General features: G+C 42.5%; 16 protein-coding genes across 16 annotated transcripts; 7 read left to right on the forward strand and 9 right to left on the reverse strand.

Moving 5' to 3' along the window:
- Positions 1-9,678: 9,678 nt before the first annotated feature.
- LOC128719042 (polyamine-modulated factor 1-binding protein 1) lies at positions 9,679-18,557 on the forward strand. The gene is made up of 11 exons (XM_053812662.1): positions 9,679-9,863; positions 11,754-12,118; positions 12,180-12,292; positions 12,360-12,697; positions 12,780-12,945; positions 13,013-13,353; positions 13,423-13,588; positions 13,664-13,745; positions 14,567-14,684; positions 15,997-16,171; positions 17,190-18,557. The coding sequence occupies exons 1-11, from the start codon at positions 9,679-9,681 to the stop codon at positions 18,555-18,557; spliced, it is 3,417 nt and encodes a 1,138-aa protein (XP_053668637.1).
- A 743-nt stretch (positions 18,558-19,300) lies between these two features.
- LOC128710034 (proteasome subunit beta type-5-like) lies at positions 19,301-20,285 on the forward strand. The gene is made up of 3 exons (XM_053805074.1): positions 19,301-19,435; positions 19,515-19,907; positions 19,971-20,285. The coding sequence occupies exons 1-3, from the start codon at positions 19,301-19,303 to the stop codon at positions 20,283-20,285; spliced, it is 843 nt and encodes a 280-aa protein (XP_053661049.1).
- A 376-nt stretch (positions 20,286-20,661) lies between these two features.
- Positions 20,662-23,254, forward strand: LOC128718423 (coatomer subunit delta). Its single transcript, XM_053812049.1, has 8 exons — positions 20,662-20,682; positions 21,289-21,328; positions 21,402-22,035; positions 22,098-22,271; positions 22,339-22,652; positions 22,721-22,832; positions 22,896-23,061; positions 23,126-23,254. The coding sequence occupies exons 1-8, from the start codon at positions 20,662-20,664 to the stop codon at positions 23,252-23,254; spliced, it is 1,590 nt and encodes a 529-aa protein (XP_053668024.1).
- Positions 23,255-24,284: 1,030 nt separating this feature from the next.
- LOC128707773 (mitochondrial DNA helicase) lies at positions 24,285-26,479 on the forward strand. The gene is made up of 3 exons (XM_053802730.1): positions 24,285-24,878; positions 24,939-25,236; positions 25,302-26,479. The coding sequence occupies exons 1-3, from the start codon at positions 24,285-24,287 to the stop codon at positions 26,477-26,479; spliced, it is 2,070 nt and encodes a 689-aa protein (XP_053658705.1).
- A 229-nt stretch (positions 26,480-26,708) lies between these two features.
- Positions 26,709-27,547, reverse strand: LOC128719193 (cysteine-rich PDZ-binding protein). The gene is made up of 3 exons (XM_053812816.1): positions 27,531-27,547; positions 26,907-27,080; positions 26,709-26,838 (listed from the first exon to the last, which is right to left on the reverse strand). The coding sequence occupies exons 2-3, from the start codon at positions 27,077-27,079 to the stop codon at positions 26,709-26,711; spliced, it is 303 nt and encodes a 100-aa protein (XP_053668791.1). The 5' UTR covers position 27,080; positions 27,531-27,547.
- A 1,646-nt stretch (positions 27,548-29,193) lies between these two features.
- Positions 29,194-30,538, reverse strand: LOC128718512 (tubulin alpha-1 chain). Its single transcript, XM_053812135.1, has one exon. The coding sequence runs from the start codon at positions 30,439-30,441 to the stop codon at positions 29,194-29,196; it is 1,248 nt and encodes a 415-aa protein (XP_053668110.1). The 5' UTR covers positions 30,442-30,538.
- A 4,561-nt stretch (positions 30,539-35,099) lies between these two features.
- LOC128718424 (uncharacterized) lies at positions 35,100-63,638 on the reverse strand. Its single transcript, XM_053812050.1, has 5 exons — positions 63,633-63,638; positions 36,433-36,945; positions 35,561-35,796; positions 35,360-35,494; positions 35,100-35,277 (listed from the first exon to the last, which is right to left on the reverse strand). Exons 1-5 carry the CDS (start codon positions 63,636-63,638, stop codon positions 35,100-35,102), a joined length of 1,068 nt encoding a protein of 355 aa, XP_053668025.1.
- Positions 63,639-70,890: 7,252 nt separating this feature from the next.
- On the forward strand, positions 70,891-71,856 carry LOC128718425 (uncharacterized). Its single transcript, XM_053812051.1, has 3 exons — positions 70,891-70,971; positions 71,048-71,212; positions 71,278-71,856. Exons 1-3 carry the CDS (start codon positions 70,891-70,893, stop codon positions 71,854-71,856), a joined length of 825 nt encoding a protein of 274 aa, XP_053668026.1.
- Positions 71,857-73,433: 1,577 nt separating this feature from the next.
- On the reverse strand, positions 73,434-75,905 carry LOC128707706 (sodium/potassium/calcium exchanger 4-like). Its single transcript, XM_053802665.1, has 4 exons — positions 75,818-75,905; positions 74,644-75,152; positions 73,824-74,574; positions 73,434-73,759 (listed from the first exon to the last, which is right to left on the reverse strand). The coding sequence occupies exons 1-4, from the start codon at positions 75,903-75,905 to the stop codon at positions 73,434-73,436; spliced, it is 1,674 nt and encodes a 557-aa protein (XP_053658640.1).
- A 2,679-nt stretch (positions 75,906-78,584) lies between these two features.
- LOC128706859 (sodium/potassium/calcium exchanger 4-like) lies at positions 78,585-82,582 on the reverse strand. The gene is made up of 6 exons (XM_053801802.1): positions 82,471-82,582; positions 81,812-82,057; positions 81,588-81,724; positions 79,828-79,998; positions 79,347-79,749; positions 78,585-79,255 (listed from the first exon to the last, which is right to left on the reverse strand). Exons 1-6 carry the CDS (start codon positions 82,580-82,582, stop codon positions 78,585-78,587), a joined length of 1,740 nt encoding a protein of 579 aa, XP_053657777.1.
- Positions 82,583-86,769: 4,187 nt separating this feature from the next.
- Positions 86,770-89,930, reverse strand: LOC128710488 (sodium/potassium/calcium exchanger 3-like). Its single transcript, XM_053805543.1, has 6 exons — positions 89,414-89,930; positions 89,141-89,328; positions 88,919-89,066; positions 87,605-87,817; positions 87,309-87,506; positions 86,770-87,206 (listed from the first exon to the last, which is right to left on the reverse strand). The coding sequence occupies exons 1-6, from the start codon at positions 89,928-89,930 to the stop codon at positions 86,770-86,772; spliced, it is 1,701 nt and encodes a 566-aa protein (XP_053661518.1).
- A 2,487-nt stretch (positions 89,931-92,417) lies between these two features.
- On the reverse strand, positions 92,418-108,220 carry LOC128710272 (sodium/potassium/calcium exchanger 4-like). Its single transcript, XM_053805318.1, has 8 exons — positions 108,181-108,220; positions 96,977-97,150; positions 96,655-96,842; positions 96,340-96,526; positions 94,696-94,773; positions 93,722-94,474; positions 92,819-92,920; positions 92,418-92,752 (listed from the first exon to the last, which is right to left on the reverse strand). The coding sequence occupies exons 1-8, from the start codon at positions 108,218-108,220 to the stop codon at positions 92,418-92,420; spliced, it is 1,857 nt and encodes a 618-aa protein (XP_053661293.1).
- Positions 108,221-109,622: 1,402 nt separating this feature from the next.
- On the forward strand, positions 109,623-110,885 carry LOC128708501 (nuclear pore glycoprotein p62). The gene has a single exon (XM_053803480.1). The coding sequence runs from the start codon at positions 109,623-109,625 to the stop codon at positions 110,883-110,885; it is 1,263 nt and encodes a 420-aa protein (XP_053659455.1).
- A 163-nt stretch (positions 110,886-111,048) lies between these two features.
- Positions 111,049-115,952, reverse strand: LOC128718427 (zinc finger protein 235-like). Its single transcript, XM_053812052.1, has 8 exons — positions 114,806-115,952; positions 114,557-114,673; positions 114,451-114,487; positions 114,041-114,369; positions 111,670-113,118; positions 111,487-111,603; positions 111,369-111,405; positions 111,049-111,301 (listed from the first exon to the last, which is right to left on the reverse strand). Exons 1-8 carry the CDS (start codon positions 115,950-115,952, stop codon positions 111,049-111,051), a joined length of 3,486 nt encoding a protein of 1,161 aa, XP_053668027.1.
- A 1,087-nt stretch (positions 115,953-117,039) lies between these two features.
- LOC128707062 (mitoguardin) lies at positions 117,040-118,720 on the forward strand. Its single transcript, XM_053802008.1, has 3 exons — positions 117,040-117,087; positions 117,174-118,034; positions 118,103-118,720. The coding sequence occupies exons 1-3, from the start codon at positions 117,040-117,042 to the stop codon at positions 118,718-118,720; spliced, it is 1,527 nt and encodes a 508-aa protein (XP_053657983.1).
- A 709-nt stretch (positions 118,721-119,429) lies between these two features.
- On the reverse strand, positions 119,430-120,781 carry LOC128706984 (dynactin subunit 2). The gene is made up of 4 exons (XM_053801929.1): positions 120,746-120,781; positions 119,848-120,675; positions 119,683-119,785; positions 119,430-119,617 (listed from the first exon to the last, which is right to left on the reverse strand). Exons 1-4 carry the CDS (start codon positions 120,779-120,781, stop codon positions 119,430-119,432), a joined length of 1,155 nt encoding a protein of 384 aa, XP_053657904.1.
- Positions 120,782-121,896: the final 1,115 nt, after the last annotated feature.

Below are 121,896 nucleotides of genomic sequence, written 5' to 3' on the forward strand. Positions count from 1 at the left end.
TTTCCAATGTGTGAAATGACGCCGCTTTTTGCCAGTGGTCCAGTGGTCGGTGGGGGAAAATTGGCATCGAATGACCGGCGGCTTCATGCTAAATCCACGACCGCGATCACAACATGACAACGACCTAGACCACCGAAACCGAACGGACCGACAAAAGCAATGGACCGGTGGAGCGAGGTGATACGGTGCACTTCCATTGATGGAACTGGTTTTTGGGAGGCACTTTTGGAAAATGAATGCATTTTTCTGCTGCAGTAGGTCAGCCGATGTAGGAAGAGAAAATAGGCATGGTGGTTGAGAAATTTAATTCCTTTTGATCGCGAGGCAAACTGGCAAACAGAAAATTGAATGTCAAATGCAGACAGTTAAGAGTAATGTAATTATTTAATCTCGATTATTTAAATATTCTTTCTGAATTATTTGTTTTCGGTTTGTAAATGTTAAGAAATTAATTTCGTAACTCTCAGCCAAACTTGCAACAAACCAAAGAAAACGAGAAAAAATCAATAGTTTTATCTCTACAAAAAAAAATCTCAACAAAATTCATTTAAAAAAACAGATTTTTAAACAGAAAAATTAAATTATACAATAAAAGACCTTGACCAGCAAAGGGGCGGATAAAACGTTCCAATATGTTGCTTCTTATGGGGTTGAAATAACGCAATCGATCCATTTCAACACTCTACGGACAGGGCTGCCGGCATATCGTATTCTACCGGCCTACCAGTCCGCCCATGAAAATTCTCCTTCAAACGCCATGCGGCATGCGTTCCACGTGCTCTCAAAAGTAAGTCAAAATCAACCAAGATCTTACTCCCGCATGATATATGCGGCACAGCGTAAAAGGGGTTGTCCCACACGATGACAAACCATAAGCCGATAGTTCCGGGCATGTCTGCTGCTGCTGCTGCTAGGTGCGATATATTACTTTAGTCCTTGTCACAACTCTGCCAGCCGGTCGGCCGGTTTCCGTAGTTCGCGTAAAAAACTTTCGCGACTTTACGCATTGCTCAACACGGGCCAATCCACGCTGCGATGTTGAATAAAGATATGTGCCGAGCGAGTGCATGCACGGTGTAAAGGTAAAAATCACATTACGGTTTGTTTGCGCTCACGATGTTCTTGTCAAGTGACCATGAAGATCGTGGAACGTGCCGACGTTATATTTGGTTCTTTACTGATATGGAGCAGCGCGTTGCGCATGTTTTGGCAGTTACGTAACATACAATATTTCTGTGATCTAATTTGGCGTAAAATAAAACCGTGTTCAATATAAGGGAAACATGCATTACCAAAATCGTTGGCCTTTGACCTACTTGCCGCAGCGAGTTGTAAATTGTACGTCATATCAGGTGCTTAACAATCAAAAATGTCTTTTGCTTTACAGGTGTATGAGTATTATTTGAATCATGTATTTTATTTGTAAGAAAAATAATTCATTACCTATAGGAATTGATAAGATGACAAATAAATAAAAAAGCACAATAAAATTAAAAATAAATCTAAAGGACACGAAGAACAGAAAAAGACAAACAGAAACAGAACAGAAAAAAACAAACAGAAAAAAAATAATAAGTACATAAAGTAACAAAAGAATTATATAATCAATTTTTTGAGAATCTTTATAAAAAACAAATCAATAAAACAAATAGAAAGATGAATAGAAAACATCACAGAATAACAGTGGAGCACCGATTATTCGTGCTCGTCGGGACTCGACGGTTGCCGTACAATCGGATAACACGAATAATAGACACAGCTCCTTTTTAATTATAAAAATCAGCGTTTAATCCATCAAGGGTAGATAATTTATTTAATTTAAATTTAATAATTTATTAATTAATTTATTTTTAATAATTTATTTTTACTGAATGCTTTTTTTATTCAATAAGGACGGCCAGGCCGTGCTTACAACTAACGCGGTACCTTAATCTAAGATGCAATTCACAATCGTTTGAAGACATTTCCTTCTCCAAACCGTGAAAGGTCACCTTATCCCGGGTGTACTCGGCCGTTCTGAGTGCTTCATGTTGCCAAAAAAATCTAGTTTTTTTTTTTTTAATTGAGCTCTTTTTATTTTATGAAATTCGGTCATACATTCTTCTGTCTTCGATGTTTCCCGGAATAAGCCAATTTTCCTTTCGAACTATCATTACTGAGCTCTACGGATAATTAGTCAATTAAATATATGTCACTTCTGTTTTGCAAAATTTCTTTGTGTTGCGGTCGCAACGTTAGATTTGAATATTTGTTTAAAAATTGTAACTTATCGCGTGGGATCGTTGAGCCAGACCAAAATAAACTGAGAAAATTTGGAAAGATCTGTGTTTACGATACCAACGATAAGCATTGGTAAATAAATAATGCGAAGGAGGTCTAAGGGAAGCTAAAACAACCGACTCAAGTGCAATAAACAGCTTGGGTAAGGAACGCATGTGCAGCGCAATGAGCTGCTTTCAATGTTTAGGACGAGGAACCGAAACAGACCACCAGCCATGTGTTTATTTAGGATAAAGGAAAAACGATAAGACCAACGCGACCGAACTAACCAATACCACCATAATGCGTAGGCGTATACGCATAAATAATACACAAATACTGTCAAACATTGAGGTAGATCATCCCAAAAGTTAGAAAGCTTAAGCTTAAGCCGGTATGTGTCAAATAATCGAGCAGATTTCGAGTGGCGAATCGGTAACGGGTTGCATCAATCACATATGGACATAGATTTTTGACATAAAGAATGACATTAGGTATTCTGTACCGAGATTTTCAGGATATTTATTTTTTATTTTAGTTTAAAATTGTATCTACATTTTTTATATACATAGATACTTATAATAATTAACCGTATTTATACCTCAGTCAATTAAGCCGTCTCAACAAAAAAAAAGCCGGTTCAAAACCTTTATCAGCTTATTAATCCTACTCGGTATTACATGTCTTTCAAAAGATTGGTTCAAGCATGTTCAAACCGTTTTTTATACTCATACTTATGGGAATACGTAAATACAAGCTAAGAAATTTCCTCAAGTATCGTGAGTCAAAAACAATTTTATGTGATTTATAAAGGATGAAATTCCTTTATTTCAACATTAAAAAAAAACATTCAACTTAAAAAAAAAATATAAATTGTTGAGTCGAGCGAAGAACTCAAGAATTCAATCCGATGCTGACAACTAACCCGTCACCCGTCACGCCACATGTTAAAAAAATCAAAGGATTATATCTAATTCGCTCTTTCGTTCTCATTCGTTTAAATACTGTGATTAAAGAAACATCACAGTTTTGTTGTGTTGTGTAAGTAGTGTTCAAAGTAGGCGGTGTAGTTGGTATGCGATCCGTACGTAGCTAAAACTGGTGTATAAATAAAAGGAGAAATCACATGCATGTCGCATTTTCGAGTGTTCAGTGTGTTAACTGACAAACGTTCGAGTTTGAAGCATGATCCTTAGAACGACGTTGCGAATATATCCGAAGCATTTTACTGTATCAACGATGAAGAACATGGCAAGTGGAAGACACTGATACGGCCGGACTCGAAGAATATAATCCAGATCATGACGGTCATGGTGCGGCACTAAAAAAACTTTTTTAAACAGTGATTGACCATCGAAGCAGCCTATAATGCTGATAGATTGATAAGAGCTGGACGAATTATTTGCTGGCTTCCCGTCAGTATGGTTATGACGTTCTCATTACGAGCGATGATTGCTGTACCATGAGTAAGCCAGAGATCGAGAAGTATAAGGAACGGACGTTCATGGCTTTGAAGAGAAGAGCTATAACGAACTAACTGGCAACGCTTAGAGTACGGAGGTTTCGTTGAACATGTATTTCCATACACCTTGCGCTGTCGTGTGAAAACTTCTTCGAATCATTCCCCTCGTGCTATAGCTGTATTAAGGAAGGACACCAATCAAAGAAGCATACTTCAGCCAAAGAAATTGTATAGCACTCTCAAGCATCCCATTTTCCAAAACTGACATTCCAAATGGTGCAGGTAATTAAGATCTCTGTTTATTCTTAAGAGCGCATGCTTAATTTTAAAGCAGTCGGTGAATCTCAAATCTAACAGAATGCCAGGGTCTTTTATATAAAATTCCATGTACAACGGTAAACCGCAACGGGTTTAATTAAAGTAAAGGACTACAAAATGTTAGTTACTCTAGATCGCTTAGTTTGGGTTCCGTGTTGTTGAAGTTTGACATCAAACGGTAAAAATGTATAAATGCAGGAAACAGTTCCATGAAGTAGAAAGTAATACATCACCATATTTTTTAAAAGGATAGAAGCTACGAGGGTGAGCTAAATTAAATGAGCTTTCGCATCACAACGCAACAACAAACGGTATGTTCATATTCTGTATGCTATTATAATCGAGAGAAATAATCGGAGGACGCAAACTTCGGTTCAGTTTAAAGCATAATTTATGTTTCGTGTTATTTTCAAGGCAATATTTAAGTGATGTTTAGACTTTATAAACTGTGAACTGGAAAACTGCAAGTAAATTGAAATAATAATTTACCTTTTTTGATAAATTTTTTTTGACTGATTTTTTTATAAAAATAATTATTGTTAAACACCAGAACACCAGAAATTAAAAAAAAAAACTTATTAATCATGCGTATTTATGTATTTTTTTTTTCTTTTTTAGCATCCTAAGCCTATGGGAAATATGGCCTAACCTAGTTTAAACCTGCTAGAAAAATGCTTTGTTTTGATATTTGTCGAGCAGCTGTCGAGCACTTTCATAAGCAAAACAATCTAACCATCGATTCCCAGGCTTATCTGGCTTGGCAGTTTGTATGGGGAGCTGTAAGCTTTTAAGCCTGGAAACGTCAAAACGCATACAAAAAACTGGCTTATCCCGTGATCTACCCCATTGTTAGTATATAAGGAAAAGAAATTTGTTAATAAAATCAGGTTTAATTCAGAACTTGAACGGAGAACGTCTCGACTTTCAGTTGAATTTTCTTGATCTCTCCTAAGGCTTTGTTTGAATCTCACCCGAGTCTTCTGACCCACCCGAAAAGTTGCTGTTATCGGATTGTTCTTCTTTCGCGGCATAGGTTCCTACGTACCGAGAACACTAGCGGGAAGTTTAATGAACAATTGGCGACAGTAACCCCTCTTTGGGCAGAAACTCAACTATCCTGTTTTGGGGTTAAACTAAGGACTCGGAAGGCCTCTCCTTCGCGTGGCCTGGCCTGGGTTTGGCCGCTAACACTTTGAGATTATCTTTTTTTAACATTTGACTAACTATTTAAATAATTCATGTTTATTACTCATTTTACGTCTTTGTGGGGGGGGAAATTACAGTATACAGTGGAGCGCCGATTATCCGAGTCCATTTAACCGAGTGTCTGAGTATCCGTACAGCTCGGAAATGACAGTTCCAAAGGAAATTTGACATATATCATGAAACATCGTTGACAGGAGAAATGAAATATCCATGGATATAATGTTATAAAAATAGCTCAAATTCTAAAAAGCAACTATAGTTTCCTTTGTAATAACAAAACACGCAGGAAATAAAAGTTATACACCAAAAAAACCCAACCTTTAATACATTATACACTATTTGTTATCATAAATTGGAGATGTATCTGATATTCGTTTGACTTGACCCCGTGTTATCCGATTATCGCGATAATGATCCCGATGAGCACGGCACTTCACTGTAATTATCTTTTTTTATAAAAAAACGGTCACGTCATACATTTATTGGAACTTTAATCTAAAATACAATCCACATCCACGGAGACATTTCCTTCTCCGAACTGTTATCCCAGGTGTACACGGTCGACCATCTCCTTTTCTATTCACCTACGAATGAGATCCTAGTACTTGTTAAAGAAAAACATTGAAGTTTAAAAGCATTGTGATGAATGTGACTGTGAATAATATTCACATACAATAGACAGAAATATTTGGCTTTCTACACTTATCGAAACTCATAAGACAAATTGAGGACAGAGTATTGTAATACCGCTAAAAATCTGATCATTTTACACTACACTTACACAGTTCGGAACTACTTGGTAGTGTTTCGTATTGTTCCGTTTACCTTGTAACCTACTTATTTTTGCGTGCCAAGACCCTTGTTTCCCATTCTTCATCCAGCACATGGGTTAGCTCCCAAGGGTTTGTTTACTTTCGCCATTTACTTTTAGCTTATCCGTGTCACTCCCCTAGCAGAATGTCGTGATAGTTCCAGTTCTTCGCTGTTTGAAGAATTGGGGAGATATTGAAAAAACTTTTGCCGACGACTTTGCGTAACCTTCAAATGGCGACGGGACGTTTGTTCGACTGCTAATGTCATTGCTTTTCCATCAGCGCCACTCATGCCTTGGTTAGGTTCGTTGGAGCGACAGATACAATATTCCGGAATTGCGTGCATATGCAAAACTTTTTTCAGACACTGTTAAGGGACAAATGGTGAAATCGTTAAGACTACCTACGGTTGACCCAAAATCCTGCAATCGTATGGGAAACCTCACTGAACTGATCAATAACAACAACAAAAAACAATCAAACATCCTTCTTTCGCTAGCTTTACTAGGCGTTGGCGTCAGATCAAATTGAACCAGCCAAGTTCTGTACCACAATCCTAAAATTCCTTCCTTCTTTCGTGCGTTCTTTGCCCGATAGTGATGGTAGCACATGGTCCAAACGCACCACGCGACAAGGCCAAAGAGACACCAAGCAATAATTTAAATTCCACCATATGCTCTACCCGGATCAACAGTAAAAAGCCTTATGATCGGGTGACTAATTTGGTGCAATATTTTCTGTGGCTTTTGTCGGGGCGGGCGAACGCTCGTTCTTCCGTTTTGCCAGTTTCGGTCGACTTGCGGACGATCGTAACTTTACTCGGGACCGGTTGGCCGTGCTTGGTGGCGCCCAGTTACGGTACAATAAATGTCAAATTGGTTTGGTTCAATAGGGTTGTTCGAGCTGCCTAGCTATGCGTGCCGGTGGGCAATAATCGATCGTTTAAGAGTGTGGTTTTCCGTTGTGATTTCGACCGCACAGATAAGCCTCGGTGCCTGAGATGAGGTGATTGGACCAGAACATGATGCATAAGTGAAACACACTAGTGTCACGAACAGATATAGCGCAGCTGGGCGTTTTATCGTTCAAAATGGGCACAATATATTGAAGGTATTTAAGGTTTAAAAAGTAAATAATTAAATTCTTCATCGCGGATTTGAAATTATCTTCTTTCAACATAGAATTCTCGTACATGAAGAGCCCTTTTGCTCGCGTAAAAAACCATCCGTAACAAACGTTCAATTCTCAATGTCAAACTAATCAATACACTCAATCGCAGCTCCAAATGTCCGACTGTTTACCCAAAATTCTGGAGTTCACTTCGACCGAAGCGGAACCGATCCGTTGTTCGATGATTGTTGACCGTGATCAGCGCACCCGAACATGTCGACAATGCGTCAATTACATGGTACCGTGGAAGCTCTTGATTCCGGCAGGCCGTTACACAGTCAGGCCCGCCGGCTCCATTAGCGAAAGGTGCGTCCAGACACCACCGGACGCACTCAACACACATTGACGCCGGCGAACTTGGGGGAAACCGAACAACGCTGTAACACCGCTGTAACACATCTGGATAAAGGTGATTAATCACAATGCGTTACAAACGTTCCTTTGCGCGGTTGCATTATACTTGCTGTGATTGTTATTTATTGGTTTTCGATTGTAACGACTGCTTGGGAGGCACGATCGCTACACACCATGTAGTCGGGGTTCGTGTACGCACTCTCTGTCCACGCTTTCAGGCATTCCGACGTTTACCGGTTCCAACCGCGGCCCGGAAAAAAAGGCCAAGAATGACTTGTGCACCCTTTCGAGAAAATCTTCCAACAGCGGGTATTGCGGCGTATTGTACGCACACGATCGAAGGACGAACCGCGAGGGCGCAGCCACGTTCTGGCAGACTTTCGGTCGGTAATGGAGTGGAGAAGTGTCGTAAAAATAAATACTTAAGCTAAAAGCTGTTGCCGTCGTCATCCGGTTCTATCGTACTCCCGGACGTAACCGCCGGGCACCGTTATCAACACCGTCCCAGCGTTTAAAGTTGAACCAATTAGAACGCCCACTCTTATTGGGAAGCGTGGCAAGCAGTAAACGGTTTCGCAATCCCCTTCCCACCATTGTCAAAAAGGGCCGGCAGGCCACATAATTTTCGCTCTTAAAATTTAATTTCCCTTTCAAATCAGCAACCCCGGGACAGTCAGGGTTGGAACATGGAAAAGGAACGGGACATTTTTTCGTCATGTTCACCTTTCTGGTATTGATCGCTGGTGGTATGGCTTGATCATTGCAAATGGCGCAATTCTATGTTGTGCGTTCGGGAGCTAAGCGAAACAAAAAATGTCTTTTTTTCGATGAATGTTTGGTGCTTTTATGACTTTATTACATTCACATACAGAAGGCGCAGGAGAAATCATTTTTCTACACATGTTGATATGTGCTATCGGCATACATCGTTATTTATGGTTCATGGTTTGCCTACCATATAATAAAATAGAAGATGAGCGGGAAGATGGATAGACTGACGGCGATAATAAAATGGAAATTGTGACAAGCAAGTGTTTCAAGACCATCAAGTCCACGATTATCATCGTCATGTTCATCATCATTATTTCAATTCCTTCAAATGTTTTACCTGTACATCAACCTTGTTGTTACACATTTACTCTTTTATACTAAATAATACTCTTTATTAAGTAAACAATATTAATTAAAACCTGTTTTGCGAATCAAATATGTCCAAGCGGACGTGCCTAGATATCATTTCGCCATTAAATTACGCCACTTTAATGGTTGCAATGGTAAATAGAAAAACCAAACCGATGAAAATTCGCAATTTCCCATAAAATGTGCGCTTTTCACGGTTCGTTTGTGAGCATAAGGAGCGAATGTAACTCAAAAAAAAACACACAGTGAAACATCAAACCGAAGCAAACCACTTGACGACTGTACACGCTGTGAATTTCCGCAGATTTACCCTACTCTAAGGCAGGCAGCGACATATAAATTTTGTGCCAAAATTTGTTTATCATAAAAGCTCCCGCCCAATACCCGCACTGCACTCGGGGCCCGGAAACTTTTGCCCACCGGTACGGTTTATGCTAACCATGCACGCAACGATGATTAATCATGCAGCTAAAGCTTTTCCGCACGGCAAAGGAACAGCGACTGCGGTTACACGACCGAAGCGGAGAAGCTCGTCGATCGTCACCATCCCACGTTTGCTGCCGACAACGTCTGAAGGAATTTTCCAACCTCGCATTCCAACAAATAGACACATTCGGTACGAGATCGATCGGTACACGATGAATGCTGTTCGGATTGTCTGTTACTAGGGACTTTGTTGATTTGGGCATGGCATGTGGCAAGGATGAGCTTTGGAAGAGTATCCCGAAGCGTATCTAAGTGGTTGGGTCGCTGCCTATAAAAGGCTGGCACGTCTTGTCCGCGGGTTCTTCAGTTCCGGTACGTCGCGAAGATTGTCTCGACAGGTACGGCTATAGCTATTGCCGACAGTGCTAAGTCTAGTTTTAGTTCCGTTTGATTGTGTGATTAGTTGTGATTCTTTGGTGAATTCCCTAAAAAAAAAACAACGGACAAACATATCTGTACATAACACACGTCATGAAAACAGGATACGGGTTAAATACAGCGGATTCGCTCGGATACTTGGGATATGGCTCGAAACCGTATTCCTCGCTCACCTACCTCGGCAGCAAAGGATACAGTGCTCCTGCCACAGGAGTTCGATCCAAAAGTGTATTCGACAAGGATGTGATAATGTCCAAAGTGAAGAAACCAAAGCTAAGGCAAGAAGAATGATCAATATATAAACGTGTTCCTAATGCTCAGTTGTAGTGCACATTACCATGGACTGTAACGCTGTACGGAAAGGAGTCTGTTGAAAATCCTGTTAAATGTGTCTCTCACTTATTGACTGTTGAATCAGTTTCCTTCAAATAAACTGGAATTTTATTTTCATCATGTAATAATTCTCTGTTTAGCACGTTGAATCTTCGTTGTCACCTAAAAGAATGTAATGATACTTACAAAGAGGTATAATTAATTAATTTAACGTCCAAGGGTCTAGCTTATTGTAAATGATAATAAATGATAACTGAAGAGCGCCTTTAGTAACACTAGTTGTCCTCTCCAGTAACACTTCTTGGATCAATTTTTGCCGATTATGTGTTTTGTAGTGATGGTAAAGGGTACCGATAAGATTGAGTCCAAAAAACGTGCATAAAAAATATCAAGTGTCATTTTTAAGGATTCGATTTTCCCTAAATTCGTGATAAAATGATAATAGACAACTGTCGCTGTAACAAAGAAGCATGAAACTTATGGAAGAATTAAACTGTTTTTCTTGAAGAATATCGACTTATGAAGATGTCTAAATTAAATTAGTTTCCCATTCATTTATATTAAGATATTCTTAGATATATGCGCAATTTTCCATTTGGGATAGGATTTCGTATTCGTGGGATGTTATGGATAGATAAGAAAAACCCGCAATCATGTGTGTTAGTCTCCCCTCCCCCTCCCACTTTCTATCTATCTCTCTCTCTCTCTCTCTCTCTCTCTCTCTCTCTCTCTCTCTCTCTTCTTGGCGTAGGAACCTACTAGGTGTCATGCCTTCCACTTCTGGCTTACTAGACTTATTTTACCACATAGCCGGATAGTTAGTCCTTGCTTCAGGGGACTGGTCCGGGTGGGATTTTGGTCCGATCCGTTCGTGTGAAGACCGGCGCCGCTACTATCATGCCCGGGGCGGGGCCCATCATGGCGGGGCCCTAGGCGGCCACCTACTCCGCCAACCGTTAGATCCGCCACTGATCATGCCACCGGGCCGCGTTAGTGTTAACATGATAAATAACGGATGTGAATGTACTTTTTATCACAAATATTGATAAAAATATGGACGGAAATTGGGCAAAAAGCTAGATACAAATCACATAAGAAACGATGTTGTTATGAAAACGAACAGTCATATTCAGGCAAGTGGAATGAAGAAGTTTTAAAAAAAAATCATACTTTAAATATAAAGTTACGGTTTATGATTCTGCTTCGAAAACATAATTAAAGTAGAAAGGTAGTTCTGCATGCTAAAAATATCGTTTACTGCTATTATTTCTGTTTAATAAGGCAATTAAGGTGTCCCATTTTACATGGGAGTTACTGTAAATGCTAAGGAAAACTAACATTTCCATTTTGTCGCAATATGTTGCGCCTTCCCTTGCGAAAATTTAGAAACGCGGCCACAAACTTGTCCGCACGTTCTACGTCCTGCAATAGCCACTTTCCCTCCCCATTAAAAACGATTGTGCGGTTCAGTGAGGATCGCGTGCTACGCAGTAACGACACCATGCGCACGCGTGTACACTTGCGTTGCCAGGGACAACCAACGCCATGGCGATCATTGTTTACGCTAACCAAACAGACGGCATTCATTTTCTTGCCAGTGTAAAGTGACATCCGTACCGTGTGTTGTTAAAAATGCCTTGGATTTCACTTAAAATGTCGTAAAAAGTAAAGCAAGTGGTGTTGGTCAAAGTATTGCATACAACAATCATGGATACAGAGTAATATGTCTCACTATGGCGAAGATATTTAATGAATAATCAGCTTCATGCGCCTTCAAACGTGTGAACACGTAAAATACATAACTTTTCCCCGTTTTTTTTTGGTTCGTGCAACAGGAAAACGTCCACCGAGAAAATTGAGACACCGCTTTACAAGAAGAAAACATTCGATTTCACCGATTACGCGTACCGCGAGGCTGTGAATCGTTTGAAGTTCCTGCTGACGGAAGCTTACGAACCGACCAAGGCAGCCACATCCTTCTACTATCGTACCGTTGACGATGGCAAATCAGAAGCGTCCGACAGTCAGTCCGTCGTGGAACGTCCCTCAATTACGGAGGTGTCCAAATATTTTCCATCGTCTGCTGTTTCCCGCTACGGAAGCACACTGGGTCGTAGGTACAGCTTTCTGAGCAAGGATACTGTAGCAGGGCCGCTGAAATCGGCGCTATCTAGCACTAGCTTACACCCAACACCATCAGGTAGGTGAAGATGCGACGATCGATAAAACCCTTTGATTAACGTGTGCATTTCTGACAACAGTGCACGCTGCGCAGAGTCTTGAGGTAGCGCAACCACCACCCGAACTGTTGGGATTTATTGAAAAGCAAGAAAGTTACATCGAACAATTGGAACGCGAGTCGCAGTATTGCAGGGTGGGTTTTTCATCATGAGAATAAAATTAAAATACAGAAGTAATACAATATTGATTTTCGATTACAGGAAGAGCTGTCGACCTTACTGAAGAAGGTGAAGGAGGTTGTATCGGAGAACGAAGCCCTCACAGATCGATCCCGGTCCAAGGCTTTATATCAGCTCGATTCGTCCGAAAGCGAGGATGTCGATTACGGGGACCGTGGTAAGAGCAAGGGACCACTATCCGGTCCAAGCATCGTATTCGAGTCACGCATCAGCGAGCTCGAAGCACAGCTGGCACAGTCACAGATCGATCTGAAGAAACTGTTCAACGAGAACGAGGAGAACAAGCGCAAACTGTTGCACGGTGCAAGTGACGTCGGTAATGCTGACGCGTACCGGAAGCAAGTGGAAAATCTTCAGCGGTAAGTGAAGTGCATTCCGTTATCTCATTTAGCAACGAAGCAACAGCGAGCAACTTTATATTTTTGTGCCACTTTTTTTTAGCGATAAACAAAATCTTGAAGAAACCGTCCGCAAGTTGCAACTTTCGATCGATCAGCTGAAGGATACGGAGGCGTGCAATTTCAGCAAATCGCAACGAAGCCGCGACATGATCGAGCAGGTAGCATTCGAGCGCAATCAGGCAGAGATAGAAATTCGACGCTTAAAGGTATGATGTACATTCAAATTATGCAAGATCTCCAGTGCGCTAGTCAGCATCTCGTGTTTTTTTGCAGGATGAACTTGAACGTCAGCACGAGCGTGTGCGCGAAGTGCAGCACGAGATGGCTAAACGCATTGCAGATGAGCGTGCCAGTGCCGAACGGCGCTATACGTACCATGTGGATCAACTCGGTGGAGACCTTAGCAGTCAGTGGGAACACGCTACCAAACTGCAGCTCGAGGTAGAGCGCATGAAACGTATCGAGTCCGACTATAAGCGCGAACTAAACCAAAAGAACTCCCAGATCGACGAGCTGAAGATGGAGCTGAAGAACAAGTCGGCCATCTTTATGTCGGACCTGAACCAGGGAAGCGCCGAAAAACAATCTCTCGAACAGGAGATCACTTCGTTGAGGTAAGGACTGCTCGGTTCTGGTTGTTTCATCCAGTATTCTAATAACCTTCCTGTTGCACTATCTACAAGACTCCAGCTGGAGCGTACCGAGCGTCAATCGAAGGTGGAAGTTTCGCGTCTGAATGCCGAAATCACATCCCTCCGTCAGCGACTCGATCGTGCAGATGCGGACTTGCTGCACTCGAAGCGAGAAAATCTCAAACTTGCCGATGAAGTAGCTTCGCTGGAGAAGGAAGTACGTGTACGACCGCGTTCGTAACCAATGTCTAAAGCTCATCACTGAACTGTACGAGAATTCTTACATTTATAGCTAACCCTTGGAGAACTCAACAGAGAGACACGACCCTCGAAGGAGCTCGCTAAAATCATATCCGATATGGAGGCTAAACACAGTAAGTAACCACATGCCTATTTACACGTTGTGATAGTGCTCTAATGTGTCCACATTGCTGACTCAGAAACAATTAAACACGCTATGGGTAAGCTATTGAAACCCAAAACAAACAAACAAAATTCTAACCCAAAACTCACACAATCCACACTTCTGTCACAATATCGGTGCAGCCAAACCATCGATCATTGTTTCGCGTGTACATCTCTATTGTTTACGTTGTATCATTTGCGTTCCATACAAACACCTTTAATAATAGCCGTGTTAATGGTTAGTTGTTCTAGTGGAAATTGTTCCTCTGTTTCGCTCTGTGCGGATCTTCACGATTGGTTCATTGTTGTGTTTGTTCACAGTTAATTGACTTACTTTTTTCCCTTCTGCTCTGTTATCATATCTGGTAAAGATATAATTCTATGCCTGTGCACGCTATTCTCTCGCTTACTTATGATTTACCAGCAAAAGTTAATCACGGCCTGCAAGTGTGAGTTCGAATTGTGGTCTTGACGTGAATGTTTGGATGTGCATACACACCCTGGTACATTTAGACGATTGAGCGGGTCGTTCTCAATAGTTTATCCATGAGCTATTTTACATTGCAAGGGTAAAAGTTTAGTATGGAAACAAGATGCACGGTTCGCATCGGGTCACTGAATGGGCACACGTGTTCTCATACCGTTCCGGTTTATCCCGATTCATTCGCCCAACGTTGGTTCCGTGGACCACACGATCTGCTCGCAATTCTGCCTCCAAAACCGCCTCAAAACCAAATGTTCTTCTTTCCGCTCTTTCTTTCCGGTACGCATTGCATCCAACCCGTTCCAGCCAACACCGTTTCCGAACTCGAGGGCATGATACAAGATCAAAAACAGCTCATGGAAAAACTAACTGCAGAATGCAAAAGCTTGACGCATAAGTTAGAGGACACCACACAGAAGCATAAGTACTTGAAAGATACCCTTGATTGCCCTTTCTTCTCATTGTGTGTTTACGTTTGGTTTGTTTTGTTGTAATATTCGTTCGCCTAATCGAGCTGGAGTTTCATTTTGTTTAAAGTTAACCACACACATGTATGCTTTGTTGACGTTAGCGTTCCATTTTAGCGGAAATAGTACAGAACTAGTGCTGTATTAGACAATCATTCATCGCTGTACATATTCACCATGTGCACTTATCAGTATTGTGCATGTTATCACTTTGGCAGTGACGTGAAAATAACGTATTACTTAATTCTTCGGGAACTTAAAGTTCGAGTGTTCGGTGCCTCACCGAGCGTCTTTCATGTTTAATGCCTCTGTCTAAGTTTGTCTGCACTAGTTACTAGCCCATCTACTAGGGTTGTGTTTTGGCATTTTTGTGTTGGTTTGTGCACGACTTCCCCTTTTACTAACACCAGCTCCTCCATTGCTCCATGCCTCCCGTCATCTTCATCATCATCCCATTGAACCGTTCGCTGCACCTCCGTTTGGGCCAAACTATGCGTACGCCACTTTCCAAGGCGTGAGCGACGAAAACGGGTGCGTTTCACGGATACTAACGCCAGCTACGAACACTGCCAACAGCGCTGTCCTGGCTTCCTCCGCACAGCACCGGAGCATGAAGCAGGCACACATCAACTACCAGACGGTCGACAGCAAGAACCCCTTGGAGAACACCACAACGTCAGGGAACCTTCAACAGTTTGTGGCAAATTTCTGCAGCACCAGCAGCAGCAGCACTACTCGCCCCTGCTCGCGTCCCTTTGTGAGGCAAACCGATGGCAAAGGGAACACGTTGAGCGACGGGCAGCAGCAGGTGCACTGCGATCGACCCTCGCCCCCTATTAAGATCGACGTCAATGTGCGCATTGGTCGCCGCGCTACCGCAAACGATAGCACCGGTGATGACCAGCGTGACGCGGTGTCTTAAATCCCATTAGAAAGGGGTAACAGTCACATTAACACACCTTCCAGTGCTTCATTCACTAGTGTTGAGTCTAGCGATCTTTGGAAGCGATAGTACGTATGCGTTTTGTTAACATGCTTCCGTGTACTCTTCATGCAGTTTATAGCCCTTTGCCGTGCACCTTTCCTCCTGGTTGAGTTGTGTTTAAGTTATTGTAAATATATCCACTTAAGGATTGGTTTAGCATTGGTTAGTTTGGTAGTTTCATCATCACTCATCATTTGGTCGCTTTATCGTTTCGTTTCATACTCCTTCCCATTTTATTTGGCCTCGCTGTGTATGTATGTTCGAATCTTGAAACCGCGTTAAAGGGAGGAAAAGCGGGAGCTGCGCCAAACGAATTCCGAACTGATGGAACGATTGAAGCAAATCTGGCACAACTATAAACAGATCAGTCCCGCATTTCGGAAGTCTAGTGTGGCGAGTTCCGGTGGCGATCTTCGCGAACCGGTGAACGATGATTCAGCCGTGTCCCATCACGACCAGGTACGGTATTTCCGGAGCGGAAACTCATCTAACTTTCCGTTTCTCTTTCTCTCTTTCCTTCTTCTCTTTCCACCACACTGCATTTTGTGATTCTGCGATGGCATCCACCCAGGCAGGAGATAGATTATCTGCAGGAAAATTTAGAATATCTCTCAAAACATATTAATACTACCAATCCTTCCGCTACTGCTACTAGCCACGACACTAATCAGTACGCTTCGACAAATCCCACACTGGATGACAATCGCTATTCGAACGATCTGCAGGCAACTTTGTACAATCAGGCTGATAGTGGCGCCAGCTATCCGGGTGGTGTCGTTGGCTCTGGTGTGGTACCTGATGCAAGCGCAGCCGCCGCATACGCAAGCCCTTCCCCGAACCAATCGATTGTGCGTGATGATGTGAACAGTTACGAAGGTACCGCACAGAAATTGTTAAACAAAGGCGCATAACATCCGCCCGCGTAGGAAGTTGCGGACAAAAGTATGCTTCAGTTTGCATGGCCTACACAAAACCACACACATACACACCCACAATTACGGACAACTTCTTTCTGGCCACCCCAGAAGTTCCCATTCTCACCTGCACAGTTATGGGAACTGTCTGCGGGAGGTGCAGGCAGACACCACGCTTGGTCGTAGCATCGCGTTTGCATAGGTTTTTTTGCAAAAACAAAATATATTAGCATAATTCTTACGCTTTGGGCCACTTATTGTTTGTCGAAAATTGTGCCCTAATCACCAGCGAACAAGCAATACCCAGTTCTATTGTGATTCTTGCACAAACTTTCAACCAGTTCTCACGCATTGAGGTGCCGCCGATGGCGTTTCGTGGCACAAAATTTTCCCCTCTCCTCCCCGCTGACCTCGCTTTCGCATTGCACCCGTAGGGAAATATGGTCGTGATGGTTCGAGAACGTCCCAGTCCTGCACCAACGTCTTTTCCATTTGACTCTTTTTAAGCGATCGAAACCGTCATGATCGTCACGACTTTCTAATGATCCTCAAAATTTCCACAGCTGTCAACTCAGGATCGCGACCCGGAAGCAATGCCGCCCGTTATGCACCACCGGTCAACAACGGTAGAACCATGCCAGCCAACTCGGACACATTCGATGATACAGCAACCGGTGCTGTCGGAGCTGGACGACAGTACGGAAACGCTGGCGGAAAGTCATCCCGACCCGAATCACGCACATCCGATCGACAGCAGTACGCCCCACCGAAACAACCACCCGAACTGTCGCGAAACAATTCCGTCGCCGATTACGTCGACCCCAGCAAGCGCAGCGAATCGCGACTGTCCCGATCGTCGGTCACCAACGAAGAAGCCGTGCGGTCTGGAGGCATTCCAAAGGAGTCGGAGTATGGACGTGCTGTGGAACCAGAGCGTGTGTCACGAACCGGTGATTCCACTAAACCGGACAGCGTCGGAGGTGGTGCAACATCGGGAAGCAGCGGAAGATTGTCGCGCGAATCCGTGGCCGACCAGAGAGCCTCACGGCAGTCGATGCAATCAGTGGCAGGATCGCAGCCATACGGCGCAGCGGACGCCGTTGATCCCGCACACCAATACTCAGCTCAGCAACAGTACGGCGAGTTCGCTTACCAGTCGGGAGAACAGCAACAGTACTCGACGCTGGACGATCAATCTGCAGCCGGATATGATCCATCGCAACAGCAGTACACCGACCAGCAGCAGTACGAAGGGTACGCAGAGCAGTACGATCAACAGCAGATCTACGATCAGCAGCAGTACCAGGGCTATCAGCAGCCATATGATGCACAGCAGTACGCCCCTGAGCAAGTTTATGATGAATCCAGCTACGCCACCGGAACCGGTACATTACAACAGCCTGTCGCACCCGCACCTACTACAACAGCACCATCAGCACCAACACCAGCAGTCGCACCAGCACTTCCAACACAATCTCCAACACAAGTATCCGCCCCAGCAGCAGTCCCATCCGCACCATCCGCCGCCACGCCAGCAGCACCGGTTCCCTCCACCACCACCACCACCACCACTGGAGGCAGCAAACAACAGTCAGGAAAATCTGCTGGCTCAGTGGAACAGAAGGAAAGTAACCGAACTGTGGGGAATACACGTTCCGGTGCATCATCCCGAGCAGGTGCTAACGGACAGCGATACAAACAACCATCCGGCGCAGGACGATAAGCCAGCAACATTACATTCATGTTGCAGTAACAGCTTACCCCGACAGCAGCTACCGAAAACGTGCGGGTTCCAGCCGATCGACAGCTATCCGAAGCTGACCATCAGCAGTCCGAGCCTGTTCGGCAGCAGCCCGGATGTGAGCCAAACACCGTCACCAACATCGACCGTGTTGAAGAACTACGATGCTGCTAGCCCCAACCCGATATAGGGAAATAACCCAACAGTTTCTTGGGAAATGGTTCGATTTTGTAATGTGTGGCGTGCTGTTGTGGGTTTGACTGTGAAAATGTTTTCATATGTGTATAGCTACCTTTTTGTTTGAAGCCTCTGCTCCTTCGGGCGTTTTGTAGTGATGATTGCCATGTTCTGGAAAATTGAATAAAAATGTATCAATAGATTTTGTTTTGTTTGCTAATTTGCTGTTTTTATTGATACTGAAACCTTCTCTTATTCATTTGCATTCAGGTTATGTAAAGAATAAAAAAAAATTACGTGCGGAAAATATGGCCAATCACTCAAACTCCATACGACTAAAAGTATGTGGGTGTTTGCAGGTGCCGTGCAGTTTACGGCCTACTTCGCAAACTTTATCGCCGAACAATTTACGTGGCTAGTTTTGACCAATACAGGAGGTACGTACCACGATTTATAGGTACGTACTTTATCTATTAATATTATTATTTTTCGACAACGTTTAGACTAGCAACAATTAATGCAAATGATTGCACGCATTCAATGCAAATACAAGAACAAAATCGTTTCTTTTGCGTAGCTTCAAATAGAAAACCTTACAATCCCCGACGCTATGACTGTTGTAGGGTTTCCGCGCTGTGTGACAGTGTGCTGTCAAAAAGATTTTTGTTTGTCATCATCGTCGTCTAGAAACTCACCGCAAAGCAGGAACAGCTCAGTTTGTTTTCACATCTTATTTCAGTGAAAAGTGTAGTAAAAATGGCTCTAGCGGAACTTTGCGGATTTTCCCCGCGTGGCCTTGAAATGGGCAGTGATATGTTTCATCGGGACATCGCGCTGAACACGCAAAACCTACACAACAACATGTCGCTTGCTGTTCCACCGTTTCAAGATGTAGGGTTAAGCCGCCGTGTGTGTGCATTTTTCTGTGACAAACAATTTTCTGTAACCCTGATTTTCTACTTTTCTATAGCCCGCGTTGAATCTGGCCAAACTTCAAGCTGCAGGTGAATCAAGCGGCATCAAGATGGATTTCGATCACGGTACCACCACACTGGGCTTCCGGTTCCAGGGCGGAGTAATTCTAGCTGTCGATTCTCGTGCCACCGGCGGCCAGTTCATTGGTTCACAGACGATGAAAAAAATTGTGGAGATTAATGACTATCTGCTGGGCACGTTGGCTGGTGGTGCGGCCGATTGCGTGTACTGGGACCGTGTGCTGGCTAAGGAGTGTCGCATCTATGAGCTGCGCAACAAGGAACGTATTTCTGTGGCTGCTGCGAGCAAGATCATGTCCAACATCGTCTATTACTACAAGGGTATGGGACTTAGTATGGGCATGATGTTGGCCGGGTACGACAAACGGGTAAGATCCGTATATAGTTGCGGGTGTAACAACACTTTTGCTAATATAATGTTGTATTCCCAGGGACCGCAACTGTACTACATCGATTCGGAAGGTACACGAACTCCCGGAAAGGTGTTCTCCGTTGGCAGTGGTTCTATCTACGCATACGGTGTGCTCGATTCCGGGTATCACTGGGATTTGACCGACGAGGAAGCGCAGGACCTTGGCAGACGTGCTATCTATCACGCCACCCACCGCGATGCTTATTCTGGCGGTATCGTGCGTGTGTACCACATCAAGCCGTCTGGCTGGGTTAACATCTCCAATCAGGACTGCATGGATCTGCACTTCCAGTTCAAGGATGAAAAGAATAAGAAGTTTGGTGAATCGGCATAGGGAAGTTTAGTTTTTAATGAGGGAAGAACAAGTTTCCAAAATTGGTGAATAAAGTTGATCACTGTCCTAAATCTTGTAATTAATTGTTTTATAGTGTTTAAATTATGAATATACCAAATTATTAGGTCGCCTCCACACGGACTGCGGCCGCCGCGGTATCTGCCGCCGAAGATTTGAAAGCCGACCCAAACCAAACTGAGCCGTGCCGTGTCGAAGTTCAATATTGACAACAAAAGTACGTCGGTCCGTGTGGAGACGACCTTACACCAAACCAGCACCACACACATTGTAATTTAGTCTCATAAAAAATTGCACAGATGTTAAGCGCGTACCTATTCAGCCAATGATTATTCAGATTTTTTAGAATATCTGAGATATGCCTAACCATATTCACACTGTTAGTTGAATACTGAACCGTATAAAATATGACAAATCAGCTTCATTTGAGCAAATACAGAATAAAAGAGAAAAAGAACCAATTCCTCACGATCCCAGCCGTAATTTCAAATATTTGATTGCTTTTCGAATTCGAACACAGTTTCGAACTCGATCTCGTTTTGACTTTGACATTTGATGCGATCTGCAGCGTTTATATTTGATTTGAAGAGTTAAAGTCTTTGCTACATTTGTTGTGAATATTCCGCAGGCTGCTCTTGCGTTTTGTTGCACGTATAAACTTACACACGCGTTAAAATCTTGTCTGTTTATCAATTTTGGAAAATGGTGCGATTGTGAAGTGCAATTACCATATTTTTATAGTACCGGGTGTTTCCTTGAATCTCCAGTTTGCGGATTACATTCGGTCGGGGGAGGAGTACGTCACTAGCTCACACGTCAGCCGGAATCACACACACTAATTGCTGAAAAAACACTTGCCAGCACGAGTGAATCCTCTCGGACGAAAAGCAGTGCAGTTTTAGCTGTAAAAATGGTATAAGTATAACGAATGTTCTTTCGGTAATGTGCTGAGGTTTAACACTACTTCTGTTCACTTCCTTTGCAGGTGTTAATAGCGGCTGCCGTGTGTACGAAAGCGGGGAAAAGTATGTTCCCTTACCAAGCGTTTGGTTCTTATCACCAGTCTCAACTTCCTCAATTTCCTTTCCTTTTTTGCAGCAATCGTTTCCAGACAGTTTGTGGAAATGACCAAGGCTCGCATCGAAGGGTTGTTGGCCGCGTTTCCGAAGCTAATGACTTCTGGCAAACAACACACATTCGTTGAAACGGATTCCGTGCGCTACGTGTATCAGCCGCTGGAAAAGTTATACATGTTGCTGATCACCACGAAGGCAAGCAACATTCTGGAGGATCTAGAAACGCTTCGGCTGTTCTCGAAGGTGATTCCGGAATACTGCCGTTCACTGGAGGAGAAAGAAATCATCGAAAATGCGTTCGATTTGATCTTCGCCTTCGATGAAATCGTTGCGTTGGGATATCGCGAGAGCGTCAATCTAGCGCAGATTAAAACGTTCGTCGAGATGGACTCGCACGAGGAAAAAGTTTACCAAGCGGTACGACAAACCCAGGAACGGGAAGCGAAGCAAAAGATGCGTGAACGCGCGAAGGAACTACAGCGTCAGCGCATGGAGATGAAGAAGAGTCAATCGGGAGGACGTGGTGGTGGCAGTGCTTCGGGAGGTTTTGGCAACAGTTTCAGCAGCAGTGGTGGTATATCTAGTGACAGTATTTCATCGCTCAGCACACCGTCGGCTAACATAGCCGAAATAAACAAGCCTGCACCAGCTGCTGCGTAAGTATTTTGTTTTGAAGAAATGGTGATGGAGAGCAGTGAATGGTTCGGTTTAATTGCAGAAAATCAACTGCTCCTCGGAATGCGCTTAAACTGGGTGGAAAATCTCGCGATGCAGACACCTTCGTCGATCAACTCAAGAACGAAGGCGAAAAGGTGGTTTCCACCCCACTGCCAACTGCGGCCTCATCGGCCTCTGCAAAGGCGAAGCCAGTCTCTGACGTACCGATGGATTCGTAAGTAGTAGTAAACGCGTTTTAGGGCCGCAAGTATATTATTTCAATGCAACATATCACTTTTCAGCGTGCATTTGCGCATGGAGGATAAGGTGGTGATTCGTATTGGCCGCGATGGAGGATTGCAAACGTTCGAGCTGTCTGGATTGCTTTCGTTGCGTATATCGGACGAAAAGTATGGCCGTATCAAAGTACAGTTGGATAATACGGACCAGCGCGGCATTCAGCTGCAGACACATCCGAACGTGGACAAAGAGCTGTTCCGCAGCGCGAATCAGATTGGGTTGAAAAATCCGGCCAAGCCATTCCCGCTGAACACGGACGTTGGTGTACTGAAGTGGCGCTATCAGACACAGGATGAATCTGCCGTTCCGTTGACTAGTGAGTACACCAATTGCCAAGTGGTGACACGAACGGTTCCATACCTAATATGTATTTCAATTCTATAGTTAATTGCTGGCCATCGGAAAATGCAGAAGGTGGATGCGATGTGAATATTGAGTATGAACTGGAGCATACTCGGTTGGAGTTGCAGGATGTTTGCATAACGATTCCTCTACCGTACGTATAATATTTTTGTTTGGGAAAAAAATCACTCAACTAATTTATTGATTTGATCTCCAGAATGGGTATTACGCCATCGATTGCCGAGTGCGATGGTGACTACAATCATGATTCGCGGAAGAATCAATTGCTGTGGAATCTTCCGGTTATTGATGCTTCCAGCAAACAGGGCTCGATGGAATTCAGTGTACCCAGCTCCATTCCGGGTGACTTTTTCCCGCTTGATGTAAGTGTGCATAAAGTTTCAATTTACGTTGCATTACAGTTACAGTCAATGTTTTGTCTTCTAGATATCATTTTCATCAAAAATTCCCTATGCCGAGCTAGCACCCGCGAAAGTAATGCTGGTAGAAGACGGTAGCGATGTGAAGTTCTCGGCCGAAACAGTTTTCTATACGGATAAGTTTGAAATAGTGTAAATTGCCCAACAGGAGGTGCAGGGATACCCCAAAAAAAAAAAAAACCCACCCCTACATGGATCGGGGACGGTCGTTACGTGAATATATCATTATATTTCCGCTTATATTTGATGCCGCAATTCCACAGCACAGAACGGAGGGACGTTTATGATAGCAAATGTTTAGCTGTTTAGAGATAAGCGCACGTACGTCCATAGCGAAACATAAACAGTGCCGACAGAAGCACGACTCACGGATAGTAGTACCGTTGAATAATTTTCCCATCTGTTGCGCTCAGGATGTGCGTAGGATTCGTATAATATTCGTTAAATTTTATATTGATTTTCTTTTATCAAAAGCATATACCCTCTCTTTTGTGTGTAACCTTTTGTTTTTAAACAACCAATTAAATAGGAAACTCTCGCCCACGGTGGGAAACATTCTACGTTAGCAAAGCTGTACGATGGCGAACCGTTAATTATGAGCATGTGAGAGAAGAAAAAATGAATAATCCAAACAATAAAATGGTGAATAAACATAAATTAACTACAAGGAGCAGATGTACTGCATTGAATTGGAAGTTGCGATGCCCATTTAGTTTTATAAATTACATTCTGCTTCATTTCTGAATGTGGTATAGCTATCGAATTATATTTAGAATGATATGGATTTCCCCTAGGAGGAAATGTAATTAAGGAATTAAACAAACACATGAATTATGCATTTTTGAAGCTGAAAATTTCCCTCTGATGTCCCTCTACATTTCTTTGTTAGTTTCAAGGTGTTTATAGAAATACCCTATCTGTTCACCTTGTCTATCGACAACTTGAACGCATAATCAAAACAATAACATAACCCCATTCCCACGCATTGTATTACGCGGTTATTTCTCTGCATCTTTTTGTTACCTTTCTTTGCTAGTGTGTGCCTTTATGCTCTCGCAAAGGACAAGATTGCGAAATAGTTTTGCAACAAATATGTTTTGATAAAAAGAAGGTATTTGGTGAACTGTTTTTGTACACTATCCTGCACATTGTGATGTTAGTGCGTAATGCTTGTGAAGCGTTTGTTATGTTCCTATACAAAAGCGTTGAATCGCTCACATCGTATTCCGAACGGTAGTAAAAACGCCAATTCCGATTGCAATGTTACGCCGTTCGATGCCATTTCTTCTGGGCGGTGTTTCAGCTCAGAAGCAAATCATCCACCGGATGACGCACAAAAGCCGGTAACGGTTTCACTGTACCATATGAAGAAAATTATCAAAGGCTCTAGTGTGATGCTGGGCGAAAGTTTTGAAGGTCCAACCTGCATTCAAACAGTCTGTCCGGTGTGCCATATTGTGCCCGGAACGGAAGGTAAAGGCATCACGGATGCGATCCGGAAGAAGATATTCGTTAACAAAACAACGGGCAATTTCACGTGTTCCTCTTGCCAGTACCTTGGTAGGTGGGATCATATTGAGAAATTTTTCCCACCATACAACCGTGCCCCAAAAACTGTACAAGAACTGCGAAAACTTAGAGATGGCTTTTTGGAGTTGAAAGGTGAACATGTGGGCGCAGTGCATCCAATTCCTAGAGATGCTGTGTTGTTGGATTCGATCGAAGGAGCTCGTGAAGCGATTCGGTGTTTGCATTTAGAGGTATGTTTCTAGCGTCTGGACAACAATACCAAATGTATTAAAAGTGTTGATTAATTTCAGAATATAATACCCGAGACATTGCTCACCGTGAAAGCTCATTGGCAACAAGAAAAGCGGGAACTCTTCATACCGCTGGTAGATGTTGAAGATCGAACCATTGGTTATAAGATACTGCACATTGGTTCGGATGGAGAGATTAGTGAACGAACGGTGCCGGAAGCAAATGCAAGCGGTCTCATTTACCTTAGATGCTTCCCGTCCAACACGGGTACAAAGGCCAAAGACCAAAGTCAAACCAATGCCATACTCGTACTTAATGTGCTTGATCTGCTTGCCCTAGGCAGTGTGAAGCTTAATGGTAAGCTTGCACCATTTTACGTATTGTAGTACTAACTGAATAAATGTTTGCTTTTAATTTTCCAGCAACGGCTGTATGTCTTCCTCATGGCTTGAAAACGCTACCTCAACAGTGTCTGCCCGGATTGGAACGTTTCCAACGGTTTACACTATGGTTTAACTACGATACAGCCGGTTGGGATACGGCCCGCAACTATGCGAAGAAGCTCGACGAACGACGGTGTATGTTTGTGCGCCCAACTGATCAGCATCCCACACCGTACAAAGCTCTGCTTGAAGAAGCAACGGAACCAAAGACAATTCTATCGAAAGCACAACCCATCCTGCATCAATCCATCACCACGTTCCGAGCGCTACGACAAGATGTGCTGAGCGATTTACAAAACATCGATAAAGTGCAGGGTGTTAAATGGAAACGCTATCCTACGTTGAACAAACTGCTTAAAGGTCATCGTAAAGGAGAGCTAACCGTACTGACCGGACCAACCGGGTGCGGTAAGACAACCTTCATGTCGGACTATTCGCTCGATCTTGCCCAGCAGGGTGTTTCCACACTGTGGGGATCGTTTGAGATTCGTAACACCCGACTGGCGGTTACGCTGCTCCGCCAGATGGTAGGACGACCGCTCGACGAGAACTTGACAGAATTTGAGCAGTGGGCAGATACGTTCGAACGTTTGCCGATTTACTTTATGACCTTCCACGGACAGCAGCCGATCAAGATCGTGATGGAGGCGATCGAGCACGCACAATACGTGCATGACATTCAGCACGTCATCATCGATAATTTGCAGTTCATGATGGGTGTGTTGGATGAGGCGAAGCATCTGGATCGTTACTGGAAGCAGGATGCAATCATTGCCGCGTTTCGAACGTTTGCCACCAGGCGCAACTGTCACGTAACGCTGGTGATCCATCCGCGTAAGGAGCGCGACTCAGACGAGCTGACGACGAGTTCAATTTTTGGTGGAGCGAAAGCATCTCAGGAAGCGGACAACGTGCTGATCATTCAGGACAAACGGTTAACGTCGGTAAGAGGTAAGAAGTATCTACAGATTGCAAAGAACCGATACAGTGGGGATCTAGGTATTATGCCGCTAGATTTCGACAAAGCGAGTCTGAGTTATGCCCAGCGAAAGAAGAAACCTGAAGGAGGTGATGGTGAGACGTCCACGTCCTCCGATTCCACCGGAAGGCCCGTTGGTGGTGAACCGATTGATCGAACGGTTAGGCGAGCCTTCTAGAGTGCTTCGGCAAAACCAAGAAGCCAGTGAACAGAAGAAAGTGTAGTGTAGTTTTTAAAACCACGTCAAACAGATTGCATTTCATCTGCCAAGAGTAAAGTGAGTCAAGAATATACATAGAACGAAAACTGCATCTCCAGAAGTGTATGCGGTAGCAGGCCATCATTCGAACTTGCTTTCGTTAGTAGTGCACAATTATTTATATCTAATCGTGTGGGCGCGTGTGTGTTTACGTTGACGATTGCCGATAGTTTTTCACATCCAACAGCTTCTTGCCACACATCGCACAGATTCCCTTCTTGTAGGCGCACTGCTGACAGTAATGCGATCCAGCTTGGTGAATTTTTTGCTTGCATATTCTATACGAAAAAAGGTATGTATGCTGCAGTTAGTTAAGGTGACGGTAAAAAAAATGGGTATCACTTACCGGCAGGGTGCGAAATTCCCCGCCATCGGATTGTAGCGTATCTTTGCGCTCGAAAGAGCTTTGTTTTCGTTGATTTTGCGTCCACCACCCTCGGTGGTGTTTCTGGCACCAGCTTTCCATGGATCCGGCGTAATAACTTTGCCCAGTTTCTTTTCACACTTTTCGCAAACCATCGTCGGGTGGTAAAACGTTATATGGATGATTAATATTGAAGAAATGCGCCTTTTGGAACGTTCGATCCGATGGTAAAGTTGTTTTGTTTATGTCAGGGGTGAGCAACCTGAAATTGGGAACATTTGTCGTAGTCTAATATGATTTATTTATTTCTATTATTTCTTGTCAATTATGGGAGTGTTTAGAAATATCACATTTAATTACTGTTGTCCTGTATAGTTTGATAAACATAATAAGAACGAAATACGAACAACAGAAATGTTGTACTACCGACGATTGGGTTTTTAGAACAGATGGTTTGACGTTTCTGCCTTCGCACACAGGGTGACTAATGAGACAAGCGAAGGAACACTAGCTGGACAGATGTTTACGCGAGACAAATAAAAAAAAATGTTTATTGCAATTTGTAACATAGGGTCTATGCCATTACTATAAATATTGCAAACTTATTGCGTTAGTAATCATATTTGTTCAGTTAAAAGATTCGTTCGGGTTCTGGAAACAGAATTAGATGCACCCAACACTAGAATCTGTCATTCATTTATCACTCGTACTTGTTGAAGGGATTATTCTGTATCAAAAAAAGAAATGTATCAGAAGGAAAAATGTATGCAGATCTGTTTAAATTGTTCATGATATTCGTGTTATGTTTTCACATCATATCCAAACATAAACGGTTCTCTGCTATTGCATGTATTCGAGCAGAAAGTTGTGGTGCAGCTGGAAATCGTTATTTCCAATTTAAGAAACAGTGCTGCTCTATATTTAGCATCACGACCACGACACGTCGGTTGTGTCGGAGTACGCCTTTTTATGCTGCACATGCAAACTGCCTCAACGCTCATGTTCCATCCCTTTCTCATGTGATTGCATTCTCCGTTCGGAGTTTACCGACTATAAATAACACGCTGAATCCCGTAATGATCCCTATGATGGGGGAAACACCCAAAAGTAGGAAGAAATCTTCTTCCGCGGAAAACGTGCACAAGGGCAGAAACGCAAAGGCGCGTTATAGCGCCTGGGAAGTGAATGGTTAACGTCCCACGATCGCCTATTTCTTATGCATAATCACGTTGTTTTGCAGTAGGCGGCGGATGTAGCTTAGCCACGAATGACTTTCCTTCATATTAAAAACGAGATCTAGACTGTTGCTGTCTTAATCGTAAATCGTGGGTTGAACACGCTCGATAGAATGTGAAGAAAATAGAAGGAATAGTTTACCACAGATGTAACCTTCCATCACACAGATGCAAGGCTGTCCACCATCTGTTACCGTTTGGCTTACCTTTTTAACCAAACAACCTGTCTTCACGTGCTCGAGTACAATGGCCTCAAATTGATCCAACAATGGTACTGCTTTGCACTCCTTGCGAAGGATACAGTTCAACATTGTGTCATCATATCCGCAACCCTAAAGGAAGTAACAAAAAAAAAACTGAAACAAACAACACCGGAAGCAATGGGGCAAATGTTCCGTTTCTGTTACGCCCGGGCCACTTAATAAATGGGGCGCCATCCTTTCCGCCATATGCGTGTTCAAAATTGAATATTCTTGCACGCGATGGGCGAATGACACCAAAAACCTGTCGCACTCCCCTTTTTTACTGATGTCATCGTTTCGATCGATAGTTTTTATTTCAGCAACTCAACCCAGAACTCGGAAGCGTTCGGTACATACGGATCATATGGACAAAACCCGACGACGGGGTATTGACGATTACGTCAGTGGAAATTAAGTGGTTTGACGATTGATGTTTGTGCGCCGTTAAACTTGGGAATGATATTAAAAATTCTGACTTCACGCTTCACTGACGAGGCCCGAAATCTATTCTAGAATGAATTGTTTTACCTCTTTTGGTATTGACAAAAGGGGTGATCGATGTAAAGGAAGTTCGAACATTTACCAAGAAAATAAAACACATGGAAATGTTATTGTTTGTGGGCATGTTTATTGCATGAACAGATAATAAATTAGGTTAAAATGCACACCAACTTCTTCTGGGAATTTTGAATTTGTGCTTCAAAATGGAGAAAACCGGCATTTCGTCTTCGGATCGAAGCTCGACTCGAGGTGTGACACAGCGGGAGCTTATTGCTGTGAGAAGGAAGACTTCTAGTACTCTTCCGCACCCTCACCTTCGCCATCGCCCGAATCCATGCCGACCTCTTCGTAATCCTTCTCGAGGGCGGCCAAATCTTCACGTGCCTCGGAGAACTCGCCCTCCTCCATACCCTCACCGACGTACCAGTGGACGAACGCACGCTTGGCGTACATAAGATCGAACTTGTGATCCAGACGGGCCCAAGCCTCGGCAATAGCAGTGGTGTTGGACAGCATGCACACGGCGCGCTGCACCTTTGCGAGATCACCACCCGGTACGACGGTCGGTGGCTGATAGTTGATGCCCACCTTGAAACCGGTCGGACACCAGTCGACGAACTGGATCGTACGCTTCGTCTTGATCGTGGCGATGGCCGCATTCACGTCCTTCGGTACCACATCACCACGGTACAGCATACAGCACGCCATGTACTTGCCGTGGCGCGGATCGCACTTCACCATCTGGTTGGCCGGTTCGAAGCACGCGTTCGTGATCTCCGACACCGACAGCTGCTCGTGGTACGCCTTCTCCGCCGAGATGACCGGCGCGTACGTCACGAGCGGGAAGTGGATACGCGGGTACGGCACCAGATTCGTCTGGAACTCGGTCAGATCTACGTTCAGCGCACCGTCAAAGCGCAGCGAGGCCGTAATCGAGGACACGATCTGACCGATCAGCCGGTTCAGGTTGGTGTAGGTCGGCCGTTCAATGTCCAGGTTGCGACGGCAGATATCGTAGATCGCCTCGTTATCGACCATGAACGCGCAGTCGGAATGTTCCAGCGTGGTGTGCGTGGTCAGGATGGAGTTGTACGGTTCAACGACGGCCGTCGACACTTGCGGCGCAGGATAGATGGCAAACTCCAGCTTCGACTTCTTGCCATAATCGACCGACAGGCGCTCCATCAGCAGCGAGGTAAATCCGGAACCGGTACCGCCACCGAACGAGTGGAAGATGAGGAAACCCTGCAGACCCGTGCACTGGTCCGCCAGCTTCCGGATGCGGTCCAGCACCAGATCGACGATCTCCTTGCCGATGGTGTAATGGCCACGGGCGTAATTGTTTGCCGCATCCTCCTTGCCAGTGATCAGCTGCTCCGGGTGGAACAGCTGACGGTACGTACCGGTACGCACCTCATCCACCACCGTCGGTTCCAGATCGACGAAAACGGCACGCGGCACGTGCTTGCCGGCACCGGTTTCCGAGAAGAAGGTGTTGAACGAATCGTCCCCACCGCCGATGGTCTTGTCCGACGGCATCTGACCGTCCGGTTGGATGCCATGCTCCAGACAGTACAGCTCCCAGCAGGCATTACCGATCTGCACACCGGCCTGTCCAACGTGTACGGAAATGCACTCACGCTGCAGAAGAGAACCGATGCCGAAAAAAAAAACGGGGTCGAGAAAAAGTTAGATGAATGATGTTGGGAAGGGAAACCCGATGAATGATGTTGGGAAGGGAAACCCGAAGAAATAGGCAATGAAGTGGAATCTCCTCATTCGATCAAGTCGTCAGTGAACCGAAACGAATGGTGTGGTGAAACTGCACGCCTGTTGGTGAAAGGAGAAATTTTGGAAGGCAGAAAGTGCCACGATGGAGGCCTCCGAGCACACAACGACCATGGGAATGGAAAGTATTGTTTTCGATTGTCGAAAAGTAACGGCACTTTCTTAACGGAAGAGTAAGCTGATTTTAGCTCTAGGCAAGCAACGGTCGCATTGCTCGGATACTTTTTATAGCGTTTGGAATTTATACTTGCAGGGGAAAATGCTCGCGTGGAGTAGTAATGTAATTATTTTACGTTAAGTGTTACTAAATTTTTTTAAGACAATCTGCTTTTAAACGAAGAATACTTGACTCTCGTCTAGCATGCGGTTTTTTAGGAATGCTATGGAGGCTGTAGTTACGGAAGATTTTGATCCCAGAAGGTTGTGAAACGCTGCATACAATATTGGAACACTGCACCACACACAAACGCCGTTTTCAGCCGAGTATCTTAGCCACTTTTACTTACCATGATGAAGCGTTTTCAACGGAGGAGACTTGAAACACAAATTCACAACAAACTGTAGCAGAAGTTCGGTAGTGCGGTTAACGGTTCCTCGCGCTTGGTAAAAGCTGTTCAGGATGCTTTCCAAACCGATGAGAGAATGCCCGTCCGATGCGCTGCTGCTTGCTTTTATAAGTTTTGCCCTCCCCGTACCAGGTTGCTGAGGTGAGAAGCAAATCAACAGTTACGCGCAGTCGCCGCACCCATCCATGGAGACGCAGTTGCTTTGTCTCTTTCCTGCGGGACGTACCGAACTGCATCCCATCGCTACGCTTCTTTTTTTCTCCTGTGTTTGGTGGGGAATTGGAGTTGTTGTGCAGCAGCAATTACGCTAGGGAGAGGTTTATTTCCGCTTCGCTCCGGTGATGCTGCCGTCGCTTTGCTCAATGATGCGTGCCGTTTATTTGGTCGGTAAGATGTTTCCTTCAGACGAATATTATATTTTTTTTCTTCTTAATTTTATGCGCGATAAGATTTTTTTCTTATTTCAAATACCATAGTTAGTTAGTTACTTAGTTAGTAATTTAAGACACCGATCACGAATGACCAAGTTTCCCCCAAAATAGGGGTGCACCGGTTTGGCTCTCGCACATGGGCGCCTCCTCTCGTGAGATTGGAATTGAAGAAATTGTACAGGGTGTCTATGCATTAGAGAATAAAATTTAAAATAATCGTATTAGTATGACAATATTCCTGCACCGTCATTATTACGCTTTCAATACTAGTACGCAGTTCAGAACGTTGCGTTTTTTTATTTTCGTAATTTTCTTTCAGTACAGAAAAATATATACACTATGGGATAATGTGGTTCGACACCCTTGTTCCAAGATTTTAAATCGTATGTTTTTTGTCATATCTTAAACGTGTGTGAAGATTTCAAAGAGTAAAAGGGTATAACTTTTATATATTTGATATTCTTTGTATTTTAATAAATAACAGAAGAAACCATCTACAGTTCTGGTGGAAAATTTTTCGGCTAAAGTCATGTTCGTTTAAGGTCCAAATACACATTACACATTGTAACTCGGTAAATTTTCAACTGTTTCAATTGATGGTTTTTACATCACATTAAAGTTTTTTGTTGCTATACTCAATACTTTTCTACGTTGTTGTAATACGTTTACTACAATGCATTGGAGTGTGGAAGAATGTGCGGACCTTTGCTTTTAATGCCACGAATCACAATCGATTTCTCGACTTTAGCTGCCATTTTTGTACAGTTGTATGCAATTTTTGGAGCCTTATTTTTTGGCCTGTTTGGGCTTATTTAATTTTAATTTAGTTGTAAGCCATACTTTACATATACATCCCGAGTGTAGCGACAGCTTGCCAGATGGCCTAAACTTTAAGGGGTCTTTATGAAGCTTGATGAAAAACAAGACGCACACACTGTTCTTTACAAATGTTTATGTTTTTCTGATGTGCTGATTTGTGGTGAAAATCCGTGTTTTAAACCCATTTCAGTAATTGAATCGCCATATCATCATCGTACGAACCAATTTATCAACAAAAATGTACTTAAATTTGTGGGATATCGATCTGTGCTGTGGTCTAATAAAATATTTGAACTGGACCAGTTCAAATGGTGATCAAAAGTTGCTTAACCACGCCACTTTCTGGATAATGATTCGACACTCCTGAAACCTTTTGCATACATACCTAACCGTTAAAAGGGGATTTTTAAACAATTGTTTTATTATTCTTCTTATTGCTTCTTATTACCGATTAGAATTTAATCGGTTGTGCGGTAGCTGATTTAACTGGCATTACAATAAAGTACACCAGCATATAATTTTGATTGTAAGCTCATTTTGTTGAAATTACAATAAAATACTTTTTAATTTGATGCATAGACCATATTGCTACGTAGAAAGAGGCCGTTGGTCGAGTTACAGGGAGTGATGTATTGTGTGTCCGAATTTAAAACGTCCAGCGCTTGATCGTAACAAAACGAGTCACTTAAATCTGGTATAATGTAGTTAATTAAACAAAAAGTTTGGCAGTAAATTTAATTCTGCGTAATAGTGTAAAACAAGATAGCCCGGTGATATATTTAGTTGCAACGCCACTCCCACACCACAGGACCGGTACAAAAAATGCATCCGGACTCGCATCCCAAAATTGTATCTAGAAAAAGGATCACATTTTGGATATTGATAATTTCACACATATTTTTGTGAGAGATCACTATCATCATTGGAAATATTGAGAAAACTATTCAAAAATAAAATGGTAGCCTCACTCAGGTTTTGCATTGTATGCTGTGTAAACGGAACGGTTTAGTATTTACAAGGCCCTCCATGAAGATCAAGATTGGGCGATAGAGGAAAATAGGTTTAGGCACACCTTCTGATAACTTTTTCAAAGTGTGAACAGCAAATATTCCCCATCGATATATATCGAAATATCGAGCAAATATTCCCCATCTATTATCATTGTTTGTATGATCCCACATCATGAGGCCATAATTTACGGATGTAGAGTGTGAGCTCTACGATTAGAACTAGTTTATTTAACGTATTCACTTATGAATTGTAGGTTTATCCGGCGGATTAGTTATGATTATTCCTTTATTTATTCTAGTTCGTTGCTTTTGCTTACTAATACTAATAGCATAATGAATGTTCCGCATATGTAGTGTACCTACCAACACTGTCATCATGATTTTCATCCAGCTGTTAAACACAACACAGAAACATGTTACTTTCAATAAATTTATTTTATTTTCCTTTCCTGAATAGGTCCATTTGTAGCAAATCGACTATTCAGTAATGGAAAGCAAAAGAAAACACATAAATATAAACACATTATGCATATCACGCTAGGATACATCCCCGACGGACACGGACGCTAAATAATCTCGCCGAAGAATAAAAAAATGCCTACCGTTTGTTAATGTTTCGACACTACTAGCGAGTCGGTTACGTTGGCATGCTACTAGCAAACCGTACCGTGCAGTTTGCCTTGCCACCCTTCTGCAGGTTGGTTCCTAAACGATCCTTAACATATGTATACCTTTGCTGCATAATGCTAACATGACGATAAGTATATAATACAAGCCCCTAGCGACTACGGTCTTATGATAAGTTTGAGCCTATTTTGATGCGTTCCAGCACGAGTCTGATCTGGAAGTATGTTGTTGCAAGCGTACAAGCAAAATATATAAAACCTCAACAATCATCGCAGTTCATGTTTATCACGTTCAGCGCCGCATTATCCAAATTTGGGTGATGCCTGATGGAAATCGTCATGAACGATGTTGCCACGGCGTGAAACGTGTTGTACGACACACTAACGTCCAATGACATTTTGAAACGTTTTGTTGCTGCTTTCGAATTTCCGTTGATTTGTTTCGATCAACATTTTTTTTTGTATATTCTTCAAAAGTAAACCAAATGCCGTAAAATATGATTTCTTTTCTAGAAGAACTTGCCTCTTGACCACCATTGTCCTACAACATGGGCAAACAATGCAATTTCTGATAAGTAACAAATAAATTAATCCAGAAGAGAAGGTTATCCAGTGTAAAACAGAACCAATTCAAAGCGAAACCTAATCGAAACATTTTAAGCAGCTGTAGCAGGAAGTGCGACTTTAAACCATAATAGATGGAAGCAAAAAAAAAGGAGAAACACGGTAAAAAAAGAAGGAAACGTAAAAACCTGTCCCGCTGTATCGTTACGATTGGTTGTTTTCTTGGAGTAGGCAATTAGAAGCAACCAAACAAAAACAAAAATCACATTAAATTAGTTAACTTTTCATATCGGATGGGCTATTTTTCTTTAGCCCACTCCTTAGTATTTTGTGCAAACTCCCAGGTCGGGATGTCTGCCAAAAAAAAAAAAAAACAGCATGCTCACAGCTGCTCTATCGTTGTTGTTTCTGTTGAATCAGACTTTCCCATTGGGCGATCAGTTTGTGCGACGAAGGTGCTTCCTGCGGGTCAAGATCGCACAGTTGGGCCAAGGACATTGCCGGCCGCATTCCTCCACCGCATCCGTTGCCCATTCGCGAGCGGCTTTCGAACAATGGCGATGGAGTTTCCCTGCAATAAACGAGATCGGAATCAGCACGGTAGCTATGAGTCAGCTAGACAATTAATATTTCTTATCGCTCGACGTTCTTACCTTGGCGAAAGACTAGAGTTGGTCAGTGCGTCACAGAGTTCGCTAATTGATTTGGTCGACCGAAGCTTTCTCGCCAGCGGATAGATCGGTTCGTCCGTATTATCTTCGTCCGACAATTCCTCACTCGATTCGAACCTATAACAAAAATCAACATTTGTTAAGTGGACTGCTTTAGTGCATTTCTACAAGATGTACACTTACGCATCATAGTTCATGTCCAACAGATCCGACTGCGACGCGTTCCGGTTAAGCTTGCGGATCCGTTTCAGCTCGCATTCGCGCGTCTTAAGATCGCGCAGCTCACGTTGAATCTTTTCCTCGACTGGGACGTAACCTCGCCGGATGGGTTTACCATTGGAGTCGCGCTCAATCGCAGGCGGTGTCGAGATGGCCGTCGGCAGAATCATCAAATGCGAACGGTTCAGGTCGACCGAGGGCTACGAAAGAAGGGAAAGTGAAAGAAGGTTAAACCGATTGGCAGATATTTAAAACATACCTCACTAAAAACAATTGAAAATGTTAAACATAAAATTAATGTAAGATGCAACAATAATAATGGTGATTTATTGTTAAATAAGGAAACAGTAACATTGGAAAATTCAATTTTTTAATCAAAGTTAACATCAACGAGGCCCTACGAAAACGAAACGCCTAAAAGTATGCAATGTGCTATACACGAAACCGATTTAACCGGAGTTATTTCATAGCATTAGGCCGTTAACAATTTAACTACCGATAAATTAATTCACGAAACAAAAAATATGTCAGCTGTGCACCTCGACGGCTTGTTAATTAAAGCTTTTAATTCGTGTCTTGAATAAAATTTCTGCACAGACATTAGAAGATGGACAATTCTTAGACAAGATAAAAGTCTGTATTCATTTAACCACTGCTGAGTTTTTGCCAAATCCAATTTGTGGTTCAACGTTAGACCACCCAAAGCCAAAGCAGACGATGAGAATTTTCCGCCCCAAGAAACACATAAAGACAACAAATCCCTTAAAATACAGGCACCATTCTGTCTGCCCGCTCAACTTATCTTATTCATTTGCACAGAAAACGGCTCTACCTACCACGATCGGATCGGCTTTCGTGCTGGCTGCGGTTGTCATCATCTGCGGCACGTTCGCAACTGGACCGGATTGGGCACCGTTTGCGGCCAGCTTACTGAGCCGTCCGCGTGAAGCGATGAACTTCTGCATGATGCCGCGATGGTTCGGGTTCGGGTTGAACCGTCTCGGCGGCGTCGAGGTGTGGAAAAGCTGCGGCGTGGAACGGGCCCGTGTCAGTGCTTTCGGGCTCGGTAAAATGAATGCCCGGCGCTGTTGCTCCTCTTCGCGCCGTTGGTGCGACTCCTTGCCATTCTGCTCGAGTTTGTCCTTCAGGTTGGACACCGAGGGCGAGTGCACCGGTGTGGGCGATAGGGAGAGTCCCGAGTCGTCCGAGTTTCCCGTCGAAAGATTGTCATCGTTCAGGTCCAGCCCGTTCCTTTCGCTCGGATCCGTCCGATGACCTTCGCGTAATTCCTGCTCCCGGCGTGTCACCTCATTGATTTCCTCCTGTATCCGCTTCAGTGGGTCTTCGATCTGAAAACGGGAGCAAAGACATATGCATGATTAATGATCATCGTACTAAGTGTATTTGGAATTATTTTCTATATCATTAGTAAAAGGAAGGGATTTTATGCAAAAAGCACTGAATTTCCACCTCGGTAAGGTCCATCCAATAAGGTCATTGTTCGGTTCAATTGTAGCAAGATGTACCGTACGTTGCTGCCACCAAGAACGAATCTGATGCTGATTTACTACCTCAATTAATCTCCTAATTTACGCACCCACTAACCTACATTTCTCACAATCTCGCCAAGCATGTTCATGTACCCGTGGGGTGTCCAGTGAGTACACGGGAGGAAAATAAGAAATTATTCGGTGCAAATTAAAGCCATTATTAAGCCGGTTTCTCCATACATCATCTGCATACGATGTGCTGCATACGGGTGAATACATTCGTTGCATGTTTGAGGTTAGGAAGCCAGCAGGAATCGACGGCAAACACGCGGTGGTGGGAGTGATTTTATTTTTTCCTCCCATACGGTTGAGGCTTGATAATTTGTTACGATCTGGCCGAACTTCAATTAGGTTCGATGGTGAAGTGAATGGGTTGATATTGGGAAGCCGCTGCTGTCATAAATGGAGGTTTGGTGGAAATTAGGTTAAAGTGAGATTCAAACGAGGAAAATCTAGGTTTCGGTTTCATCCTGAAAGGCAATCGTGAACCTAATGTCATGCTTATGAAGGCATGTTCTACGCATGCAGTTCTCCGTTCAAATGGTACTGATGTTGTACTCATATGTATCTATGATGCTTTTCTTTTAGCTATCTCGAATTTTAAGGGTCAAATAATATTTATCAAAAACATCAAATCAATACTCCAACAATTTACGAAGTTGTAGCCCAAATAGTAAACTTTTTCTCAGAAGAAAACGCGTATCTTGAATATTCAAACGCGTTCGTTATCAAAATTATTACCATAATTTGTTAAAATCGTATAAATGTCTTGAAATGTACGCTGTACCTAAGGGTAAGTAGTTAACAAGTGTATTTTTAAATTGATTTTATAGCCAAAATAGACCAAATTTACATATGAAAAATCGTTTTCCAGCCCAAAATTTTCGTCTTTTGTTATTTAAAAATTTCAAATTCCAGTTTCCATATTCAAACGCGTTCGTTATCAAAATTATTACCATAATTTGTTAAAATCGTATAAATGTCTTGAAATGTACGCTGTACCTAAGGGTAAGTAGTTAACAAGTGTATTTTTAAATTGATTTTATAGCCAAAATAGACCAAATTTACATATGAAAAATCGTTTTCCAGCCCAAAATTTTCGTCTTTTGTTATTTAAAAATTTCAAATTCCAGTTTCCATAATATTAGATTTACATATCTTTATAATATTTTTTCTTAATACATTTTTTTTAAATCAAAGATTTAAAAAATGACAGTGGGTATTTCAAACTCGTTTTGTTCAGGGAAGGCTTCAAGCAAAAGCCTAGAAAACGTTAGTATTTGTGTATTATCAAAAATAAAGCTTTTCATATCATTTTTCGGGTAACTCTTCTTTAAAAAAAATAATATCACGTACTGTTGTATTCTTATACATTCTTTAATAAATGTATCCTATCTCAGAATAGAGGTATTTGTCTTTTTAAAAATCTCCCATTGCGTATTTCCCTCATTGCAGATTACAAACCAAAAAAACATTCATCAACTTAAAAAAGCGAATAAATATATAAATTCGTTTGATGCGGTAGGAGGACAAAGAATTTATAGTCACTTGTAATGAGAACTATAAACCTAAGTTACCCTTGAGTATATAAAAGCGCGTTGTTCTGGTTCGTTATTTTTGAGCGTAATTTTATTCCAATTAAATACGGAACATTGTTAATACTAGCTTGACTTTCACAAGTTAAACGTAAGTTGCTCATCAATTTCACACAACCAGCATAACAGATTTCGGTAGAACGCTTCATAATTCATTACCGCGCAACCGGAAGGTTGTGTATGAGTTTCACCATTCGTTTTGATTCTTCCGCTAGCGAAGCGTTTCTGTTACATCGTTCATGGATTACCACAACCACTAGCGGACACAAGAAAACATCATCGAAAGAACACAACCATGGAAGGACAGTAAACGTAAAAATGTATCTTTTTTAAAAGCACAACACGTATTATTAGCGCACAAAGCACCAAAACCTTCCCGTGTACGATCTTTTGCTCGAACTAAATACAGCAACTGCTACCGAGCGATCGGCTTTAACGGGACCGGGCATACCGGGTTCTCGCTTTTTGTCGAAATTTGCAAACACAAATTCGTATCCGTCTTTCGGGTCGGACGTTTCATTGCCTCTATCCGCATTTTCAGTACGTCCGAAGAAATTAAGATACATTCTCTAGCACCACCAGGAAATGCGAACACACTGCAGCACTGGAGCACGTTTCCAACCATTAGCATGATCAAACGGCACGGTCCTACGCATCATTGCACACGTGGCAGACGGGGAAGCTTGAATAATAAGATTGGTCTCTCTGTGACACCGATGCCAAACAAAAAAAAAAAAAAAAGGGACAGCAACAGGAAATGAGCGTGTAATTCGGATTTTATTTGAATTGCAATAGTTTGTTGCAGGGGTTTGATTGTCGGTGAGTAGTTCAACCAGTTTAATGACTTTATTTTCAATAGAAAGCTTTAGTGGAAATTGGGTGTGTAAGTGTGCAGCAAAAAAAAAAAAACAATATGCCTATGTGTGCTTTCGAATACATCTAACATCAGCGTAGAATTAAGTTCCAGTCGATCGATTTTGTTGAATATTGTTTTCGATTTATTTGTGCAAGTTTTTGGGTTTTACAATTTAATGAAGGTGACCGAAACTTTAAACAAAAAAATATTCTTTTTATTAAAATTTAAATTAATTTTTATCTCCAAATTGTTGTAAGAAACGATAGTAGTTGATGAGAGATAATGATGGTGTATGAAATGGTATATGAAAAATGGTGCCGTGACCAGGAAGAAAATAATAAAAATAATTTAAAAGTACCTTCCTATCAACCGGTAAGTAATTGCGGCTTAGGATAAACGAAGATTTTGATTTAATTCGACAATTGAAATGAACATTTGCTACAATTATCGTTTAATTTGACAGGCTAGGAAAGCCTTCTTTATACATGGGATGTTTATTGAAGCCGCATGAAATTATTTATGAAAGATCTTAAATGAAGTTCTAGTTTAATTTCAATTACTGCATTGAGATCACATCGTACCTGAATTCGATTTAGGATTTCAATTAACTCTGCACACCGTGAAAAAGGTAAACCATATTCATTTAGTATTGCTCGTATGTAACTTGCATGGCAAATCTTACTGCCCGGTTGTACAGACGGCGAAAAAGTGGTACGTTCCTTTTCCTTTTTATGTTCATTAAGCCGACCAACGCCCACACATGGCCATCAAGATCAATGCATGCGCGTTTCGAAAACCTTTTCCCGGGTGATAAAGCAAAGTAAAATAAATCATCCGAGCACCAACCAATTGCTTGGCAAGTAAAACAAAAATGCTCTTACCAGAGCATTTCTTTTTTGTTTTGTTTTCGGTTATTGCGGAAGGAGTTCGTGGTCGTGTTCGTGAGGTCACGGTTAATGGCTATGGGATCACCGGCAAGGCTTTCCTTCGCCGTCACTTGCTTTCGGCCCCCCTAAAAAACGTGAGCGATTTAGCGCATTGATGCAATTTGCAATTTAATCCAAAGCATCGTGCCAGTTCGGCGTATGTGTTAATAGAAAAGCAAGCCTTCGCGCCGTACTATCGACAAAAGATAGTAGTGATATTAAGCGAAGTCGAGGGCACGCGTTGAAATTTCTCCTCACACTCGCGCAGGGGGTTTCCTTGGTTCGTTTGACCTACTTCCTTCCTTCTTGTTTGCCCCCTGCCTGTCGCACCATGCTCGCCGAACCACATACCGCGATCCGTACCGGTGTAAATAATTTATTATCACCCCCCGATGCTCCAAACATCTCAACGGTGCAAACGTGGCGGACCGCGTTGATTGAGCAGCGCACGGGTCGAAGGGCGGATAATGATCACCGGCAACATCTTGCCAACCGCGAAAGATGGGATGGAAAGTGTAGCCTTGAGCTTGGTCGAATGGCGGGAAGTGCGGAAACAAACGTTTAACCGCCGCCATGCAGCCACCATCGGTGGTGGTTTTGTGGCCGATGCGTCATGAAGACGCTGCTTGCTCGCCTTTTGTGCTAGTCCAATTCCGAAAATTGATGGCAAAGGAGCATGCATTTATGTCAGCACCGTCATCATGGGATGGGTGACTTTCGGGACGGAAACGGGCGCCACGAGATGGAGCAGAAACGGAATCGAGCGCCGGAACACTGCCGGGTGAGAGGTTAGTTATGCTACCCGAAGCATGACGATGGTGTCAGCGAGATGCGCTGAATGTAGGTCTTTACGTGTGCTTATGTATTTTCTATCCACCGGTAACAAGGTTGAAAGTACCGGAACTTGAGCAATACCAGTGTGTAAATAGATCGTGTAAATATCATGTCCCTTCGCACCGATTAATCTGTGTTGCAGTTCGACGTACGAATCAATTTAGAATCGAATGTGCCGTTAGTGAAGACGAATGCGATAGCAACGGTTCTGGTTTGCTATTTTCATTGTTGAAATCTTTGCTTGACTTGGGAAATTATTTCTATCTTTACGGAGCACATTCTAGGTGAATGTTCATCACCAAAATAATGAACAGCCCCCAAAAGAGAACCACAAAAGGCCTTTTGTCTTGTACATAACAAAACACTTGCTTGCTTCCACTTTGATTGACAGTTATACCCGGTTAAAAATGCACTTAGAGAACGACGTAAACCCCTTACTGCAGCGATAAAAAAAATAAAGCTTAGATTCCATCATGGATAAGTGGTTTTTCGCAAATTTAATTATTGCGTTTGGGAAACCACTTTCCCAAAATACGATCTCTGATTTATGATGACAACCAGCAAACGGAAATGATGAAGATGAAAGTTTAATTCGCCATCATCTTTGACCGTAAGGTAGCACACCAGCTACAGAATCCCATCCAAACCAACAGCCAGCAGATATGAAACAAACGACATCAACGGCCGAACAGACAGCGAACCCTCATTATTATGATATTTTCGGACCAAATTTAGCTTCGCCGCTGTATTAAACAGCAGCAACCTGCTTTTTCCGTTGAGTTTCATTCCAGAGGTCAGACCTGGTGGTAATTGGGGCTGCAAAATTTCTCTCATCGCCGCACTTGGTCCCAGCTGACACCGCCGGGAGCTGACGTGCACGGGATGGTCACGCCGGAAAGACGATTATTATCGCACAGGAAAGATCTTTTCCGGCCGGAAATAGACAATGACGGGGAGGTTGAGAGGGGAGGGAGAAAGGGGGAGAAGAAAAGCAGTAAGATTGGCAACCTGTGTGAGTTATAAACATTCACCCTTTCGGCATGTGAAAACGTTAAAGGAAAGGGTGCTCTTCACATCACTGGCGCACCGAGCACCGAACAGCAATACAGCGAAATGCAATCGATGGGGCCGATATTCTGGCCGTTGGGTGCGATGTTTATCTTATCAGCTGGCGGGTCTGTTTATTAGCGAGGTAGAAGTGCACAATAAATTGAATTGCTGTGCGATAAGACCACCTCACCACGGACGATACGCGCTAGCGCTAGGTGCGTTGTTCGAGTGGACGATCAAAATGGGGGAAAAACGACGAAACGGATGAAGGAAAGCGATTGATTATGAGGCACTGCAGTAGCAAACGTCGCGGATCTGTAATTTAGTCCGCGTTTAGAGGACAATCTGTGACTTATATAATCTATTTGTTTGGTTTTGTTTTTAATTATCCCCCAAAAATATCGCTGAGGTGAAGGCTTGTGAAATACATTTATGGCACCTTATCCGCAATATTAGACAACCGCGTGGAGTAATATTATCGTAGCTAATTGGTTGCCACTCATAGAATCAAAACAAGCACCTAATTCCATCCGAAGCAATATCGGGCTTTTGCAAGGATTAATTTTTATGGCTATTTTTCGTCCACGTTTTGCTCCATTGGATTAGATCGAATTGCTATTCTAGACACTGTACATGTCTTTTTTTTTGTTTTTTGATACAACGGAATATTCTCGACGGGTGTTTTTACGTAAAAAATAAAATGTTAGAACAAACGAGAACAATTTGCTCAAATAAAGATGCTGGTAAATAAAAATTGATTTCAAGTTTTTCCCAATTTAAAAGTTAGTAAAAACCCCTTTCTACGTAATAAATAACGTAACCATCATGCACAGGTGCACACAGAAGAGCGAAATGCGGGACAAAAGGTGAATCAACTGTCCCGAACGGATCCATTCTGTTCTGCACCGGTTCCGCATGCATGAACATTGAACCCCAGAACGAATGTGTACCACACATACACTCCGGTTTCGGAGGGTTGCTATCATACTGTGACGAACGAGCAACACCATCAAAGGCAGTGGTACAACAATAACCCATCACTAAGCATACAATCAACCGTGCTCTCCAAAACACCGCCTGTTACAACTGTACGTTGTGCATAATTTTACTTTCCGGTTGCGGCAAATCCATGGATCAGATCTCTTTATGGCGTTTTGTTAACGAATGATCGCCCCTTCTGTCTGTACGTGGCAGTGACAGTGGAATGGCATATGCGACAACACTGGGGCTATTATTATCGCAAATTTGAAGGTCTCTGATCGGGTTAGGCAACTACGCCGGAAGATTGGAAATAAGCTAACGAGAACGGTTGGAAATTCATATCTTGTTTTATGGGTGAGTGATTGTATTAAACAAGAGAAACAAACTCGATCTATCATTTGGATGGTGCCGTGACCGGGATATTTTAATATTTTTCTTAACCGAAACCAACTTTCATTTATGAAGATAGTGAGAAAGTTGACTAACGCTTGGCGTTTTGTGCAGTTTATCATATTTGAAACATTTCAAAATAAAGTAACCAATGATGATGTGTCTTCAGCCTCATAAGACGGTAATTTGTCAGACAGCTTGGCAAAATGACTGAACAAATATGGACATTGTCGTTGAGATTCTGATGCGAAATTATGCATAGGATACTCAAATTACCTTAGATGTGTCGATGCCGATGCCACATGCCGATAGCTCATGTATCCACAGGCGTCGGATGAATTTCTATGAGCGATTGATGACTTCGAGATTATTGACGTTCGGATCGAAATAGTTGCCAGACAGTGGGCACGATCCCAGCTGGTAGACACTTTCAGTTAAAACTAGGCCACCGTTGCTCGCCTAAGTCCGTAGCTACCTTTCCTTGGCGGTACTTGCCCGGTCGGGAGTCCCCGCGAGTACCGGCGTCCTACAGCGCCCCACTAACCCCTTGCACGCGCATTGCACGAGCCAGAGAAGCAGAAAAACCGGAAACTTTTCACTTTCAAGTTCGCCAAACCAACCACGAGCCTCTGCTGGTTGCGCGTGGTTCGACACTGTTGGCCTTCGGCCTTGGAGCTGAAGCTGAAGCGTGGTTTGCAGTTGTATGTTTGACGAGGAAAAGTGTCTAATCACCGAGCGTTTTCAGAGCGGGTTTTGTGTCTTCCGATCCGACAAACGCTGCCAGATGAGGATCTAGAGCAAGTGCTCTCCAATCGCCTCAGCAACGTTAATTGTAGCCGGGGGGGAAGAGTTTTTTTTCCCGTCCCGACCCTTTCTGCCCCCCCACATGCACTTCAAATGTAGCAAGACGTGGACATGAAAACAGGATGGTGGAGTTTTAATCTGGCCTGAGACAATGCCATCGCTTGCTACCCTGCTGGAACGTTTATTTGCGTTTACGTTCATTATCGATCAGCATGGCAGCAGTGAAGAAAAAAGAAGCAATGGGTTGTTGGTGGTGCGGCTTGCCATGCCAAGAAGTCGTTGGCGTACCGACGTTTAGTTTTCAATTTGAAAGTGAAATTAAACTAGTCCCTAGGTAGGTGGTAGTGCACATCCAAGTGATATCCCGATCGGATAGTGGTAACACTTTTACTTAGCTCAAAACCTGCCAACAGAGAGTTTCAGCTCCAGTTTTTGCCGTGGCCACTAGCCGGGCAAGATTGTTCGCAAACAAGACAAACGCTCAAAGATCGTTGACAAAGTTATGGGTAGATAGATGATTATTTTCTCCACGCCCGCTATCCGCTGCGCTACAAATTCCGGAAAATCTTGTAGTTACTTTCCTTGGCCCACGTTCAGTGACGCTGGTAATTGGACAGTTTTGAATGCAGTTTAATTGACAATTCAATTAGCGCAAAACAGTGTAGTGGTAGTGTTTGTTTTTCATGAAGCTGACCAACCACAATTTATTCCATGGCTTGGAGGGATGGCAAGAGTGTTTCTCCTCTCTCATTAAAGCCTCAAGTTGATGGAAAAGCTCACACGTAATGGCTTTAACCGCTTTGGTTGCTGCTGCAGCGCATTTTGATTGCATTTAAATAACTCGATTGATCGTCTGATTGCTGTTGCATTGGTATTTTTTTCGTGTTATTTTGTAAACAATCGTACGATTGCACAACTTTATTGCAGCGCTTGAAATTCTCAAGGGTCTTGACGGTTTTAGGTGCTATAAATAAATTATTAACTACCGCTACCGCTTCTACCGAACCGGATGGGAAATAAATCATCCCAACGGATTAAAACACACGAATGCTTTGTTTTTTTTTCAATTCAGCTTCAGGCACGCTCAATCTGCATTTTTGATCACCATGAACCGAACGCCCCATAAATAAGCCGATCGTCCCATTGATCGTGTGATTGCGATGTCGTACGATGGTCGTTTGGTTGGTTAGAAGACAACAAAACACAAAACGCTTAACAAAGCCACACAGCAATAGAAAACTTCAATATCTTTCACCAATCCGATGATGGACGACATGTTTTCCTTCTTCTTTTCAAATGTAAAATACGTAGAACAGTAGGAAAACTTTCTTTAAAAAATACGCATGCCTCAAATGTAACACTTACCGACACTTTCTTAATGTGTTTTTTTTCTGTTTTTCCATTACCCTTTGCTTCCTCTAACGCACGCTCGTAATGTCGCATTGGCTTTGATTGATTTTAATGTTCGTTTTCCTTGCCGTACGGGTGAACGGTGCGGCATTTGGAGGTCGAAGAAAACTGTGCGTATTAGCTTGGAAGGCTACCAACGGTCAGCGCGAGGGAAGTGAAAGAAAAGCAAACCCCCGAAAAGTCACCTGCGGCGACCGGCAGTGCGCGACCTCGGTCGGGTAAGGAAGGGTATGTGATTCATTTTTCTTCTACCGGTCGTTAACTTTCAACGAGCAACGAACGGTGCTTGTCGGGGAGTTTTCTTTGTGCCATTAAAAGTGCCACCAATTCGAACATCCCGCACTGGAAGCCACTTTCGAGTGGTTGGTTTGTTTTGGAAATAAAAATATTTTGCTTAATTTAACATTATATTCTACATCTCCATATGATGGAACGATAATTCATCCGGCAGGATAATATGCTGCTACCCGTTAATTAACCATCAAACACCCGCGATGTGTTAATTAAGCTGAGTGAAAGATGGCAAAGCTTTACGAAGAAAAAAAAAAAGGTAATCATATCAATTAATTGTACCAAAATATCGAAAACCAGAAACAAAACAATCATACTGCATGCGTTAACTGGCTGTAAAGTGTGGCCATTAAAAGGAAAACTACAATGAGTTTGTGAAAATAGAAAACAGAAACAAACCCCACGGGTGCCAAACTTTGCAACCGCATCTCGGTGTGGTGGAAGCGATTTTTTAATGGTTTTGACGATCATTAACCAGCAACCCGGGTGGGCCCCTACGTACATATCGCGCGTTCGATGCGTTTAATGGAACGACCAAGCATCGGTAAGCGGTCAGGAAAAGGAAAGCAAAACCTTTCAAAAAAACAAAGCAAAAAAAAAGACGGATTCTTTCGACTGATCAACGATCCTACCTCTAAACGTACTGACAGAGAAAAGAGGGGGGAAAATCGGTAGCACACACTTTGGAGAACTTTTTTTTTCGGGGTTGGTCGTTGGTTGTATTGGGGTTAATTGAAGCTGTGGCGCAAACGCATTGCAAACGCATGTGAAACGTACCAAACGCTGGGCCCGTACGGTTAGGGCACACACATACACGTGCAGCATGGGTATTTAAGTGCATGGGTACTACCGGCGCCCATTTCCATCGTGGGAATAGAGCCCATTGAACCAATCGGTGTGGCGGTAAATCAACTGTATGTGTGTGGCTTTTTGTTGTTGCTGCTGGTGGAACCAAAGTTACCCGCGGAAATGAGTGGTGGAATGTCTATTATTTGTCAGCCACCAAAATCGTGCCCGGCTCACAATCCAACCAAACGAATCGTCAATCTTTAATTATTTCCACCGGAGCCATTGCTGAGCGTTAGGATGTATTTTTTACGCTTTTTTTCATTAATCACGAATGCATATGACTGTGCCGAAACGATTCGTCACGTAGACTTGGACGTGGGCTTTACGATGGGTACGACACGTCAATTGGGCACGTGCCGAATCGAGCGCTGTTTTGGGTCGAAATTAATTGTGCAACTTGAGGTGAAGGGGCTTTAATTGCTACTAATGGTAATGATTTTTCGTGTTAACATTTTTTTAACGAATCAAACATGTGATAAAAATCCTGTTAAGATGCTTTTACTGGTACAAGCTTTAGTCAGAAGTTAGACTCGTTAGAAGTTCATCCTGTTGAGGCATGTTAATAGAATGGCTCCCATCAACCCAATCGTTTAAGTCTCTATGACTTACCCGATATATTGGCCGGAATCGTACTGTTAGCCAGTTTTTTTGTATGCGTTTTGACATTTCCTAGCTTATCCGCTTATAAGCTCGCCATGCACATGAGAAGTCAAGTTAAGCATAGGAAAAAAGGATTAGATTGATTTCCTAATGAAAGCAGATCGACAAATACCAAAACAATGTTTTTTCTAACTATTCAGAAGCAGATTAGGCTATGTTTCCCATGTGTGAAAAATGTTAACATTTTTTTTACGAAAACTGAAAAAAGACTAATCATAATCAGGCGATATTGCTTCAAATGAATTTAGTTTAAAGTAAAATTTATAAACTTTAATCGATTTTTCTCAACTTGTAGTTTCACAAAAACGACCTCTTGTGTAATCCTTTTTGTCAAAATGCTGTTTTCTCGAATCTCGAATTTTTTGCATGTATTATTTGACAGATACAGGCTAAAAGCTTAAGCTTTCTAACTTATGGTATGATCTGGCCTCATATTTCGTTACATATTGAACAGACATAGAGCATACTTCATAACAATATGGAGCATCTCGTGTGGAGCATAAAATCCTAAACCTATCCAATATTAAAACATTCACAGTGAAATATGAGAATTCAAATAGGTTTCTTAAGACAAATGATGAATTTTACTAATGTTCAAGCAATATAAAAATATCTGGCTATTGGAAACTTTTGGTGTCACCCACATTTGTCAGCTCTGTCATCCAACTTCTGCTATTAAAAAAAAAAGAAAAACAATATGCAAATACGACAAACTTACAAATAAACACAAACTTCGAATAAAAATATGTGATATGTAATAATATGATGGTAATATGGAGAAGCATTAGAAGCCTTAAAAAGTAATTAAAACATGAAATTAAAAATTTTGCTAAACGTGTTGAAAAGGATCAATAATTATTTAACAAACATTAAATATGTTTTTTAATAAACATTAAACACATTAAACATTAAAACAAACTCACGATGATTGATCTTAGGATATTATTCCGTATTCCGTAACAAATATGAAATTAGAAAAAAAGTCACCAATGTGACCAGCTAGTGTTTAGACACTATTTTAAGTATGTAACTTTTAGAAAGTTTACATCTGGGATAAGGTGACCTTTCACTGTTTGGAGAAAGAAATGTTTTCAAACGATTGTGAATTGTATCTTAGATTAAGCTACCTTTAGTTATAAGCAATACGGCCTAGCCGTTCTTGTTGAATTAAAAAAATACATTAATAATACATTACTATTGTATTATATTTTAAGTGGTTACCGCAGTGTTATTGAGAGTCACCACTTAGGTGGTGCCTTGTTATTAATTTTCATAAAATTACTATTTAATACACTTGTACTGCTAGTACATTTGCGATTAAACAACTTCACAATGTAATGGCGTGCAATTATGGCACAAATGTGACCAAATCTTTGTTTGTGTTTCTTTTCCATGGGAGAATTAGGTAGGTGCGGGTTTTGCCGCTGTCGGTTTGCGATTGCGCGAACACACCATTGCAGACTGGCGTTGGTCTGGACGTGTTTATTTATTTACTTATACTCGCCACCGTCCACCCTTAGTATCTTTGGGCCGTACCAGCTTTTCGAAGCAATTAAACGACTCTATTGTTTGTGCGAACAGGGTACCTGTTGGTAAGCTTTGTGGCTGCACTATTTACCTCCCCGATCCCATCTAGCTCCCTTTTCTTCCACATTCGCTCCGCACGGGGGTTTTTTGTGGTAGTGTTTATTTGTACGCATTGCGATGTGCAAACGGCTGGAAAGGGGATGAAATTAAACCAATTCTTTAATTTCAACACCTCCGCATTCCAATCAACGAGTTTTTTTTTTCGTTTGGTGTAGATTGTCAGGTTGTAGTGTTGTTTTGTAGCTTATTTTACATAATACCCTGCAGATAATCGAAACCTAACCGAAAGCTTATAGGGCACTGCGCTCTGGAGAAGATTATAAACACCTATTACTGCTGATCGTGGCGCAATTAGTATGAGCGAAACAAGAAACTATTTTTGTTGATGACCAAATGAAGTTACCACTGCAATAGAATTAAGTAATGTAACGGAAAAATGAATCAAAAGTACATCTCGGCTTGAAGAAGTGATCAGAATACTAATAACGAAAGTATTATGTTTTTTTCCCTTCAATGGCCACTCACGGACAACTTTGCCAATCAAGCGCGACGAAATCGGACGAATGGTTTCATTTAATATTTGACCATCTTTCAAGGCTGTCCACGGTATGCCATGTTTTCGCCTGGTCAGCCATTTTTTTGCCGGTGCAGTGCTCACTCTTCACGTTTTGTTTTTAGTTTGTTTTCATAGCGCTTATGTCATCAGCTTTACTAACCCACTGAAACTGTTTTGGTTTGTCCGCCAGAATTGCACCGGTTGGCGGTGGGGCTTTTTTTCACTTTGTTTTGTTCAATATTTGTCGCACAAACTGCGGAGCGCACACTGCAAACGTGATTACGATGCAAAATAAACAAGAAAAATGAGATCGTAGTTAAGATGTCACAAGGATGGTGCGTTGCATAATGGAAACCGGGGACGGGCAAATGCAATTCAATTCATGGTCGAGGTCGCGGAACAGCAACTGGTTGGTATCTCTATCTGTGTTTCTTTTCTGTTTTTGCTTAATGACATACTCCGAGATATCGTAGCGGGATGTTAAAAGTCCTTGCTACGGAGATCCGGTCGAGGTAAGATGTGACCTATGACGCACGTTGTATTAGATAATGGAATGATATTAGGGCTTAGTTTTTAAATCAATTAGAAGATCATATAATTGCTGCATAAGCGATTGGTTACAACACGACATGCATCGTTTTAGATAATTTTAGAAGAAAAATTTAAATAAAGTTAATTATATTTTTTATTTAAAAAATAATGTTTTATCATTTAACCTTGTTTAGTTTCAAAACATTGAAATATTAATACCGAAGCAATATGATTTGAGTTAGAAAGTTTAAATCTTATGAAGGTATCTGTCAACCAATCGAGTAAATATTGCGCGAAAAATCGAAATCAGGTTTTATTGTGATGGTTTGGGTTTTATCTGCATTATTTCATCAAACGCTATGTTATACGATCGTATAAAAAATGGATTAAAACTTATCTAAAATTTATTAACAATACATCCTAAGTATAGAAACATGTTGTTGTTATGTGTTAGAGATTGAGGGCCTCTTGGTAATTGGTTCAAAAATAAAAACATGACCTAACCCCTGACCATGTATTAAACTGTAAAAAAAATGTAAATGCTAAAAATCTTACAAATGATTTTTTTCTTAAATTGCTTTTAGTTATTTATAGTATCTATAAATTGGAAAAGATAATAAAAAAAACAGAACAGTGCATTAGGTACAGCAGACTAAAAACTAGTTTCTAAAATTGAAACAAAATTTTTACAACACATCATAAACATGTTAGTAAACATCGGATCAAACCAAGGTTTTCCCTTTTCAATGACGCACAGCAAATCAAACGCTGAAAACCAGCCTGTAGTTCCGCTTAGTTAAAATAATAGCCCCCGCGAGTGGCTTTCCGGGCCGCGGCAGATGACATGTTAATCACACCATGAAGCTTTTAATCGTATTTAAACCATCAAACCATAGCCCACATGCTTGGGAAGCAACGGAAGAAAAAAATAGCCCCGCTCCCCAAAGGCCCGAAAGCACACCAGACAAACGAATGATAAAATTCACTTTTCATCCGATTACCGATTCGTTACGTGACGTGTCGGAACTTCGGCTTTCTGCGACGCGTAACCGATACTGGTCGGGTGGGATGCAATTAATAGAATTCCTTCCCGCCATCATTCGCCGGCAGGCTGTGGCCCGTTTGGAAACGAAAGGCAGATATAATAAATTTCATCCAAATTCGTTCGTTGCGCAATCGCGCCTGGAAGGTGGCTTATATATGGGCGCAGCGTGAAGCAGAGCAGGCGCTAAAGATGAGTTTTCTATTGCTTCGAAATAAATTCCACCAGCGTTTCTCTTATTCTCACCGGTTATCTCTTTGTTGCAAACAAACAAAAAAAAAACACACCAAGCCACACGCATGCGGGCCAACACCAGTGGTTTACGATAACCGATTATGGCACGGATTCCATGTTCGGAGCCCAACAATCGGAAATGAAATCAAACACGCATGCAGCTGCAGTTATCAGTGGTTTGGTGCGCTTTTGTTTTGCTTTTAACCATCTGCCCATGTCATGTGCACATGACGGTGGCTGATTAGATTGGATCCGATTGTCACTTTCGCTTTCTGGCACGGGCTATTTCAATCGAGCGTGGTGTGGTACGTTAATGTCCGATTTCTGGCCTGTTTGGATAACGAGCCCGGCCGTTGATGGTGAAGCGAAACGTGTCCAACGCCTCGTGCTCCACACCCGATTTATGGTGCTGGAAACGTTACCGCGGGAAGAGGAGACAGGTCGATGACACATGCACATGTTTGGCACGGTTTGTGTTTAGCTCCACGTGCTGCTTCTGTTGTAAGTATGTTCCGGTGTGCTTATAGCGTGACGAAGTATGTCTGCTAAGAGATTTTCTGCTAAATTCAACCATACAACAATAACATAATACAAGCGAAACATAAATATTATTGAATTGATTTCAGATCCCTGCACGCAATATGGCTCTTTTTACAACTGTAGATCTTGAAGGTACTATAAGATACTATAAGTCTTATAAGAGTATTAGAAGAAGAGGAAATTAATTGAGTTTATTCGATTGTGAATATAAAATTAATCTAACAATTCTAAAAACTTTATACGAAATATTGATCTGTATACATATATTGGTGATCTGTCGGTGACATGGTCATCCAACAATAGTAAAAATAACAATTTATCATTTGTCTTCGAATCAATTAATAAAAAAAAACAATGAAATATTTTTCATTAACTGCTTTTCATTTGCTCACATACGCCTCTGTGCCATGAACTTTATCCGAAACTCAAAAAACTATCAAGGCCTTTTAGGAAGAAGAAGAGCAGTAGAAATTTGATGATCCTCAGAAGGGTCATTGGCTCTTTAAGATAAACTCACTATAGTACAGTGAATTAAAGTCACCAAGCTCCGGTGGGCTGGTCATGTCATGAGAATGACACCGGAAGACCCAGCCTATGAAGTCCTTTCAGGTCCATATTGGATTAGGATGTGAGTGACGGCGTTGATGAGTCCGCCATAAAGGCCCAAATCCAATAATGAAAGCTCCGTGCTTGACCCAAAACCTACAATGATAAAAAAGTACAATATAAAGCTGCTTCCAAGTCCGATGACCGATGAGCATGCCAATCGAAAGTATTAACTCGCAACCAAATCGTTTTAATTGATTTGAGTTTCGTGAGCAAGAAATTTGGACAACGTCTTAATGAGTGCGTCGTGACGTGGTGGATTCTAACGAAAGTCTGTTCGTGATGTATCGCGCACCGCGCACGGACGAACTGCACTGTAAGTTCGTGCTTTTCAGATTAAAAAATGCTTGTGACGAATAATTCAATTTCTGAAGCGTGAGAAACGCCAATTTGAAGATGTTCGGCAGTGGAAGGTGGGATCGGTCTACAAATCGGGAGTTAAATATTTAACAAGCGATAAGAAACTCTATCTCATTCCCATGGTAGTTTCCTCCTGTGGAGAGCAGTAATTGTGTTACACGCGGCGGGATGGAGATGTTTGAGGAACACACCACAACAGGGAATTATCTGCATTTATATCCCGACGATGGAAATCACGCATTGTTACGCAGTAGTTACCGAGAACAAAACGAATTAATGAACGATAACAGAACCGTTTTTTTTTTATTCAAGTAACATGAAATAATTTCACCGTTTATCATCTCCGCTGGGAGCAACAGCGGTTGCTACCCTGTCGAAGATATCCAGGAAACCGTTACGTAATTCATGTTCGTTGCAAGAGGATTCCACATTCTGACAAGCAGTATCATTGCGAATGGTAATAGGCTTGCAAACGGGAACAGACATCAAAAATTCACCTCAACCGCTATATTAAAGCGTAAATGTAACAGTTTGCCAAAGCGTGATCAAAGCAATGCTGCAACGAGCGCACTTTCATCACAATAAATACTACTTCAAAGGTATGCTTGGTTGGCAGTTGGCTGAACAAACAGTACCACATTGGAGAGCCATTATCAGGCGCAAAATTCTTTTTGAAGACAGCCATTAAGCCTCTCGATTTGATTCGATCATTCAAGAGTCACGTAAACACAACAAGCATACTCTCCAACCCGGACATGACTGTTCCATTCTGGTTCGGTCTGCTTGGCGTGTTATCGGTTAACTTACATCAACTAATCGTCCAGCGAACACTTGAAATGTTAACAGATCAATGTGAGAGTATGGTGAAATTCAATGTGTTTAAAAAAACTGTAAAACAATATTTTGTTGTACAGGAAAATTTGTAAATGTATCATAAAATATCGCAAAATTGTTTGAAGTTTGTAATCTTATTAGCAAATATAAGCTTTTTTAAAAAGATTTCCTTTGTAAACCGCATCTAGTAAAAAGTTGTTCCTTAATTTTAGGCACCTTGACACTAATTGGTAACACTAGAACTTACTAAAACATAATTAGCGGTCTTAGCTATCTGTTTAGTGTCTTGTTAGCTATCTTTTTAGTGTTCCTGAGGATGTGTTATGCATCTTACGATTTTGATTTTATGGGAAAATACTCTCCAAGGAGCAAGGTCGATCATCATCGACTGTCATTCCAGATTCCATTCGAACGCATCTCACCATCTTAATCTAGAGCTACACTAGCTTTCTATGCACTTTGAGAGTTGGATCGTTCGGCATCATTTTAATTACATGATCATGCTCTAAATTGCCGCTGCAACATTTCACCCCAAGTTTTGGAAGGTCGTGCAAAGTTAAAAGCCTATCTGCCTGTTACAGATTCTTTTCGGTCGAGTCCTTTTCGGGCGCATTTTAAAAGCACAATACCTTACTCATGATCAAAAGACAGTATTGCTAAAATTCACTCATTATCTTATCTATTTTTGCACAAGTTTCCGTTTTCGCTCGGTTCATAGTGAACCGTTCCCCTTTGCCTTTTGCGGCATTGAGTCACCATGAATGAATCATACGTATTAAATTCCAAATTTAGCTAAACTAATAAAAAACAGTACAAGACGCCTGTAATACGACGACCAAACACGTATCATCCAGTAGAACGAGTTTTATACGCGCACTTGTGGATCTTTTTTTATTTAATAGCAAACATGTTTTATGTTCGACTAAATTGCCTTTCCAATTTCGGTGCCCTTATCATGCTCATGCAGTACGACAAAAAGGGCTCGGAGCAGTGAAGGCAGAGTTGGTACACATAGCTGGTGGTAAATAGTTACACACCCACCCACCTGGCTACCTCGCGTCCCGGTAGATGACATCAACAGGGAGAAACAATTTCTCTTCCAGCTCGAACGCGTTGCGCGTCGCCCTCCTGTTGTGTTAATGAAACAAAAATGTTGTTTTGCCGCGATATGGGCATCCGAGAGACACTTGATATAACTGAGACCAACGAGCAGGCTGATAAGATAAAGGCCAACGATGGTGTATGCCGGTCAAGCAGAAATGGGACTTTTTTCTAGCGAACTCGCAAATGGCACAGATATTGTTAGGGTGATAGTTAGTTTAAAAAAACCGTGGCCAACAACTGGTTTTCTTAATTTGGCATCAAATCACTGTAATATTAGCATTTTTGAAGAACACCTCCAACCGGTTTTTAAACCTGCTGAAAGGTACAATTCGAATGAAATCGATATTTCATACCTAATTGCCCAAAACGACTTTTATTGCCGTTTGTACCATTCGGTTTTGCTATTCGCATCTCTCTTGTATCGATCGGTTACTCAACTAATGATATCGACGGCACACTGTTCGATGTCAGCCACGCCGAGGTGTATCGTAGTTCGGTTTGCTAATGTGTCCCATTCGGTGGTACAAGCGCTTCCATGACGCCTTGAAATGTCATCAATCTTCGGGACCATTCAAAAGCACCGGTGAGTAAGTGTTTCGATAAAGCATGGCTACGTTTTGTTCTGTGAATCGTTATCAAAGCGTTGTCTCCAACGTCGTGGACTTGCCATGTTACGATAATTGATAACCGATCACCGGACCTTGTTCAATTTTGCACCAGGAAGCCACAAGATAGATTTTGTGTGTGTGTTAGAATTTTAAATTTGTTTTATGAACAATACAGCAGAATTTTCCTCATTTGAATCAAATTACTAAAAAGTTAAATTAAATCTAAAATTTCTGCTTGGTTCACCTATTCCCTATCCTACATGGTTGTCATATTAATTTATTTGGGCATCTCTTTGTTCATTTATATATGAAAACGTTTTTATTTATTTACGTTTTTTTTCTCGATTTTGTTTATTTTATCAGACGAGAAGTTGAGATGCGATCCACGATCTTCAATATATTAGACCAATCATCGAACCACCCGTAGGGCCGTAGGGCTATTTCCTTCCAATCTTCTGATTCTTTCTTTTGATAAATCTTATGAGAATTTAAAAAAGGGTGATTAGTGTAATTGAAGATACATAAAATCCTTACATAGCTAACTAAACCTAATTCTTGTGCCCTTGTTTGTAACAGACACCGTAATATCGAGTGCATGTGACAAAATTGGATTCATTTCCGGACACCGTTCAATTTGAACTAAATTAAACTCATGTAGATCTGGAATTCTTCTCACTTGAAATTAACACATTTGCAAAGCTTTCAACTTGTCAATCATGAAAGCTTGTAATAGAATTAATTTCAGCTTGCAAAATTTTCAGCAATTGGTAACAATTTCCAGATTACCTTGAAAAGCATCCAAAAATAACTTCAAAGACATTCGTAAAAACACTTCAACCTCATGTCAAAAAGTTCAGATTAGCTTCCCATTTGTAAATATTTCGAAGTAACCTTTTAAAAACGTCGACCGAAAGTGAAAGACTCACCATCATGTTATCACGTTTCATTTCCTAAACTTTTCCCATAATTGCATACGGCCGCGAACTAGCTTGCAAAATTGATAATTCCTCATTCCATTGTCGATCAACGAAAGCCAACTCCATTGATTCGTGAACCTTTTTCGCCTTTTGAACTCCGCACTTTTGGCACCAGAGCTTCGACACACGGTTCTGTTTTGGCGCAAATTACGCGGAACAGCAAAAGAAAAGAAAAGGAAAGTGTTTGAATGCACGACATAATGCTGCAATCTGCAACACCGCAAATCAATACACATTGAAGCAGTTGGCCGAAGAACGGAACCGCGAAGCATGGTGTATCGATTTATGGGACGCACGAAGGTGACCTTTTTCACTTTCCAGCCGTGCGATCTGCCCGTGTGTTGCTGGTTGGTTGTTGTCGTTTTCTCCTCCCATTTTCCGATGCTTTTGCGCGGAATTCGATGCCGTTGAATAATTCCACCCCTGTCTCCCTGTCAGCCCCCACCCATCATGCAGCATCTTTGGCGGTCTCGGAGCTTTCAAGAGGCGTAGAGAGCACGAAAGAAATTTCCAAAAAAATCACCCCTTTTTTCGTCCCGACTGCAAGCATACCGCATGCATTATGCTTTTGATCGCAATGGAATGACACTGCTACACATCCCTTGCACGAACGGCCGATCCGCGATCTATATTGTGATGGCCGTTTATCGGTTGAGCGGCCGGGTGACTTTTACTTTCCGTCGTCCGTTTGACCGTCCGTCCGCGGGCGGTTCGAACCGTATTTCGAACGCTTTCCTTTCGGCGGTGAAGGTGACATGGACCGGTTTTTGTGTGCTTCCAGCAACCAAGGGCTATTTTTGTTTCATATGTGTTTGCTCCCTTATGCAGGGGCTTGATCTCGTGCGTTGTCTCGTGTTGCCGCGTATCAATTTGGCAAAGGTTCGCAACATATGTAAGTCATTTATCATCTTTTCGGGGCAAGTTTGTTGCATCAGACCAGTTTTTGGTTTTTGGTTTTACGAAATGCAACGATTCCTCAACTTAATTCTACTGTGAGGTAATCCATTTCGTTGAATATTCATCACGTTTAAACTGTTGTATGAGTTGGTCAATTTTAATTGAGCAAAAAACTCACTTTTATATTTGATGGCACATTTAAAGCTCTATGTTGCAGCAAGCGAAACAGGCACAACATCACGCGCTTGATTGTAAACAAACGTGATGCATGTCTTTAACACATTTTACTCATCCAACACAAGAAGTCAAGATTTAGCAATGCAGAGTTCGTATCTTGGAAAACATAGTCGAGATGAGTCGAATGATACAGCCTTGAAAACACTTCACGTACGATGAAACATATGCCCTACCGGAACATGTTCTTTACGAGCTTCGCAATCTTGCTCGACCATAAGGTACAAAACCACATCTGCTGATGAAATCAAAATCACAACAACGTGTTTTTCTTTGCGGTTAGGGTTGTAACATTTTTTTTTGCTATGATTTTTTCATCCAACTACATCGGAGAAAGTGGTAAGAGAACATGGTGCAGGTATGTTTGAAGCACACACTCCGTTGATTTTTGCTCTCGCCGTGATTGAATTTATCTTTTTTTTTGTTTTGGCCCGCACACACTGACCACAATAGCTGCGAGCACACATTTGCATTCCGTAAAGGCTACCAATCCGATCAGCAAAAAAAGGTGAAGCGAGTAGCAACAAGCAAAAAAAAAGCATATAGCAACAGATAAGCATATAACCTACACCATTAACAATTGCATCTTCCGTGGGCTTCCTCTATTATTTTTTTTTATTGTTGTACACTTCCCCATCAATATCTGCGCGTACAGCGTTTAGCTCCCCACAGATCTACCCATGGTATAACGCATACACACAAAAAGCAATGAAAATGGCAGAGATTTGCAAACAAAAAAACAGAAAATTATAATCTGACAGTAAACATGGCCCTGCCCGGACGAGTGTTGTTTGGCCGCACTTGTTTGGGGCAGATAAAATCCACCAGCCGAAGCTTGCCAACAAAACTCAACCATCATTCGCCGTGCAGTGAAAACCGACAACAAGAAGCAACGCAAATAGTATGTTTCAACAGCAAAAAGAACATATGTTCGTACGAGGAGACTCGATCGCGTAGAACGGGCAAGAAAGCGAAAATTCAAGACGAATCGGGTTTTGAGGTTTTAGGATAAGACGGTAGCTATTGTGGTTTTTGGCTACTCTATTGTTCCGGGTGGGCTTGTTATGAGCGATTCTGGCAGCAAGTTTCCTTTTCTTTTGGTAGGTTTAATTGATTTGCCTACTCAAGTTAGAGCGTTGGACAGGTTAAAAACCTGTTGTCACCTTAATTCATTATGACGTAAAGGAAGGTTCGAGGAAATTCCTTCACCTCCAAAAAATCCCAAAGTGAAATGATCTCGCAGTGGATCAAATAGAGAGTTGTAATACATCAAGATGGAGTAAAATACTGCCATGGTACCAATTTTATCATCACTTCTTCATGATAGTTCATAATTAAATAGATAAATATCTTGACGCAGAAATCGTGGTACCATTGTTTCGCCTGAATACCTTTTCACACCTCCTCGAAATGGGAGACACACAACCGTTACGTTTTCTAATGCCTTGGGCCACCGTCTGGGTATCACGGTGGACACTGACAGGGATGAATTGCTTGTTCCAAATTTTGCTTTAGTATGTTGGATGTTGGACCAAACTGGTCAGAGAATATAATGGCATATGACACATGTAGTTGACAGCTTCACAAGATATTCATCCGTGATTAAGGGTTGTAGATTTCGAATATCCTCTTCTCTAAGTCATTATCTGACATATGGCAATCATACTCTGTGCCAGCTTTGGATGCGTTTCCGATGACGTTTCCAGGCTTATTATTGGTCTGCAGGTCTCCTATATCTAGTACCAAAGATACCAAAGGTACTAAAGGTATACTTGTAATGGATATTAATAGTACAAAGATGAAAATTATATTTGATCAGAAAATCTCTCAGAAAATCAATCGTTGAAATTGAAACTGTATAGTACACTCACAATTTTAAGTTCCAAAAAACATAGAATGCAACTAAAATCCAACTCCTAGGAAGATCTCTGATGAAGAATAAGGGAGAGGCTTAGTATGGTTAGTGTCCACGATACAGTGCTCCATTGAGCTCTTATACCTTTGTTCGACTATTCTCCCTACAGATAAGCCATGGCATTGAAGTGTTTAACGTATTTCGGTACGCATAACTTTAGACCTTTAAGTGATCAAGATCTTCACGATCAGTTATCTGCTAGATAGACCGGGTGCTTCGAACAGTAGATTCAGGTGCTTTTAGAAACTGTTACGAACTCTCAACCTCATGGACGAGCGCCGAAATTGTAGTAGATTTGCTTTTAAATGTTATTTTGATATTTCAAGAGAAATGTCAATTCTTTATTCCATATCTCAACACTAACGATTATGAAAGGTATTGTAAAAATTAACAATTGTCTTTAAAATGATATAATCTTTCCGTTGATCGGATCAGGTACTTTTAAATTTTGTCATCATTCAAAGCTAATTTACCTAGCGTAAAATGCAATAAATGTACCGGCCAAGTAACGATCAGATATACTTGACATTTTAGCCATTTTTTGAGCGAGTATTTGCTGCCACTATTGCCAAACAGTTCCCATCCGAAACCTTCAGTTTAGTGCAGCGGCACACAATTCTCACCCAGTGTCTAGTTATCTACGAGCCAGTGTTGAAGTGAAACCAACTGAAAAGTGGATAATAATTGTGCACAAAATCACACAAAACAGGTGTTGCAAGAGTACCACTTTCAAGAGGTTTACGGCGAAACGATCTTGTGCTAAACAATGCACCAACGAAACAAACGAGAAGCTGTGCAAACCTGGCAACCGAGCAAAACTAAAAAATGGCGCTAATGTTTGCTAATTGTACGTGCTCACGTGTCTGGTGTTTGTGCGTATTTTTGGCATATCGTGTGTTTTTTTTTCTCTACTAGATCTTAACTTAGAGATGAAGTGATGCAGCTGAATGGTGTGCCTTTACTCCCAAAAAATAACACATGCCTACACATCACTGCGCGCCCGTTTACCGATTCTAATAATCACTGCGGCGAACTCGATTCTGCATCCATTCTCTGCAATGTTTGCATAATGTATAGGTAGGTTTAGCTTGTCTTCATCTTTCGGTTGGCGTGCCGTTCGTGTGTTTATAATAACATTATTTGCCTGCTGATAGCTGGGTGGAACTGATAGGAAATGTGTGGAAATCTTTTCCTACATCCCATCCACCTGTCTTCCTGTGCGTTGTACACCCGACCCGGTATAAATTATTGTGAATTGTGTTCTCCCATTTTAACGCCCACCCATTAGATCGACTATTCGTGCACCTGTGCAGTGGGGTTGTGAAAACAAACAAACAAAAAAACACGGTGGAAAAGGGTGAGTTGTGGATCGATCCGTAATTTTTCTCACGATAGCGTGCCGTTGTGAACGGATGCAGTTACATGCGTGCGGTCCGTGTGTTCGTGCGTTTTCTTTTTCACTTTTCAAATCACTTTTCCTCGTACCGAAAAACCCTACGGAACCCGCAAAAGCCACCTCGGTATTATTTTATTGAGCTTGCCTGCCTCTCTCACTAGTAAACTACCGTTAAATGATGATCGCTGCTGGGTGGGAGATGTGTTTGGGCTTGCTACTTTTTGTGCAGTATTTAAAGAAATAAGAAGTCTAACACGTTCGTCTAGTACAAATTATGAGCCCTCGTTTGCGTTAATAATAGCGGGAAGCAGAATTAGGAAGTGTACCCCGTTTATTGCACCCTGCTTAGACCTTCACAACAATGGGGTGCTGGATGGGGAGGGAGTCTCACATTTGTTTGGCGAGCCTAATGTAATGGAATGGAGCTGACTTTCTCATTCGTCCCGTGGCCGGGATGTGGCCAGATCGGAAAGCGAAAGGAACGCTTCATCGCAGTGTGTAGTAGTGCAATAAATAAAATTCACACTCTTGCGCGAGTAGCATAGAAGGTGTAATGAGTTACGAGCAGAGGTTTTTTCGACTCCACACGTGTAATGAAGGAAGCGGTGGCAGCTCAACTCCAGTGTCATTACAATATGCATCAACAGAGTGCATCGCTGGAGATGGGTATTATGTGTACGTTGCATCAACCAAAAAACGTGATTCAAATGACGAACACTTCCTGCTTTCTAGCTGATGATCCTCACAACGTTAAAATGCTCCATTTGCAAAACGACGTTTTATTTCCGGACATTAAAGTAAAGTAATGTTTTATCGAGAGAAACGAGCCGCAAAGCTGCAAGTTGCATTTCCTGTCTTCGTTTTACTTGTCCAACAGGTGAGCTACTGGATGGTCGCACGTGTCTATATGGGTCTGTCTATGGGTGACGTTTCCAAAAAGAAAATAATCTCCATTCGTATGCGATTGAAGCGTACGGGTTGCGCGTAGATAAAGCAAACTTTTGCAAGACATAAAATGGCAAAGGATCGCACTTCCTGGAGGTTGGGTTAAAAAATACGTGTCTTGTTTAAGTTCATGCTATCAAGCTTTGTAATAATGAACAATTGTGCATTATCAATCGAGTTGACAAAAAAAGAAACCAGGGTCTTTTTTTGCATTTTACATCAATAAATCTCATTTTCCTCTTATTAACCTTTTATTAAGGTTTCCTTATTAAGCGGCTTAACAATGTTGAGAGTGTGGTTTTATTTTTTTTTTGTTATTAAACTTAACAACATTTTTAATTGCTCGAAAAAAACAGTTGTGCTTTTGTGAATAAAAAAATGAAAATGGTCCTCTCTCTAACGAATAAAGCATGAGCTTTATTTATTATTATTAACCACACTAATGAGCAAAAAAATGCTGACAGAAGAGATTAATTCTCTTTAGCTGTAGAAAGAAAAATTAAAAAAAAAACAATCTCCCCCATGCGCCAGAATCAGCTGTCGACAGAATTTCTGAAAGCATGAAGTCGAGCGCACATCGCTGACGGGTTTGACCACAGGACCATATGGTAGATTGGAAGCCGGTTAGCATCTGAAGCCGTATTTCCTGGCCCCAATTTCATTCGGTTCAGATGTCGTGCACAGGGAACACCGAGCCTGGCTCGAAACCGTGTGTTACCGTGTGGTGTAATTTTATTATTTTTTTTTATCTTTCCACTGCTGCACCACAAAAACCAACGATCTGTTACAACCCGGTGCAGAAGACACGGTTACATTCGAAAGGGCTAATGCTAGCAGTCTACATCGTTGTCCGAACGATCGGGGTAACTCTTTTAGAGCCCGTGATGACCGTGCGAGGTGAAAATGGATGGATCACCTTCATCAAATTACGCACACGTTGAATGGCTTTACGAAGGGTTCCTGCAGGAAACGAGTCGTTTCGGTCGGATGGCTCGATGCACCTTTGGACAAAGGGAGGAAATTAAAGCAAGTTTAGTTCCCCTTTCCGCTGAATCGTTCACATTGCATAGAAACATTCGTCACTTTCCAAAAAAAAAAATTTTTAAGGCATTTTTTTTTAGGAGAAGAATTGAATCAAATAGGAAACTTGCAAGGAGTATCTAATAAGATAATCTGTACTGAGCATTTTTATAGCAATAAACACCCAACACAAGCAACACTTAACAATGGCTCACCGATAAGGCTTTAGTTAAACCCCGGAAATAGAGAATGACTGTCACCTATCAACAATTAGCTCAATCGAAATTAACGTTTTAGGTGACGATAAACAAGGCGCCTTCGGAAACAGCTACACCGGTAGCTGGTTGGTACAACACCAAACACCGTTACAACAGGCTCGAGGCGACAATCTTGAACTTGCAAAACAATTTCGACCAGACTGTTCTCTCTGGTGCGGTCTTTAGCCAAAACTTACCTCCATTCCGATTTGTCTCATGATGATTCGGCTTGAACTGTCGGCTTTATGCGTTATCAATCGATAATACCTCCACTCGAGAAGGCACAGATAGCGATAGAAGGGTATTGATTTAATCTCCTATATCTCGCCCGTTGGAAACACCGTCGCCCGTGTGATGCACTGCACCTGTACAAACGTTTCCGTGGGTGGTTCGAATTTTTGGCGACGTCGGTCCCTCTGCTCGCGGGAAGATCCACCAAACACTGCGTGCACAAAAAACAAACCCTTGCTAAACCTTGCTGCCTAACTGTGTGCTGCAACGCTTTGTGACGTCAGTATGACGGGCGTTATGGTTCCACTGTTTGGCCCAACGAATCGTCGAAAAGCAGCCGTAAGCTGACCTGAAACCTGTACGCACTTAACCGGTGCCTCTATCGCTAGATGACACGCACTTTGACACGCACACTTGTAAAATGAATGCCACAACAGCGGGCGAGTGCAATGATCGCGCGGATGAAGATGTGTGTTCCGGTTGAACGATTCCACGTTCGGGCAGGTGCCACTATACACGCGGATGTTCGTCACTGCTTCTCCAGCTATCGCAAAAGATGATGATTTGGGTTTTCTTTCTGCTCCGAACTACACCACAGCAGCCACAGCACCCGCACAAACAAACACGATCGCGATCGGACGAAATAACTGCGGAAGGTGCTCCTTGGATCTACTTGGCGTATTTTCACCTGCGCACTGGCCGACGATGCAACTGGTACTCGTGTGCGGACCGTTCCCAACTCGACGGTTTGGCGCAATTCAGTTCAACTCCAGCCGGAAAGTGATGCCGCTCGGTCGACAGGGAAAAGGAATGAGATAACATTATGGTGGTGCGTGTGTGTGGGAATGGCGTGAAAAGATTACGCTGATCTAAAATGGCAGAGAGCGAGAGAAAATGCGTAAAACTTTGAAGAGCGCAAAATGGGGTTTTCTGCTCTCTTCAAGATAAAGCACTGTGGAACGAAAGCTCGGACATGCATAAAGTATATGACATGATTTTTTTCGTTACTTTTTTTGGTATAGTGTATATACATATACACCTAATATGATTAATATTCTGTTTCAGCATCTTTGTTTGATTCTTATATTGATCCTCAAAGATTTGTAATGTTTTTTGTACATCTAATAAACTATTAGAAATTTACATACATAATAATAGGTATATTCAAACACGGCTGAATTAGACAATACAAACGAACGTTACCGCAGAAACACAAAACGTGTAATTTGGGCAAAGTATTATTGCAAAAGTTAAACAAACAAATCATAACTTCAAGAATCTTTTGATAATCAACTCATAATTCGAACGACTTTTTTAGGGCACATTAGAATCATGTTTTGAATAATTAATTTCCCAACCCCGGCGGCAGTATTTTCCCCCCATAATACAGTTCATATTAGTTTGGAGATGTTTCTTTCTCCAAACAGTGAAAGTATCCCGGTCACTATGTACTCGGCCATATGAACAAATCATCTCGAAGACTCATTTAAACGAAAAATACTGAAAAATTAGGTATGAAGTAATAGTAATATAACAACTTTGTTAATTGCGAATTGCAACAATCCTGTTTACCATATTGTCCCATGGTGCTACTTAGTGAGAGAAAATCTCGCTACTTAGTGAGAGAAAATCAAGAGATTTCAACCGTAAGCTTTGGCGAGAGAAGATCACCATTTAAGAGAGCTTTTTTTGTTGAAGCTTTTGCTGTGTTTTTTTTTTAAATATTATTTTAGGATTTCTCATGCAACTTTGTTTGGTGTTGGTCACGTAGAAAAACTCGTTTGTTTTTGATTTTTGGTTGTTTTACACTCGGTTCATGTTAAACAAAATTACCACGATCTGTTTTACATTTTTGTACAATTTTGCTATTTGCAAAGCGATACTTTTGTGTGACATAGTTGGGTTTCCCACTCTTTTTATCCAAACGGATCCAACCCCATATGACGTCTTCAATTGGAAATAAATTTTATCATAAAAAATCGCAAATCTTCCTCACAATCCATTGTATAAAAGAAAACTATGAACGGCTGGAAAACAATCATTCATTTATTATGATAATTTACGCTACCTGGCTGTAACGGCGATGGCCAGATGCAAATCAATATTTCCCATATTTTGCATCATTGGGTAGAGTTCATTAGTGGCCTCTTGCCCATATTTCCCACACTCGTCCCACCCACCGTTGGGCGTGTCGATGAGAACGGTCATTCGGTTTCTTTTGGCCGACCGGGCAATGGATTCTGGGCATTGCGGTTTTCCGCATGCGTCGCTATTAAGATACAGTTTTATGCATAGCGAAGTGCAAGTTGCGAATTATGGTAGCGGTCGAAAGGTTTGCGAAGCTAACGTTGAGGCTTGATTAGCATGGGCAAAACCCTTTGCAGTGGGGTAAGGTTTGCTGGATCGGATTGTATTTCAACCACCAACCAGGAAATGTGGCGTGTTTCATAAGACGATAAATGAAGGAAAGGTAACGTATTTTTTAAATTTGTTTTAATTATTTTGCAATTGCTCTTGTCGTATTGACCTGTTCGTGGAAATACGGAAACATAAAACAATAAATAAATAACTTTATTAGAAAAAGAATTTTCCAACTTAATCAATGGAACACAATTTTCACTACAACTAGCGCCTAATGTGCACTAACAAGCACTAACTGCACGTGCTTGCCAAAGTGCAAATGCAATCGAGTGCGGCGGTGTGGCTGATTATTGATCGTTTTTTGATGCTAATGGGGCTTCTTGGGCCAATGATCCGATATGCCGTCACTCAATCCCCAACCGCAGCCCGATGACTCGTGCATGATGCGTTCGTTGAATCGCAACGAATTTATTCACCATCTCTTCCGTGCGAATATCTCGCCACACCTATTACACTTTCCGATTGATGTGCGCGAAAATCGATATGGTTAATATTTATGATGCCAAACAGCACGTTTGCCACGGAGAAGATGACCCATCCCCGCCAACCCCGAACGGCCATATCTTGCTGTTGTAATTTTAATGAGTGACGAATGTTGTAGTTTTTGTCAACCGGAAACCAACGGAAGAGAAAGGAGGATGTGCTTCGGGAAATGAAGAATTGACATTGGTGGCCATTTTGAATTCGCTTTTCTAACGACTGCTTAATCGATCATAGCGGCTGCGAAAGTGGAACCGTTGGGTGCGTTTTGTTACCTCTCAACAGCAGAAATGGTAGCAACAATGGGGTAACAATTTTTTAAATGACTTCTTCATCGCTGTTTGAACTTTTGCGAGGAAATCTCACCACCATTTACCTTTTGCTAAAACAACATCCACGTGTGGAAGACAGTTTTCGTCGCGTGTGTCTCTCAAAGCACCTTTTGCCATTTTTTGTTTAGTTTTCGGGCCCGTACCACCCCAGTCGATAGTATTATTTTTTTTGCTCTTTCGTTACAACAATCGGAAGAAATGTTTTTTCCTCGGCGAAAAGTTTTCGGTCCGGTTGCGTTTTCTGCCCGTTGCTTAATTGATGGCCAAATAAATCACATACTTAGGCGAAACCCAGACAACATGCCGAACGCCAAAAACCAAGATGAACCACTCGACCTCAATGAAGCCAATTTGGCGATCGCATACGCGTACGCGAGGGATGTGATTTGACGCTGACCGCGCGAAGGCCATCACACACGCCTGCAAAAACAGCAACACCTGCCACCTGGCTCAAAACCGTCCTAATGCTTTCTTCCCTTTGCGCTGGAAGTCGATTTCTCTGGGTTTGGATTTTTTTTCCACCCTCTTTGCATTCCGTTTTCCTTCCTTCCGTACCGGCAATGGTGGATAGCATTAATAAGATTCCAAATTATTGCATGGATCAGCATTAGAGTTTTCTTGCAACCGTTGTAGGTGTTTGTAACACTTTGGCTTTTATGTGATTAATAATTGACGCTTTTATCGTGTTTTCAATAGTGACCCAATTTACAAACTTGCCTTTGATTTATTTTAAACAACAAGCAAAACTTCCGCCAAGAAGTGTAACCCGAATAAATGCGTGTTAAGTGTACTGAATTTATGTTTTTTCGATTCTTCATTAAACAATAAACTTCTCTAAATAATGTATTTGTTGTTTACCTACACCTAAGGTTCTTCAATGGTGCGGAACAGTTAAACAGACGTTAATCAGAGCTGTTGTTTCCCTACCAATCCTTATGTAATCCTTAAAACAATAAGACTAAGCCGTCTTTCACGAAATAGAAAAATAGCAGCTGCGAATATCCTCCGAGCTGTCAAACGTCTAATTGCAAGTAACTGGAGTCCCATGAACTATGCTATACTATGCTATACTAGATAACACTAAAACATATCTGCTTATTTGTTGGCCTTTTTGGGACTGAGAACGCAAAAAGATGATCATTGTAGGGATAATGACTAATATCTATAATGAAAAAGGGGGGGGGGGGGAGGAGTTGATGTGTTTGGGGAAGGGGTTATCCTAGATTCATTCCAGACTCATCCTGAATAAAATACGGTGTCTATTCCGAATTTGTCTCCGGATTTAACTCCGGAGTTGGCTCCGGATTAACCCGGAATCGACAATGGTATGTTGAAGTCACTAACATGTTGCTCCAAAATCAATCTGCAGAAGATGAGTTCTTCTTCTTCCTTTTCGACACAACAACCGCAAGAGGTCTAAGGCCTGCCATTCCTGGCTTTTTCTGGTAGCTGGAGATCTGGTAGCTCGCATGGGATCTTGGTTCGGTCCGTTCGTGTGAAGACCGGACATGTTACCATCGCAACCATCATGTTACCGGGCCGTCCTGGCAGGTGATAAGTTCATCCCTTTACTAGACCTAAATAGTACATAGTAATTTTTTAAACCACTTATGGCTGTTCGTCGGTTCTCTTAGTTGGTGATATTTCTGTTATTCATTCATACATTTATTGTTATATTGTTGATTATCCATTTCAAGATATTTGCTAGGAAGTAAGTATCATTTACCAAACCTTTCACAAAAATGCAAAAAGAGTGTTTTTATTTAAAACTGATTTGTTAAAACTTTAATTAAAACAATTATGAATTTATCATATTTCTGATAAATATGCGAAAAATAACGACTTTAAATTATGCTTAAAAAAATTTAAAAATGATCTTGAAAGTTATGAAACAATTCTTCAAATACTGATTTTATCCAGGAATGTTATGTTTTCTGGGATTTAAGTAATTCCGACAACAAAAATAACAATTATCCGTACTGGTGTGGTAGTGATCGTACATAAATTCAATCAATGCAATAATAAATTTGTTTCCTTATGGACAGTATTTCTTAAGAAAAATCGTTTATGGCATCAACCGGTTGGTTGTAAACAATCTTTGAAGGGGAATCTCAAAATTTTACGCTAGTAGCGCTCAAGCAGTAGATTACCTAAACAGGTATAAAAAAGAGCATCTCAAAAGTAAAATCAAAACAAACAGAACCATAAACATGTGGAAGCTTTCACTGTGATATTCACGAGATGATGCAGCTTCTATAAACGAATAAGTACCACACTGCAAGGCTGTCGAACGTATCGGGGTGATCATTTTCACCTTTTTCACCTCATCTGCACCCATCTCGAACGGAGCGATCATATCACATTTACAAGCGAGATGCCCATCGATCAATAGGCTTGGCCGGTTCAAAGGAATCCAAATCGGACGCAATGGTTATCATAATTTGACACAGCAGAAAAATGTAGAGGCTGCAGTCGGATTTCTTTTTAGAAATTTATCGTACGTCGCTTATGTACGATAGAAAACGCAATAGAAGCGAAAGAGAAAAAAACATGCAAACAACATGTGAGCTCGTTTCGACGGTGCTGTGGTGCCTTCTGGTAATCATCAAAATAATTGCGATCTAGATCATGAAGAATCTTTTGACCGCCTTTCGGCGTTTGGGGGTGGATATCATTCTTTGATGTGGGTGGAACCGTAATATGGTAGAGAAATGGCAAGAGGGTAAAGAAATCGAACGAGAAGCCAGTGCGCAATGGAGTTTGTTTTCGGTACGGTTTGACCATGTAGCGAAATGTAGCACATACGGTAACTCTAATGATGGCGATTGCTACGGAACGCGGTACAGGAACTTTTTACGAGATTGGAATAAACAAAAAATATGCTTCCTTTAATCATGGAACATACTTCGGCCTAATTAACCTAGAACATGCATAATTAATCAGTTAAATTACACTGACAGAAAAAAATGCAATATGCAAAGAAGATGTAAAACTGATGTGATTAATTGGTTTTAATAGGTTGTACATTATTTCGTTTTGGGTATTTTTATTTCGAATCTAAGATGTCTAATCTTGTTGTACCGGTGCTACTGACACAATCTACTTATTTTAATGCAGTCTGGTATCAATTCTGGTCAATTCTCAGACGTATAAGGTTCTCCTGCCCCGAGAACTCGGACTTTATATTGGTGACTTTGGCGCTGGTTATTTACATGGAACAATGTGTTGCAAGTGCTGTTAGTCCGTTATCCCAGCACTAGTACACGGGAGATCACCTTTAAGGACACGACAGAACTAGGTTGATGGTAGCGGCGCCGGTCTTCACACGAACGGACCGGATCAACATCCCATTCGGGCCAATCCCCCGTAGCAAGGACTGACTATCCGGCTACGTGGTAAAAGTAGTCGATACGGCCATGCCTTTCTAACGAAAAAAATATATATATACTACTGGGTAATTCGATAATTACGATAAAGAAATCCTTGATATCAACGATTAGTTTACTTGACATAGATATTAAAGATAGATATTGAATTATATTAGATATTTAAAGTTTAAATACCTTAAAGTTAATTTCGTCTCGACTCAAATATGTGATCAGGTTTGAAGTGGAATTTATCATATTTATTAAAGTATGCAATTAAAGTATAGTTAGAAAATGGCAACAACATATGGTAAAATTCTATTACCTCGTTGCTATATAAAAATGCCTGAGGCAATGCAAACCGGTGCCAAGAGTAAAATAAATTATGATGTCTAACATAGGTTATTGAAAAACTTTTCTGTTTTAGAAAAAGAACCACTGTTTGGAAATAAACTCGATTTAATCAATCCGCTCTGTCAAAATAATGACATTTAGTTTCAGTTCTGATGTCAGTTTTAAATGGTCTAGTCACCATATCTACATTGTGCGTTCGATTCAAAGGCCATCAACGTAACCTATGCAGAAAAATTTTCACCTAGTGCTAGTTTCTCAGAATTGCAATAAAAATGGCCGAGATGGACGCTATAGAAACTTCGGAGCAATGTGAAATTAAGTTAGAGTGTACGCACAATTCTCATCCATTCCAGGTAAGTCGAGCGTTTTTTTTTTTTTTTTATAGAGAACATGCATTCCTTAAGTGAACACAATGTCATTTATTTGCAGAACCGTACTGTGACGATTAATTCCGGACATGAAGTACTGGTTGGTCGATGCCATAAAGATAAACGCAACCGAAACGAGGAAGAATCTAATCTTATATTCGATAACCGTATCCTTTCTCGCAGCCATGCTACACTATTCTATCAGAACGGGAAACTGTATCTGAAGGTGATCTATTATTTCATTCGCTTAAAAGAAGCTGTAAACTTCACATTTATTTGTTTGTCGTCTAGGATCTCTGTAGTGCGAATGGAACGTACGTAAATGGGGAAAACATTGGTCCCGAAAGAGCTGATATGAGCGATCCTAAAGGACGAGAATTAAAAACGGGTGATATTTTACGATTCGGAAAGCTTCGTTCCATTACCAAACCTAGAGGCATAGTTGGCCCGATTGAAGCAAAGCTTACGATCAAATATTCCGCATCATCTGACATTAGCACGTCAGAACAGCCCAAAGAAAATATGATCAGTCCATCGAACTACACACCTTACGAAGGACGACAGTTGGACCAAACTAAGGTAATGGAGAAACTGCCCAAGGACCCTTCTTCGACTGCCAACAAGGAATTGGAAATGATTGCTCAGACCAAATCTGTAAATATCAGCGAACGCGGAACGGAAACGGAGCGAGTACCTTCCAGTACCATATCGACGCAAGTTTTGCCAGACGAGCTAGAAAAAAAGATTGAGTGCGATAACTGCGCAACTTTATCTTCTGAGTTTTATAAGTATCGAAAGCGAGCATTGTTTACTTTTGTGATTTGCTTGCTAATTATCACACTTTACCAGCAATATTTAAACTTTTTTTAATTCAAAACTGTAAAGATCAGGAGCGAGCGATGGTTCTAATTAATCAATAAAGGTGTCCCTAGATACACAAGTCAGACAATTATCAAATTATAAGTTTCAAAAGTTTTTCTTAGTAAAAAAAAAATTATCTATTTGATCGTCGTTTAAAAATATTTTGCGTTAAATAAATGAATAAAAAAGAAGTTGTGTCGCTATTGTTTGCCCCTAAAAATATGCAATACATCGAAACCGTTTGAGTCAATAAATGCCTACGTCGCTGCTCGCCAACTAGGATAGAAAATGTTGCACAGAACCATTATTATTTATGTTCTTGAATTGTGAATACTGAAAATATACTCTTTTTCATCTGTATAGCAAAGTTTAACAAATGTCTAATATAATTATGTTTATGAGCCAACAATGCGATAAAACATCGCAAAAGCTTGTTTGTATTGAAGTCCCACTGTGTTGAAAATGAAAAACATCGCAATACGTTAAAATCTTTTATACTTTTACGGAAAGCGGTGAGTTTTACGTTAGTTAACTGTGAGTTAGTTCAAATTTGTCCTAAAATCAAGTATAGGTTGATCAATAGCGATTGTCGAAAATTGATTACATAAACATAAAAGGGCATTTCTGACTTAACACCAGTGTAAAATTTTTATCAAATATAGATTTTTATATATTTAACAAGATGTAAAGGTTTCAAATGTTTACCCATTTATGCAAAGGGGGGCAAAGGATTAATATCTCCTTGGTTGCGTCTTTAGAACTCGTCTTATCACCACTCGACTGATGAATAGTCAGCGGGCTTCAATTTAACCTTCCGCCCAGATGCACTTTGTTTGACCAAGTCAGCAACAACATCGTGACACATCGCACCGGACTGTAGGTTGTTTCCGCTCAGTGCGACCACAAATGGGTCACTCCGTCCGCTATCGAAAGCACAAAGTATTATTCCATTTATTACCTAAGACAATGTGTTCTACAGCACATGCGAAAACAAATACGGTGCAGTTATAGGATGTCCCAAATGTGCCAGTAATATTCCATCGATCCATGGTTATGATACCAATTGACGATTATCGTTTCTTGAACCAATCGGATGACATATCTACAGTGAACGAGGATGACGTTGTTGTTAAGCCCAGTCTGCCGAATCAAAACAAATCTGATTCCGGACGGGTCTTTTATTATACCGATTGTACCGAATTCTGATATCTCAGCAAGGGAGAAGCGATAAAGGGCACAAACAAGATTGTATCGATTCAAACCGGTTTGAAGTGATTCTCATGACTTAGGAATCAGGAAATTCTCATGTGAGAGCTTATGAGCTCATGTGTTTTGTAGATACTTAGATAAATAGCGGCAACACAACTTCCGATGGCTACCTGAGTTAAGCTTTATTAGTTTATATTCCTAGAGAATAATCATTTTATAAATGCGTATTGTATGCGCAAGAACACAAACAATAATTTAATTTTCTTAACAACGATTAACGATTCAAATGATCACCTTTACTAATAATTTACAATTTTTCATTACTTTCAGTATCTACAACACATCTTCACTTGGTATTAGATCCTGCTTTTTTAAGTTTAACATCGGTTGTTTGCCGGGAAGAATATATCCAGTTCGACGAGGATCATGAACGCGACGATCACCAGATATCCAATACCAAGTGCAAGTCCGACTAGCTTTCGGAGCGTATACTTGGCCGTGTATAATACTACGTAAAGGATAAGGATGGCACCAAAAAGGGCAAGCACTGAATACTGAATACCGTACGATTGGATTGCGATGTAAGCTCCAGTTGATGGACCGCCATCGACCATTGTCCTGATGAACCAGGGCAATCCAAGCGAGAACAGTATGGCGAGCGTATTGGCTCCTAGCGAATTCGAAACGCCCATTGCGCCATTACCTACGGGAAACACACAAGCATTTAATTTTAAGTACAATTTGTATGGTAAGATGGCTATAGTTACCTCTTCGTATAAGTGTTACAGCTGATGCAGCTTCTGGCATGCAGCCCCCGAACGCAAGGAACGTCATGCCCATCACTGTGTCCGGTATGCCGAAGGTATTACCAATGACCGAGATCATCCAGAACACGACGTATGCACTCAATCCGATCCACCCTACGCAGCAGACGAACGTTAGAGGGTAAAGTTTGCGAAAACGCAGTGGATCTGGTATGGTCAGAAACACGATCGACCGATACGGCCATGTAAAGAACCAAAAGATCGTTCTCCAACCAGCGAATGAGGATTTTGGAAGGCGCGTCAATTCGTTCCACTTTACACTTTTCAACGGTTCTACGGTACTCTCAGATTGTGCAGGGTTTGTCGGTTCTACTGCAGTACCCGCAGGTGTGTCGGAGCTGGATGCAACTTTTTTTGCGTCATGATCGTTTATTCCCACCAAAACACCGTTAATGGCATGGCCTAAGATCGCAATTGAATACTTCCGCCGAGGATTGTCATCTATCGTACCATCTTCTGGTTCGGGTTCCAAGCGACCGCAAAGATTCCAACGGTTCTGTATATAGTGTACGGCAATCGTTTTTAGACGTTCGTTTTTAAACATCACCACAAAGTACAGCACGTAGGTAATACTGAAAATCATCGCTTCATACCATTCAACTCGACCATCCCAAACGCACACCACCAGTAGCGTGGTGGATATGGTGACAATGATGGTGTCACGAGTCAATGGCCACCAATCAAGCTGCACGTGCTGTAAAGATGAAGGAAATAATTAGTACCAGTACCTGTCAAAGGGCCCCGAATGTCTGACACAACTCACCATCTTTGTCAGCAGTCCTACGAGCGCGGCCACACCGAGCGTATTGAACAGCATCGAGCCCATAATCGTGCCAACCCCTATGTCCGAATCGACTGCCAACGTGCTGATGGTGTTGGTGAAAAATTCAGGCATCGAGGTAGCCGTTGCCATGAACGTGGCTGCCGCTACATCCTGGGACAGCTTCAAATCCTCACACAAACACTCAACCGAGGGTAGAAAGTACTCGCTGCAGACATACGCGAGCAACATGAAGAAATAGATCGCGGCCAGAAAATGAAGCACAATTGCGCCCTGGAGTCGTTGCTCCTCACTGAACAGATCGGACGGTAGGTCGTCCAAACTGCTCGTAACGATGCATATTGATGGTGAACCCGACGAGTTCTGAGATTCATTGCCCGGCATTGTGTCGGACGAGTTGCCTGACTGAAAGTCGATGGTGGCCCGCGCGGCGCTAATCGGTTCTTTGAACAGTGCAGTACCATTGCCTTGACTGTGGTGTATTTTTGGAACTGCAAAATAATAGTGAAACGGGACGGGACACGTCATGAGAAGTCATGTGAAAGAAACCCCACGAACTGAGAGCGCTCCACTACAACTACACAAATAGTTGACTGGCGTCGTTTAGAAAAAAAAACTCAATCAACTAGCCACTGCATTACATTCTTCGATTGTGATACTATTCTCCTCTACGTCTGACTCCCGTCAGTACTTGGATGTGTTTGAGAGTTCTACACTGTTTACAAACCCCATATTTGTGAACTCGCGCTATTGGTCACGTTTTTGCAACGCAACGCAAGTTCCACTTTTTGCTGAAGGACTTCAAAGTTTTATAACCTTGCAATCGAAGAAGGCAGCTTTCTGTCGGAAAACACTCGAAGACAGGCGACAACGAGTCGGGGTTGTGTGCACATAAAGTAAATAGGTGGGCATGTTTTCACCTTCTAAATACAACCCGATAGCCAAATACCCGACCAACAGGTAAGTGATTGGCTGTGATTTCAATGCATGTAAATTTTGTTCAACTATTGAAACAAGTTGCACGGAGCACACACGAGCTTCAATTGAACGCTGCGACTTGTGTTACAAAACTGTTAGAATAGATTTATTAACTCACTGCACTTCTTTCATAACGCTATATTAAATATAAGTTTAAACATAAACAACTATTTATTACCGAAAATGGCCACTATGTGTGGAACACAGAGCAGTAACAAGTATGTAGCACCAACTGTCCTATGACTGCCATTCCACAATTGTACCATAGTTTTACATTAGCACTCTTCACTGTCACTGATCGAAGAATTCGAAAAATGTTCGCCAAAATTGTTACAAAGTAAATTGTATCCGACACTTAGTAACACTTTCACCACTTCCTTCGATTCGATTTTGAAGTGTGCTTCGAAGAAAGTACCTCCGTTTGGTCGCACTGCGTCCGAATGTCTACAGACCGTGTGCCGATGGGAATCCCTTTTTGATTCTCGCTTCGTCCAACACTGCATCTGATATCGACAGCGAGGGCTGTGATGGCCAAGCAGCTAGCATTCGTCTTTACTGCGCTATCATCGGCAACGTAATGGCACCCGTCTACAAGTTCGCCGGGTATTACAGTACACCTGGGAACCCCTTCAGGGCTTCTGCTTACGCTCATCAGCTGTTCACAGTGAGTGTGCCGTATCATTCGGCTTTGGCTCAAAAGCTTTTATGGCAAGATGGCATCGTGCTGGTCACATTCCGTCTAGCTGTTCGGTTTCTCGGCGGGGTTATCATGGTGCCTTAACATGGTGTATTCCCAAATAAACCGTCGCGTCGATGCAAACGGTACCCGTGTAGTGTTTGCCCACGATCTGTTTGCCATGAGTTCTAAGACGTCAGGCAAATATCCGGAATGCAACTAGAGGGAACATAACGCTACGGAGGTTTAACGAATTCCACCAAGAAATGCTGTTTCCTGCCCTAATCTTGTCCAACCACGAAGTTGGATCCGGGTCCCAGTTTTACCGGTGAAAGTACTGCAGGTACACAAGTGCCACAGAAACCCACACTGCCAACCATGCGTATGGAAGCTATCAATGAGAACCTACTGTAGACGACCTAGTTAATCTCTGAAACAGTTTTTAACTGAGCGACCATCACCCAACAAAAACCTTAACATTGAACCAATCCACTCTCATATGCACATAACGTCTCCTTAGTCCTCAGTGCAATCAGTTGTGTGTTGCTTAGATTGTTTTATTGATACTCACAGCCCGTAACACTTCAAACGGCAGTAAATAGCATCTGATATCAGTCATTGGGAAGTAAAAATTACTTCGCTCTTTCATCCTGCTGGTGGGAATAGTGTTCGTACTTACCCTAAATGTCTGTAGCCGTCAGCATGCAGCAGGAAAGCCCCAGGCGCCCTTCTAGGTAGATAACAAAATCAAAGCGTTGATGTCACGGCCACATACTTCACCCTGCTTACAGAGGGGACACGATCTTCCGGGCGTGCTGCTTAAGATACGCACTTCGAGCTGAAAGTAAAAATATTACTCACACGAGCCAGTTTGTGAACGAGCATCAGTGACGACAGAATGCGCCCTTCCAAAGAAACGAGTTGAGTTAGATGGGATGGATCTGGGACGCCAAGAGATTAATTGAAGGGCTGTATGAAGCCAACAGTGTCAATGATAACAAACGAAAAGCGTAAGCAAAGTCTTTGTTCCGTATCATAAATGGGATGAGATTCTAACAAAAGTGGCATGAAATTATGTAGAAATTGTGCTTTATTGAAGTGTTTTATCATTCCGTTGTCGCTTGTCGTGTGTGTTGGATTACTAACCGATAAACTTCCTCGGAATAGTTTCGTAATCTTTTGTATGTTTAATTATTTTAGAACTTGTCCCAGACTGTATCATGATTGCTGTTGATTTACCTGTAGTAACATCAAAGTCTCTACTTTATCTTCCGGTTATGTTCGTCTCGAGCCTCGTTCAATCTTGAAATGCAAAGCTACGAAGGTACATGTTTGTTTGCAGTAATTATATCACGATATCACCAAACAACCTGGATGCCATCGACGTGGAAACCAAATGGTGTCTATTATTATTTCGGATGCATTTCAGAGTGGTTATCGTTTACAAACTTTTTCGGCAGTTTTTCGAAAACGCCTTTTGGAGTATTTTATTTTCATTGTGAACCGAGATGGATGTTCATCACGGAGAGTTGCAACAAACTGCAGTAGAATGCGTACCGGTAGTGTACGGACTACACGCAATAAATACATTGAAACTTTCTACCTTTCATCGTTACTGTTTGCAAACTATGCTCTCTTCTTCTCTCGTTTCGTCGAACTTGTGCGACGTCGATTCTATGGATGGCTATGGATCAAAATTTATAAACAGGAAACGCTCAAAGCAGGTTCAATCAAGTGCACAAACCGATATAGTCAGTCAAAATTTAGTCAGAGCTGTGTACGTAAACAAACGTAGATAGTAAAGCCCAGCGTTCATGTGCCGGTGGAGTATCCATCTGGTCAAACGTAACTAACATATCTCAAAGAAATAAGCAACAATGAACAACGAAGAAAAAGGTCCTGCTGTTTGCGGTGATTGAAAGGAGGTTCTATAATTTCTAGACATTCTACACTTAACTAGCACTACCATACTTAGCTGCGATCTACCGTATGCAATATGCTATCGCGCGATAACAAAGGGTACATCCTTGGGAAGGGAAAGGAACAGAATGGATCTAGTAAAACTAATCAAATGGGTATCTGCATGTGATCTTAACACTAATCATCATTCAAATACTATTTTTGCTGAGCTTCTGGACACTTCAGGACAGGGGTTGAGCATTTTGTTAGGGAGTATTCCATTGGCTGCCGCCGATTGAGAGTAGAAATGATGCCGATGTGTACTGGGAGTATATTATGTTTCGTAGGTATTGCCTAAAACGGTACCCTACTAGCACTCCTCACCGGAGGGTATGATAACATCCAGCTCGTTCAATATCATAAAGGCAACAATGATACCGTATCCGAGGAACAAAATCAAGCCGACGCGCTTTCTTAGCTTGTACACAGCTATGTAGATCACTACGTACAGCCATGCAGTTGCACCGAGCAGTGCAATGATTGAGTATTGCATGCCGTACGAGGCAATGACAAGATAGGAATTGTTACCACTGCCACCATCAGCCAGCGTACGGATGAACCATGGCAAACCTAGCGAAAATAAGATTGCGAGAGAGTTGGCTCCCATCGCATTTGATACACCCATGGCACCGCTGCCAGAGCGAATAACCAATACTGCGGACACGGCTTCCGGCATGCAACCACCAAAGGCCAGGAATGTCAAACCCATCACCGACTCGGGAATGTCGAAAGTGTACCCGATGATTGAGAGCAACCAGAAGGTCATGAAGGCGCACCCGGCAAGATATACGATGCACATGATGAACGTTAATGGATACCATCGGCGCATCGTTGCAGGTGGCGGGATGGTAAAGTAGGTGATGAATCGTAGTGGCCAACTGTACCACCACCAAACCGCACGGTACCAAGTTTCGGACGAGATCTTCCATAGTGTCATATCATCATACTCGCCAGGGTCTTCTACAACATGTCGAGCGGGAACTAAAAGAGACAGTAATATAGAAATCATTGAGATCTGCACTAGAGAAAGCTAACAAATTATCGAGAAACTGCACATGAACCGAATTCTTACTCTGTAATTCACCCATTTTCATCTTGGTCTCAGCCATTTGTTCGGACAAAATGGAAGCCGTTGATGCGCGGAACGCTGGTTTCTCGAGCGTTTTCCGTGCAAGATTTGGAATGGTGGCAATTTCCTGCTGCATCTGCGCTTCCGCTGCAATCCGTTCGTCTTCCTCGATGTTGCGAATGACGCGCGCACACAAATTCCACTTCACTTCGATGTACTTCTTCGCAATCTTCATTAGTCGCTTGTTTTGAAACATCAGTACGAAGTAAAAGAAAAACAGGATGAAGAACACCATTGCCTCGTACCAATAGATGCGGCCATCCCAGGCAAATCCAATCAGTAACGCCACGTGTGCTGAGAATACGATCGAGTCACGCGTTAACGGCCACCAGTCCAACTGAACAGGCTGTTGATGTAGGAGAATGCGAAATAAATTACGTGTCCATAGCGTCAATGGGTTCTCCCTTATGCACGATATACTTACCGATTTCGTTGCCAACCCAGCCAATCCTGCCACACCAAGTGTGTTAAAGAGCAGCGATCCCATAACCGTCCCGAGTCCCATGTCGGAGTCTGCAATGAAGGTACTGATGGTGTTGGTAAAGAACTCCGGCATGGTGGAAGCGACGGCCATAAAAGTAGCGGCTGCAACATCCTGAAAAAAGACATTTGAGCGGTATTAATGACTCAATTCAACATGTTTGGAACATTCTAAATGAATCGTCCCCCGTTATCCAATACGTGCATTTTATTACTGGAAATTTTTGGACCAATTATGGACAGCTAACGAAATTATTATTGATAATTGAATGCATTAAAGTTAAATGTTCCGAAGGCGTATACCTTAGGGTAAGCCACCCAAAACAAAAATGTTAGCATTCGGTTTGATTTCCGTGGCCTAGTCTATCAATAGATATTCCGTGCTTTCCGCGAATTTATTGGATTTGATTCTTTGGTTGAGGTTTGTCTTCAAAAATTCTGTCCATCGTATCTGAGGGACATTAGGAGAGTTGATGGTCGTTATAAAAGCAATTTTTATCATAAACCTTCTTTCTGGGAGATTGTCTACTGGTCAATACGTTCACAAAACATAGTCTATTATGTCCTCAAACCTCACTGTTTGTCCGGTTGCTTCAACTTCCATGGGATAACGTAGAGATCATTTTTCCTTCAATCTTCAGCTTCAGATTCTGCTGTACTTCACGAATAGCTACAAAACACAAATAACTACCAGTTCTGTGCTCTCCATTAGGTACTAGGGAACTCGCATTAAAAATCACTGCCAGATGTCCATTCATTTTTTTTTTCAAAGCACGCGTAAATCGAACCGGATCAAGCTCGCAAACCGCAGTGTGATACTAAACATGATTGATGGGGCACGTGCTTGATGGACGATGCGTCTAAACACGGCCAATAGATGATATGGTCAGGGTCTAGTAAATCACTCACGATAATCGTCACACGGTCGGATGGTGATAAAGCTATCCCGATTATGGACAGGTGACGAAAGGAGTTAAGTATTTGTGGAGGTGAAGATTAATGATTTATGTGAAGCATTGTTAAAAACAATTGAATTTATATTTAGCCATTTCGCAGATTTACCCCCCGGCCGATCTGTTAGGTCATTTAAATTTAATTTTAGGACATAGTTACTGCAGCGTTTAGGACAGTGCTTTATCGATTTTGCTGTGCGAGTAGCAAAGTTCTAGTAAAAAGTACATCACGGTGTAGGTGCAATCAATATCTTATCCATAAAATCACGATAACGTAGATTCTGTACCATAACTAATACGCGTACCAAGAGATATGGTATGTTAAACATCAATTAGAGAAAAGTGTGCCGGTGTGCTTGGGGTCTGGTCTTGTTAATTTAATTTCCAATGTCTCCTATATCTTACTTCATTTTACTGCAACGTTATCCTCGATCGAAATGATAAGGCTTCTTCGAATGATAGGCGAACCTTGTTTTCATTTTTGTCATTTATTATTATGCCCGGTCACATTTTCGATGTAGTGTAATCGCGTGTCGTTGTGGATTAGTTATCAGTTCTTAGGCGCTTAAGTTCATGTAGGGTGAATCCTTAGCGCAATGCGCCACCTCCTATTTGACAAACTGACAAACTTTCAGATATCATGTCCATCAGAGTGATTTAGACTAATTGCGAATCATATATTGGTATGTTTTTGAAAATATTTTATAAATAAATGATACACCGCATTACCCATATATTATACCCACATTACCTGTGTGAGATTAAGATCCTCGCAAATACACTCAACTGATGGCAGAAAATATTCGCTACAAATGTACGCTACCATCGTAAAGAAATAGATCGCTCCAACGAAGTGAAGCACGATAGCACCCTGCATTCGTTGTTCCTCTGTTGGCGATATATTGAAATCGTATGAAACATTTTCGATTGATGCGCATCACTCAACACTAAGCTTAGTGGGTTTTGTTTACTTACGCGTAAATATGTCATCGGGCAAATCGTCCATTGAGGAACCGCCGGAGCAAAATACCTGCACCTTCTTCCCGTCGGGCAGTACATTGTAGTTGATCCTTCGCCAAGGATACCAGTGCCAGGTGAGTTTCTCCAGCTCTATCCTTTCGTCCAGCGTTAAGTGCATCGGAGCGGCTACGGTTCTATTGTCCGGGAGCGAATAAAAGTTTAGCTCCGTCGTTGTGTCCACCAAAGGATCCGTTGAAATATCTACAAGCAAGCGTATACATTGATTGTTTATTTTCAAATATTCACTTAATTGATTCTTTTAGAGAATAATTCAAAGAAAATTGTATGTTTGTTATTTGTGGATACCCATGTATCGACACGATTGTCCTACCGGATGACATAAATCGTAATTTTACTACACTTGAACAGTCGATTGTACAAAGTTAAGTCTTGCAATTAATATGGGGTCTTAGAGGGTTTAAATATATAAATTTAGATTTCGCAGTTTTTTTTTCTGTATAACAGTGTTTACGACGCATTAACCCTGAAGTGTCGTGCTTATTTTCAAGCAGAATAGAGCGGAATCACAACCAATTGTAAACGTATAGCTTAAAGGGTATAATATTATGCAATGTATTGTAAAGTTTTTGTAATGAATTTTGCAATAAGCTTACCCAAATGAGCAGTATCGTAAGATTTACTATCGATCACTATCATAGACATTGCCATTGGCATTAAAAGCACAAAAGTGCTGATCGTCCGTAGACGGCTTAGAACAGGTGTCATTCTGAAAGTTTGCCTACGTTTGCCCGGGCTGCTAAACGTGTGTAGTGGTAACGTTTTTCGATTCTTCACTACAAAAACACTAACATACACTTTGCACGGATGAGCTACGTTCCACTTGGGGTAAACAGTGTGAACTAACTCTCATGTAACCGCTTCCGCACCGCACGCCAACACTTTGCACAAGTACACTGTTTCGGTTGCACACATTCACATTTCGTTGGTTAAGTAGTCAAGCATGCACAATCACAAATTCTGCACCAAATTCACGATATTATTGTATTTTTTTCTTTACTTTCTTTTTCTTTGTTGCACTTTTTATTACTCTCGATCCTCTCGTTAAGATCCTCTCGAATGTGGCCTTCACAACAAGACAAATATAACACCAAATCTATGCACTGCTGCTATTTAACGATAATCACTGTTTCTGGTTTTTCACCTTTGTCCGAGCTTCCAATCTAAATAAACTTCTTCTGTATATAAAGATTCTCTGTTGTGTAACCTTTACAACCAGACTGTAATACTGCTAATCGTTCGCTTGCTACAGCTTCCAGCAGAGTTGTAGCAACTCGACCGCATGAGTCGCTGCCCAATGCGTTTCTGAGCCGTGTCTGTGAGACGATGGTACAGTTTTGACGACTCCACAGGCCAGTACCCGGTCCAGGTGTGTCGATAGCCGTCAATGTGTGCGTCTTTATCAAGCGTACTTAAGGCCGGTTTTGATTTCGGTAGCCAAATCTACTATCCGCATGGTCGTGTAGTCGGCATTACGATCGTACACGATAAATTGCTTACGCGATGGTACGAAGTCGCATTTCTGGCATTACGCACGATCAACCAGTGTGGTAGGTTTGATAAGCCTCGTTCGCCTATCAGATACCAATCTAGATTGGAACGTCAGTTAATCCATTCATGGATTTAATCAGTTTCGTATGTCAGTGACTGAGGAGTTTCTAATTGCTGTGATTTTGTATTTCAACATTATTTCGCCGTGTACGCCAAGTAGGAGTTTTTGCACTCCTTCTGCCCACGTATTATTATACTACAATGATGCAAAAGATGTATTAGGTTTTTATGTAGAATATTAAACCTTTCCACTCGAGCAGTACCGATACGGAGCCCAGCCGATTTGACAATGTGTTGTGAACTTTTCATATGAGTTAGTATAGGCCATTTGTGTGCCTTTTGTATCTTTGTATTTTGATTATTTATTATTGACTTTGTATAAAATTGAAACAATAGAAAAAACTATGGAACATTTCCGGATAGACCTAGATTGCAGTTTGGCAACTGTTTCTCTAAATTAGTGGCGGATGGTTTGTAGTAGGCGACCGCCTAGGGCCTCAACGTCTGGGAGACCCAAACATAGTTGAATAGCATGCTAGAATCCCCTCTTGTAGCCAACTATTTCGCCCAGCGACTCCAAGGGGAATGATCTGCCACTGCACTAAACATCACACCAAGACGAATTAAAGGGCAAAAATTCTATTTAATTTTGTTACTTGCGATACACGAATTAGTAAGCTACCGAACCATGAAGATTTTCTATGTATTTTTGTGTAAAACAGTTTTTTTTCTCGCCTGTTAATACAAGTTTACCACATCTGTTCGAAATCACCACGAGTTGCTCGTTCGCCCGGGCGAAAACGCTCTCTAGTGCGAAGGGTTAAAACATTGACGCTGTTCATATTAACATTATCGCTCCCAGGATTTCCAATCACCCTTACATCTTCTAAAGCATGGTCTAATTTTCCATCTTTAACATTTCGTCGTTTCCTAACCATTCTCTGTCTTTTTCGTGCCCTCAATTCAATTATCGTGATGGTGCTGCCCTATGAACCCTTTAGTCATCAGATAATCCGTTTACAGCTCGACACAAAAAAACACACACATTTCCATCGACCTACGACCGGTAATGTTCAGTTGGTCAAGAAATCTTAAAGCCATAAACTGATAAAGCCCATCCAGTTCCCACCGTTTGATAATCATCACTCAAATTTGTTGCCGTGGTGAAGCTCCCAATGGACGACAGGTTTATTTTATACCGTTAAGATTTATTGCCCTTCGTTGGGTACTAGCCATAAAAATCACGTCCCTTTCAAGTGGCGTTACGAACGCTGAATTTTAGTTTGCAACCGGTAGCATATTTATTTTGCTTCTATAGCTTCCATATCGCCACACGTGCTACAGATTACGATATGCGACGTACGAAGATAAACATCAGAAACATTTTACGATGGATGTAATAGAACATTATAAGCAAAATTTAAATTTAAATTAAACCTCATACATAATTTAAATGGTGGTTTTTTTTATTAATAACCTGCCCATTGTTATTTACAATACAGATATAAAAAGATATTTCATTTACTTCCTCACAAACACTAAACTCATTTTGCACCTAATCTTCAAACCGTGTCACCATGAGCGATGAAAGCTGTTCATGCCCATCCACAATGCTGATGTTATTGTGACGCACTTGTTAATATTGTTTGTTTTTATTTTATTCCAATTTACGAAGTGTGTTATCCTTTCCCATTATCACCACCCCTCGTCCGATACGCTGTGCGACCTAAGATTAGTCATTGGGCGTGTACCCCCCCTGTGGTCAGTGAGAGCCATGCGCTAACATCCTTATCTGCTGGCTTCAATTAAACTATCCCTCACAATCATTGCCGACAGCGATTACAAAAAAACGTGCATCAAAACCGATCGATCCGATGGGAAAATAATTGATTTATCGGTTAGCAATGCGGAAACATTGCTGCCGCGATCACAGCTGCTACATGGTGGGCCTGATTGAACACAACTTCTGTTCTTGGCTGAACAGTACACCATGTAATTCGACTATTAATTCCTGCGTCATTCAGCAGGACGTAAAACGAATCCATGACGCAAATGCCTGGTAAAGTTGGTGTTAATGGCGTTGGACTGAATCCGTTGTCTGTAATTATTTTGGACCCATATCAGGCTTTTGGTCACTGACTTAAAAAAATGCGTACTGTTACCACAGCAGCAAACCCACTCTTTCACCCGAATGTGATAATGAAAATCAATGACGATCGCTTATTTTAACACAAGCTAAAAATCACGTGTATGGTCGCCGGGTTTGCCGTTAGAGTGCCATCCGTTGTTCAAGTCCTAGCGATCGGTGCTATGTTTCGGAGCATCCTCATCCTATCTTTAAAGGAGATCATATACACAAAAGACAACTCTTGCTCTATAGCCTACAGCGTACAAAATGGTATCATATCTCATCAAATATCGAAGTAAAGAGAACTAAAAATGTCATTCATGATTCATTGATTAAATTTACTCAATTCTCCCGGCGAAATAGTACTAGCGATTCCTGATTCAGGTCTGGGAAATAAAGATTTCTCAGCATATGAAGAAGCTGAAAGGGAATTCTTAGGACAGAGATACCCCTTGGAATAGAAGATAGATCAATCCCCTTGGAGGTCCTGGGCGAAATGATAGTTGGGGCACCTAAGCTAGGTTTTCGCTTGGGGGTGGGTGGGGGCGAGTGATGAATTTTCAGAAACTACTGATCGGGAGGGGGAGAGAAGGGTTGGGGAGGGGGTAGTATCGAGGATCCTCAAAAGATATGAAGCACAAAGTAAAGTTGAATACGCCCCACAACTCCCTCACTTAGGTCCTGGGAGGGGGGGGGGTGATCCTGGACATGTTTCACAACTGTTGACACTTCGGGGCCCCTCTTGCATACGGCGAGGGTTAACGCGATTCTTTTTGGGTCCATTTCTGGTATAATGCATACAGTTCTTCCTGTACTGTGCAAGAGCTTTTTTGTGTAGTGAGCTTTTCCGGGGACCCCACACAGCGAGGCCCTAGGCGGTCGTCTACTCCGCCAACCGTTACATCCGCCACTGGAAATGCGGTGTTGAGTGATCCGAATGTGACACGATTGATAAAATTCGCTAAAAACGCATTGAATTTTCAAACGAGTCTTTTCTTTCCTCGATTTTCAATTGTAGTTTCATCCCAATGTATCAATTTTTCGAAGCTGAATTGTTTATTCACAATAAAACCTTGCCTTCAATAGTCATTTAAAACATTAAGCCTACTAGCTAATAATCTAAAGAATAGCAATTGAACCTACTCTAGTAATGCTCGAAGAACTTCAACTGCCGTTGAGCGATTGTAGCCTTCGTAGCACCGTCACCGTCTGAATATCAGTGGGCGCAAGTGGGTAGATTCACTGGGAAGAACACATTCAGCTCAATCAGGCTCGATACCGTGAGAAAGCCGATGTACATCGAAAGGCAGGTCAAACCCACTTTCCAATCAAGCTTGAAGCGATTGCACCAAAATGCCATGTACAGGCCGCACAGTGTCGACAGCAGCGAGATGGCGGAATAGGTTAGCCCGGACGAGTTGAGCGTCACCCATCGTTCGCCTGGGACGGCCGGGAATGCTAATGCTTTTATTAGCCAAGGCAATCCAAGGCACAGCAGAATGTCAAATGTGTTCGATCCGATCGAATTGCTGATTCCCATCTCACCGTGGCCCTGGTTCGTCACGATAATGCTGGACACCGCTTCCGGCACACTGGTGCCCGCCGCCAGGAACGTCAGCCCCATCACCGAGTCCGGTATGTCGATCGTATCACCTTGAAAGTAGCGAAAGAATGGTTGATTATCTTTGAGACGGTGGTTGGCCATCAGCGAAATGCGTCCCGCTCGTGCGGCCAACAGTGACCACAGACGCTTACCGACGACAGTGATGAGGAACGCGACAAAATAGGACGTAATGCCAATCCAGAAGATGCAGGCGAAGAATGTTACCAACCGTAACCGGGGATACCGTCGGCAGTCGGGGATGGTTGCCCACAGTATGAAGGTGATCGGCCAGCGGCACACAAACGCCAGTAGGCTGTCGTCCCGATGGTTCCAGGGTGAGGTCGCCAACTCTGGAGGGCGCGAAAACATCGAAAGTAACAGGCGAACTTTTAATCGAGAGAGCTCTTGAGGTGTGGAGTTCGATATTGCACGTCCTCGCGCCACTTACCGTACTCTTCGAAGCTGTCATCGCTAGCATCGCTGTCGCAGGCATGTTGGCCGTTGGTACCGTTCTTACTGCCGGCAGCAGGTGTTGCCTTTCCGTTAGCTCCATTGGACAGGAGTGGCGAAATTTCCGTTACCTCCGTGTACGGACGGATGTATGATTTTCGGCGGAAAGTCTTGGACATGAAGCGATTGATCGTATCGTTGCAGTACATCGCTAAAATAGAGAGAGAGAGAGACAGCAAGAGAGATAGTTGTCAAATAGTTGCCTAGATCGGACTTGTCTTTTCTATTGCAGCTCATGCAGTCCTGTTGTAAAGATGCCTTCACCGAGTAATTCCGCATATAAACTAACAATAGAAATCAACCATCTGCTTTCTCACAATTGTTCCCATCTTCTTTCGTGTGGTTGTGAAATAGTAGCTTAGAAATTGAATCTTAATAAACAAATTCTGACTTTTCCATCGGCATCGACACAACGATGTCTACGTCAATTCCGTAACCGACGTCAGCTTGGAATCAATATTTACATGTGATAAAGTTCGTTACAGAAATTTCGGTTTCCGCCATGACGCACGACTGGAAATTTGACCGAAGCTTGGAGTGAGACATCTCCAAGCATTCTATATCACTGGCCCACGACAAAGTGCACTATCAGCGCTCGAACCCTCGGAACCGCTGTTCACCGAAATGTATGAGATAATTTAATTCTCATCTCATCCCCATGGTGCACTGCAACGAATAAGATGTCCGGAGAAAAAGATGCGCTTATCCAAACAGTACCAACGGTGTACGAATTTTGTCGAAATCAGAGCGACTCTCCCGGGCGGCTTATGTCAAGTTCAGTGCCGTGCCAACTCTCTCGGCAGTGGCGAAAGATTAGGATATTTATCCTCGGCCCAAGTCCATCCATCTTCGTTTGCCATACATTGTTGCGCCTGCGGTTCACCTCGTGGCATAATATATTGTTGGTGCGTCTTATCGGCCACGGCAAGTGCACTGTTGTCGTGTGCCGCAACCTACATTGCACGATGACAAGTGCAGTTTAAAACAAACAAAAATAATACACCAAAAACAAAAAGCCTCAGGTCTTGCGGATTCGACCAGTTGCTTAGAGTACAGATGTCGTTTTGTCACGGGTTATACCGGCTAACCTGGTGGCGGCTTGCTTATTCGGGAAGATGTTCCATTTACGAGTTTATGGCAGTTTTCGAGAGTTTGTTGATAAGCAAATGCCACCATTAGCTTTTAACAACCGTCGCTGGAGAGCAGAATGTTATGTAAAACAGACTATTGTTTCAAATCAATTGGTGCTCACCTGTGATGTAGAACACGTATGCTGATACAAGAACTGTGGCCTCGTACCACATTACCCGGCCATCGTACAGGACGGCAATTAAACCTATCACTGCCATTCCGTACATCATGGAATCTCGTGTCACGGGCCACCATCTTAGCTGCACAACCTAGTTCAGGATCGAGAATGGCATTTATCGAATCTAACCACCATTTTCCGTGACGATAGAGAACGGATCTTTACCTGTCCGCCTAAGAGTCCGCAAACAGCTGGTACTGCTAGAATGTTAAATACGGCCGATCCCACGACTGCACCTACACCAAGATCACCCTTCGTGACGAACGTGCCGACACAGTTGATGAACAGCTCCGGGCTCGAGGAAGCTGCTGCCATAAACGTTGCAACAGCTACATCTTCCTTTACCTGCAGCTCTGGAATCGACGATGGAGATAAGAAGTACAAAAGATCGATCGTTAACATCGCCAGACCTAGCCACCCAAAGGTTTGAAAAATTACTTTTACACATCAACTCGATCGCGGGAACAAAGTAGTCATCGCACACGATGGCAAGCAGCCAGAAGCAATAGCAGGCGATAACGACATGCACCAATATCCAACCGTGTCGACGATCTTCGCGCGTAAATCCATCGGACGGAAATTCAAAGATGGCGGCCGGTGTACAGTTACGCTCGGTCTCTGTACGATCTGTGGCGTTGGTTACGCCGTCCACGGGTGTAACGCTGGTGGTGAGCTCCGGTGGAAGGGTTCCGTTAAGCAGATCCAACAGCTCTACCTCACTTTGCGGAATAGTTAGTAATCTTCGCGCACCACCAGCACCGTCACCGGACACTGCTGACCGGATGCCATAATTGACTGCTTTGCCGCTGGTCGGCGCTAGGGCAAGATTTAGCACGTGTAACGAACCTAGACACAGCACGAACAACACACGCAGCACAAACGCAACGCGTATACGACGATTGCGAATGCCACAGAACGAGTTTTCGTTTACGGGTTTAGTCCCAGCTTTTACCATCTCACGAGCCGCTCCAGAAGGTGATGTTTCGTTCAATGTCCTTCGGTCTACGCTTCACCGGGTAGTGACTGCACGTGTCCCACCAGAGTGTGCACCTAGCGCGTCAGATTCTTGCACAGCACACAACCTGTCTTTCAAACGCTGTCTCCGCCTCTGTCACACGTAACCACTGCTGGTGGATAAAGAAAGTCAATCTGCCCGTTCCGGGGCGCTTTTATAGTCCAATTTCTCAATACAATGTCTACGACAATCTACAGCATCTGTCCTGCTCGGGCGCTCTCCGTGCACGGACGGCCCGATACCGAGGGTCAAGATGCGGATGTTGTCGGATCGGTAAGCAGCGCTGGCCGTGTTTGCGGTACGGTGCGCTGTGAGTGTGCCGTGGCCATCATAAATCAACAACCACCATCCCATCCCATCCATCCAGCCTATCTGCGCGGCGAGTGCACCATTGTCCCTTTTCCATGGCAGATCGGTCAACTTGACTGCGAGGCGGGTGCGATAAGCGCCAGAAATGCAACCACCGCTCAACCGATGCGTTGTTGCAGTGATGGATGCTGTTCTTCAGAAGTGTTCTAAAAGCACTCAAATTTGTCAATTTTGCCGGTTGTACTTGAGATTGATTCAGAACTTAGAACACAAAACCATAAACTGAATAGGAATCATGTTAACCGATGTTAAACTGAATAGGTGTGTTTCATCACATCTTTAATTCGTACAGCGTATCATCTTCAATATTTGCTCGACAGTGACAGAGCTTTCGTTTGCACATTCGCATTGCATACTGACGACGAATGGAGCAAGAGAGAGAGAGAGAGTAACCAACACCATCTCGGAATCGCCACTTGGCAAAGGAAAATTACGGCAACGTGGCACCGATCGTTGAAATTTGCCCGTAAGCGGACACTATTCTAGCCATCGCACGCACACGTGTCCGGCAAGCCGTTTGTGTTCAGCTGTTTCGCAACGCAACGCGATGGAGCGTACTTGTTGTATCAACATCCTGGAGATACTTCAAATATCCGCGTTTCTTGGCATGCTGAAAGGTGTAGTTTGCTGTGGCAAGCTGTAAGCATATATCGACATTTTAGTTGAGCTATGAAAAAAGGAACCTTTTTGTTTCGTATCTTAGGAACGTAACATGTATTTCTGTATATTCATAATTCACTACTAGTTTTTTTTGAAACACACACTCACACAATCTGTGTTGATTGTTATTTGTTTGTTTTAATATTGTTTGTCTTTTGTTTTGATACACGCGCATTTGTCTCTTCTTAAGAGATCGTACAATTAAACGGGAAAGAGCACGGCAGCTCGATAGAGTGATCTCCAGAAGTTGCGGAAGGTTTTCATGGAGGGCGTTCCTGGCGTGCTGGAGGTACAATATTTACAACAGATCAACTTTAAATCGCGCCTCTAAAAGGCTCACTCGGGATGCACTAGTAACGTTCCACTGCTTGCACAGCGTTGGGGATTTCGAGGAGCGCCAGTGCTAACACCTACGTGACGTGCTACACGTGCAGTCCATTTCGTTCAACATTCTCCAAACGGTTTCGGAGAGGAAAGATGGTGTGGGTTTAGAATGGGAAAAAAGGTCGGAAAACCAGCAGGGGTGTCTGTGCCGCTGGCAGAACTAGTAAACGGTCATTGGTTGTGTCTACGAAACAATTTTCTACGTGCGTTTTTGTTGCGATTTCTGCAAAGCATCCACAGTTCGGATGTTTCAAATTTCCAATGTTTAACTGACGTCCAGCTGTATCGCGATGCGCTACGACATCTGCCTAGAAAGGGTGCTTACTTATGTTCTTAAATTTACAAATAGTTATACTTTTTGCAGTTCTCGCAAAACCTTTCGTCGCTTTCGTCCAGATTCTACGTTCTACATGTCGGATTTCTTAACTCATTTTTTTTTTCGAGGGCAACACACCTTTACAAACTAACAACAAACCGACGGCTTGACGTTCCGATTAAGTTGTTTCGTCGTACAACAGCGGAATGCTCGAGGGATCTACGCAAAATGTGTCTTTATGAAACATTAATCTAGATGCGAGCGCGATGCGATTTATCATGGGTAATCTTCAGCAGCTTACCAAAAGATTTGTTATTGCAGTGAAGAAAATGCAGATATTAAGAGCTTAACTAGAGAGAGAGAGAGCAAACACTAGCATCCAGCATCCAGAGAGACATGGTCAAACATTCAAAATGGTCGTCTTACCGCCAGTGTACGTTTTCAAATCATGCAAATAATCATCCCTTGCAAGGCTGCCCCGCATTGGAGCTGTGTACGAAGGCACGTCTCATTCACTGTGTGAGGAGAACATTGATAGGGCTGAGGTACCCCCATTACCGACCCTGTTTGCGAATCCGATTGACACAGGTTCCCTTTGCTTTGCCTTAATTCAGTAACCTACGACCTTGATTGTTTCTGCAGACAAAACCGCGCTGGAACAACCGCACACACCCGTTTGCCCGTGCGTCTACGCTGGCTCACCGTCCGCAGGTTGGCAGATTGACGCGGAAGAACACGTTCAGCTCGATCAGGCTGGCCAGGATGAGGAACACGGCGTACATGATGAGGCACGCGTTACCGACCCGTCGGTCCAGCTTGAACTTGTTCAGCGAGAACGCGATGTACAGCATCAGCAGCGTCGATAGCAGTGAGATGGCCGAATACTCCAGTCCTGCCGAGTTAATACCAACCCAATGGTGGCCCGGTTCAATCGGTGAAAATGCTGCCTTGATGAACCACGGCAGCCCGAGACACAGCAGTATATCGAACGTGTTCGAACCGATCGAGTTGCTGATGCCCATTGAACCGTGACCTACGGATGAGATGGCAAGCGTTAGTTTCGTGCAGTGGTTGTCAACCGAGCGGCACGTATACTAACCCTGCTTTGCTACTATTACGCTGGAGACAGCTTCTGGCACGCTCGTTCCGGCAGCCAAAAACGTGATGCCCATTACGGAGTCCGGTATCTTGAGCGTATCACCTGCCGCGGAAAGGGAATAGCAGATACAAGGGATTAGTTCAACGATTATGAGGGGAAGGGCCGGAAGACACGCGTCGAACGTAAACCCATAATTATCTGATAAATTCTTTCCTGTCCCTACTGGGCAGCGTACGGGTCCGCCTTATCGACCACGCTAATCAGGCGTGCTGATGATAGGCAACATGCAGAACTTCTTGTGCAGTGATTTGGTACATTTTAACCGCCCTTTACACCTTACGGACTATGTTGACCACTATGTGCTTTGGGATGGTTTGGGACAAGACGTCATAAGTTGTGTTTGTTTATGCTAGTGCTAGTGTACTACAAAGACAGTAATGTAGTGCGAGTTTCGCAACTTAATCAGTAAACTCCTCGTGCGGCTTTGATTTATTTCCTTTATTCGTTGATTAACACGATTGTGTTGAGGTTCTCTGTTGCTTAACTGAGTTGCAGATGAGTTTGTAGAGTTATGTTTACCAAGATGTCGGATAGTCAGCAATTGCTGCGAGGAATTCGATTATCTTGAGAGCGAGTAGAATCCCTGGAATAGTGCAATAGGTAAGGCACGGCGAATAAACACACCCGTACGGTATTCAAAACCTCGAACCTGTATTTTAATGCTACTCAAGCCATTATTAGACGAAGTTTTAACTTCAATATGCTGCTGGAAAGAGGTAAAAAAATAACTTTTCGAATCCTCGAATCGTATTCGTTAAACAAAGCGTAGAGCTGAAATGTCTATCTCCTGCAGGGCCCCGTTCATATCTTATTGCCCCTGCCCGTGTATAGTCCACAACTCACCAATAATCGTTATCATCCATGCAACGACGTACGATAGCGATCCGATCCACACTATGCACATGATGAATGTCAGCGGGAACCAATTCCGGAAGCGCGGCTTCTCACAGTTCGGTATGGTGAACATAAACAACAGATGGATCGGCCAAGTAATGATCCAGGAGAACTGCCTGAACGCGCTCTTGCCAAGCGGATATTTCAGTAGCTTAAATTCGTCCTCATCCTCTCCCGCCACACTCGCACCATCCGGATTAGCACCGTCGCCATTAGCATCGGTACCGCCACTAGCGCTAGTGCCACTTTCAAGTGCTCTAACAACTGCCTCCGCCACCGGTCCCGTCGTTCCGTGTCCATTCTCACCGCTCCATTCCTTTAGCGGCAAGGAACCCGTCGTCATGTCTTTCCGATCGGCCCCATTACCCTTGTCCGGGTCCTGCACCGGCGGTGTGGCAGGGCTTGGCGGGGGCGGTGGTCGCTCGGGAACACTCTCATCACCCTCCGCCGTCGACGGGTCAATGGATGTACTGGCGCTTGTCTTGTTCGTTTCGAGATCCGTCGTTGCGGTTGCCATTGCCGTCTCCGGCACACGCAAGTCGATCGATGCGAATGGCTTAATTTGCATTTCAACGTCCATCCCGGTGCCGGTCGTGGCTGGTGACGTCAATTCCGCGGGTGCATCGATATGGGCCACATTCTTCAAGTTTCCGTTCTGCTGGAAGTGTCCAATGCGCAGCGGAGTGCGCGCCTCAATTGCCTCTAAATTGATTGGTTCGTTGCCGTCGTCACCGTCGTAAGCATCAGCGTTATGGTGGGTTGATCGTGTCAAATCATCATCAACCGACCATACCCGAGGTGGTTAGTAATGGTAAAGAAACATAAGATTCATCATTAGCTGCTGGGTAAACAGTGGCAGATATTACTAGTGCGGTGCGGTTTTGGCTTCCCAAACTTGACCCATGCCTAGTGGTTAAAACTACCTTGCGTACGGCTGGATTCTGACTTAAGGCTGCTGGAGGTATCATGGGATCTTCGCTTTCGGGCGTGCTTCAGACCACCTACATATCATGCATAATCGTGTGGAATGAAAATGTATAGTGCATCAGTGAATTGTTGAACCACCACCAAACGTTAGTAATCAAATTATCAAGTCAAATTTTAAATCAAATAGTATTAATTCTTCAAATATTGGAAGTCTCGCACAAACAATATTCCGATGGGACTACATGTTGCTCGTTGAAACTTCGAATCATCTTAGTACTTCATTGCAAATAGTTTCATTCAATAACGAAAGAGTACCGGTCATGGATGTTTCAAACTTCGTCTGTTTGTAAGGGAGCTACTATTGTATCACCCGTATAACTAAAGTATAACAGCAGCGCCATCTGTTGGGAATGCGCAGAACGTAAATAATAACCTGAGCGCTTTTCTTATACTGGTCTAATGCTGTTAATTATATAGTTAAAAAAAACTCATAGCTTATTATTGACCAAACGTCCAAAAAGGATTCTTTAAGAATCTTTAAGGGTTATACTAAAGGGTGTCCCACATAAAACCACGTCCCACATCAAATTGCAATCACGGTTGAAATGATGCAGAAAATTTATCGGTTTACCGATCTTTTTGAAACTTTATGGGGATAAAAAATAACCCTTAAGTAAGCTTTGGTCATTTTTATTACATTTATCTCCTACACCGTAAATGGACGCTCACATCTTGCGTTTACCGTCACTCACCAGGTTCTGCACAACATTTTCCTTCTATTTTTCGGTACTTAAACTCACTTTTTGTTCATGTCAGCTTAAAATCAGCGAGAAGAGCTGACCTAAAGTCTTCTTTCAGACCGTTATTTATTTATTTCCATTATGACGGCCAAAGGCCGTATGGTCGATTCTTTCAGACCGTCTTGGGGTGTTTTTTTGTAGTGCCCGCTTCAGAAAAGGCTAGTTTTTTTGTCGATAACAGTGTCAGTTACAGTCCGTTTACAGTGTCGGTAGTAACAAACTAACGAACGCGCATTACTCCTTTTGATTACATGAGCAGATCGTCTGCCAAAACACTAGAAGCCTACCTTTTTTTCTATAGAACATAAAATTTGTGCTTGGTAAAGAACAGTAACCCCGAATCCATTATGACACACGGAGGCATCGTCAGCCTCTGGCCCTGAGACGATTTTTTTACGTGTTTGCACAACATCATTTCGCGACGTTGTTTTTAAAGTGACGGCATTTTTATCCAAGTTTTGCAAAACTGCCATCGGAATAAAACATTGCAAACAATACACTTCTGAAAATTCCAAAAGAAAATGTCAAATAGGTCATTTTCTGGATCGTTTTTACTGTGATGTAATTTGATGTGAGACACCCTTTAGTTATCTTTAGGACACTTAATTTAGTTCGTGATAAATTTTGTCCTAAATCTCAAGTCTTCTATCCATTTACTTTCTGTATTTTTTTTAGCTAATGACTTTTATCTAAGATCAGCTGAAGATAAGTCGTTTCTTGACGTTTGGATATGATGTATAATATGTTAGTATTGTAACGCTTTTTCGGTTAATAATAGCAGCAACTGAAACAATCACCAACTAAATTATGTAAAATTTTGCATAAATTTCAAACGCTTACCTCTTGCACACTTTTGAAAAGATTTATCGTAGTACATTACAGCAATGTACACAATGTAGAGCAGCACCAATATCAGCGCCTCGTACCATTCGACTCGTTCGTCATGGATAATGCAGATCAAAATGGCTACCGTGATACCGTAGGCCAGGCAGTCTCTCGTCAGCGGCCACCAATCCAGTGGCACTACCTGAGGGCAAATTAATTAAATAATGAAAGCATACCCTTCCTTTCATACACACACACACACACACACGCCCTATTCTCTCCCACTTTTCTCCGTCTAACATTACTGTGTTGGAAATTAGTTCACATTACCATTCCGGCGCCGATCCCACAGCAGGCGGCCACAGCCAGGATATTGAAGACGGCAGAGCCCACGATGGTGCCAACGCCAATGTCACCTTCGGTGATAAACGTGCCGATCACGTTGACGAACAGCTCGGGAGCGGAGGTAGCCGCTGCCATGAATGTGGCCCCCGCTACATCGTTGGACATGTTTAGCGCTGCTCGCCCGGGGAAGAGAATGAAACGAATCGGTTGTATGTTGATCACACTTTACGCATGGAACATCTTCTTCGATTTAATTAAACTCGCCTATCCGACCCAACGCGCTATGCACAAGACGACAGGGACTTACCTTGACAAATCTTTTCAACGGCAGGTACAAAATACTTATCACAAACTACGGCCAAAGCTACAAATAAATATAAACTAGCGATTGCATGTAACACTACTGCCCCATTCTGGCGCTGCTCCTCGGTGAACAGATCCCGGGGAAAATCGTCGATGGCGGGTTGTGTGCAGTTCATCCCTGTTGAAGATGGTAACAGAATGCAATGTTAAGTACTACCTCATATAGTATCTCGCATATTTTGGTTTGGACATGTCCACTTCTTTTAATATGATTAATTGTATTTTTGCGAGTTACCAGTCCCAATTTCATCAAAATCTTCAATAATTAATTTAATCTGTTGAGTACAAACTAAACACAGCAATTCGCGTAGTTTTTCATTGATTAACTATTTAACTTCTTTGTTATAACTTCCTGTAACGTATCATGGCACTTGATACTTCCTGTGCCAATTATGCCATTAAACTTAAAGTATTACATCCAGGTGACAGTCATACTCTTACATAATGAAGCACAGGATAGAAAAGGGACTTAATTTCAACTGATTTTCTTCAGCGCGAAATTTGTTTATTCACTACAGACCACCAGAGCTGAAATACGTCACCACAAACTTTTAGTCGGTACCACAAGCATGATGTCTTTCGGTTTTAATTGAAACAAATAGTAATCGTTTCGCAGCTTCTCCGCGCCCCTTACAACCCTTTGTTTCGACTTTCGTGCGTAATCGAGCAAGAACTGGCGTTAGCAGTTGATCGTCTTAATTTTTCGTTCCGTTCGCAGCATAGCGCCATTTGACGCAAATCTTTCTATCGCGTGGCGTGTGGGTCCAAGAGGAAAACGGTAAAGGAAGGGTCTTTTTCATACGATTAATTAACTTCATTGCGAATGTACTAGATCTTCTGATGAAGGACTTTGTAAGCAACATAAGCTGCCGGATGTCACACCCTCTACCATCACACTTCTGTTAATACGTTGATCAATCAACAGAGAAAGAACATATCTTTCTTCTTTTCCCTTTCAAGCAATTGACAGATCAAAGGTCTGTGTGGTCTCTTTCCCGAATCAAACAGCTAACCACAAACAGAAAATGAAAATCGTCGATGGCGAGGCAGTAAACAAATATGTTGCAGATGAGCTTCGAACCTAGGTTGGCCATGTTGGCTACCAAATCACTTACCGATTGCTCTGCGGTATCGAAACTGTTATCGTCGGCTAAATATCGTTTATAAACAGCCAGTAAGCGAGTGGGCAACATCTCCAAACACTGGTAAACTTCCCAGCACTTAAAAATATTCATGATACCTAATCAACTACATCAACAAAAAAAAAAGATCCAATAAGCGAGAACTAACTCTTCAGGCACGAAATATTCCCACGTTTACCTGACCGCTGTCAGAGCGACTAATGCGAGCTGTATATTTTTACATGCCTAAACGGCACTGTCTTGCATACTGGCAACCGTGGCAAGTGATTCGTGCGAACATATTTAATTGGTTCAACTGCAGCGCACTGGTTGCCGCACATGTCCATCATCTTTTAATTGTTATGATGTTGCAAACGTCAGATGCAAATGCGAATTGCGTTTAGTACGCTGAATGAAATTATTCGTAGTGTAAATTATGGATCTCGTTGAAGTCGTTTGCGTTGATGCTAGGATTGCATTTCGACATTATTCATTTAAAGAAATTATTAGAATGCAGAGTTTAAAATAATTTAATTTTCCAAACTCAGGACAGGCGGTATTTGTCAACATAAGTGTAGTTTTGTAAATGGTGTAAAATGTTTGATTATTTGTAGGATATCTAAATAAACATCCAACTTCAAACAATTTACTCAATTACTTTAATTCATCATATAAAACGTGTTATTTGTTGTCCTATGCCTTTAATATGATATGTTTCTTATTTTTTCATTATTATTTACTCAATATTCTTAAAGTAGAGTTGAGTAGAGTATATACTATTTAGTAAACTCTACGAAATAAATAAGAAAAATCAACAAAATATTAAGTTCCGGATATTTAGTCCTATCTGATTTATGGAACAAGACAATTGTTGACTTTTTTCCTAATATCTAATTAAAAAAAGTGCGATTAAAACACGTACAATTAGCAATAAATCATTTCAGTTTGATTCTCCCAATGCAACCTTATTAATAAATCAAACAAAGCCCACCATTAGATGGCAAAAACTATCCCTGAACCGTCAACGCATATGATAGGCTTCTTCCGGAACCGTATTTGTTTTTCGATAATCTGTGCCAACTATTAACACAGCTTGATCTTTCGATAGGAAGTTTACACCACCCGGTTTGATTTCCTCACAGTTGCATAAGACAAACCATATAAATCATTCGCAGTTTTGCCGCTAGATTACGAACAATCACATACAATCTTTATTCAGCGGCTGTCAGTACGTTGACTTAAGAACGCTATCTTTATTTCACGGTTAATAACTGCCCTTAGTACCGGATGCAGCGTATAAAGCAAACCCATTAAACTGTGCTGCTGTCGCATAGCCCCCGAGGAACTGCTGTTGTAAGCGATGAGATTTTTGCATAACCTTAAGATGGATCCATTCATTAACTTGAAAATTAAGACACATTTTATGAAAGAAATATTATACAACATTCTAAAATATTCTATCGTAGCTAATTATTTATTATAAAAAACTGAAAAAAATAGAAATGGTACATATCTGCTGTATAATTATTCACCTTCATCATATTAATATTTTTAGGTTAATTTTATTCCATTGAAATACCCAATCGTTTCGATCAAGTAGATATGAAAATGAAACAAAACATTAAAAATAAAATAGAATTGTCAGTAACATAACAATATCTAGGAAGGACTATCACGGACTGCTTTAATTCATCTGTTAGATAGCCAGGCATTGAACAAAACATTTAAACATTGGTATGTTTAATACCGCAGTGTTTAATACCGTAGTCTAAAGGAGTAGAAGTAGAATCACCTCACACAGGTTTTTAAGTCTTGGCTACATTGAGTCGAATGCCAAACCGGTTTCTAGCTTCCAGTGTGTGTTTGTTTACCAATCCAAAAACTAAAACCAAACAGTTCGCGAATGCTGATCGAGACAAGCTGTGCCAACGACCCCTCTGTTTGTAAGTGTATCACTTTTTGTTCTGTGTGGAACCTCGCCCCAATGTTTTGGAGTATCATGTTGACTTCATGTCGCCACTTCATCAGCCCAGCTCATACACCTAATGTTGCGCCAATTCAATCAAACCCCGCACCATATCAACTGGTGACGCCAGCTATTTATGACCTTAAAAAGGGGTGCGTTTTGTTGACAACAGCCGAATGATGCCGCGATCGGAGTTGTTATTGTTGACATTGAGGAGGTTTTACAAACAAACAGCCCCCGGGTTTGGCGAACAAATTTCGTCCACATTTCGCCCACGTGCAGTGTTTCGCAGTGAAATGTTGGTAGTAATTATGGAGGATTACTAGTATTATTATGAGCAAACAGAAGGATATGTGTAATATGCAAACGTGTCATGCATTTCGCGGGGTAATATGCTCTGAAAGTTTCTAAAAGATGCGTTTGTTTTGTTAAATAAATTCATTGAAATGTCTTCTTTATCGTAAACATTATCCAAAAAATCATGAGACACCCCATTCCAACGTTACAGGCCGTGAGCGAAGCAGTGTCAAAGTTAGGTCTCATAACTTCAAACGTTATTATATCGATACTATGCTTTCCAAGTTGCAGGACATCATAACTCGAAAATAATTGATTTCATGTTTTGAATTTTGCGATCATTTTTCTGTCATCGTACGTGACCATCACCACGGAAAGAAAACTCTAAAGAAAACTCTTCAGTACATTCTTTTAAGTCCATATTTCTGTCATAAACCTGTTAGCCTTTTTCCCAAGGCTAATACTTTTTTTTCCAATTTTCAAGCGAACTCATTTAAAATTAACGAAAACATATTGATTTTTTTTCTAGCATAATCGTTTCGACGCCTGCAAGGTCCACCAATTAGCAGAAAACAGCTGAAGGAGTCGCCTTATGTTTGCCAAAGAATGAATTGATTTGTGCCTGTTAAACGGCAGTATTTGTATTACATTTTTATCTCATATTTATAGTTATATTTTGTTCTTCCCTACCTGTTTAGAAGGTAGTATTTCTTAAGCTAACAAAAAGGCAAGGCAAGTTTCCTCACATCGATTTGAAATATAGTAATATAAAATAGCGTTACACAATTGCTTGATAAGTGCTTGTCGTATCATACAGCGAGGTTATTCGATTGTCATTCATCTTTGTCGCCAGCTAAGATACGATCTCACCAGGGTATATTTGCACGTTCGGAACTGTGCGTTAAAAAAAACCATCAATGCGTAAAGCATAAAACATTGAGCAACATTGTTGCGAACTTCCCGCGCTGCAACATTGTAGCGACATATGTGGGTGGAAGGCAACAAAAATATATAAAAAAAAACCACAACAAACACTAGCAGATAATTTACAAATGGCTTCCTACGGAATAGAAGGAGCGGAGGAATTCGTCATTGTCAAGCACCGGCACAAATAGACGCATACACATACGGGCAAGACAACGATCGTACACACCCCGTTCGGATCGGTGTTGTTTAATCAAATGATTGATCTGGCACATACTACCGCTTCAAACACTCGACACAATGGGGGAAGTAGTGGGAAAAAACAGTGGGAAAAGCAGGAAACGTAAGAGGAGGTTGTTGTAAAAATTATAAATGTACTCGCTATACTTCCTCCTCTGTGGCACGTGCTACGAACCGAGCCACCACGGAAAAGCTCCCCCACTATGCTTCGGTGGCTATACAGTTAGCATATATGTTCACTAAATAATGTGTACAGCAAACATTGAGCTCATTCGTGCACTCGCTCGTTCAAAAACACCATGCTTCTCCATCATTTATCATAGCCGGAAACGATAATTATTCGAGCAAATGCGATCCTTTGACGATATCAAAAATGTGTCAAATAAAACACACAACTACATCCATAGGATCGAAACGTCATCAATATTCTTTCTGTCAGTTTGTAGTTCGCTCTCTTGCTCTACGTTGTTGATCGATCGTAAAACGAGTAAAGAACATCTACCTCAAAATCAACTTATCTCTCTCTCTCTCTCTCTCTCTTTCTCTCTCTCTCTCTTGTTCTCTCCCTCATCTAAGCTTCCTCCTCCTCTACGCAATGAAGTGCAATTGGTTTAGCTCATTGATTTTGATCGTGGGATCTTCTCAATACCGCTGCGCAAGGTCGAACAACAACAACCAGCGATGTACGGGAGCACGCCGATGATGACGACAAACCGTCACCCGGGTGACCGAACGTTTTGCTATCGATCTGAAATGATCGCCTGGGAATCGGTCGGAACTAAATAGAAGATGATGGGGGTTCGAGGGTTTCGGGCAGGCTACATCACAGGACGGCATTAATTATACGGTGTGCGCTTGTGAAGCTACCGCTCATTCTCCCTTCGTTTGTTCTTTTTTTTTGTCCGTCCATCTCTTTCCATCGGCCTCCATTTCCATTTCGCACAGCACAACCTGACAGCTTCCCGCCACCCGCCAGCACTTCTAATCGGATCGGGTCAATCAGCAGATTATTGAATGCTAATTGTTAGCGGTGGAAGCGAGTTGTTGTTGTCTTTCTTTTTTTTTATTTGTTGCTCACTACGGCTGCTGGTTTTTTTTATAGCTACTGATAGCCCCGGCAGTGAAACGGAAGTAAGATCGTGGCAAAACGTGTAGCATACGATCAGGCAGGCGGTGGATCGATAACGCTGCACAACGCACCGCACTTGTCGGTACAAAACTGTTACCAGCAAGCTTGTGGCAGCTGCCCCATTCGCGGAACGGCTCCGTTGGTACGATAGGGGTCAAACAAATTTGTCGGTCATACAGACCGCATGGTTATTTTCGGGTTGTGAAATTCCGCTTTCGACTCAAATGGAGGTCAATTGTTTTCTGCAAACTGCCGAACATAGGTTGCATTACGGGCAATACGAAAGAATGAAGTGACCGGACCGAATATCTTCCTGAAATGGCTTTAATTGTTATAATTTACAATAAATTGTCTGAAAGGATATCGTTTTTCAAAAATGGATTTCGTTACAATAAAAAATGTAACAAAAAAATTTTAGATTAAAATTGGAAGAGCGATACAAAACTTGCTGGGCCCATGTTTGACGGCGGCTGGTGTAACATTACAACATAATAATAATATCACACGATCGGTGATCATGTTTGAAATTAACATTTTTAGGCTATAAATTGATTGATTGGTCTGTACGGTCAATCCTCTCATAACGAGGGCCTTTTAGCGAGTTTTTCGCATTACGAGCAAACCTAAATACTACAAAACTACCCCTTTCAACGAGCAAACTCTCACATATCAAGCCCTGTTCTTCTCCTCTTCCTTCCTCTTCTTTTCTCTTGCCGAATCCTTCTTTTCGCGTGCCGAAGTCAAAATTGCATGCATTCATGATTTTTTATTGTTTGGAGTAGATTCCGAAAAGAAAAACCGGAACCAATTTCGAAAACAATCCGAAGTCGACACCAGATTGAACTTCATCTTACTCCGGAACCTTCCAGTGCTCACAAATGCCTCTGAGAAATGGACTTCGTCCATAACTGACGAAACTCTCTTAGCTGCGTTCGAGAGGAAGATGTTCAGAAGGATTTTTGGTCCTGTATGTGTGAACGGGCAATGGAGGAGCCGCTACACGATTACGTAATCTATGAGCTAGGTGAACTCACTGTCACCAGGCTTCGGTATGCTGGTCACGTCATGAGAATGATATCGGACGACCGAGCCAGTAAAGTCCTTCTAGTCCGTCTCGTCTACATGGACAGAGGAGAGGTGATAGGCCCAAATTGAGATGGAATGATGGAGTGATGGTACCAGGTGTATAAGTTGAAAAGGTCCGGTTTTTGAAGGGAAAATATACGGTTTCCGGGAAAACCATTAACTATTAAACATATTCTTTATTACCGAAGCTGGATAGTCAGTCCTGCGTACGGGGGATTGGTCCGGATGGGATATTGGTCCGGTCCGTTCGTGTGAAGACTGGTCCACCGGGTACCAGTCTTACCAACGACTTTGCAAATCCTCCATCTGCCTTTCAGGCAAATCATAGAGAATCCATTGTCCAAGCTTCCGGATCTTGCCCATGGCTTTGAAACGTTGGAAATTCGCAACTTGCGCCACATTCAATGCTTCCACCAACTTTTGTTGAGTTTGGCCTGGGTTTGTATCCAACAGCTCTTGCAATTCCGCGTCATCAAACTGTTTCATTGCTCCTGGATGGTTCTTGCCCTTGGGCTCAACATCACCACTCTTGAATTGCCGAACCCACTTGTCATATGTTTTCACAGATGAAGCATGTGCACCATAAGTTTCCAACAGCAAACGATGTGCTTAGACTGCTTTCTTCTTCAAATGAAAACATAAAAGCAGCGAATGCCGCAAAAGCTCATAATTTGGAACGAAACTCGACATATTGTGTATGATACACTACAAAGACACTTCATGCTTGGCGGAAACTAATACGAATAACTAATGAAACTAATATATGTGGAAGCGTAATGTCAAACGAAAAAGATGACGCATCTGTCAAACTGATCCGATGTATATGGACCGGTAAAAAATGACAAATACTCCAACGCGGACGATTTCAACTTATACACCTGGTATGTAAGTAGTTACTCCGGTATCAACTCCGGATTTGAACCCGGAATACTCCGGAATCAACACTGGAATCAACCTAATGTCGATGCCGCAATCCACGATAAAGTCAACGCCGGATCACCGAATATCATCAGCAGTGTTTCCCAGGTTTCACTGGGTCCACACAGTTTTTAAATGAATTTTGCTCAAGTTTTCAAAAGATTTCAAGTAATATACTTCGAGTTATGAAGCATTTTTCCATGGAGTTTTGAATAGCTTTCGAACGAATTTTAACGAAATTTTACAGCAATTTTCTTTAAAATGTTTTAAATACAGTGTAAGGGGCTTCCACAGTCTTGTCTTGTCTTTGGGTGGGGGTTTTGTTTTAATTGGGCTTCCACCGGTATTTCAAACAATTTTTCGTTTAACTATTATTTTAAGCAGCTATTATTTGGTGTTGTCCTCAGGAAATTTTTACAGTCTACGAGCAATAGTTTTATCAGCAAAGTCGTTTTTTCGTTGTTTTATTCTGGTTTGCTAGCATAGTTTTTTCACTGCACACTTTTATCGGCACTGATTATTGCGGTACGAAATCAACGTAAGCCAAAAATGGTAGACCTAGACCTGTTGAAGCTGTAATTCAAATATGAGTTTTGGAATTATTTCTCATGGTTAAAACCAACTTGGATACAGTCATTAAATCGTTCAGGCTTGATTCAGGAGGAAGATCATTCGGGCGCTACTGGGCTTTACGCTTGAATGACGTGTGTGAAATAAATTCTGTTCCTCGTTTTCGGCCAATATTAAATTTTTGTCCTTTAAACCATTTTGAATTGCAGCATAATAATCATGAATAAGTTTATATAATAATAATCATGACCAATTTTATATTCATAGTTTTATCAAGCTTATAAAAATAGATACAAATTGAATGGGTTTTGAAATGAGAATTGTTTCGTTGCGGAACGGATTGTTTCAACTGTTATAGAAATTTTATGGAAAAGAACTTCTTGGAAACAACGAGTTTTTTGTAAAAAAAAAAATACTAAAACACCTGAACGTATTGTCGGATACGTAATTGTCAAGTAAGTATTTAAAGCAATTTACGAGCAACCAGGCGTCTCCATGACACTCCTGTTTGTTGACAGCCTTTACCTCAAAACGTGAATATTGGTTCTTACAAATTGATTCCCAAAATTGATCACGGAAATGGAAATAAGTATTTTTATCACTCCCATGAGGTTGGGCTGTAGGTCAAGCCGCACCATCTGCTGGTTTCGCTGTAGAGAGCACGTCGAATGGTTAAAGGCATGTGTAAGATCATAAAATTTAAATTTGCCAACCCTGCCCATCCCTAACCAACGCGTATTACCAGTTCCAATCTATCGCTGTAAGGTGCAAGACGGTGCCCGAAGCTGAACGCACCTCAGCACCTGCTCACAGGCAAAACCGGGCCGAAGACAGCCAATCTCTCGATCTAGCGGAACCAACATCTAGCAACATCACAAAATAGTGTGTAAGCATTCCATCCGAACTCCCTCCCCTCCTCCCTTCCCCCCTCCAACCCCCACCACTGAGCACTCTTCACGTGACCCTACCACCTGAACCTCAGCGGTGAATGTTTAACGAAATTAATTGAATCTTATTGTGAAGAAATTGTGGCAGCATTATTTATCAAATAAAACTGCCGCTCCAACCACCCGCCACAGCCAACGGCGGGTTGTGTGGTTGTGTTCGTCCGTACGCTGCCCCAAGCGAACGAACCCGTTCGATCAACGGGTGCTCTAGCAGCGCTACCCGTGATGCGCGCAAGGTGCCGTTTGATCGTTTTCTGGCCTGACGAGCATCGAGCTCTTGATAAGAACTTGTAAACCGTTCGTACGGCAAGCCACCACTGCTCACTAGCAAAATGGTTGACGAATTCGTCTTCGATGTGAAGATGTTTGTGTGAGATACGAATTTGCATACATTCTCTCATTCTCTTTGTTTTGTTGTGGTTGAAAATTATGGTTACCACACAGCAAACCCAAAGTAAGCTTATTCAACTTTCACACCATTTCAAGCATGCCCATTAATACATAATGTTTACAGTTCAGTGCGAATGAATTCATTCCCATTTCGTAAATGTTCAAATCACTTTCTTAAAGCACATGTAACCTAAACATCACTCACTCATACACCTTCAACGCGCACTTCGCGCTTACTGTTTTGTTTTGTCTCACTGAAGTTGTGTTTGTTTTACTTTGTTTTGGGTATTTTATGTGCTGTAAACAACACATACTGAACCGGACCGCATCGACGTTGCACAACGGTCCATTTGGGACAAGTTTCCTGACATATACTAATGCACATATTCGGGACATGTACTAATTCACAGCAGAGAGTGTGACAGATGTCACAGCTGTCACTTAGCTTGTTTTGACGTTCGGTGTCACAATTGAAGCTTTTCAAAAGTACTAAACATGAAAAGGTACCTACTAAACGCACACTTATGCTGCTTCGTTCGAAGATGTCGCTCCACAAGGGATTGTTATTATTTGTCATTTGAAGGTTTTTTTGTTGTGGTGTTTAAATATAAATAACGATCACTATCGTGATGGACATGTTTTTTCGAGACATTATCTTTAAACAGAGCATTCCTTCACCGTTCATTTCGTCCAACCTTACAACTCCTTCCACAATCGAACGGATATGCAGCGTTGTGCAAACGGGATCACAATCACATACAAACACACGCGGAAACTTGCGAGGGCGCTACGGGAGGAGGCGGAACAGGGGGCGACGCTGAATAGCGGCAACCAGCCGAATCACATTCATAGCCGATTTGTGGTACCCGGTGTTGTGTGCGTTAGATTCGGAACAACGGCAACGTTAGTGACGGGGCTGGGTTAGGCTGGTTTGTGACCACTTTATTCTTCAATCTTCCCATTTTCTTAAATTAAGTGCCATATTCTTCTCTATGATTATCCATAATGCCTCTTATCCGTCCACGGTTTTTGGTCCGATATCGTCCGCGAGGCGAGCACTGGGACGGCTGGTGCTCAACCGGTGCAAACTTGCTAGCACATAAATTCAAACCCTGCGGACAACAACACGGTTGCTGCGGTCTTGATTCGAATTTCGTTACCCCCGTTGGTGTGAAACACGAGTGCTGTGGTTGCAAAACACCCTTCTTCCTCTTACTGGCGGCATTTAATCTTAACGGGCAGAGGTAATATTCGATCGCAAACTGGTATCGCATTGGCTGGTCGATTTGTGCTCTTGATCATCACTCAATCATCACAAACACACGGTAGTCAGTAAGGGTAGATTTTAGCTAATGTTTGTCCAATTACTATGCCACACATTACTGATCACTCTTAACACCAACCACGCAGCACAAGATGGTTCGAAATAACATTTTCACACAGCGGATAACCGAAATGGAGCACAAATTAACGAAGAAAAATAGTGATTTAACGCAACCATACAATTTATAAACCAACAACTTATCCTACAACCGAGGTAAAACGGTTTTGTTCGCTAACCATTGCTACGCGCGAGTCCCCAGTAGTCCGATTCGTCCATGTTGATTAAATCACAGTCAAATTCCAACTGAACTACTGATTCCGATTTGCGCTTATGTATAGCCTGGCTGCGAAACGTGTGGCCTCTGGCCAGGCGCAGAAAAGACACAGCAACAGCAACAACAGCGAAACACTTTATGTATAGCCGTATACATACCCACCCCGGTTCGCGTCGCTTCGGTGACACAAAGTCAATGGCGTAATGACAAACCTGGCAGCGACGATGCTGCCCACTTCGGCTAACTTTCATTGGTAAATGCGGTGCAATGTTACGGGGTGGGAAGGAGTACTATTACTTCAAACACTCACCTCGCAGCATCACATGGGCGATGGGCCAAACACTGCAAGCCCACTGTGCGTCCATTAGGCGCTTGTGTGCGTGCGTGTGCGACCTGTGTACCATGCCTCGGGCACACTCTCACACCGAACGGGCAGCCGATCGGCATATTGGAGATTGTTGTCAATTGTATTGTGCTCCCAGCATTCATCATCTACATCTGCGGCTAGTTTGGTTCCCCTCGCCGAACCGGCCGCAGTACGCCATTTCTATTGTGTCTCGAGTGTGTCGGGAGTTTTGTACGTGCATGAACGAGACATCTCGCGTACGAGCAGATCGGCTGGTAAATTGAAGTGTGCCAGAGTACGATAAAAAGAACGCGATCAAATCGGGAACATGTATATGTACGTAGCGCTTGGTCTTGAATCAATCAATGTGTTAAATACACGCAGTTTAAACTGCTAACAGGTTAAAGATGGTAAAGAATAAGCTTACAGGGTAGCGAAAACATGCTGCAGGGATGCTGACCACACGCTGTAATTTGATCAAGTTCACCTGAAGGAGACGCATGATCTTTTACGAAGGTCGAGTCAGGAAATCGTTTTCTTTAGCGGCACAACAACCTCCAGCGGTCTAGCGCCTACCATGGCTTTCTTTGATTTTATTTGCCCGCTGCTGGATAGTCAGTCCTGCGTACGAAACTTCAACTGGTTTTCAGTGCGTGAAGTGCCGGCGCCGCTACCAATACACCATTGGGTCACCCTGTGTCAGAATAGAATGGAACGTATTGAAATAAGAACTAGATAGAAAATCCAGCTTCATAATTCCAGCATTATGATGATAAATTTAAAACGTTTTCTTTTAAATTGGTAACCGACAAGTATTTCAAATAGCGCCATTTGAAGGTTGAAATGTTTGGAATTTTCTTTTGAATTTCAACCGTTTCAACCGATTTTTTTTCGTCCATACAAACCTTGATCGTTTCGAGCAGATTGCTGTTCTCGAGCAGTTTGCTCGAAAAACAAACTTGACGTCTGTACATTGCGGCGCGTGCATTCAGTATTTTTACCGGGAGCGTAATACAAAACTGTGTTACTTCTTTGTTGCAAACGATTCAAATATTGCGATGAATTTCTCCTTTGGAACACCAACAACTACAACCGCTTCGACGGGTGGGTTTTCTCTCGGTGCTCCAGCGACCAGTACCGCTACGGGCGGCTTTTCCTTTGGTACGGCGCCAACTTTCGGAGCGACCGGCGCATCCGTACCAGCACCGACGTTGTCGCTTAATCCCACGGCAACCGCAACAACAGCAACCCCAACCGTTGGAGGAATAGGAACACTTTCGTTTGGAGCATCGCTGGGCAGCACGGTTGCTGGCGCTGCGGCTTCATCTACTGCAGCAGGTACTCAGCCATCGGGCACAACGGCAGCATTGCCAACGTTTGGTTCACTGGGCGGATCGACACAGCTGGGCGTGGGTTTATCAGCACCAACGCCCTCCCTCGCAGCGGCCAATGCTAATCAAGCGTCCGGTAATGCAGCTTCTGGTATCACCCCACTCAGTGGGTCTCTTGCCACACCTGCCCCGACAACAACCGCAGCTGCTCCATTAACCCTGGGTGGTTTCGGGATGTCCAAACCAACGGAACAAAACACGTTGTCTTTGGGAGTGACAAACACTACCACAACCACACCAGCTGCCACCACAAACACAGCAGCGGTTACTACCGGTGCGAGTATCGGCCTGGCAGCTAGTTTGACAACCAACACACAAACCACACAGTCCGCTACCGTTGCCGGTAATCAGCAGCTGAAGTTCTTCCAGTTGGAAGAGTTCATCAACAAGTGGACGCTCGAGCTAGAGGAGCAGGAAAAACTGTTCACCAACCAGGCCACGCAGGTGAACGCATGGGATAACATGCTGCTTGCGAACGGTGAAAAGATTGTCGCCCTCAACGAAGCGGTCATGAAGGTTAAGGCGGAACAGAACGCGATGGAGCAGGAACTAGAATTTATCACTGCGCAGCACACCGAGCTGGAGGAGTGTATCGTTCCACTCGAGCAGGAGCTTTCGCGCATCGGTCAAATAGATCTCGAGCGTGGTCAAACGTACTCGATGGCGGAAACACTTGACTCACAGCTAAAGCAGATGTACGAGGACCTGAAGGAGGTGATTGAGCACCTGAACGATGCAAACAAGTACACGGATCCGAACGATCCACTCGTGCAGATCGGGAAAATCCTTAACGCACACATGAACTCGCTGCAGTGGATTGAATCGTCCACCACAAGCATCACGAATCGACTGGAGGAGATTAACAAGATGCACGAAACATTGCGGAAAGATAACGAGCGTTCCTTTCGTTTAACGTACTACGATCAGTGAGGATGGCCAGGGAAAAGCACTTCTGCTGGTGGTATTATCTAGGGTTTTATTATAAATTTTGAATATTGAAACATACAAAATAAATAAATTGCATTCGAAACGAATAATTTCGTTCATTCTGTCCCTGGCGCTACATGACCATGTGGCTACTTTTGTGGCAATCTCATTGTTCCACAGATGTACGCTCTTTTTCCGGCTTTCCTTCCCGTTCGTGCACTTTCAAGTGTATCCGTAAGTCCGCTACCACGTCAAAGTAAGCATCGCAATGTCCACAAGGATACGGTTGCCCGTGGGTTTTCATGTGCTTCAGCATATCGTTTTTCTGTGCAAAGCCTCGATCACAGCAGCCACATTTGTAGGGTTTTTCGCCCGTATGTGTGCGCATATGGATTTTAACGTGGTGCGCTGAAGCGAATCTACAGTAAAAGAATTGTGACGATTATCATTTCGAAAGATACAACTTTGCCACCGGCTGGTTCGTACCTCGTTTTGCAAACCTCACATTCATAATGACGCACACCTGAAAGCGAAACAGGCAACATATATCATGGAATAAAAAGGAATGCAAAAAAGGAATTCACAAGTAGTATCCACCCCATACCCGTATGAATGACCTGGTGTTTCACGAGCGAGTAGTGTCTATTAAACTGGGAACCGCACGTATCGCAGCTGTATGCTTTATGTTTCGAATGTGTTAACAAGTGCACCGTTAGATAACCTGAAAAGCAGAACAATTAAAGCCAATTATTCTACTGGTAAATGTTGTTTTCCGGCAAGTGTGTACCTTTTGTACTGAAACGACTCGGACACAAATTGCATTGCCATGGTTTGTGGCCAGTGTGACGATACTCGTGCTGCCGAAGATTGCTTCGGTCCCTAAACTCTTTACCGCACTGCGAACACAAAAAGCCTGTCCCGTCCGTATGGGTTTTCAGATGGTTCCTAAGCAACTGCTCCGTTTGGAACCCTTTGTCGCAAAACACACAGAAATGCGATCGTCCAGTAGCATGACAATACTGATGATGTTCAAAGGCCGTCTTAGTGATGAACACCTTCGGACATTGCTCGCAACATTGTATCTGATCCGCGTGCGTCGTTTTCAAGTGTTCCGTTAGTTCATTCGGTAAAGCATAGGTTGATTCGTTGCATAGCAAACAACGCAATTGATTTACTTTAATACCCGGTTCGCCAGATTCTTCGGAAGCAACACTAGCTGTATTCTGTCCTGCCCGTGGCACATTGTTTTTGTTTGCTTTAGTTTGCCTTTTTGTAGCCACACGTTTTATCGGTTGTTTTATCTTGTAAGTTTCGTCATTTACTTGAGAAGAGGATATTGGCTCATTTTCCTCACCTGAGTATGGTGTTTGATCAACGAATTCGCTTCGCCTTTCTCTTTTTATTTGCCTTGTTGCAACCATACGTTTTGTTGGTTGTTTTGTTTCGTTACTTGCATATTTTACATTAGAACACGATATTGTACCATTTTCCTCATCAGAGTACGACGCTTGTTGAACGAATTCGTTTCGTTTTTCTGCTTTCGTTTGTCTTTTTACAACCACACGCTTTCTCGGTGGTTTTATCTCATAGGTTTCGTCATTCACTTTGGAAGATGATATTGTATCATTTTCTTCGCAAGAGTACGATGGTTGATCTTCGATTTCCGATGGAGTTGCGTGATCATCGACGGGAAGCGGACACGTGTCCCCATTAGTGTGTTCCTTACGGTAAGCATCTTTTGGTACAATTTGCTCCGATGTAACATCAACGATACTTTCCTGTGATTTTCTCCAAATCCTGACTGGAACTTGCTTAAATTGTTGTGGGCAACTTGTCTGCGCATCCGATGTTTCCATAGAACCACCTGTTATATTGACGATAAATGTTGTTTTTTTCTTGCTCGATAAGCATTTCCTCAGCAGATCACCGCTCTTCATGCTCATCTCGTACAGGGCATACGCCTCCAGTACCTTGCCTTTACATCCTCTGCAAATTTTTCTTGGAAACCCCATTAATTCATCCACCTTCACTTGTTCCGCGTTGAATACCGAGGGAACTAACTTTTCCAGCATCATATGCATATTTGATGTTCCGTTATTGTAATCGAGTTCATAGATGCCATACTCGTCGGTGTTTAGCACAGCACAAATACGACAGAATGTTAGTTGTATGGTCAAGCTCTGGTCTTCAGAATTTGTACTCTCCATCGTTTTTACTATGTTTACGATGGTGGGAACTAACAACAATTCCCGTTGTTTACGTTGCACAAATGTCAACCACTGCTTTCCCGTTTTCGCATCAAACCCAAGGTTCATATATGGCGGAGATGTCAAACCCAGCATGGTTCAGGGCCCGAAATTCATGAAGCATCTTTTCCTGCGGGCAAGTTTGAATATCTCTTTGTGATACGGCCCATCACAACCGTTGTTGGGTGATATAAGCTGAATTCTGCTTCATTCAATTATTAAACGAAGCTCTCGACATTTCTTCGCATGTCGAATTGAAAGAATTCGCCAGCCGTCTGCGAGACGCGTGTCTAACATTTCTGATATGCAGTCAAAGAGGCTCGATTAAGTCTATGCCTTTATGGCCTCTAAGTCGGTTTCTAATTAAGTCTCACTCTCACAGCACCTCGACAGTAACAGCCAGTCCTTTTGAACATCGATTGATTATAGAACCACGACGGAGAGCCCTTAACTTCAAATGTTTCAACTACTTCACAAACGAAGGATATTGGCTTGTTGTTTTATTTTTGAACTTATGTTTAAACTGTTACAAGAATCGAATGAAGCATAAAGTATTTTACATTTCCATTCTTTTTTGAATCATCATAACACAAGTTATCATGCCTTGCTATCGGTTATTTGCCAATAACTGATTATGATCTCGCTATATAATTCAGAAACAAGTGTTTTTTTTCAAAATTCGTATCAAATACTCTCAGAACTAATGCTTTCCGATGTTTCGACTTTCATCATAACACCTCCAGGATATGATATCCTCTTTTTTGGATCTGTATTCTATCTTAGATGTCATAGATTTGTGACTTAAATTAAGTGATGATTAATATAACTAAAAATAAAAGTAAAATTAGTAAAAATATGACCGTACCCATCCAGGCTACATTAGTATATCTGTGCCTAACTTGGCTGGTTAACTCTTGTCGATCAGCTGGTTCATTTCCTTTTCGAATCGAATTTTCAAAATATTCGTGCTGGTGAAGCGTATGTTTTTATCCTCCTCGCCGGAAAGCGCATCTTTACTGCCCGACTGACAATGATCCTTGTAGTGATTGCGCAGGTCCGTGAGCAGCCGGAATGATGCATCGCAACGATCGCACTGGTACGGATTGTTACCAACGTGCGTTTTCATGTGCTTTACCATGTCATTGCTTTGCGTAAAGCTGCGCTCACAGTATGTACATTTGAATGGTTTTTCTCCCGTGTGCGTTAGCATATGTCGTTTCACGTGATGGCTTGAGGTGAACCTAAAAACAAAAGGTAAGCAAGGTAAACCTCGATAAACTATCGAATCGATCAAATGTGTGTGCCAAATGCATCAAACATACCTCATATTGCAAACCTCGCAGGTAAAGTAACGATCGCCTGAAATTTGGAAAGCAAAGTTGTTACAGACAACAGAAGCAAACAATACACATTCCGTACGAAAATTACCCTTGTGAATAAGCTGATGTTTTACCAATGAGTAATGTCGGCTGAATTGCGATCCGCACGTGTCACAACTAAAGTATTTAGCTTTCGTGTGAGTATGTTGATGTCTGTCCAAATAACCTTTTGAAAGGTGGAGAATAAAACGGTGAAAAATCAAATCATGTAACTATTGTACAGTATAATAGTATCGCTTGGATGTTAATGGCTACGCTTCTATGTGTTCAAATATATCGGCAAGTGTGAGATACATACTTTTCATGCTGAAGCGGCTCGGACACAAGGTACATTGCCATGGTTTATCGCCGGTATGACGTATCAGATGTTGACGAAGATTACTTCGGTTGCTAAACTCCTGACCACAATGGGAACACAAAAACCCTGTGCTGTGTGTGTGAGTTCTTACGTGATTCTTGAGCAGCTGCTCTGTCTGAAACCCTTTGTCGCAAAACATGCAGAAGTATGATCGGCCAGTAGCATGGCAGTACTGATGATGCTCAAAGGCCGCCTTAGTCATGAACACCTTCGGACACTGTGCGCAACAGTGAATCTGATCGGGATGTTCCGCTTTCAAGTGATCCGTAAGTTCCTTCGGCGAGGAGTATGTCGATTCGTTGCATAGCAAACAACGGTATATATCTACCTTTGTTTCCGGTTCCTTCGATTCATCTAAATTTTGTTCGTTTGGTTCTTGAACCTTTCGCGTAGCTCGTTTTTTACCCTTCGGCGTTTTTCCGATGCCAGCAGCAGAACTGCGTTTGCTTGATGCTTGTTTCTGTCGTGCGGAAGTTTTGCGTGATTTCTTTTTGCACTCATTTGGAGAATGTTTCTCACTACCATCTGAGTGATGCACGTCTTCATCGGTTGATATGGCGATACGTTCTTCTATTATGTCTGATTCTATTTTATCCACTATAATATCCTCGCGCGCTTCCACACGCAATTTACGAGGAACTCTTTTAACCGGTGGCCTTTGAGCTGGTGGCGTTTGTTCATTAGTTTCATTATCTGAACAGATGTGTTCCTGCTCAGGAGAACTATCAATAACGAAGTCTTGCTTCACATCCTCGTACATATCTTCGATTATGAAAGTTTCCGTTTTTCGAGACAAACATTCTCGCAGTAGATCACCACTCTTCATACACTGTTCATATAAATCATACGCGTCCAGCACCTTGCTGGTACATTCTGCACAAATTTTCCTTGGCCAGCACATGAACTCATCCACCTTCACTTGTTCCGTATTGAACACGGAGGGAACTAACTTTTCCATCATCATATGCATGCTTAGCGTATCATCCTTGTAAACAGTTTCGTAAATACAGTATTGTTCGGCACACACTTCAGCACAAATGCGACAAAATGTCGGTTTCATAGCAATAGTAAGAAATTCTTCCTCCATTGTAACTAAAATCGCTAGCAGTACGATGTAGAAATAATGTAAACATCACACCAAGCGATTTGTTTGCGTTGCTGTGTTGACATTTTGCTGTCAAAGTTTTACCAAGGTGTATCGATATTGCAGCGGCGAGTTCTTTTCCTGGCGGCACAAATAGCTAAAAGTACACCGATTAGAACAATAACTAGGTGTACGATTAGACGTACGATGAAGAAAATCTATTCGTACAATTCAGATTGACACCCTGGCGGCACAAAATAGGTAAAAGTACACCGATCGCACATTCTACACAAGGGTAGCATAGGCTGCATCGGTTTGACAGCTCACCTATTCGTTGAATCTGGCCGACAGGGATATTCAGCACATGCCAACGAACAATAAGAAAAGCAACACAAGGAACAGAAAGAAAACAACGTAAACAAGTCAAAAATATGGTCAAGAAATAATGCACAAGGAGGAAACGAAAAAAGTGGGGCGCCACGAAATGACGTAAATAATCCACCTCCTCGTTGTGCACTCTTTGATCGCGATCGGGTTACGCATACGATAGGACGGTCTTGAAATTGGTGCCACGGAAGTGGAAATCGCGCCACCGAACCCATGTGCTTTCCGGTTTGAGGGCACTGCCAATATCAACGAGGCGCAAGGAAATGCGTAAACCGTAGTGCCGAACAAAAGCTCCAGTGTGTTCTCTGGTGCAATTCGATTGAAATTGGGACCAACGAAAACGAGCATCGGAGAGAAAGCGCCAATTGGTGTCGTGTTTATTTTTGTTTTCATCAAAGTTCTTTTCGTACCCCTAGTTGTTGCGTGTGTGTTGTTATGTTGTGAGCAGTATTCGACGCATGGGTTTAGAAGTTTTTTGTGTGAAACTACGATCTAAAATCCCGATAAATGGCTATGTAAAGATAACGTGCACGACCAAGTTGAGAGTGTGGCAGCAGAGTTGAGCAACACATACACAAGGTGTGAACTAATCCGCAGCAAAACCATACCGAACGATCTCGCTTGGTTACGTTGATAAGCCTTTGAACGCGAACGGAAGGAACGCGTATACACACGACCACACGATCAACTGACCTTCGGCAAAATGAGTGTTTCGAAGTATCTTCCTATTCATGTGTCCACCTCGCAGAAAGTATGTCACACTGAAGGACATTTCTCCCCGTTTGCCAATTTCTCCCCTGCTTTTAATACAAACCCATTTACTTTCTCCTTCCACAGATCATCATACTTTCGGTATCAGCCGGGGTAGCCCTGTTGGGAGCCCTTGCGGCTTACCTTGGTCGTCGGAGAACTCCACTGCCCCAGCAGCGCCGGATACGAAAACCCTGCAACAGACGGACGCGCAACAGTGTTCGCAGCCCGAACGATATCATGTCCGTGGCTGGTTCGAAGGTGTCTGCCCGTTCGTACAGCCCCAGCGGATCGGTCCATGCAATCTCTGATCGGATGTCGCTTGCGTCCGGTTCACTGGTAGCTGCCGGAGGTGCAATCGGTGCAATGGGCACGATAGCCATTCTTGGCAACAGCACACCCCTTACACCGCAACAGCTCGGTGTGATGGGCATGGAAGCGCTAGAGAACGTCGTAAGCTATTGGGAGGATGCACTGGCTGGGCGCAACGATGTGGACATTCCCGGTCGGGCGGCGAATGCCGATGAGGATGAATTTTGCCGTGAACTGCAAAACCTGCTGGATGCGGCGTACAACCTACAGGAACAAGGAGAGCTACTGTTCTTGGACGAACGATCCGTGCTTTACCGGGACGATGAGCGAAAAGCCATTACGGGCGGAGAGCATGGTCTAACGAACGGTCACCGTTCCGGTTCGGATCCGAACTTTGATTCGGCCGAAAGTTTTGCTTCCGCGCTGGATCAGGTGGCCGATTTGCGTGAGTTCGATGACACGGAATCGTTCATGGACCTGGAACGATACCCGCTGTACTCGAGCGCCATAGACACGATGGATGAGCAACAGATACCGTATCGAACGTTGCGGACCGATATGGTCGGCTGTGCGTCCGATACAGAGTACCTGGCAAAGCTGCACTGCATACGATTAGCTTTTAAATTACTATTTAAGGTAAGTCAAAGTACAAAACAAAGAAGAGGAACAACTATTAAAACCTTGTTGTTTCTTCGCATTCCCAGGACCCCAAAAATAGCCGCTGGGTGGCCGATACCGGGCGACAGATACTGACCGATCTGCTCTGCCTCGGTGATAAGGATCCGAAGGATTTTCTCGTCGCGTACGAATCGATGCTGGAGTTTCTCCAAAACCCAAACAACTGGAACGACATCGAGCTCGAGCTGGAATCGCGCAACGTGAAGGCAATGACGTTCTACGACGTCGTGCTGGACTTTATCATACTGGATGCGTTCCGTGATCTGGACGCACCACCCAACAGCGTCCTTGCCGTCATCAACAATCGCTTCCTGTCGAACGGCTTCAAAGAGTCGGCCCTCTCGACGGCCGTCTGGTCGGTGCTGAAGGCGAAAAAGCGTATGCTCAAGTTCCCGAACGGGTTTATGTCCCACTTCTACTGCATCACCGAGCAACTGTCGCCGCTGATGGTGTGGGGTTTCTTCGGACCGAACGAAAACCTTAAGGAGGTGTGCCAATACTTCAAGGACGAAACCATTGGCTTCCTGAGCGACATCTACAGCTTCCAGAAGTGTCGCTACACTACCGTCGAGGAGTTGGCGGAAGACATTCTCGAAAATATGCGCAAACGCGTTAACAACATCGGCGTGAAGTTCAATCAGTAGTAGCACGGTTGGCGGTTTTGATGTTACTTTTTAGGGAGTGGGACAAACTTGCTTGGTTGTAGACTATTTTTTTATCCTGGAGTTTCGTTCATTCTAATTTATTCCATTTACCGGAACGGATGGAAGGCTTAACGGTAAGAGAAGAAGGTTTTGCCGGTGTGTGAAGATCACCTTAAATTCTAAAGACAAATGCGCGCGCGCTTGTAATACGTAAGTGTAGGGCACCAAAGTTGGTTAGGGCAAGTACACAAGCGGGTAGGTTTAGTGCAACAAAATACAAACTAAGCACCCTCCTGTGCTAGGATAGAAGATTGCATATTTGAAGGAATTCTTGAACCGGCATCATGTTGTTAAAATATCACGTAGAGTTTCGGAGGCTATAGAGATACAGCTAAGCGTAAGAAGAAAGCTTTAATAAAGTGAGAAATGAATTGCTCCTTAACACCCTTTTCCCTACTGTCATCCTAAATTCAAGGCTTCAAAAAAGGTACGTCTTTCCGATTTCTTATTATTTGGGAATACATCAGGCCGATAGCGACTTACTGGTGCTTTTCTATTTTGCCCATTGAATTAAAATTAGTAGAATTGCGATTAAATAAATATCCAGCATCGTTGCGTATTGCAAGGAATAATATTACGGGGCCAAAAAGCGCGCCTTACCACACAATATATACGAAAATGGGACCTGCCGGTCGAGCGCTCCTGCTGGTTACTTAATCGTCTGCTGCAGTTTGGTCATGCGTTCCTCGAGCTTCTTTACCTCCTTGTTGACGTTTTCCAAGTTCTGTGCGAATGCTTCCTGGACCCCGGTGAGCAGTGTCTTGTTGGCGGCCACCCCATTCAGGATGGAAGCCTGTGTTGTTTCCAGCTCGGCAAACAGTTTGCTAAAGTTTGTAGCTGCGAATGGAGAGCAACACTAATCGTTATCGCAATATGTGGCATTGTGGATGTGAGGTAATTACCGTATTTGTGCAACGATTCCAAGGTTTGCATACGGTGCAACATATCGGGAAGGATCTGTACGATCGGTTCGGTGCTTTTCGCAATTTCGTAAAGTTCCAAGATCTAAAACACGAGATAGGAAATGGAATTATAACGCCTCGGTGTACCGGTGTGATTGTACTTACCTTTTGTTCCCTGTTGGGGTCCTGTCCAGTTGCGTTCGACTTCTCCTGTATGCTGTTCATCTGCTGCAACAAATTGTTCAGTCGCTGCTCGATCGTATCCAGCTGGGACGGTTGCAACAGTGCGGCCTTTGCAGATATGTTCTGTACCGCTTCAATTAGATTACCCGTACCGGTTGTGCCGGCTAGACGGCTGATACGTTCCGGTTTCGCACCCACGGCCACCTCCAGTTGATGCAGCCGATGTTCTAGCTGGGCCACGCGTGCACTCTGTATCAGCTCGTTTGCAACCATCTTCGGATCACTGCTCGAAACGGCACCCGTCTTCTTGTACTCTTCGATTTGGGCGATTAGTTTCTTCGCTTCCGCATCACCACCACCGGTTACCACCTCGCTGCCGATGACCTGTTCCAGCTTCAGGCTCTCTAGCACCTTTTTCGCTGTACTGACCACCCCAAACACCGTCTCGTACGAAGCTTTTTCCTCCGCCGTACGACCAGTATCCGCACGCGATGCTTCGATCTCTTCCATCAGCTCGTTCATTTCGCACTTTAGACGATGGCAACGCTGCAACGGAGTTTCCCGTTCGCCTTCGCCTGCCAGCTCGTAGTCGAGACTGCGTGCGTCATAGCCCAGCCGATTCTTCCGGCCTATGCCATCAGAGAAATCCACGTCACCGGTAAGGTACTTGCCGCGGAACTTTCCGATCGAGTCCTTGGTTGAGATGTGCAATCGCTCGATCGCATCGTTCACGGGTTCATCCTCGTCGTAATCCGATGTTTCAGTTTCGTTCACATCCGGAGTTTCGTACACGTCGGGTTGATCGTGAGCCTGCAAGAAAACGCAATTAGACAGCAGATGTTATTGTGCTGTCTGGATTTTTCACTTGCAAGGCACTCACAATGTAAGGCAAGTACTGGAACTTTGGGTCTGCCATTATTAGTCCCTGCCTGCGGTAGTTTTGATACGGGAACGAAAAGAATTTTTATTTACTCCGAACGGTATTCCTGCAATTGTTGACAGTGGATGACATCACTTTGTGAGAAGGAAAGAGACGGGTATGCTCTGACAGCTAATGTCAACCGGACGGTGATTGTGATTGTGCCAGATTTTTCAGCTCAAATTATAGAAAAGGGGTTAATCTTCATAAAAAGTTAGCAATTTGATTGAAATGCACTTTATTCTTTTCATATTTCTAATTCTAAGCATCAACGTACGTTGACGAAAAAATCCAAAGGTTATTGTATAAATAGTTTCCACCGCCTCCACCAGATGGCGCTAACCGGAAATGAGATCTGTTATACGATGTTGACGAATGGAGCCTGTTTGTAATTTTTGAACAGTTGAGCACGTTATGCTGACATAGTCATAACACCATGAAACTTGGTCCACAGTTCCTCTCCTAATCCTCCGCCTGCAACCAATCTCCGAGATCAAACTTCATTCGTTCCAGATAACGAGTTCACTGCGCTCCTGTACGCCTCGTACCGAACGGGTCGTTTCCTGGAAGGCTATGCGTCCAGCATTCTCACAATGTGCCCTAGAATGCCTGCCTCGCCAAACAGCTCAGCTGTGGCTCTAACCGTGATTGGCATTAATAGGCCAATCACGGTTAGAGTCTCCGCCAAGTAGATACCTTGTCTACTTCGAATTGGTGAACTTGCTTAACAATCTGCCATCTAGCATCATTGTTAAGTAGTGAACTGTGCAGAAGCAGAAGCAGAGGTGTCCAATTTTAGGAAAGATTCAGCATAGATTTGAACATTCATCGATCACTGGTGTCTTGCAAGGACGAGAAATTGAATTCCTTCATCTCGTGGTGTCATCTGTTATTGGAACCTCTAGCCGTATATGAACACTGTTTACCGATCTCTTATTGAAATGTTTAATTTATTGTTTCAATTTATAATACATTCACAGGCAACGAAACGTGCAAGATGTTCCCCTTTACTAGTTTCCCTCTCTGAACGGCCATCAAATCCGAAGCGTGAACAACTAAACAAAAAACAAAGTTTATAACCGACCGAAATCGTGAGTGGGCGAAAGAAACCC

This window comes from Anopheles marshallii, chromosome 2, assembly GCF_943734725.1.
Source record: "Anopheles marshallii chromosome 2, idAnoMarsDA_429_01, whole genome shotgun sequence".
NCBI classification, from domain to species: Eukaryota; Metazoa; Arthropoda; class Insecta; order Diptera; family Culicidae; genus Anopheles; species Anopheles marshallii.

What these genes read in the sequence shown, in the direction of transcription:
- LOC128719042 (XM_053812662.1), top strand. Translation starts at nt 9,679, where the DNA reads ATGAAAACAGGATACGGGTTAAATACAGCGGATTCGCTCGGATACTTG. An exon ending in CTTACACCCAACACCATCAG is followed by an intron (nt 12,119 to 12,179) that starts GTAGGTGAAGAT and finishes TTCTGACAACAG; the next exon opens with TGCACGCTGCGCAGAGTCTT. An exon ending in CAGGAGATCACTTCGTTGAG is followed by an intron (nt 13,354 to 13,422) that starts GTAAGGACTGCT and finishes ACTATCTACAAG; the next exon opens with ACTCCAGCTGGAGCGTACCG.
- LOC128710034 (XM_053805074.1), top strand. Translation starts at nt 19,301, where the DNA reads ATGGCTCTAGCGGAACTTTGCGGATTTTCCCCGCGTGGCCTTGAAATG. An exon ending in CTGTTCCACCGTTTCAAGAT is followed by an intron (nt 19,436 to 19,514) that starts GTAGGGTTAAGC and finishes ACTTTTCTATAG; the next exon opens with CCCGCGTTGAATCTGGCCAA. An exon ending in TGGCCGGGTACGACAAACGG is followed by an intron (nt 19,908 to 19,970) that starts GTAAGATCCGTA and finishes TTGTATTCCCAG; the next exon opens with GGACCGCAACTGTACTACAT.
- LOC128718423 (XM_053812049.1), top strand. Translation starts at nt 20,662, where the DNA reads ATGCCTAACCATATTCACACT. An exon ending in GTGTACGAAAGCGGGGAAAA is followed by an intron (nt 21,329 to 21,401) that starts GTATGTTCCCTT and finishes CCTTTTTTGCAG; the next exon opens with CAATCGTTTCCAGACAGTTT. An exon ending in GTGACTTTTTCCCGCTTGAT is followed by an intron (nt 23,062 to 23,125) that starts GTAAGTGTGCAT and finishes TTTGTCTTCTAG; the next exon opens with ATATCATTTTCATCAAAAAT.
- LOC128707773 (XM_053802730.1), top strand. Translation starts at nt 24,285, where the DNA reads ATGCTTGTGAAGCGTTTGTTATGTTCCTATACAAAAGCGTTGAATCGC. An exon ending in TTCGGTGTTTGCATTTAGAG is followed by an intron (nt 24,879 to 24,938) that starts GTATGTTTCTAG and finishes GATTAATTTCAG; the next exon opens with AATATAATACCCGAGACATT. An exon ending in AGGCAGTGTGAAGCTTAATG is followed by an intron (nt 25,237 to 25,301) that starts GTAAGCTTGCAC and finishes TTAATTTTCCAG; the next exon opens with CAACGGCTGTATGTCTTCCT.
- LOC128719193 (XM_053812816.1), bottom strand. Translation starts at nt 27,079, where the DNA reads ATGGTTTGCGAAAAGTGTGAAAAGAAACTGGGCAAAGTTATTACGCCG. An exon ending in GGGAATTTCGCACCCTGCCG is followed by an intron (nt 26,839 to 26,906) that starts GTAAGTGATACC and finishes TTTTTCGTATAG; the next exon opens with AATATGCAAGCAAAAAATTC.
- LOC128718512 (XM_053812135.1), bottom strand. Translation starts at nt 30,441, where the DNA reads ATGCCGTCGGACAAGACCATCGGCGGTGGGGACGATTCGTTCAACACC.
- LOC128718424 (XM_053812050.1), bottom strand. An exon ending in TTGGACATGAACTATGATGC is followed by an intron (nt 35,495 to 35,560) that starts GTAAGTGTACAT and finishes TTTTTGTTATAG; the next exon opens with GTTCGAATCGAGTGAGGAAT. An exon ending in AACTCTAGTCTTTCGCCAAG is followed by an intron (nt 35,278 to 35,359) that starts GTAAGAACGTCG and finishes CGTTTATTGCAG; the next exon opens with GGAAACTCCATCGCCATTGT.
- LOC128718425 (XM_053812051.1), top strand. Translation starts at nt 70,891, where the DNA reads ATGGCCGAGATGGACGCTATAGAAACTTCGGAGCAATGTGAAATTAAG. An exon ending in ACAATTCTCATCCATTCCAG is followed by an intron (nt 70,972 to 71,047) that starts GTAAGTCGAGCG and finishes ATTTATTTGCAG; the next exon opens with AACCGTACTGTGACGATTAA. An exon ending in ACGGGAAACTGTATCTGAAG is followed by an intron (nt 71,213 to 71,277) that starts GTGATCTATTAT and finishes TTTGTCGTCTAG; the next exon opens with GATCTCTGTAGTGCGAATGG.
- LOC128707706 (XM_053802665.1), bottom strand. Translation starts at nt 75,905, where the DNA reads ATGGTACAATTGTGGAATGGCAGTCATAGGACAGTTGGTGCTACATAC. An exon ending in ACACATAGTGGCCATTTTCG is followed by an intron (nt 75,153 to 75,817) that starts GTAATAAATAGT and finishes ATTATTTTGCAG; the next exon opens with TTCCAAAAATACACCACAGT. An exon ending in TAGGACTGCTGACAAAGATG is followed by an intron (nt 74,575 to 74,643) that starts GTGAGTTGTGTC and finishes TCATCTTTACAG; the next exon opens with CACGTGCAGCTTGATTGGTG.
- LOC128706859 (XM_053801802.1), bottom strand. Translation starts at nt 82,582, where the DNA reads ATGACACCTGTTCTAAGCCGTCTACGGACGATCAGCACTTTTGTGCTT. An exon ending in GCCCGATGACATATTTACGC is followed by an intron (nt 81,725 to 81,811) that starts GTAAGTAAACAA and finishes TATCGCCAACAG; the next exon opens with AGGAACAACGAATGCAGGGT. An exon ending in GAAAATGGGTGAATTACAGA is followed by an intron (nt 79,256 to 79,346) that starts GTAAGAATTCGG and finishes TGTCTCTTTTAG; the next exon opens with TTCCCGCTCGACATGTTGTA.
- LOC128710488 (XM_053805543.1), bottom strand. Translation starts at nt 89,930, where the DNA reads ATGGTAAAAGCTGGGACTAAACCCGTAAACGAAAACTCGTTCTGTGGC. An exon ending in GATCGAGTTGATGTGTAAAA is followed by an intron (nt 89,329 to 89,413) that starts GTAATTTTTCAA and finishes CGTCGATTCCAG; the next exon opens with AGCTGCAGGTAAAGGAAGAT. An exon ending in GTTCCTCATCACTGTCGTCG is followed by an intron (nt 87,207 to 87,308) that starts GTAAGCGTCTGT and finishes GCTACTTTCAAG; the next exon opens with GTGATACGATCGACATACCG.
- LOC128710272 (XM_053805318.1), bottom strand. Translation starts at nt 108,220, where the DNA reads ATGGACGAATCGGACTACTGGGGACTCGCGCGTAGCAATG. An exon ending in TTTTCAAAAGTGTGCAAGAG is followed by an intron (nt 94,774 to 96,339) that starts GTAAGCGTTTGA and finishes CATGATATGTAG; the next exon opens with GTGGTCTGAAGCACGCCCGA. An exon ending in AGAATCCAGCCGTACGCAAG is followed by an intron (nt 94,475 to 94,695) that starts GTAGTTTTAACC and finishes CAATCAATTTAG; the next exon opens with AGGCAATTGAGGCGCGCACT.
- LOC128708501 (XM_053803480.1), top strand. Translation starts at nt 109,623, where the DNA reads ATGAATTTCTCCTTTGGAACACCAACAACTACAACCGCTTCGACGGGT.
- LOC128718427 (XM_053812052.1), bottom strand. Translation starts at nt 115,952, where the DNA reads ATGGAGGAAGAATTTCTTACTATTGCTATGAAACCGACATTTTGTCGC. An exon ending in GAACCAGCTGATCGACAAGA is followed by an intron (nt 113,119 to 114,040) that starts GTTAACCAGCCA and finishes AATTGTTGTTAG; the next exon opens with TTCCCACCATCGTAAACATA. An exon ending in ACACCAGGTCATTCATACGG is followed by an intron (nt 111,406 to 111,486) that starts GTATGGGGTGGA and finishes TTTCGCTTTCAG; the next exon opens with GTGTGCGTCATTATGAATGT.
- LOC128707062 (XM_053802008.1), top strand. Translation starts at nt 117,040, where the DNA reads ATGAGTGTTTCGAAGTATCTTCCTATTCATGTGTCCACCTCGCAGAAA. An exon ending in ATGTGTCCACCTCGCAGAAA is followed by an intron (nt 117,088 to 117,173) that starts GTATGTCACACT and finishes CTCCTTCCACAG; the next exon opens with ATCATCATACTTTCGGTATC. An exon ending in CTTTTAAATTACTATTTAAG is followed by an intron (nt 118,035 to 118,102) that starts GTAAGTCAAAGT and finishes TCGCATTCCCAG; the next exon opens with GACCCCAAAAATAGCCGCTG.
- LOC128706984 (XM_053801929.1), bottom strand. Translation starts at nt 120,781, where the DNA reads ATGGCAGACCCAAAGTTCCAGTACTTGCCTTACATT. An exon ending in TCCAGTACTTGCCTTACATT is followed by an intron (nt 120,676 to 120,745) that starts GTGAGTGCCTTG and finishes GTTTTCTTGCAG; the next exon opens with GCTCACGATCAACCCGACGT. An exon ending in ACCCCAACAGGGAACAAAAG is followed by an intron (nt 119,786 to 119,847) that starts GTAAGTACAATC and finishes CTCGTGTTTTAG; the next exon opens with ATCTTGGAACTTTACGAAAT.